This window comes from Neomonachus schauinslandi, chromosome 6 (genome assembly GCF_002201575.2).
Source record: "Neomonachus schauinslandi chromosome 6, ASM220157v2, whole genome shotgun sequence".
NCBI classification, from domain to species: Eukaryota; Metazoa; Chordata; class Mammalia; order Carnivora; family Phocidae; genus Neomonachus; species Neomonachus schauinslandi.
This window is the reverse complement of record NC_058408.1, coordinates 91,740,458-91,884,636: the sequence shown is the minus strand read 5'-3', so window position 1 is coordinate 91,884,636 and position 144,179 is coordinate 91,740,458. Positions and strand designations below refer to the sequence as shown.

Below are 144,179 nucleotides of genomic sequence, written 5' to 3'. Positions count from 1 at the left end.
CTTTTGCCTTAGAGCTTAGTCTGTGATGAAGATTTTACTGGTCCTTAGGGAAAAAAGAATTAAAATCCAATCATGAGATTTGTTATAAAGCTAAGCTGATTCAATTTAAAAATTTGTATCATATTCTGAGATTATGCTCTTCCCACTCTTTTTGGTACTTAAATGTCATTTCAAGTGCGTAATGGTTGTCATTTTCTTTTTTCTTTTTTCTTTTTCAATGTCAGTTCCAGTTTGGAATTCAATTACAAGGAACAATAACCCATTAAAATAGGTCTAACAAAAGTTTGGAAGTAGGTAGTCATGAGCCACTATGAAGGTTCGGTGGTGACTCCAAAGACCCAGGCTCTTTCTGTACCTCTCTGCTCCATCATCCTTAGCATGATTCCTCCTCAACTCATGGTAGTAAGACAGTCACTGCGATTCTAGGCATCACATTCAAGTTCCAGGCAGAAAAAGTACAGGGAAGGGCCTTCTATTCATAATTCTTAGTTTATTAAAAATTTGGCAGTCGAAGCCCTCCCTAATAGATGTCCTTTTATATTTCATTAGACAGAAGTGGGCCATGTAACAACTTTCAGACCACTCACTGAGCAGGGGACATCAAGACAGCTAGAGAGCTGTTTAAAAAAACAAATCCCAGATCATGTGATGCCTCTGCTCAAAACTCCAATGGATTCCCCATTGTGCTCAGGGTAAAAGCCAAGGTCTCCCTGGCTCTACACCATCTGAACTTCACCACTGTATTCCCTGTCTGATCTTTTCCTTACTCATTCTCTCCCTCACTCATTCTGGTCCAAACACCATGGCTTCTTTGCTGTTCTTTGAACACACCCAGCATGCCTCCTCCTAAAGGCCCCCATGCTTGCAGCATCCTCTGCCTCCAGATGCCAGTATGACTCACTCCCCTTTCACTGAGGCTGTCTCTAACCACTCTATGTAAAGTAACCACCATTCTCCACCATGGCCTATCACTTCCTACCTCATCTTGCTCAGTTTTTCTCCCTAGCTCACCACCTGGCATACTGTATTTGCTTATGTAGATAGTAACTGTTTGTCTCCTACCACTAGAATATAAGCTTCTTGAAGGCAGGAGCTTTGTCTGTTTTGTTCACTGCTGTATCCCTAATGCTTAGGACGGTGCCTGGCTCATAGGTGTTTGATGATACATCCAATCAAGGGAAGAATGACCATAGCGGTCTCTGGAGTCTCACGATTCACCCCTAGGCCTGAAGTAAAGGCTTACCTTTCCTAAGGTCAAGAGATCTCCCCTCTCTAACTGAACCGGTCTGACTCAGCAGGGAGGAAAACGCTGACAAGTAGGTAATAGGCAGCATCTGCTACAAGGCTCTTACTCAGGAAATTGAAATATTGAAAACCAAATTTCGTTCCACCCAATTTAAAAACAAACAAACAAACACCAAAACTATAGTATCTAGAATCCTTCCTGGGCACTGAGATGATTGCCTCCCTAGCTCGCCTTTGCCCTGCCTCTTCTATAGTGCTGGTGACCCTGATCCTCTGCCCTGCTGAGTTGGATGACCCTCCTGGGATCCTTCTGAGCTGTCCGCCTTCAACCCTGACAATCTCCACTTCCCAGGGCTGCCCTGTGGGTAGCTGCTTCTCTACCCTCTAATCCCCCCAGCTGTTGAAAATGGGACCCAAACAAATAAACCACTCTTCTTTTTCTCTTAACCATAAATTCCTAAGAAGCAAACCAAAAATAAACCCTAATAACTACATCAGTCAAAACTGAAACAAAATCTATCAGATACTTCAAAACAAAATGTCTTGGAAGGCACATGCAATAAAACATTTAGTAGCGAAATAATTTCAAAATTACTTAAGTTGCATTTCTTAAAGATAAATTCTCACTCTATTTGTTACTAATTTGAATCAAGATTTTAGTCTTTGGTCATTGATCGCCATTGGCAATGTAATTAGATTCAAAATAACATGTTCCAAATTGTTGTTTTACCTCTCACAAATTGTTTTCTGCCTCTAAAGTTTACCCCTCCGCCTCCACTCGCCCCCGCCCTGGGGCTGTTACACACTTGTGTGAGGAGTTCGCCTCTATTATTAGTCTAAAATTGTTTTTTAGCAAAATGATGATCAAATGTCAGGAAATTTGTAGCATTCTGCCTAATTCTGTGTTGCACAATTCGGAGAGTGGATATATCTACCATGTGGAGAACAGCCAATGGGGGTTGTGGGTGGGAGACAAGGGAAAGGGGGACAGATTTCCCCCAATCCCTGGCATGCACGGAGCATCTGTTCCTTTATATTAAATGGAAAATCAGGCTCACCACAGCGCGATAAACCAACTTCTGAGGTATAATTGGGTATTTAATATTCAAAAGAAATAGAATGCTCTGTAAAAACAAATTTCTCTTGGCAAATGGGACTTTCCTTTTGAAATTTTGTACAAGATTAAATAACCTTTTATCACCATTTTGACACTGGATTTCAAAACAAACTTAAAGTGTTGTCTACTCATTTGGTCTTAAGATGATAAACAGATTGATGGCCCCACTGAGGAGAAATGATGTGTATATTTTCATAGAATAAGTTGATGTCACCACCATTGAATGGAATGTCTCCAATCCCTTGCTCCCTTCCCTGTAAGTATGTGTGAACATGTGTGGTGAACATACATTCCATTTGGTTAAATATCCATATATTTACACAATGGTGAAAAACCAATTGGAGCAATACTATCTGGGGTTTATGGAATGACATTTTTCTCTCTTTTTTTTTTTTAAGTAGGCTCCACTGGGTGTGGAGCCCAATGTGAGGATCAAGACCTGAGTGAGATCAAGAGCTGGACATTTTTTTTTTTTTTAAGATTTTATTTATTTATTTGAGAGAGAGAGAATGAGAGAGAGCACATGAGAGGGGGGAGGGTCAGAGGGAGAAGCAGGCTCCCCGCCGAGCAGGGAGCCCGATGCGGGACTCGATCCTGGGACTCCAGGGTCATGACCTGAGCCGAAGGCAGTCGCTCAACCGACTGAGCCACCCAGGCGCCCAAGAGCTGGACATTTAACCGACTGAGCCACCCAGGCGCCCTATGGAGTGACAAATCTTAACAGGACTTCCCTTAATGGTGTGGAATTCAGAGGAGAGGAGATCTCTTTTGTTCAGAGTGGTAAATTAAGGGGAGTTCTTTTATCCCAAAATATATTAAATTGTAGTAATTTTTTTTCTCTGTGCTTTTTTCCTCTTCCACTGCCCTGACTGCAGCAAGTTGAATATCCAGTTAACTCATAACTCAGTACAACCTAAGAACACTCTGTCTTCTAGAATGATTACTTGGGTTCATCTACAAAAGGTTGAAACTCTCCAATAAAAGCAAATACAAAGACATACTTTAAATAAGCTGCATGTGCTCCCCCAGAGTTTTCTACGTCAGGCTCCCAGAGAAAGCCCATTATTCCTCCAAATGAGTTTTCTGATCACTTAAACAAATCGAGCGTTCTGTTCCTCTCATTACTTGTCATAATGAATATTCTCAAATTAATGTACTACACAGTGAATATGTATGACATTGTTGTTTTCTTACAGATTTGCTGTCAAACTTTGAAACAAACAGGCCCATAGTTAGAGAATAGATCTATGTGGTTTCAAATATTTTCAAAGCTCATTTCTATTCCTTCCATTCTGATTCCTGAAAGAAAAACAGAAGCATAATTAGTGCTTCCTTTCTTGAATATAACTTCCTGAATCTAGTGAGAAATATAGGACACTAAAAATGCTAAGCCTCAAAACTGAAATCTTCTGGTATTTATCAACAAATATTAGCTTCTCTCTAATGTTCAGAAGTTGGCTTTAACAGACATTAGAATTTTCCGTTGCTATTGATGTGGTTTAGAGAAGTGAGAAGAAGATGGAAAAGAGATGAGAATCTCATTCATTTCTATAGGGCAAGGTGCTTTCTAAGATGAAATTCAAGATGTATATAAATATAGGTCCATTCCAAGTTAACATTAACATTAGGACACACTTTAGAATTATGTAAGTTTATAAGAGGAGGATTTGAATAAATCTGTATTTATTAAACAAAAGATATTAAGAGATAAATGATGCTTTTTTTTTTTTTTAAGAATTATAGGTGTCAGGTTCAGGATAATCAGTAATCTGATGCAGGTTATCCTCTCATCGTAGGACCTGTCCCAGGAGAAATTTTCTCTCCTCAACTTTAACCTCCCAGGTAAGTTATGTTCCCTTACTTTCTCCTTTTCATTTTCTGAATTTTACTGTAGTATTCAATGGGGGTGTAATGGGGGCTTAGTAATTCAGATTTTCACAATAATTGCAGTAAATGAGTGTGAATGGGTCCTTGAAGCCTCAAAAGAAGGCCAAGAGAACTTTAGCTTTAAAAAGAAATGAGTATTGTCAAAACAAAACTACTCAGGAAAGCACCAAATGAACTTTTAACTTTAAAACAACTTTTTTGGTGAACTCACTGAGAGAAAAAACAGTTAAATGTATCCCTAGAAAATGGGTTGTTAACTATAAGGCAGTTAATTTTAGGGGAACATTTTCCAAACATGATGACTCTGTTATCTGTTATACAGTATTAAACTAAAGTCTTTTTTTGGCAATAATTAGAAAACTGGGGCAGTTGTCAGTTTCATAATGGGTCAAAATTAAAAACTTTGTTTTTAGGCCTTTTTCACATCCATTGGAGATATTTTTAACGAGATAGAATAATCAGATTCTACTTCTGTAAAGAATCTTGGAAAAGTCCTACCTTATCCACTCTCCCTGCTTCCCAACCCACTCCCTGTTTATTTACTGATGAGAAAACACATAGGCCAGAAAGCTTGTGGAAGGCCACCAGTGGAGTTGGAAATAGCCTAGGTTTAAGCACATGCACCAAGAGTTCACCTGCTTCTGATTTTTGCTCAGGAAGTTCCCGCCATCTCAACTTTCTAAAATGCAGTCGTCATCTTACCAACTCTTGGAAAGTTTTGTGGGAACTTTCACCTTACTCCCCTCCTCTGCCATTCCTTTGCAAAACCATGATACACAGTGCACATGGCATCTGTCTGCTATGATATAATTGCTGATTTCCCTCTATGTCCTTCATTAGACTGGGAGGACAGGTATTATGTGTCTGACTTTCTGTATCCTCAGCACCGACATAATACCCAGAATATATTAGGAACTTAATGATCTATGTATTTAAAAGATTCAATCAGTAGAATTATAGTCTCCTTATTTCTTTTTTCTTTTTTTAATAGTCTCCTTATCTCTAAGACTACATTTTTCTCTATGCATTCTATACTTAGGCAATGCAAACATTTATTTTATTTTTTTTAAGATTTTATTTTTTAAGTAATCTTTACACCCAACATGGGGCTCGAACTTATAACCCTGAGGTCAAGAGTCACATGCTCCACTGACTGAGCTAGCCAGGTGTCCCATGTAAACATTTATTTTTATTATTACACCAAACATTTGGATTTTTTTGTTGCATATTTATTTTGTCTGTCTGTATAGCATCCATTTCCATCTTCAGTTAGCAATATTGGGAAATGGTTCTACTCTCTGTGTGGTTGGGTAGGGTGGACCCCACCTTCAGCTCCAGGGGTCTCAGGAGACCTGATTGCTATATTTCATGTCTTTGGCTGGAGAAACTGTTCCATGGAAGAAAACAGAACTCAAACCAGATGAATCTCACTAAATCCTAGGACACTTTGGGGACTCTTTTGGAGGAAATTCTCCTTAGGTTAAAACTGGTATCAGTAAATTTATGTTAGTTTATACCTGCCTGGAGTCACTACTTGGAGCCTGATAGTGAAGCCAACAAAGAGCGCAAAAGAATTGTGAGAAAAACAGATAAACATTTGATAATATCCCTCAAGCTTTTGAACCTAACCATACCTGAAATCAGTATTATCAATTACAATGCCTTTGGCTACACATAACTAAACATTGCAATAGAAGTGATCATTGCATTTAATCTAACAAAGAGTTCAGGGGTAGATTGTTCCAGATTTGCCTCACATCTCTTGTGTAACCACTATGGCATCACATTCTCACACAACCAGGACTAAAGACAGGAAGGAAAAGTCTTTCCCAAGGATTCCATGTTGCCTTCTCCTTGTGTCTCATTGGCCAGGATTAGGTCACATGCCCATACCCTAGCTGCAAGGGAAGCTGGGAAGCTGGTTAGGTGCAGATCTGTCGATTTCCACTTGCACAGTGAGAGATAGGCCTTTCTGGTAAGGGAAAGAATGGTATGGGGTGGGAGGTGGGGAGGGTGTGTGTGTGGGGGGAACCACTAGTAGGGTCTACCACACTGATTTTCCATGGATTTTTCAAGTACCTGAGGAAAAATAGTTCATTTATTTAAGCTATTTTGAAGCAGCTTCTGTCCTTTGCAACTAATTGTGTATCATAAAATACTCCATTTTAAAAATTTATCTTTTTATTTTAAATTTTAAAATATTTAAGAGAAATTTCTTATAAATTAGTGTACTATTACCAAAGAAGTAAAAAATTATAAAGGTTATTTAGTTTTAGAAGATGGATTTGCTGTCCATATTTTCATACCGGTGACCCAAACATTTCTGTGTATGAAGTAGACCACTCATGTACTTACTGAGAAGGTAACTGAGCTATCATCTCACAAATAGGGCCCTGGAACAATTGCAACATAAAGTCACTTAATATTTCATAGGGTTCTTCATCTTTATCTTGATTTCAGTCTTTGAAATCTATCTCAATCTTTGAGATAAAAATATTTATGGAATTTAAGATTACTGTGCTCTTTTATCCACCACACATTCTGTAAATGCATTTCATTCCATTGCTCACTGTTTAAAATTTTTTTTACAGAAAAAGACCAAAGAGCATAAAGACATAAAAGTTGAACTCAGATGACTGGCAGAATTGGGACTCAAAAACTTTCTTCTCTTCACACACACAAAAAAACTAGGCTACTTCCAGTGAAAATTTTTTTTCTTTAGTGCGTTTTTGGTGATTAACTTTTAAAGACTTGAATCATTTGTAAATTAGATATTTTTTCCAATTTTTTCTAAATGATGTTGCTTAATTTTTTCAAAAGCCAGGACAGATGGCTTGTTCATTTTCAAATTTAATTATAGCTGTACATATGAGGAGCAAAATTGTTACTGTTTTTTGTATTAATTTTCTCAAAAATTTTCAGACAATTTAGTGAATACTAAATTTCCTCAGCTTTCATAATGGGTTTAGAAAATTGATATCAGAAGAGCAGGTGGACTAATTAGGAATGAGTATTGCAAAAAAAAAATGAGCTTTGTACTTTAACCACAATTGTAGTGAGATATCAAATTCTTCTGAGTATAACTACAGATTAGTGAATAAAACTATAATCTGATCAGGGAACCAAGATAAAGGCTAATCCTAAGGGTATTTTAGAAGTCTCTCTAAAGTCATTCCGATATTCTTTTAATCTATGGTATATTTCAAATTATATGTTAGAAATAATTACTATTTGTTTAGTGTAAACAATTTGTATCTAAGATGTGAAGATGATAAAAATGGACAAATTGGGAAAAGTTAGGGATAAAATAAAACTTGAATGTGACCATGCCTCTGGAGTTTCTCAACCTTGGTGCTATTGACAGGTTAGCCAGATAATTCTTTGTTGGGGGAAAGGAGTTATCTCACGTACTGTAGGATGTTTAGCAGCGTCCCTGGCCTCTTCCCACTAGATGCCAGTAGCGCTCCCCTTCATTGTGACAACCCAAACTGTTTCCAGGTATTGACAAATGTCCCCTGGGGTCAAAACTGCCTGGATTGAGAACTAGCACTCTAGATCCTACTCCAGTTTACAAGAAATTCAGAGGACAGAGGAACAGGACGTGCAATCAACAAAACCTACACCGTGGAAATTATACAGATCAAATGACATGGTTTTTTCCTACAACTAAATCATAAGAAAGAGTAAAAACGGGATTAAGAGAGACTTAAGAAGCATATCAATCATTTTCAATGTATGGATCATATTTTGACCCTGATTCATACAAACGAAATATAAAAATGTTATGCGATGATAAGAGAACTATGAACACACTGGCTGGGTATTTTATGACAGTAAGGAATTATTTAAATTATGGGACTATGGTTATGTTCCTAAAAAGAGATCTTGTCTTTTAGAGAGCCTACTGAAATACTTTCAGAAGAAGTGATGTGCTGTTTGGTACTTGCTTCCAATTAATCAGGGTTGGAGCTGGAAGGAGGGGGCAACTTAGATAAAGCAAGACTGATTATGATTTGATAGTGTTGAACCCAGGTGATGGATTCGTGAGAACTCATTAAATTATTCTTCTTACTTAGAATTATGTTTAATATATGCCATCATGAAGAATTTAAACATATTTAAACATTTTTTAACAGTTTTAGCTTCATACACCATCCTTACACTAGCAGCTTTTAATTTTTTTACTGCACTCAGTAAAAAACTTTATTAGTTACTAGGTTAATTGCCAAGAGAAAAACACAATACATTTGCTTTAATCTAAATTTGGTGGCTCTATTGATTAATTTAAGTATTGCTAAGTCACTATCTTATATTAAATAGAGCAAAATCTGACACAATGCCCAGTACATTAATTTTCAGGTAGTGTGCCTCACCAATCCTGAGGTTCCACAGAAGTGCTTTCAGAAATACCCGATTCAAATTTCATGGTTTAAACACTTCCAATTATTTTTTAAAACTGCCATTTAAAAGACTCAATTTGGAAATCTACCTATCTGTTACCATGTGTGCATGTTAATTCGATTTTCCTAAGACTAAGAGTGAGGTTACTTCTGCCATCACTGTTTTATTGAGTAAAGAGCACCCTGAGAGTACAAGGTGAGTGGTTGAAAAGTAGTGTAATTTCCATTACTAGTTTGTGTGAATCCAAATTTTTTCAATGTTTTCTAACCCACTCCCAAGATGTGAAAGTCTAAAGTACTTTATGACTGCAACTTGCAATCATAATACCCAATATTAATATTTTGTTTATTGTTATTTTTTTAAAGATTTTATTTCTTTATATTGAGAGCGGTGGGGGGGAGGGCAGAGGGAGAGGGAAAAGCAGACTGCCCACTGAGATCATGACCTGAGCCAAAGGCACACGCTTAATCTAGACTGAGCCACCCAGGCGCCCTGTTTATTGTTATTTTGAATCAATGTAATACTATAGAAATGTTTGTAAATGTAATAAAATAATTTTATGCTAATCAAGTCCTGAGTTGTTTACGCATTTGAAAAAATGATGGTGCTACAGCAAGAAGTTTGAATATCAATGTCCATGTGGAAAAAAAACCCTGGGCATCAGCTTTGAATAAACAGACCAGTGCATTGGAGGCAGGACCACACCTTGAGAAATGAGGCCTTATACGTTAGAAATTTCATTCCACCTAAAAGCCCTATCAGGTCAAGAATTATATATGGTTTAGTCACAACCATATGCCCAGACTATTACTAAGGTGCGGCCTATGGAAGCTTTAGTTCCCACTTGAATCTCTATTAACTCTAAATTCAAGACTCTCTAAATTCAAAAATTTTAAAATACCAGTCAGGATACGTGGAGGGAAGGGAAGTCAACTCAGGAAGATTGAAGAGATTCCAAGAAGGGCCTCCTCCCTGAGACGTGAGCTGAGTGATGGGAAATGGCGCAGCATGGTCAGGTACCTAGCGTCCAGCAACAGGGGAAGCCATTGGTGTCCCTATGCCTAGAAGGGTAAAGAGAGGAAGCAATACTACTGAAACCCAAGGCAGTTGGAGCCTCGAAGTAGAGGTAGAGCCGGGGAGGCATACAGCCACCACTCAAAGCACGAGGGAATGAGGAAGAAGCAGGGACCCCTGTCTTCCCCCATCCTTCAAGTACTGCCAGTGTCTCCCGCCCGCTGAACCAACCGTAAGGAGGCACCTGGGAGATGCGGGTCGCTGGGCGGTCTCCACAGCAGAGCCCAGGCAACGGATGGATGATGGGCACGGATGAACAGAGAATAATCAGCAACCTTCTCCCTCCCCTGCCCCCCAAATTGGCAAAATGAATATTTAAAATCTTCGGGCTGACGATGTCATGGATTAAATAACGAACGAATGAAATCAAGTAAATCCTTCAATCTAGGGTGACACTTGGGTGACCAGTGGGAATTACAAGCAACCCTTGTTTCAGCTTCTACTTAAAGATTCCGTTCATGTGAACAGGTCTCCATATATCTAATAAGTTTAACATTTTCATTTTGTGGCGATCAGTCAATTCAGCTTTGTTCTGTCCCTGGGGTGGCAGTCTTGGATAGTGTGACTTGTATAGGGTGGCCCCAGCAACTTCTACTTCCAGTGATATCTGCGGAGTTGGCTACTAACTTGCCTGCTCCTTAATTACAGGTCCCCACCAGTTGCCGAGAGTGTCCCTTCACTGCAAGATCCCTTCTCTGGGGTCCAGTTCTCTCTGCACAGTCAGCGCCATTCTCAAGGCGTACAGGGATCTGCATGCTGCTCCCGAGCTATGCTGGGCTCTGGGAGGGCTGTCAAAGACCTTTCCCTCTGGGCATGGGAGGGGGCGTGGGAATTCTTCTCTGCTTCTACAGAGAGGCGAGGGAAACTGTGGAGCCCTTTTCCAGCACATCTACATACCTCGTCAAGTATCCCTTCCCTGGGGCCTCACTGCTTCTCCAATCTCTATCCAGGAGTGAGGCCCAGGTCCTCTTGATCTTGGATCCCCAGCCTGTCTGGGGTTTCCCTTTTCCAGGGACACACAGTCTCTAAGCTCTCTTAGTTTCTCCTCCCACTTTCACCTCCCCTGACCAGTTGAATCGTATCAAGTTTGAGAGTGGTGTCTGTGGTAGAAACCAGAGTTTTGACATTTTTTTCTTTATAGCAAAAAACATCTAATCCTATCAGACACAGGCTCTCCTATTGTACTCCGATTCTATTCTATTCTATTCTATTCTTTAGCAAGTGGAAAAGTACTGTAGTAGGCTCTAGAGTCAAACAGATCTGGTTTAAGTCCCAGCCAGGGTGGCCACTAATAACTTGTGTGAATGAAGCAAGTTCCTTAATTTGTGAGTCTTCCCCCCTTCCTGTCCTGTATTCACCTGCCTCAGAATAGTGGGGATTAAATAAGATAGAACATATAAAGCACTAAGTATCATCACTGCGGAACAAAAATACCAAATAAATATTAGCTGCTCCTGCTGTTATTACTATATGTAAAGTCTCTAATTCATATTTTATATCATGGGGCTACTGAAAAGATTCAGTGAGTATCTAAGCAAACAGACTTCCATTCCATTTTCAAATGGGGAGAATATTTAGAAGACACAGAAAACAGAAAAAATGCAAGGCTTACCTAAGCACATCATTTAGTGAGTATACTAAGGTCCATAGAAATAATTTAAGAGTAGTGTAAGCTATGAAATCAAAGCCTTTAGGAAAATATATACTACTTTTCAGTAATGCAGGTAAGAAAGGAATTGACCCCAATTAAATTAAATGATAAACTTAACATTCAGAATAATTGGTTAGTAGAATTTTCAAGAATTGTGTTTTCAGGATAATGATTCTGCTTATCTTTATTCTGCAGTTATTTTCACATTTCATTTTAATATTCATCTGTAACTTAACAATTGCTAAATGAAGTGGTAAATTCTATAAATACATAAAGGGAATGACATTTTTCAAATATAGTAACCATAGAAGAACCTAACCCTTTGTCAGAAACCCAGCATCTCTTCAACATGACTACGATTCAAAGATTTAATTCTTACTCAACATTTCGATCCTTATTCTTTAGTATAGCTTGCAGGTAATGTTTCTTGCTAATATTATATCTTTTGCTAAAAGATAAATCAAAGAGTTTGATTCTTAATCTCTTGGGTTCTAGCTTAAATTATTAAGAGATTTGTGTAGTAAACACAGGGTCACAAAAATCCAAACCAGGTTCAAATTAATTAAAAAATGAAAGATGTTAATGTACCCTTTTACACTTTTAGCTAAACATCTTGAAAATAATTTTCCCCTAATCAATAGTGTAATAATGAGAGGAATGTTTATACTATGAAGTCAAATATAATTAATTGTAGAATAAATCAATTTTTACAAAATGTATTAGAAGTAGAACTAATAAAATTACTGCAGTATTATCACATTAGTATACAATAATTAAAGAGAAAATGAGCACATCAAATTTAAAGGATAAAAACATGATTTATAATGTCCATAAGGATTAACAACTTATAAGAGAATCACTTATTTCTTTAAACAGTTTTGGTTTATTAAAAAATAGAAGTGTGAAATGACTAAGACTTATTGCTAACTGACCTATTTCAGAAAAAAGCAAGTTGATTATTAGGAAAGCAATTGAGAGCCAACAGAAATAATCTATCCTAATTGATCATTAATTAATTTTGACTGGTTATTCTTGCTAGACACTTGTATGAAATTATTAATATTGAAAGTACTTTAATAATTTAGCCAAGTATTTGACATAAGTTATTTTAATGATACATGAAAGACATCTTGTTAACATTCTGGAATGAATAACTTTATTCATACCATCATAAATATGATGATCATAATAACAGATTCAAATATGTAGTCTCATTTTTTAAATTAATTACTATGGCATCAGACTGACATTTTACCTAGTGTTGTATAACCTTTTGATATTAATCTTGTTAATTTGAGGTTTGAAATGTAGCCACAGAAATAAATAATGATGAGCCTGAGAAATCATTTAATGTTACAAAGTATATGAGAGCATTGAAGCTGAGGGTGGAGGTGGCAAGGCTTTTTGTTGTATTTTTCATCTGAAAAATTAGAGACTTAATATTCAACAGATGCAATCCTATGTGTGGTTAAACCTCCAACTTTTCTCCAATTAAAACTGCAAAGAAATTCAACAGCACTGAGGCTGACTCTTGGCTTTAGACAGAGCAATGTGACGATCGTTCAAGAGCTCTATCTTAAAAGCTAGATTTTGCTTTTTATAGGAAGAGAAAAACTGCTGCTACTACAAGGAAGAAATAAAATGACTTTCTCAGTGGACGGATGACTATATTTATTCTGTGGCCAGTCCAGCTGTAGCATAGTGCAATCAAGGGATCATTTTATTTAAAAGGCATTGCAACTGTCACGTCCACTGAGCTCCTGGTTGATTAATGTCTTGTCTTACCTAAACTATGACAATTGGATCTGGGAGGCAGGAAAACAAGAAGCACGTCAGGATCTTCAGGGCTGGCATCTTTTCTTTCTCACACTCTTGTTTCCCCATTGAACTGTCTACACGTCCAACAGCATTTATAACTTTTAGGCTCACAGCTGGAAAGACAAACCGGAGCAAGAGCCTTTCACAACTGTCCTAGCAAGATGAGCATACGGAGATGGCCCTTGGGGAGATCACATACTGCTACCTGGGTGAAACCCTGGCCAATACTGTAAGCAGTCATTTTAAAATGATGGAAAAAATACTGTGGTAGCTCATCATTAACAATCAATTTGGGTCCTTAAGTAAATGTTGTCATGGAAAAGGCCACATCAGAAAACCACTTTGTGAAAATCTTTTTTATCATATATTGGAATTGTACCTCATGCCATATAATATATATCAATGTTTATACAAATACATAATAAACACTGGCGATGTATCATATTATGAAAGATCTTTCAGAAGAGATTACCAATATGCCCCAGTAGTATATTAAAGGTACTTAATATGTAGTAAATTACTTTATTTTTATAATGCTTTATAATGATTACATTGTTTCTACCTTCTTCTATAAAACTGTAGAATAGAACTGGATAGGTACTCTCTAAGACTTGCTCTAATTTCTAAAATTTTATGATGGAATCTTCTTGGCTCTGAAAGTCCTGTAATACATTTTGCCAATAGTCATAAAAATTCTGACCTGATTAAGCCATAAAGAGTTGACATCAACCCAGATCCTTTTTAGCTACCATTGTTACAGAATAGATTTTACTCTGTACCTTAGAAAAACACAGCATAGCATCTGCCTTGTACACATGGTGATGATTACTAAACCATTCTCATATTCAAAATATATATAGTAAAATCTTCCATTATTTAACAAATCTAACCTGTCATTCATTAATGACAATGTCTGGGACAATCAAAATTTTTTCAGGGGAAAATATTTTGTTTGAGTAATAAAAGGTGATTAAACGCTTAATCAAGAACTTGTTTCCTCTAATAACGAATTAAGATATAGAAAAAACCAATAAGATACACAAAGGACTTTTAAATATTTTTCCTCATTTCTACTGATGTTTTCAACTTATAAAATTCATTTTTGTTAACACTGAATTATGTTAAAAAATAATTTATGATAATCCAGATTTCCATAGCCATTCTTTTTATTTTATTAATTTTATGAATTGGAAACACAGCTAATAGAGGCCAATTTAGTTTCAGTAAATAAGTAATGTCCCAAAGTGGAAACTAATTGCACCTTAGATAATAAAATACATATAATTTTGTATGTAATTTCTACGATTAGCCTGAACGTAAGAAACTATTAAGCAGAGAAGCAAAGTAGAATTTGATTAAATAAAAACTATACAGAAAAACAAGATATTAGGGGTGCCTGGGTGTCTCAGTCAGTTAAGTGTCTGCCTTTGGCTCAGGTCATGAACCTAGGGTCCTGGGATTGAGTCCCGAGTTGGTCTCCCTGCTCAGCGGGGAGCCTGCTTCTCCTTCTCCCTCTGCCCCTCCCCACTGCTTGTGTGTTCTCTCTCTGCTCTCTCTCTCAAATAAATAAATAAAATCTTAAAAAAAAAAAAGAAAACAAGATATTGGGCATTGGGAAGAAAATTCTGTTTTTTTTTTTTCCTTCTATTTATATGAGTATCTTTTTCTGGGTACAACATTTTAAAGGAATATTTTGGTTAGACACTTTTCAAGTATGAATCTGGTGTATGATTGTACATAGAATTCTTCAAAGTATTTAGTGTTACAAATTAAGGAAGACACATTAAGCCTGCAGGTAAAATCTCATATTTTATTTATACCATGCTAAGGAGAAAGAGTAACATTGTTATAAAAACATGCACCAAACAAAGACATGAAACTCCAAATGGTGAAGATATTGTTAGGACATAAAAAAATAAAGATGTATATTGGATGACTGTATTCTCAAGCCTACACAAATGTCCTTTCAAGAAGTCAGAGCCACATTTTTGAGTCACAGTGACAAGTTTCTTACTGATACTGTATACTATCTTACACTATTTATTTCAACTGAAGAATTTAGTGCATGCTTGATAAATGAATGATTTCTGTAAGTAATAAAGAAATGGTTTGAAGAAATTAAATTATATTCATGGTAGAATTAACAAATGGAAAGAATTAGAGCAGTTGCCATCAAAAAGTAAGCTTTCATTTAGCATTAGCTATTATTTAACACTCAATTTGAGCATAACAAATCAGTAAAGCTTATACAGCTCAAAACGAATCCTAAATCTTTTAGATTTCCCATTGCAAAACTAGAAAGGACAGAGATAAGTAATCCATTCCAGGTGTATTATATATGAGAAAGAGCTCAGATTTTCGTGGATAATTATTCATCACACATCATCATCATTATTGTGACAGCACCAGTCAACACAGCACTTTACAGAATTAACATGAAGCCCGCCCTACCTGCCTGGCCATCATAAGACAGCAAATGGCAAGCCAAAAATAACAATCCTGTAAGACCCGGAATTCCTTGTCATGGACAACTTCAGTGTTCATGGTCTTTGTTAACCAGTGCAGAGCTGCTAAACAGGCTCACACACTCTGGAAAGTGGTCACAGGATGTTTTCCTGCCTTTAGTTTTCAGAAAATAATAGGAAGGGCATTTTTTTTTTAACTTTTTTTTTTTTTTTAAGATTTTATTTATTCATTTGACAGAGAGAGACATAGTGAGAGCAGGAACATAAGCAGGGGGAGTGGGAGAGGGAGAAGCAGTCTTCCCGCAGAGCAGGGAGCCCGACGTGGGGCTCAATCCCAGGACCCTGGGATCATGACCTGAGCCGAAGGCAGACGCTCAACGACTGAGCCACCCAGGCGCCCCAATAGGAAGGGCATTTTTTTTCTTTAAAGATTTTATTTATTTATTTGAGACAGAGAGCATGAGAGGGAGGAGGGTCAGAGGGAGAAGCAGACTCCCTGCCAAGCAGGGAGCCCGATGCGGGACTCGATCCCGGGACTCCAGGATCATGACCTGAGCCGAAGGCAGTCGCTTAACCAACTGAGCCACCCAGGCGCCCAGGAAGGGCATTTTTATAAGACTTTATGATTTATTATTTCTAATGTGGCTCTTTCAATGGAAGATAAGGGTCAACTCAAGAGAACTCACAATTTTGTGGTGAAGAAATGGCTGAAGAAGTTTGAAAACAAAGCAGTTTAATAAGCTTGGTTCTGGAATTCATGGTAAGCAAGCCAACTCAATGCTCACTTTGATAGCACATTAAAAAAAATACAATTTTTAAGGCCAAGATAAACTTCTTTTTCTTCCAAAATTACCTTTGGTTTTATTTTTCTTAGGTGTAACTCTAACTTACAATAAAATTTCAAAAGCATTAAAGACTCTTTAAAGAAGTTTATGTTTACAAAAGAAAGTGTGTGTAGTTATTTAGATATTTTAGACGGACATGTCACTACTTCATGCTAAAATCATCAAGTCATTCATTGCACCATTATCTGATTTAAGTCTTGAGTTTTCATAACTTCCTTAATGTTTTCTTCTTGGAATTGACATTATATAGATGGGAATAAACCAATTCAATGCTGTTAATGACACTACTGGAATATATTTGCACCTCCTTTACATTTTTCAGACACCTTCACAAATGCTGGATACCAAAACCAAGCCACTGCAGCAGACAGGGGAAGAATTACTAGTCCTACTTGACAGGTGAAGGAACTTGGGTTTAGAGGCCCTAACCCTAAGTGACTTGGCATGTGGATACTAGGTGGCAGGGCTAAGACCATACTTTAAATCCTGTCCCTCAGTTTTGTACTCGCATCACTCAGTATGGCCTATATGATGCTGTAGCAACAGACAATCCCCAGATCCAGAGGTTCAAAACAGCGAAGATGGATTTCTTGCACTTAATACATGTTCATCACAAGATATCTGGGGCTCCCTTTAGTTCTCTCCCTCTGTCCCAGTGACAGGCAACTTTCCAGATAGTGGATGGTACAATATCCTGGGTTGCAGAGGGAGAGAAAATGGTAGCAAATCACACACTTGCTCTTAAAGTTGCTGCACAGACACTTCTATTCATGGTTCATCAGTCAAAGCATACCTCACAGTCATGTCTAACTGCAAATGGGCAAGCCTATGAGGAAGTGAACCAAACCAGAAGTATTTTGTGAATGTCACTGATTACAATAGTCCTTCAAGGCACCAAACATTTGATTCATTCTCCTTCCCATAGGCAATATATACTCATCCCTCCCTGAAGGAGAAAACCCAAAAGTGCCATTTAGTGAGGACCACAAGCACAAACAGCAGGATCTATGGATGAGACTACAGTGTAGTCTCTACGTCAGGGAGAAATCTGCTTCATGTCTGGGTGTGGCTCCTCTTGAACCAAAACACTTATGAACTAAAAAGGCAAGTGATCTGCTTGCCAAACATCCAGTATACTCTGGTGAAACATGTTCAGGGTAACTTCAGTAAGGATTCCTATTAAGAAAAGAGAAGAATGGGAGACACAGCACTTTTGTCTATAGCAGGTGTGAAATCCCAAGGGGCAGATATTTTAAGGATCCTCTAACCCAAAGGAAGAGAAAAGTTTTTTTTGTTTTTTGTTTGTTTGTTTGTTTTGTTTTTTAGACCTGCAAGGGGCTCTCCAATGCATTTATTCTCTATGGATCTTTGTTCTATCCTCTGAAAAATTCCATCTTTGTCCAAAGATGAACAGTGTTGACCTTACTGGGATACTGAACATTTTCAGGTGGAAGGAAAAAAACAAAGACAACGTGGCAAGTTTCCCTTAAAACCAAAAGTGTGCAGTGTAAGACTGCACTGAAGAATATTATATACTTCTTATATTTTTGGTGTTAAAAATACCCTTTCCTAGGGGCTTCTATATCAGCAGTGGGGTGGACTTCATGAACAGTGGTTCCTCTCGTTATTGAACAAGTTTGTGTGAAATATAAATTTTGCATAAAGTCTAACTTTTGTAGCATTGCTGAAATCTCAGGAAAGAAGAAATAACTTTTAAGGGACTAAAAATCGAGTAACAACCCCAAAGCCCCCCAAACAAACAAAGCAACCAGGAGTTGAAACCTGAGCTGCGAGCTATACCTGCACAAATGCCGTGGCCACACACAAATGGTCTTGCTCTGCCAGTGGCATGTAGAAGGACCTGCACCTGAGATTCTGACATTAAACCTAGGAATCTGGGCTGGGTGGTCTTACATGTCTAGAGCCTTATGGCTCCCAGCAGAATGTGCAAATCCTCTCTGCAAGAAAGTTGAGATTAGCTACACATGAACATCCAATTAAAGGCTACAAAACACAAGGAAACAAGTCACCATGAGTAAATGTCAGTGGAAACATCAAATTAATGTCCTCAAAAACTACAAATATTAGAATGACTAGATACAGAATGTAAAGTATGAAAAAGATTGAAAGAAGTTAAAAATAGAATCCCACGAATGCACAGGCAACAACAGACTACCCAAAAGGACAAGGAAGATCAAAAAAGTAAGATGGAACTCTTATAAATGAAAAACATAATTGTTGAAATAAAGAAACACAGTAGTTGAATTTAAGAGAAAATTAGACACAGACAAAGAAATAGCAAGATAGAAAAATACTCAGAATTCAGCCACAAAAAGCAAGAAAATGGAGAATATAAAATAAAGTTTAGGAGATAAAGAAATAGAATAAGATTTAACCTATGTCTAATTGTAGTCCTTAAATGATAGAACAGAGAGAAGAGAGGAGAGGCAATTTTTAGAGTTAATGCTTAAAAATGAAGGGCATAAATCCCAAGCAAAAAGATATATAACGTAGTGAGATAAAGAAATGGTTAAACATTAGAAACATTTCCTTTAAAAATCAGGAAGAAGACAAGCATGCCCACTTTCCCAGCTTCGATTTAACACTGTATTAGCTGTCTGTCCTTGCCACAGCGGTAAGTCGGGTAAGAAGAATAACAAGAATTAGAAAAGAAGGAAAGAAAACTGTTCTAATTCACACTTCGTTGTCTACATAGAAAAAACACCCCCTGCCCTCGGCAAACCTACATTTATTAGAAATAATAAGAGAATTTAAGTTATCAAGGATAAATTGGTATTTGGATATAACGCCAACAAACGGAAATCAGGCTTATTTTTATACACTAGTCACAAACAGAAGACATATTTTTAAAGCCATTATTTACCGCAACAAGAAGAGATATAAGGAATCCAAAAATATATGGAACAAAAGATATGCAAAGCCTATGTGGAAAAAAGTACAAAACTTTTATTGAAAGACATTAAGGAAGATCTAAATTTGCAACATATGTGATGTTCATGGAGAGGAATGCTCAGTACCCTAAACATGTAAGTTTCTTCTAAAGTCAATACAATTCCGATAAAAATTTCAACAAGCTTCTTTGTTGTTGCTCAGAACTTGAGAAGCGGATTCAGAATTTTCCATGAGAGAGCAAAGGCCCCATAATAGCCAAGACAGAGAAAGGAGAAAACAATGGTGAATAGCTATAGACAGAACATCTCCAGAACAAGAGCAGGAAGAGAAGAATTTGTCCTTAGACTAACTGACGTTATTAATGCACCTGAAGAAAAAAAATTCCTGAAGGAGCTGTGTCTGTCTGGGAAACCAGAAGTGGTTAGGAGGGACAGTGAGGGGTGGTGGGAAGTAGGAGAGGAATCAGAGAAAAATTGGGGGAAGTGAGTCTGCAAGCATGCCTCTGGGTCAGACAGACACATCCAAGTTTTGCAGTGCAACGTTATTAGAGATCTAAATCAGCAATTTTCCAAAATATTAGTGCAAAACTCCGAAAAGAATTTTTAAAAATTCTGTATTTTTCAAGGTGGCATCTATTATGTTTTAGCATATATTTAAATAGTTACAAAGGATGTAATAGCTGGTGTATTGAAAATAATTACAATGTACAATTTAAATCATTATATTTACTAAGTGTATCTAATGGAATCCCAAATGTTAAAGATTTGATACTCAGCCACCATCTTCCATTTAGAAAAGACATGAGCCACTTTATCTCTAAATCAGAAATTTTACATTGTTCCTATTTTACTTGAACTTCTATTTTTATTCCACTTTCCCACAGACTTTTCTACTTACATAAAATATTTTTATGCTTGAGGTCTTCATTGCTCATCCTATCATGCTTCTCTCCAGCAAGCATATAAGCATAAATTGGAATTTTATACATTTTTACATTTCACGTGACTATAAGATTTAACGGTCAAGAGTTTTCTTTTAGATTGCATTGTTAAAATTGTTAGTAGTATACAATTGATAACAAAATAAGCCTATGATGAATTATAACAGATCAATATTAAAGATTGAGAATAAAATTTTCCTGGAAATGAATCTCATAATCAGATAGATGAGCCCTTTTTTCCTCCAATTGATTTATGTATCCATGAACAAATATTAATGCTAGAATGAGACAGTTCTCAACATCAAGTCTACTTCTGCTATGTAAGCAACTGAGCCCCTGGTTCATTGATTGTAGCAACATCAACACCAATGAATTTAATTGTCCCTTTGGCCCCCAGATGATTTTTATACTGAGGGGCAATGCTGTAGTGCGGATGGCTAACACAAGTGGGAGAAGGTGACTGTGAAAGGGCATCAATGTGAGGCCCAGACAACAGGCACCTTAGGTAATCAGCTTTAGGATGGGGAATGTAAGTTGAAGATCTTAACAATGATTCCTTTAACACTGTCCAAGCCTATAAAACTTTGGAAAGATTTGTGTGCCACTGTTTGAGGACCACGGATTCAAGTCATGTAACTAATTCCTCTGGCTGATTTTCTTGCTCAGTAAGGAGCCCTTTGATTTTAATGTCATTTGAATGTCTCTAGGCCTATGTGTAATATAAAGGTCTAATTAACAGTAACTACTCAAATTGCACTTCACTTCATCCCCAACTGCTGACAAACCTCTCATCCTTTGCAAAATCTACCTACCTCACCTGCCATCCAAGCGCCCAAGCAATGGCTCTGAAGTGTTCAGATAAACCCACATGGCCAGTTTTCATCTCTTGCTGGGCATAGGCACTAGCGCATTACAGCTGTGCTTTCACACTTTCACATACTAAAATGTACTGGAAACGAATCAAACGTAAGTCAAATTTTGGAAGCCAAAAAATGTATTGTTATTTTGCCAAGTAAGAATCTTTTAAAAGACCGTACGTTATCACCATTGTTTAACTTGTACAAGAACATTTCAAATACCTTAGAATGATTTCTATTATGACATGTTGGAGGTATGCAAAAGAATATATGCAATATATATGTAAGTTACTAGGTAAACATTAAAATAAATACCTGGGAACCCATTACCCAGCTTAAGAACTAAAACATTACTAGTAGCTTTGAGTTTGTATGCTCTGTCTCCCTCCCATCCCCCTGCCTTTCTCCCAGAGATAGTCACTATTCTGAGTTTTGTTCTTAGTACTCTCTTCCTTTTAAAATATAAGCTTTTTATTACATGTGTTCCTAAACAAAATATTGTTTAGATATCTTATTCTGCTTTGTAAAAAGTACATAGTCTATGTACTCCTCTGCAACTGATTCCTTCATTCAATATTTCCAAGATTCAGCCATGATGTTACATATATCTATGGTTTACTCATTTTTACTGACATATGTCATTGGGTACACCACCACAATTTTTTTTATCCATTGTCTTGAAATGAACGTTTGGATTGTTTTATATTTTTGCTATTACAAACATATTGCTGGCACACATTTGTAAGAAGTTCCTTAAGGATATATGTACCTCAGAGTGGAATGGCTTGGTATATACATTTTTAACTTTACAAGATAGTTTTGAATTTTTTCCAAAGAAATTGCACAAATTTACATCTCCTCTATCAGTGTATAATATCCTTTTGACCTGTAAATTCCCCAGTCCTTAGTATTATCAAACTTCTTAATATTTACCAATCTAGTAACTATAAAATATTACCTTGTTTGGGTCTTAACCTGTCAATTACAAATTTGCAAATTTACAGATTAAAACTGATAATAAAGTTGAGCAACTTTTCACATTTTATTTGCCACTTGGGTTTAATCTACAATATCCCTACCATAACATTTGACTATTTTCCAGTTGGATATTTATTGATTTGTATTTCTTTATAATATAATCGAGGTATTCATTATTTTTCAGTGGTAGGTGGTGTATCTTGAATATACTCAACCCTATTCATATAAACTTTTCTCATTCAGATCTCAGTGTTCTGTGGGTCCTGTACATCGGCCCATCACAGGTGCTGATGCTTCCTTCCTATAGTAGCAGTGTCTCATGTTTTTGTGGATAACCAGTTTACAAAGCACTCTCACAAATCTTATCTCATTTGAGTCTCCCAACAACTTTTAAAAAAACTAGCTAGGTATTATTATACTTGTTTTATAGATAAGGACACTGAGTGGCTTGCCCAAGGTCATAGAGCTAATAAGTCCTCAGATTCTGTATTCCATATCCTCCTTATGATTATATGATGCTTCTGTGTTTGTAGATTATGGCCTATTCATTTAAGCAAATGCTGTACCTCTCCTTAGCATCTTTACTTGTTTCTTCCTTTTTTTCTTTTTTTTTGTATATAATTCAAAATACGGCTCTAGTCTATGAAGTTCATTTTAAATGCATTGCCTATGAGATAACAGATGAATAGAGGAATCATCGAGAGAATTTTTGAATAGGAGTTTTTTAAGAGAGTCTAGGAGGATATTAGAAACCACAACAGTTATCTGTTCTGGGGCAGATCACATTTTTAAACATAATAGGTCTATTATGTAAGAGAGCTGATTTCCAGTTCAGTATTTTCTTTTCTTTTGACCTTTTAGAGATTTAAAAAGGGGAATGCAGGGATTAAGAGAAGAAAAATTTGCTTTAACATTTATTAGTATTATCTAAATTGGCTGTCCTATGTCAAATACTGATTTTATATTTATTAATTATTAAATATTATCTATTCGTTATATTAGAGATAACAAATACTTATAATTAGTCTTGCATGTTGAACTTATCATGGGAAGTAATATTAGTAGAACAGTAATCCCATCATTCACAATTCATCTGAAGCTTTTATACCTGGGCAATTGGGTAGGCATCCATCGACTGTGGGAGCCCAAGGAGGGTGGGATGTTAGCTCTCAAATGAGAGATGACCAAATGCTATTTTTCAAACAGTTGAGATGGTAAAATGTCATACTTTTTACTTTCTGGGAGTTGTTAAAGTCATTCATTCATTCATTCATCCATTCATTCATTCTCAAGCTAACCAAACTACTCATGTGAAATCTTTAAGCTTTTGGTAGTTTCCATCTCTTTTGATGTACATCACATACACCAGAGAAACCTATGTTTGATGAAACTACCAGAGGGACCTGGGGATAAATAAGGAAACAGCATTCCTGCTCTGAGGTATTTTAATCACCAGGTAATAGTTATATCTTAAACACTTCCTGGACACATCCCTTGATGAATAATAAAGAGATAGGACTACATTATATCTTCTCCAAAGAGAAAGGTCTTTAATAGCAACTGTCAATTCCACAGGTAATTACTAAATATGGCTTCTCCTCAAGTATCATAAATAAATGCATCTCCAGTTAGTATTTACTCATCAAATATTCCTACATCCATGTCCAATTTAAAGTTGGTTGGCTTGCCTCTCTTTCCATAAAGTGATGGCTTCTATAAGTATTTTGGTTTGAGTCTGAGAGCTGTGTGTGTTATATGAGAAATAATATATGTCTGATGATGAGCTCCCTGTGTGTATTTCCTTTATGAGTCAGGTACTCTACTAGGCTCATGCAGCTCATTTTGAATAGGGGATAATTATACCACAAAGTGGTAAGCAGAAGAGAGGGGTGTGCATTGGGGGAAGGGTATCTAATGACTTTGGAATTCAGATCTGTGTTTGAAGAGAATGAGGTGAACTCATTGTGTTGGTAATTTTGAGCTATACACATTTTATAGTTGTGTGTAAGGATATGGGTCATTGTTAATGACCCATACATTCCTAATGTAAGGGGAGGGTCATTCCTAGCTGGGAAGCTTCTAGTATCATCTTTTCCAGAGGGCCTCAAATAACCTATTTGAAAGGACAGGCACTCTTCATTTTTTCAGAAGTAAATCTTCAAACCAACTGCTTAAAAAGAGACTTGTGGATAATGTGGATAATTTATGGAAGGAAAAGTGCCCAAGGCCTTCTATGAGGTGATGGTGGGAGGGTTATTTGGTTAATTTTGCACTTAGGAGAAAAAAATGTCAAAAGTCAAAGAGGAGTCCTGTTGCCTTTTCAAGGGTAAGTCAGGATAGGCCAGGACAATGGATTGTAAGGATCTTACAAGGGCCTGAAATGTTTAGCACTTCAATTTTTATTTTTAAAGATTCCATACTTTCCCATTATGATTAATAATAAAACTCTTTAAAGAGTCTTTGTATTGGGGTGGGGGGTGCCTGGGTGGCCCAGGCCGTTAAGCGTCTGCCTCCTGCTCAGGTATGGTCCAGAGTCCACAGATCAAGCCCCACAAAGGGCTCCCTGCTCAGTGGGGAGTCTACTTCTCTCTCTCCCTCTGCTCCTGCCCCCTGTTCGGGCTCTCTCGCGCGCTCTCTCTCTCAAATAAATACATAAAATCTTTTTTTGAAAAAGAGTCTTTGTATTGGTCTTTAGGGACAGCAAAAAATGGGGCTCGGGGAAAATAATACGTCATTCGGCTATCACCTTGGATGCTGGTGGGGAAGGAGTAATGAAATAAGTATTTTGCAAGAAAAGAATAAACTGCTTTCCGGAAAGAAGTCTTTGCAAGAAGAACAGACTACTTGGGTGTGTGTGATGGGGTCTCTGGAATTATAAAGAAACACTGGGGACAAAAGAAAAGACCTTGGTATCTCACCAGCCGGGGTTACAGGGCCCTGGTCTCCGAGTGACCCTGTGCTGTGTGAGAGCGCTGGGAGCAGTGGCCCTTGGTTCTCTGGGAATGAGGCCATAGGCTCCTGGTGACACCGTGTGTCCCTGAGTCGTCCGTAAGAACGCAGGGACTGCAGCCAGCCCGAGGGCTGTGGAGGGAGAGCCTGCACTGGGATGCAGGCAAAATGCACTCAGCGCCAAGGGCGTGCCTCGAACGCCACCAGCAGAAACCCTGTGCCGGGCCAGGTGCGCTTCGTGGCCGGCGCTCTCCCCACCGCCCGGCCCACTCCCGTCCCAAGCCCGCCCACACCCCAGTCACTGCCTTAAGTCGGCCCTCGGCTCCCCACTTCTCCGCGGGCACGGAGAGCTCGGGTCCCCGCCGGCTTCCAGCTCGGGAGGCCCGGGCGCGGGGCGCTCCCACTGCGCGTGCGCCCTCCGGCTGCAAGCCCCCCGCGCCCCTCCCCCCGCGGCCGGACTTGGTACGGCCGGGACGGCGGTTGGCGTCCTCCGCGGCTCCAGCTAGCGGCGGGCTTTTCAAATCTTACCTTTGGAGGAGTGGCGGCGGCCTTGGCTGTGGCGCTGGAGATGGAGGGGCAGACCGTGAGGGGTCCCGAGCTCCGCCTGGCGGGCCTTCCCGCCCAGCAGGTGAGTGAGGAAGGGCCCGGCTTCGAGTCCTCAAGCCACCGTTGTGCCTCGTCGTCGAGAAACCCCCACCCCGCGTCTCCTATTCAGCCGTGGCCAGAAACAAAGGGAAGGACTAGGAGGCCGCACTTTTGAGGCTCCAAGGGAGCTTAGGAATCTCCTCATCCCCCACGGCCCCCGATTTCTTATGGAGGAGACAGACCCGAATCGGGAAGCGATGCCAGAGTTCCGCCGAGCGTTTCCGGGCGCACCTGCCCGCTGCTTCCCTCCACCCTCCAGGGTTTGGACCCCTCAGTGTAGGCGATGCCGGGGGAAGGGAGGCCCCGGGATTTCCGAGAAGTCCACTCGAGGCCAGGAGAGGACAGTTTGCTTATTACTCGATTTGACGGAAACACAAGTACTGGAGCGCTGTCTACGCACGACAGAAACTTGAGGGGACGGGGTGGAGGAGCAAACTGCAACCTTGGAACTTTAGAAAAAGTTGGTTTGATAGTGGATTCTTTTTGAATTGGATAAGAAAGAAGCTTGATAGTTTGCTATTTCGCCATGTAAAATGTGTGTTAGAAATCTTTTTTACTTAATAGAGACCAACATTTTTTCGTAGGGAAGTCAGTTATTAAAATGTTCTATTTTCCCCTTAACCATAATTTTAAAGTCTTAAAACTGATGTCTTTAAGCTGGATCTTCACTTCTGTTTTAATCTCCACCTTCTTTTACCTACTTCTGAGATAGATTAAACCATATGAAAATACCAGTTTTGTAGGTCAAAATTGGTAGACTAGTGGCAATTTTATATGGTCCAACCTATTATCTTTGTTTAGAAACCTGGCAAAGCCTTTCCTTAGAAACTTATTCTTTGTTAGAAGTCTCAGTAGATGCAACATTGTTAGTAAATCTTCAATAACACTGAGAAAAATAAGTAAGACATTAAGAATCATTATGCAGAAAAGTCCAACTCCTTTATTAGTAATGCTGTTTTATGCCAGTATTTTAAAAAATTTCAAACATTTTAATGTAAAATACTTATTTTTCTGTCCTATCCGTTATGTACTTTGGCTGTCCCAATTGTTCTGTTTTGTTTTGTTTTTTTAAGATTTTATTTATTTGACAGAGAGAGAAAGAGCGAGAGAGGGAACACAAGCAGGGGGAATGGGAGAGGGAGAAGCAGATTTTCTGCTGAAAAAGGGAGCCTGATATGGGGCTCCAATTCCAGGAGCCGAAGGCAGATGCTTAAGGACTCAGCCACCCAGACGCCCTGGCTGTCCCGATTGTTAACAGAATCTTGATTTCTAGTGAATTGGCAATCTGTTGAGGTTCTTGTGTGTATTACATAGGTGTTTGTATTGTCGTTCAAGTATATTTATTTTGTTGTGTTCAGCAATAATATTTAGGAATTATACAAAAGAGAGAAGAGGGTAAGGTCATGAAAGAAGTTTAGCTACATGGAATGAAAATAAATGTTTAAAAATACACAAGGCTGGATTATTTTCATGTGAAAAGGTACAGTATTTAGTGATTTCTTAGGCAGTAAGAAAAGCAAATAATTGAGTTGTGGAATTCCTTCTGTTCGGATCTTGGATAAAAACTGCAGAATAGTAATAGGTTTTAACCTATTACTGAGGGTCAGTAAGAGAATTTTATACATGACTAACTGAATTTTTATTTGCTGTTTTTCCTTTGATATTAATGAACCTGCCATCTAATAAGGATAAGACCAAAAATTATTGGGTGGTCGTAACACTATGAAACACCTCTGCTCAAACCTTGGAGTCATCTATGAGTACACACAGCATAGAGTATTGGCTTTAGAGTCAGATTAAGGTCAGATCCAACTCTGCTTGTTGTACAACCTTGAATAAGTTATCTGTCTTTTCTAAGTCCTTGGTTTCCACAGTTGTAAAATGGGTAAGATGGTTATTCCAGAAAGCTGCTGGGAGTTGAGAACTTCTTTAAAATACTTAGCATAGGGGCACCTGGGTGGCTCAGTCGTTAAGCGTCTGCCTTCGGCTCAGGTCATGATCCCGGGGTCCTGGGATAGAGCCCCGCATCAGGCTCCCTGCTCCGCGGGAAGCCTGCTTCTCCCTCTCCCACTCCCCCTGCTTGTGTTCCCTCTCTCGCTGTGTCTCTCTCTGTCAAATAAATAAATAAAATCTTAAAAAAAAAAAAAAATACTTAGCATAGTACCCAACACTCAGAATGTGCTTGAGAGAAAACTCTTTTTCTTACCATCTTCTGTCCCATTCATCTGAGATGTTGGGGCACCTACCTTTTCTTACAAATACTGAAGCTTTTGAAATCTTAATAAAAATGAAATTCAAGAAGTAATGCTATTGATGCCAGCAGGCCGGGTCAGAAGACCCAGTTGTTGTGTGTGTGGGGGGGTGTCTCGCAAGACCAGCCCAGAGGGTCCTTAGCTTCCTGCAGGATGGAAATCTCACATGAGCCCACGGAGGTGAAAAAGTTCATTGAAGATATAGAGAGAGCAGATACAGACAAATGCCCAGGAAACTCAGAAAGACAAGGAGCATGAGTCTTGTCTTAGTTTGGGGTCTGGGGGTTTTTATTGAGGATGATGGTCCGGTGTATGTGTCCTCTCAGGCATCCAGGAACCGGTTAGAACAAAGAGGAGGACCCAAGTGTTATTGCTTGGAGCCGGGGTTGGGGCAGTGGGTGTCTTCGTGTCTAGATGTCTAGCGCTGGTGGTCTGGAATACACATATGGTAGATCCCTCCAGTCATTCTCATCTGGGTCTTCCTTAGATGTTATCTGTTCTAGAGAAATCATGAACTCCTTGTCCCTTACAAGGAGGAAATACTCTATTTGCATTACAAGGCATATGTAAAGTGGGGTGTGGGTGCAAGTCCTAGCAAGAATAGAAGCAGGAAAAGGAGCAAAAAGGAGATTTTTTATGGAGTTCTTCAGTTTCCCTGTCTCATTATCTCATTTCAGCAAAGTAAACGTATACAGAAACATGAATTTAAGAATTCTTCCTCTAATGCCATTCCCCAGAATGACCACTATTGACGATTTCCAGACTTTTTCTGTACATAAACAATACTTAAAATAACACGCAATTTCTTTTAGAAGAAGGATGTATGCTATATATCCTCTTTTGCAGTCTTTTTCATCATGGTCACTTAGCAAACATGGTTTAACTATATCCATTGTGTGGGTGATAGTTTCTATCTGGATTACTACAGTTGTCTTACTAGCAGCCCGACTTCATTTTTTTTTTTTAAAGTCCGTGCTTAATTTCAAAACTAAGGCCATTTTCTTTGCGCTTCTTTTGTCCCATTCTAGCTCTTCAAACCCAGTATCTTTCTGTTTTCTACATAATTTACAATTGCACTTATAAGTCCTTTCCCTATTTCATTTTTAGCCTTGCCCTGTATATTTTTATTAGCCTGACTTTAGATACCTACATGATCAGGACAGTGTCATAAGCTTCATTTGACTTGATTACAAGGAAGCTCTCATTTAGAAAATTGAAGAAGAAATGGCAAGAGGGGGGTTTTCCCCCCATTCTTTGCTTTCTGGAGACTTGCTTTCAGACACTTCTAAGAGGGATGGGTATATGCTTTTGTCTGGGGTCCTACTCAGTCTCAACTCTGCCATTATGATTGAGGCAGCGGCAGTAGGGATTTTAACTTCCTCCTGTTCCACTTTGAGGTTGAGTAAGCATCATCCTTGAGCACTCAGTCTGTGCTCTCATTACAGGATCATTGTTCTCACTGTGGATAGCACATCAACTCTTACCGCAGGAGCACTTTGCACCCCTTACTAACTAAAATTAACTTCTTTGACTCCATAAAGACTTTCTTGGCTGGAGTAATAGCACTTGACTAGAGAGGTTTTTCTCTGTGTGTGAAGTATAGATGTGTACTAAAGTTGCATGGGGAACACAAAACTAGCTAACACCACAGCTCGCTCGCTCTCTTTTTTTTTACACCGCAGTACATGCGAAAGCATACATACACTTAACAATTCATGCCACTCACGTCCGTCAGCCCTCCCAGATCCACATCTGCTCACTGTAGGAGAGGTAAGCTAGTTTACTATGAATATTAATTTGGCTGGGTTAGGGATCAGTGAACTCTTTCTGTAAAAGAACAGGTAGGTAAATATTTTCAGCTTTGTGGGCCACATGGTCTTATTTGAAATTACTCACCTCTGCCAATGTAGTTTGAAAGTAGCCTTAGATAATACAAATGGGTGTGACTGTGCCCCAGTACAAGTTTATTTACAAAAAGACGAGCATTGACTGGGCTATAGTTAGCTAATCCCTGCTCTAAAGGATAGAATTCTAATGTTAATATGTTAGATATATCTCATTATCATATATCCTTAATGAATATTTAACCTTACAAATAAGGGGATTTAAAAAAAGAAGCCCTAACTTTGCATTTCATTTCTGCACTATTTCCCAAGCCTCTATAGTTTTATAGTCTATCAATAAGTGATGAAGAGAAGATAATCTTCATTTATAAGAGGGAAACCTTAGAAGCCCAAACTGATTCTTTAATGTGTTTGTGGCCACCTGCTGGTTCCTTGAGGTTGTTGCAACTTTCCAGATTGCTATGGAATTTCAAGTACTACGGCAGTGGATCTCTACCCTGGCTGTACATTGAATCACCAGAGGAACTTAAAAAAAACAGCAGCAACAAAAACTCAGGCTCGGGGCGCCTGGGTGGCTCAGTCATTAAGCGTCTGCCTTCGGCTCAGGTCATGATCCCAGAGTCCTGGGATCGAGCCCCACATCGGGCTCCTGGCTCAGCGAGGAGCCTGCTTCTCCCTCTCCCTCTGCCTTTCTCCCTGCTCATGCTCTCTCTCTGTCTCTGTATCTCTGTGTCTCAAATGAATAAATAAAATCTTTAAAAAAACAAAACAAAACAAAAACAAAAACTCAGGCTCCACCTCCCAAGAGTCTAATTGTTTTGGGGTGAGTCTTAACTTAGGTACTTTTATAAGGCCCTTCCCCACATTCTAATGTGCAGCCAGCTTTAAGAACCGCTGCGCTGGTTGAACTGGCTGCCTCACAGTAACATTTAAAAAGCAAAATTGAATTTAATGGCAGCAGATGGTATTTGTTTATATTTGAGTTGTGGGGTAAAGCTATTCATCCTGGTTTCACGTTGTTCCCTGCATGCACTCTCCAATACTAACCAGTCTGCCAGAGCTTATTTCTATAGACATATGGGTCCCATGGACAATTCTTATAATTAATTATTAATTACATTAAAGAAGAATTTACTTTGGGACTGACAAAGTCATAAAAAGATGAAACAGAATTGTTGAAATTCAGCCTTGTGTAAAGAAGGAAACCAGCAAACAACTACATTTATATAGTATACCAGTTTTGAGTTCTACTACTAAAGAAGGTTTTTTTGTGGTAATTACATGATGTAATTACAGGAAGTCATTAAACAGATCTGTTTTTCTGCTTATGAATAGTGCATTTGATTGATTTGGATAGTCAAGTTAAATCATCTACTGCAACTTCTCTTTTAAGGTTATTTTCATAGACTTGCCCTCCTAACTTTTAGGTTTTCCTTTTGAAAAGATTGTCTTTTTAATATCTGGAACTTCTGTTATTAGATTCCGTTTACATTTTTTGATACAGATTTTGATCTAATTAAAAGGTAAATTATAACATTCATTTTTTACCACAGAAGCCAGGATGGTCACTTTACTTTTAGAAATAGACATACCGGAGCATTATTATGTTTGTAGTAAAGAGTATCCAATGATTTTTAATTTTTTAAAAAGCCACTGTGAATTAAAGCAATGCAGTTTATAGAATTTTAATGTTACATGTGTAACTTGTATATAGAACCAGGCCATTACAAGATCGTTGTATGGAATAAAAGACTTTCAGTACTAAAGTGATTTAGTAGTTTCATGATGACTCTTAAAACTAAAGTAAACATACCAAAAATGTATTCTGAATCTCTGTTCCATCTGATAGCTAAAGCTTCTGACATTTTCTGGGCACAGTGTTTTCACTCTTGCTTCTGAGATTTTATTTACATTGCTTACCACAGCCGCTAAACCTTAGTCCCCTTTCCAGCATCTCCTTTAGAAAAATTTCCCTTGGTTAATCATCAACCACATCTTGCCATTCCACAATACAACTATATAATATATGCATGTGCTATATTGTTTACATTAGTTACTATATTATTGTATTAGTTTCCTGAGGTTGTCCTATAACAAATTACCAAAACTGGGTGACTTTAGACAGTAGAAGTTTATTCTCTCATTGTTCTGGGATCCAGAAGTATGAAATCAAGGTACCTACTGGCAGGCCCATATTCCTGCGAAGGGCTGTGGGAAGAAATCTTCCCTTGCCTTTTCCAGCTTCTGGTGGTTGCTTGGTGGTCCTTGGCTTGTAGACTCATTACTCCCATCTCTGTTTTAGTCTTTGCATGTAGTTCTCTCTGTGTGTGTCTCTTTCTTCATGTGCTTTCCTATAAGGACACCAGCCAATGGGTTTGGGCCCATACTACAGTATGACCTCATCTTAGCTAATTATATCTGCAAAACCCTATATTCGAATAAGGTCACATTCTGCAGTTCTGGGAGGACAGGAATATTTGGGGGACATTATCCAACCTCGTGAAATTATGCTAAGAATATGTAATGTTTCTCACCCTTGTTTCTGTTCTGTTTCTCCACTAGATTGTAAAGACTTCCTAATAAAATAAGAAATTAAGGTTTGCAAAGAGCATTTTCAAATAGCTATATCTTTTGTGCTATTATACATTAAAACTTTGTTACTTTCTCAATATGTTATAACATTAAAATGATGTCTAGTACCTTTTCCATCTATTGGGGTAAAAATAAATGTTATAATTTTGAATTTTTGCTATCTTTTAAGAATATTTTCTCTCTTTTTTTTTTAAGGATTGCAGCATTCAAGAAAAAATAGATTTAGAAATTCGAATGCGAGAAGGAATATGGAAGCTCCTTTCTCTGAGCACTCAGAAAGACCAGATCTTGCATGCAGTTAAGAATCTCATGGTATGCAATGCTCGAATAATGGCTTACACATCAGAGCTACAGAAATTAGAAGAACAGGTTGCAAATCAAACTGGAAGATGGTTAGTAGCATAGTTTTCTTATGGCTTTTAAGGCACTCAAGCGTTTGAATAAGAACACAATATAATTTAATTTTAATGTCAATTATCAAGTCACAAAAGCTTTTAAAAAATAAATATACCAAAGTAGTCTCTGATATTATAAACATTTTGGCAGTAGAACTCAGAGTAAACTTAATATTATTAGCAGTTTTCACTAGGCAGTTTTGTTGTGTTCCAGATTATAAGATGGTTAAGAAGCAAGAATTGAGGGAATATTTTAAAAAGGACCAAGACTAGGGCCCCTGGGTGGCTTAGTCGGTTAAGCCTCTGACTCTTGATTTCAGTTCAGGTTAGGATCTCAAGGTTGTGAGAGCATTGTCTCGGGCTCCACACTCAGTGGGAGTCTGCTTGAGATTCTCTCCCTCTCGGTCTGCTCCTCTCCCCACAAGCTCACTCTCTCTCTCTCAAATGGTAAATAAATAAATCTTCAAAAAAAAAAAAGGACCAAGACTGATAGTTGAGTATATAGAAATGTGAATTTAAAAAATTGCTTAAAAATGCTAATAAAGAGGTGCTAGCTGAGAGTAATGGAAACTTAAGTGTAGAAATTGAAATGCACACTCCTTTCATATGGTGAACATAAGTCCTAGAGAGGCAAGCAACTTACTCAAGGACATGTCACTGGCTAGTGACATGCTAACGAGAGGTTGCTTAGGATTTGCTGAGTACCTTCTGGTCCTTGTTCTCTCGGTTACTCTGTGCTGCCATTTTGGATCAGGTCTAGGATTTATTTGTAAATAAAATTTACATCCTATCCCATTTACAATGCCAAGTCTTTTTTTTTATTTCAACTTTTTATCATCAAAGTTTTCAAACATGCGCAAAAGAAGAGACTGTTGAGTAATTAACACCCATATATCCATCCTTAGGTTAAATAATTTTCAATATTTTGCTGTACTGATCCATCTATCCCCTTTTTTCTTTCTTAAATTTTTTTTGACTTTTATTATTTTTTATTTTTATTTTATTTTATTTTTTTTGATGTAGTGTTCCATGATTCATTGTTTGCATGTAACACCCAGTGCTTCATAATGCCAAGTCTTCTTGAACCTAAGAATTGACTCAACTTTGTTGGTCTCTTTTCTAATATAAATGGTCTTACATCACCCATTGTTGATCAGTCTTAAAGCTCTAGCACTAGTGAAGAATTTCTTTTTATATCTTAGTGGCCATTGTGCTGTTCACAGTACACCTCCACTAAATAGATACATAAGATAAAAACACAGGTTACAGAAAAAGATATTTGTAAAAATAAAATGTTGATGAGATTGTGATATAATAAAGACTTGTGTACGAAGTAACTAATATTTATTCGCTGTACTGCTTTTGGATAGCTATTTAATCTCTTTGGCCTCAGTTCCTTCATTATGGTTGGCAAGATAATATTTACATTTTTAAAACTAAGATTATATTGGGTGCCTGGGTGGCTCAGTTGGTTAAGCGACTGCCTTTGGCTCAGGTCATGATCCTGGAGTCCCAGGATCGAGTCCTGCATCGGGCTCCCTGCTCGGCAGGGAGCCTGCTTCTCCCTCTGACCCTCCCCCCTCTCATGTGCTCTCTGTCTCTCTCATTCTCTCTGTCTCAAATAAATAAATAAAATCTTTAAAAAAAAAAAAATCTTTCTAAAACTAAGATTATATTAAAAACCTAATCTAATACTTTTTACATAATTGTTATTCAACAAATGTCAGATAATTTTCATTATTATTTATCCCTGACATTATAAAATGAAATTATTCTTGTGTCGTAATTTAGGAAAATATTTTTTCAGATGGACATACCTTGGTTTAAGTCAGTGCCTCTCAAACTGGGTCACATATATCACTGAGAGTACGTGATTATGTGTCAGGAAATACAAAAAGCCATGATAAATATGGCATATCTTCTTTATAACCATGAATTTTTAGGGTAAAACATGAGAAATTTGGAACTGTGGTATAATTTGAATTATTCTACACACAAAGATATATGTTCTCCCCTCTCCATCCTTTTTAAGGACATTTTGTCAGGAGGGGGCTGTTTCAGTGGAAGAGTTTGAGAAGCACTGGTTAAGTACAGGGTGGGACGAAAACCTTGCTATTACATCATCTCTCCCAGTTACATGAAATACTCCTCTGGGAATCCTATCTGTTCTCCACATTTATGTTCTTTACATATTTTTAGTGAATTGTGAATTGACCGTTTTCCTAATTTGGTAGTATGACTTTTCTAAAGTTACTGATTTATAAAAATGTTAAATAAACTTAATCCTTATTGGATTGATAGAAAAAAGATAGGAAAAAATATTTGGGACTCTCAACTGGAAATGTGTATGATTTTCAGTTTCTTTAGGGATTATCTTCATTAGATGAAAATAGCTTTGCACTAACATATGTTTGTTCATAATTCCTATAAAAAATTGTCTCCCTTAATTATAAAATTATTTCTTTAAAGAAATCTGAATATTCCCTATGAATTCTTTTGTTTACAATTGCATTTTGTCATGTGCAGATATGATCTGCACTGATCAAATGTAACTGGAAATTGTAATTTTTTTTTTTTTAAAGATTTTATTTATTTATTTGACAGAGAGAGACACAGTGAGAGAGGGAACACAAGTAGGGGGAGTGGCAGGCAGAGAGAGAAGCAGCATTTCAAGAAAGAAAAATAGCAAAATAAAAGCTCAGGGTGAAAGATGACCATGGATTATTTAAGAGCAGTGATGAGCTGTGTTTTGTTGAGGCTCAAGATGAAGCCAAAAGTTGAAAAGCAAGGGGGAAGCAAGATTCAGGAAAGTTTAGAAGGCTAGCTGGCAAGTGAACAGTTGTTAACTGACAGATTTCCAGGTGCCAGATTCTATGTTAAGGTGTACACAAATATCACGTTATAAACTGAGAGAGGTATAAACCTCTATTAAAGACTTGGCAAATGGGACTTTGCAATATTAGATAACTGTTTCAAAGGACACACAGTGACTACGTGGCTAAGACGTGAATCCAGATGACCCAAAAGCCTGAGGACTCCTCACCCTGGAGGAAGTTAATGGGGGTTAATGGACAGCCTTCTAGGTGCCAGATAATTGTGCTAAGGTGTTTGCAAATGTCACATTATAAACTGAGAGATATAAACCTCTTCTTAAACTTCCCAGCATTCTTTTTGTCACCTTCATGCGTATTCTTAAGTTCTGACTTTTGTTGTCCTCTACGCTTGCTGTGTTAAATGTTGTCAAGTATTATTCCCTACTTTGTTCAGTTTTTTAGTCAACTTTTTATTATGGAATTTTCATATGTAAAAAAATAGTAAGAATAGTATGATAAAAATTTTAAGAATAATATATTCTCTACCTAGATGGACCAGTTAATAGTGTATAGGTTCATCTGCTCTCCCTTCTGTCTTTGTATTATATGTACACACATACACATGCACACACATACATTTTTCTTTTTTTGTATTGATCCATTTGAAAATAATTTGCAGACAACATGGCATGTACATCTCAATGGTTCTAAAAACAAGCATTCTGCTACATAGCCAAAATATGATTATCATATGTAAAATATTAACAATAATTCCATAGTGATCATCTAATATTCAGTCTGAATTCACTTTCAGCTAGTTGTTAAAAGAAAATCCTTTATAGTTGTTTTTCCCAAACCAGAACTCAATCAAAGTTCATGTAGTACATTTGGTTATGACTCTTTATTTTCTTTTAATCATTTTATTTTTTATAAAGACTTCTTGCCATTAATGCTTTGCAGAGTCTACACTTTAAAAAAATATCCTTTAAAAATATCCTGCATTTTCTATTTATTTAATTAGCTCTTTATAGTATCATTGAAACTTTTCTCCTATTTTCTGTTTTTGCTGTATCTGGAATTTGGGTTTAAAGGCTTATTCATAAGACTCAGGTTAAATATTTTTTTGGCTAGAATCTTTTGAGGGGAGGTTGGGTAGGATCTGTGCTGCCGATGTGAATGTGATGGGATTTACCACTCTGTGTGCTGCAGTTTGATCCCTTGGTTTGGATGGCAGTTGCTTGATTTCTCCTTTGTAATATAATGGTTTTTCCTTTGCAATTCCTAAGTAATCTTTGGGACATTATATTGGGACTAGGAGAATATTCTGTTATCTAACTAGCTTTCACTTAGTGGTTATATACATTTATGATCCTCACCTACATTATTATAATGGGGTTTGCAAATAGTGATTATCTAACCCTATTATTTTTTCTACACTTTGTAGTTAATCTTCTTTAAGGAAGGGCATTGCTCTCCTTTCTCTCTCCATAGATTCATGGATTGTTATTCAGTGTGTTATCATTTATAGTCATTAGTCTTTTGACAGATAAATTGTCTCAAATTTGTTTGATGGAAGTTCCTTCAGACTGACATTTTTATTCTTTTGACTTGCCTTTATTAGTCCTTAAGAACTTTCTTACTTTCTAGCACAAAAAGATGACCTAGGCTTGCCTTGTATTTTCTGTGCCTCACACCTAGAATCAGCCATTTATCTAATGGGTCCTGGTTCCCTTCACTGGCAAATGGTATTTTGAAATCAAGATCTGGGCACTGGGTATGCCCATTGTTACTGGGGATCATTGATTTTAAACCTTTTTAGTAGACATAGCTATGGGAGAGATTTTTTTAAAAATTGTGAGTTTAAATTGATATTTGTAGGTTTTTGTTTTCTTGAATTATTTTATATTTATCTTTTTACTTATTCTGAAAACCTTAAGTCCTAGTAACAGTAATCTTTTTCCTTATTTGTTTAACTATATAATTATGTAAAGTAGTTTAATAATTTTAGTATTAATATGATTACTGACAGTAATCGTAGGCATAGACAAGTTCAGGATTTCTTTGCAGTTCTTTCCCAACATACAGAAATTATGAAATTTTCCAACATACAAAAAGGTTAAAAGAATTGTACAATGAAGACTCATATACCCACCACCTAGATTCTACAATTAATATTTTAACTATATTTGCTTTATTCTAAATTCATCCTTCTGTTAATCCATCAATTCACCTTATTTTTTGTGATGTAATTCAAAGAAAGTTCATTGTGTGTGTGTGTGTGTGTGTGTGTGTGTCTATGTACAGGCAAACATGTGTACATTCCTGTGGACAGGCAGGAGACCATGATTAAAAGTTACTTAAAAATTATCTTTTTCTTTCTGAATGGTTATGTTACCAGTTTCATAAACAGAGTCATCTATTGTTTCAATTTGAATTTGCCTTTTTTTTTTTTTACCCTTGGAATAAATGATACTTCTTGGATACGTCCTGTTTCTTTTTCCCCACTCTGAATTAGTAGTACCTACCTCTGCCCCTCACTCTAAGAGGCAAGCATTGTTAACTGATTTTTTTTTTCCACCATAGGTTTTGCCTATTCTAGAGCTTAATATAAATGGAATTGTCTAGTATGTACCCTCTTTTCCTTCAGCATCATACTTTTAAGATTCATTATGTAACTAGTAATTTGCTCTTTATTGATAAGTAGTATTCCATTGTATGACTATACCATGGTGCCACTCCTTTGTAGTGTTGACTCTTCTCTAATTTCTTACTTTTGGTTGCTTGCCAGTCCTTTCACTTAGTTGTTTTTTAAGTAGTTTTTCTGGATTTTATGTTGTTTTCTATGGGAAACAGAAGAGGGAGAGGTAGAGTTTTTCTAATATGAGGTACTTGGACATTACCAAAGAGGAATTCATTTTATATCTTGATCAAACAGATTTTTTTAAATTCTACTTTAAGGAATATTTTGTAATTTTCTTTCTGACTTAATATAGTCAATTTTCATAACTTTCATGGGCTTTTAAAGTTATATTTCTTTTTACCATGATACGAAGTTTAATGTTCAAAAGATCTATGTTATTGATTGTTTTTAAAGTCTTCTATAGGGGCACCTGAGTGGTTCAGTTGGTTAAGCGTCTGCCTTCGGCTCAGGTCATGATACCAGGGTCCTGGGATCGAGCCCTGCATAGGGCTCCTTGATCTCAGGGAGCCTGCTTCTCTCTCTCTCCCTCTGCCTCTCCCCCAGCTGTGCTCTCTCTCTCTCAAATAAATAAAATCTTAAAAAAAAATAAAGTCTTCTATAGTCTTATTTTTTGACCACTTGAACTATCTTGGACTGAAAGATAGGTTGAGATTTTTGTTATTAAGGTTTTTCTGTCTTACCCCTTTTATATTTGATACTTTTCTGTTTTATGAAACATTTGGTATCTTTGCACTTGTTACATACATATTGTCAATTGCAGCCTTTAGTATTATAAAGTGTCCTTTTGTTGCTGTTGTCTCATAGTGCTTTTTTAGACTTGAATTCTGGGGTTGCCTGTTAACAAGAAGATCATAACCGCAAGCATTCTTAGTGTTTGCATTTGTTTGGTTTATCTTTGCCCATCTCTTTATGTTAGCCTTTATGAATCACTTTGTTGGAGGTGTGTTTCCTGTGTTCATCCCAGAGTTGGGTTTTACATTATGAGCGTATCTGAAAATCCTTTAACTAGGCGGTTTAAGCCTATTTACATTTATATTACTGATATACTTGATTTTAGCTTTGTCATATTCTTTTATGTTATGTTAACTTATGTGTATTATAATTGTGGTTTGTCTTTTAGTATTTGGTTTTTTCTGCTCTTTTTAATTTTTTTTAATTTAAGAAGAGTTTTACTGGTATAGTAGTTACTGGAACTTCATATTAAAAAAAAAAATTATACAATTCCCCCTGACTTAGGCTTTTACTATTTTGTTTTTTACTTTAAAAGATATCATTTTGTTTTCACTTATCATCTATGGGGAGATCAATGAACTTATTTTCCCATTTATTTCCTTCTCTATCTTTCTATTTTATTTTGGTTTATTATTATTATTTTCTAGACTGTCTTCTCCTTTGGTTGAGTAGATACTGTTCACATGCTAATCTTGTACTTGTCTCTCACCTTTTTTTTAGTCTTTGATCTACTCTTAAATATGTATAACGTTCACTACCTGTCCTTTTGTACTTTCCAAAATCATCTCTTATTTGGAGAAAGGTTATGATCTAGTAGATTTTTCAATGTGAGTATAGCTTGCTTCACATTCTTTTATGTTTAAAGTGCTTTTCTTTAGTGTTTTAACGTAAAAGCACAGCTTGGCTGTATACAAAATACTTGGCCAATGCTTCTTTCCTGAAAGAAGCATTTTTTCTTAAAAACCACGCTCCTCTGTTGTCTTATCAGGAAATCTAATGTCTAATTTTCTTTCCTTTGTAAATGACTTGGTCTTTTTGTCTAGAGGCTGAAAATACTTTTCACTGTCTTAAAGTCAGATAATTTTATTGGGGTATGTTTAAAGGCTGAGCATTTTGGCTCGCTTAGGACTCTTTCAGTATGTAGATTCAGTTCTTTTATTTTCAGTTTTCCTGGAGTTAAAGCCTCTAGAATAAAGCATTAATTGTCTCATTATTTTGTTTTTATTATTCAAAGACTCCAATTACACATAAGTTGGATCTTCTTTGCCTGTCTTCTATGTCTATCACTTTCTCTTTGATGTTTTTAAAAATCTTTATCTCATTTTTGTCTTTTGGCTCTTTTCATTCTCATCCACTATGTCCCTTAATGTACTTTCAGTTTTATGTCTTCATCCTTGGGCACTTGGTATTTTACTCTTCATTTCAGAAATGATTTTATTTTCCTTTTTCCAATTTCTTTCCTGTTCTTACTCTCATTTTTTTTTTTTTGCATATTTACCTATTGTTTATCCTTTATTAGTCTGAGATATAAAGATTTCAGATTCCTCACTTCCTCATATTTGTAATAGCTTATTTAATTGCACTTAATTCATTTTGGAATATCATGTTTTTGTTACTTTATATTTTTTGGAGAGTGGTTGATGGAGTATTTTTATCAGCTGAGGCATTTTGACTCCTCCTATTTTCGTCTTATGGTAGCTTTCTATGGATGTTTGGGTCCTTTTTTTTCGTCCCTAGTTAAATATGCAGGATGTAGAGTTTTCCTGGGCCAAGTGATGATTTATGGCCAAGTGAGAGCAGTCTCTTTAATAAATGATGCCTTTGAGATGTTGGTTAGTTGGTTTCCTGATTTTTTTATAGTATTTTGCTTTTTAAGGCTTTTAACTTCGATTGCTTTCTTCTTCTTTTTCTTCTTCTTCTTCTTTTTTTTCATGGCCAAACCTTTAAAGGATACCTGTTTCACTGTGTGTCTTTCTTCTCCATAAGACTAATAATTTCTGAACCAGAATTCTTTTGGAGTTCCTTTCAACTCTCTAGGAGCCAGGGCTATGGTATCCATCAGGTCTTATATCCATTGTCTTTTCTTCTAGGAGAGATCATAAATTGATATTGTGTTTTGCAATGGGTACCTGACCTCCAGGAGCTGGATTTGACGGTTTCAGTTGTCAATTTCCCCACTTGTATGTAAATTGTAGTTTGTTTAGTCTCTGTTTTGTAGTTATGCTGTAAAGTGTGGGCCATAGGTGATTTTATTTGCTTTCCTTGTTGATCTGAAAGCTTTTGTAAGGTACCTGAAGAAATTCAGATTTAGCTACCATTATCTTACAGGAACTGGGAAGTCATACTCTGATCACTCTTTTTTTTTTTTAAGATTTTATTTATTTGTCAGAGAGAGAGAGCACAAGCAGAGGGGGTGGCAGGCAGAGCAGGCAGAGGGAGAAGCAGGTTCCCAACTGAGCAAGGAGCCCGATGTGGGACTTGATCCCAGGATCCCAGGATCATGACCGGAGCCAAAGGCAGACGATTAACTGATTGAGCCACCCAGTTGTCCCCATACTCTGCTCACTTTAACAAATGTTTTAGTGCCTTTTCCACATGAGCTCCAAGTTAAATACTGAGGCCAAAAATATAAATACAAAGTAATCCTTGTATTTGTGTAACATATCTAAGAATGACATAGAATACATTTAAAATATTATTTCATTCAGTACCTATGAGGTAAGTAGATATTTCTCCTATTTTACAGATGACAATGCTGAGGCTAAGAGGTTAACAGCAACTCTTTAGCATAACTAGTTACTGATGGTAAGAATCAGACCAAAGATTCAGACTGAATCTACTAAATACTCCCTCCTCCATCAAAATGGCCACATATATTTCACTTCATTCAGTATTCACTAAACATTTATTGTCTTAGAAGGTACTAAGCTGTATACCAGGTACTGGTGATTCAGCAGTGAACAAAATAGATGAAAGAAATCCTTACAGAGCTTACATTCTAGCAATAATATTCTCTCCTATCCCATCCTGCAAATATATCTCTTGTCTTAACTTCTGAAATACTTTATTTGGTTTTTTAAAAATACTATTAGTCAAAGTCATTTGTAGCACCTAATTATGCATATCATTCAATGTAATTGTGATTTTAATAATGCCACACTAACCAGTTTCTTATAATCCAGTTGCCTAATATATTGCTTAAACACTAATAAACTGAAAAAAGAAAAAGTATAGATGGCAAGTGAAAATGGTGTACTCCTGGTATTTCTACAATAAAACATGGTATATTAAAAACATTGCTGACTTTATTTTTTAAACTTTATATTATTTGGTGTCGATTGAGTTTGTTATGTCAAGGTTTGAAATAGAAACCTCATCTTCCCAATTTAAGATACTTAGAAAGTTATTAATTTTATACCACATAATTTAAGATGTTTTAAATTCCACATTAAGCACTTCTGAATGTCATAGTTTTCACATATTTGCATAAGAGGTGAAGGATTTTATAAACTGCTTCCAAATAATAGAATCCCAGTTAGAATTCTCTTAGTACTTCATTAAGAAAATATAAAATACTTCCATAGTTGTTTAATTTCTAATTATACCTTGTTAATTTTGGCAAATAAATGCTATTTTAAATTCCCATATTGAATAATATAAAATAGGATAATCTGTACTTAGTCAATTTTAATACAGATTTTTGAGCAACAAAGTGGTTGATTGGCACCCTCTGTTGGTCACTTTATTTACCTACAGGCAGAAATTAAGTAAAAAGCAAAATTAAAAGTTTGTCTTTAATATTTTTATCATTATCTTTTAAATTAACATTTACAAGTCTCACCAAAATAATACTCTAAACTGGGTTTATAAGAATAAGGTACACTACTATTTAGCTGTGCCTCTGTTTGGATAATTTTGTGGTTATTTGCTTTTTCCTCAGGCTGGCTCTCTAATTGTAGCGTTTAGAATTGGCATTAACATTGCAGATTTTCAAACAAGTATTTATTTAACTGTAGCAAACTATTAGCTACAGTAGCACATTATTAAACAGAGAATGTTTAACAATTTTATTGTCAATTTGGATTAATTAGAAAAACATCACATTTTAGCACCCTAAATAACAGTTTGAGGAGTTATTTGAATTGAAAATAATTCAGGCTTCAGCAAAATGAGGCTGAATTAGTTCAGTGTGTCTCTCATTTAAAAAAAAAAACATTTAATTATTCTGTAAGATTATATGATTAAATGGATTTAAATTATAGTTTGATAATATTTATGTATAATAAGTTTGTTGGCTGGCCCTGGAAATGCCTATGCAAGTATATTATGATTACAGAGAAGAAAGCTGTATGTACTCTGCCGTGTGGTTAAATCATTTGGGGGGATTTTTTTTTGTTTTTTTGTGGTAAATTTTCAGCAAGTTTGCTTTTGGTGGTTCTTATATTTCAGAATTTCACTTACCTGCAAAAGCATCACATTTAATCCAATTTAGTAATACCTAATGGATCTCAACTTTAGCATAATCTATGACCTATTTCATAATACTCAAGTTACTCACCATATTAGAGCTTTCTTGTATTTCTTCACTGAAATAAGTATTTTAAGAATTTATATTACGCATTGCTCATATAGAAGGTGTTTTTAGAAATATTACTTACAAGTGCCAGCCAACTGTATATATATTGTATTTCTTACACCAATTTGAGGAAATTGAGATTTGTGTTTGATTTCTAGGGTGCCTTAGAGTAGGCTAGTCAATTGAAATTTTCACTCTGTGATGAACTAATAAGCAAGCTAATGTTCTTCAACATGACAAGTTTAGTTCTCCAACTAAACTTGAGTATAAAATATTGAACTTGACTTAAAATTTATGATTCAATGAAATATTATTTTTAAGTAATCAATGAGTACTTTTATTTTTACTTAGTGAATTCCCTGTTTTAACTTAAATACTAATGTGACCACAAAGAAATTAGATAGGATCTTGAGAAATTTATGGTGTTTTTTTTTTTAAAGATTTTATTTATTTGTTTATTCATGAGAGACAGAGAGGGGGGGGGGGGGGGCAGAGGGAGAAGCAGGCTCCCAAGGATCAGGGAGCCTGATGTGGGACTCAATCATGACCTGAGCCGAAGGCAGACGCTCAACCATCTGAGCCACCCAGGTGCCCCGAGAAATTTATGGTTTTAAGTCTACTACATTACTTCAGTTATACCTCACATGTAGTTCTATAAATACTATATACATGTCTTATGTAAGTTTATCAACTTAAGTATATCAGTATATTATTTCAGCTCATATGGACTATATTTCCCTAAAATGCTTATGTGCTTAATCCAGTAAGAGTAAGAGAAGTAGACTGATATATTGTCTTCAAATCTTGATGTATAATAAAGAATATCTATGCAATCATTTTAACATGCCTACTGAAACGCGATGAGATGGTGTCATACTCTTCTGAAAATTAGTTACACTTCAGAATCCCATCCAATCTTTCTCCAAAAGCTCTCTTAGAATCAAACATTGCTAAAATGTCTATGCTGCCCAGAGCCGTCTATACTTTCAACGCCATCCCAATCAAAATACCAACAGCATTTTTCAAAGTGCTGGAACAAACAATCCTAAAATTTGTATGAAATCAGAAAAGACCCTGAATTGCCAAGGAAATGTTGAAAAAGAAAAACAAAGCTGGGGGCATCACGTTGCCGGATTTCAAGCTATATTACAAAGCAGTGATCACGAAGACAGCGTGATACTAGCACAAAAACACACATATAGACCAATGGAACAGAATAGAGAACCCAGATATGGACCCTCAACTCTATGGTCAAATAATCTTTGACAAAGCAGGAAAAAATATGCAACGGAAAAAAGACAGTCTCTTCAATAAATGGTGCTGGGAAAATTGGACAGCTATTTACAGAAGAATGAAACTCGACCATTCTCTAACACCATAACGAAGATAAACTCAAAATGGATGAAAGACCTCAATGTGAGACAGGAATCCATCAAAATCCTGGAGGAGAACATAGGCAGTAACATTTTCGACATCGGTCACAGCAACTTCTTTCAAAACACGTCTCCAAAGGCAGGGGAAACAAAAGCAAAAATGAACTTTTGGGACTTCATCAAGATAAAAACTTCTACACAGCAAAGGAAACAGTCAACAAAAACAAAACAGAGAGGCAACCCACAGAATGGGAGAAGATATTTGCAAATGACACTACAGACAAAGCGCTGATTTCCAAGATCTATAAAGGACTTCTCAAACTCAACACCCAAAAAACAAGTCAAAAAATGGGCAGAAGATGTGAAAAGACACTTCTCTGAAGAAGACATACAAATGGCTAACAGACACATGAAAAAATGTTTATCATCATTAGCCATCAGGGAAATTCAAATCAAAACCACACTGAGATACCACCTTACACCAGTTAGGATGGCAAAAATGGACAAGGCAAGAAGCAACAAATATTGGAGAGGTTGTAGAGAAAAGGGAACCCTCTTACACTGTTGGTGGGAATGCAAGCTGGTACAGCCACTTTGGAAAACGGTATGGAGGTTCCTCAAAAAATTAAAAATAGAGCTCCCTATGACCCAGCAATTGCACTACTGGTTATTTACCCCAAAGATACAGATGTAGTGAAAAGAAGGGCATATGCACCCCAATGTTCATAGCAGCTCAATGTCCACAGTAGCCAAATTGTGGAAGGAGCTGGGATGCCCTTCAACAGACGAATGGATAAAGAAGATGTGGTCCATATATACAATGGAATATTACTCAGCCATGAGAAAGGATGAATACCTAACTTTTGCATCAACATGGATGGGACTGGAGGAGATTATGCTAAGTGAAATAAGTCAAGCAGAGAAAGTCAATTATCATATGGTTTCACTTATTTGTGGAACATAAGGAATAGCATGGAGGACATTAGGAGAAGGAAGGGAAAAATGAAGGGGGGGAATCTGAGGGGGAGAAAAACCATGAGAGACAATGGACTTCAGGAAATAAACTGAGGGTTTTAGAGGGGAGGGGATTGGGGGGATGGGTTAGCCCGGTGATGGGTATTAAGGAGGGCATGTTTTGCATGGAGCACTGGGTGTTATACGCAAACAATGAATCATGGAACACTGCATCAAAAACTAATGATGTACTGTATGGTGACTAACATAACATAATAAAAAAAAAGAATCAGTGTATTCAGATGAAAAGTTTTAATCTTATAACATTATTTGAAGTACCTAGTTAAATTAGCCAGTAGTTAATTAGCTAGCCAAATTAAGTCGAGACCCATCCTCACCCCCAAGAAAGTGCAAAGCAGAATACTCTGGGAAATATTGCTCTAGAAATGGCAATGCAAATTTCTAAATGTGGGATATTAGGAAATAAGATACTGGAAAAATATTCAAGGGTGGGATTGATTTGATTTACCAGGAGATAACTATTTTGAATTTTTTTTATGGTAATAGTATATTCTAAAGTCAGATCTGGGAGTGTCTTATATACCAAGAATTTTACTTGAGACTTTTTCTGTTGTCATGACAATGTTTTACTCCATATTTTATTCTCTGCAGAGCCACTCCCTTCCTTTAGTGTCTGAGTTAATTTATTGTTTTAGTATATAGTTTTTTTGAATTTCAAAGAAATGATATATATTACTGCATATAAATATATAGCAGAGAATAAATTTTTTGATATTTGTTAGATTTTTATAAGGATAAAGTACTACTGAGCAGCAAATTCATGGTTGGGAAGCTCTTTAGCTTTTTCAGGCAACTATAATCTGGTAAGCTAGAAATGTAATTTATGAAAGGTGATCCAAGGTATTACACTTCCTAGGACCTGGACAAATACTGCACATCTTGCTTATAAATAAGTGTTCACAGAAGGCTTTCATTGTAGGGTAAGCCAGTATATAATCTTCAGGGAATGTAAAGCTTATATGAAAAATGAAAGAGAATGTCTCTATATATTTCTCTTAAAGGCAGCTAGCTGTTGACTAAACATGGTGAAGTTTGAGTGAAGTAGTTTATGTTAACTGGAAGTCATTATTATGTGCGGATATGTGTCTGTTTTTAATATTTAGGCATTTGTGAAAGATTGTTAAAACATTGCTTATTAGAAAAGATCTTTTCTTCATTAGCTTTTTTCCTTTTGACAGTGATGTGAATTTTGACAGTAAAGAACGGACAGCATGTAAAGGAAAGATTGCCATATCAGGTATGCTATAGATGGATTGTTTTTATATTGCTGAATAAATTCTATTAAGTGCCTTCTTAGAATTCGTGGGCTTTTAACTCCCTGCATCCATTTTTTTTCCTTCATTTTATTTTGCATGCCTCTATCTATAGTTGTTCTAAAACACTGTTTTCATCACTCTGCTGTACATTTATGTAAGATTTTACAGTTTGAGAAAGCTGTTTCATATGTATTATATATATTATGCAGTTTTCTCTTCAGTGAAGTTTTGTGAAATAGGTAGGATAGTTCTCTTTTTCTAGACTCAGACTTCCTGTAAGTGGTTGGGCTGGGCTACAAACTCAAATCTTTGACTCCATTCCTTTTCTGCTCAGAAGTTTCAATAGCATTTCTATGTTTGTCCAGGCTAGAAGTTCCATGAGGGTTGGAACTATGTTTTGTTCATCACTGTATACCCTGAAGCCAAAACAGTGCTTACACATAGTAATTGCTCCTTGGATATTGATTGGATGGATGACTGCTTCTTGTTTTCCATAGGATAAAAACCAAACTTTCCCCCTCAAGAGTTTTCCATTCTGACCCAACTATTTTTCTAGCCATATCTTCTACTCCTGTACATAAAGTGTCTGCTTAGCCAGACATTTCTCTCCCTTTTCTGTCAATACACTGCCTACTTCTGACACCAAATTAGCTCTTGAAATAACTATATTATCTTCAGGATCTGTTTGCTCATCTATAGAACCTTCCCTGTTACCATTCCAGCTGGAAACGTTTTCTTTCTTTGAATTCCTAATCCAGATGGGAGACCCTTTACCACTAGATGGCACTTATGCTGTGCTGTCTCAGTTTCTCCAAAGTGTTAAGGAAACTAGACAGTGGCTTGGAGTTGCCACAGATTGAAGTGAACACAGGCTGACTCGTGTACACTAGCCAGATAATGTACCTTTTACAAATATTATCTCATCGGTACATTTTGGGAACAACTGACCTCCATCAGCCCTTAAGTCATAACTAGCTTGTTTCATTGGCCGGAAGCCTTGTTCTCTTAGCTCCAGGGAACATGCGGCTGCATTTCAGCTCTCTTGCCCAAGGAACTGTTTTTAGAAATGTCTTTATGGATAAACAAAATTCTCATGCAGGAAGGATAGATCTGAATTTTACAGGATGTAATTGTCCTAAATCATAAGAATTGCCCTCAGCAAAAAATTCTTCAGGAAAGTAACTGAACTATATAAAATCTGTTGCTTGTTTTATAGTTATTTATATTCATGTCTTCATATTTCCAATTATAAGACTGGAATAAAACTTGTTTTATTCCTCCTTATATGCTTCTGATGCCAAACACAGTACTTTTACGTAGTAGTTGTGCACTATGTTCGATACATTTCAATGTGAATAAATAAAATATTTGAGATCTTTAAGGGAGATTTTCTAAAAATACTTAAACATAATCCTCCATTTCTTGCTTCTGATTTAGTGCCACTAAGTACACGAGTAAGATATGTTAAATTGCTGTTGAAGACTAAAATGACATGATAGAGCTAACACCTATTGACGTAATAGTTTATTTGCTACAGCAATTCATGATATTAACATTTACTGCACATTTAGAAGAGTACTTAAGTAAAAACATTTAAAGTAAGAGAAAAAAACTATTTTCCTGACCACAAATACTCAAGTGTAGAAATTAAACTTATTTCTGCATGTGTTCCTTCTTTCCAAGAGATAATTTTAAATTAAGGAACTGGAAGCCTCAGAAAATGGAATACATATGTAATTTCTCTTCATCTTTGCTTCAACTTAATTATATCTTGTCTCTTTATTTGTAAGAAATAAAAACAAAGAAAATTAAAAACTAATTCACATTTATAAATACATTTTCTTTTGACATTGGGATGACTTTTGATCAAAATGAGTATTTGCAACAAAGGTTCCTAATGTTCTGAGATTACATTGATTACCAGGCAATACCTGGGTTTTCCATTTCCAGTTTCACCACTCATGGCCAGATCCTTATAAAAATAAAAAGATAAGTCAGATATATCCTGATCGTTCTTACTAAATATCAAATAATTGCATTGTGGCAATTGTCTCTGCTTATTCATTGACTACTAATTCAATATCTAAAGCCAAATCAGTTCATAAAGTGCCTCGGTTTTTACTTTTGAAAATGATAGAAAGACTTTTAGGAGTTGACAGCATCAAGTTAGCCATTGTATTATGTATGTCTCTTTCAGTTTATCATAAAAGTGTCAATGAAGACATAAAAAGAGACAAAGGTAAGAGCACTGTCAGCTAAAACTGAGTCAACCATTTGCAAGCATCTGGAAGGAATTTCTATTTGAAGCTGAATTAAAAATCACAGTTGGTAGGTTACACATCTTTTGTCATCTGAACAGTACCTGACCACCTGGGAAATAGATAAGAAATGTGTGCCTTCTCTTGAGAATTTGACGTAGGTAGGCATGGGAAAAGGCAAGACTGACCCATAGGCTATTGGTATATAGCAGAGGAAGTCAGGGTTCATGTTCCTCCCAAGATAGTGTAAATAGTTAATACCACCCTAATAGGACAAGAACAGCTGTGAACAAGAACAGTTGTGAAATGAAATGAGTCAGCAACTGTGGCCAAGCAAGAAGCAGGCTCTTTGACAGGGTATCAGCCAAGTCATAATTATAAAACAATAAAGGCAGTCCCATTAAAATCAAGGACAAAGTAAAAATGTCTATTATTATCAATATAATTTTGACACAATTTAAGAAATTGCAGCTAAAATAGCAAGAATGAAAGATGAAACTGCTGAAAAGAAATAGAGAAACTGAATACTATTTTAAAATAATAGATTGCAGACCTAGAATATCTAAGGAAATTTACTGAAACACTATTTGAACTAATAAAAAAATCAGTAGAAGTGGCTAGATTCAAGGTAAATATACAAAAAGTGGTAAGCTGTTCTCAAAACCAATAATATCTAGTTAGAAAATATGGCAGAAAGATCTCTTTTACAATAAAAACAACAAAAAACAAAAATATTAAATAGCCCAAGAATAACCTTAATAAAAACGTAAGGGTAACTGTATAGTGCTACTGAATATATATTGACAGAGTATTATAAAGTTACCAGTTCTCAAATTAATTTGGATAATAGAATTCTAATAAAATATTTTATTTATTTATTTATATTTTATTATGTTATGTTAATCACCATACATTAGAGGGGGAATTTGGACAATATATTTCTAAAATTCACATAAAGAAATTAGCAATTGAGAATAAGATGTTTTGGAAGGCTATATTTCTAGCAAATGGTAAAGTATACTATAAAGATCCAGCAGTTATAATAGTATGGTATTGCTATTAGGATAGACAGTAACTGTTAAATGATTCAATTAGATCTGTAAAGCATATAGCCAAAGGACAGATACTCAGAATGGCATATATGATAAAGATCCATTGAATCATTAAATCAATGAGGAAGGGAATGCCTATTAGATATATAAATGGAGCTGGAACAATTATTTTTATAAGAAGAATATTTTACCTCATATACCCCCAAATTCTCACATAGATTAAATAATTAACTTTTAAAAGTACAAAGCATAAACAGTATGTTAAAAAAAAGAAAAGTGGGTCATGGATACAAACATTCACTGAACTGGCTGATAAATGTACTAACATTTTTCTTGTTAATTAAAAAAATGCAAATCTAAATTTGTCAATTGTCTGTTAAATTAGTAAATATATTTTTAAAATTATGGTTAGATGAGATGTATATAAGGTGTTTAGCTGGGCACATGGAGAGAGCCCAGTAAGTAATATTTTTTTTACCACAACTGCTAAGGCAGCAGTGGCAGGACACTCATACCTGGTTGGACGGGTAAGGGTGAAGAAGTATTATAAAGCTTTTCTAGAAAGGAAATTAGAAATAGGCATTAAGAACCTTATAAAGGATTCTAAACAAATGAATATGTAGACAAAGAATCATAGGACTTAAAGTGAAGCACAACATAAATGTAGCCAAGCAGCTTATGTTCATAAAGATTTGTAATTATTTGAAAGTGGCATAATTAATAGGTATGAAAATATGCATATTACACTTCCCTAAGTGTAATAGGGAAGTGTCTTAAACAGAGCAATTTTCCACAAAAGTTTGAGGTATTTATACTCTGAGTAATTAAAACTAATTTCACTTTATCATTGAGCTTTCTACTGTGCTGTGTTATGCTGTAATTCATACATCTTAATCTACTTGGTAGAACTTTGATTCTCTTTGAAAATATATAGATACTGTTAGAATGTCAGAGGAAAATTGTTAATCTAGTATCAAAAGTAAAGGGGGGGCGCCTGGATGGCTCAGTCGTTGGGCGTCTGCCTTCGGCTCGGGTCGTGATCCCAGGGTCCTGGGATCGAGCCCCGCATTGGGCTCCCTGCTCTGCGGGAGGCCTGCTTCTCCCTCTCCCACTCCCCCTGCTTGTGTTCCCTCTCTCGCTGTGTCTCTCTCTGTCAAATAAATAGAATCTTTAAAAAAAAAAAAAGTAAAGGGAAGAATGGAGGTAACTAGGAAGGAAGAATTTTGACTGTGTCAAAGGTCTAGATTAACATCTGGAATAAGGATCATTAACATAATTACTTTAAGGTTTGAAGAATGTGTGAATGAGAGAAAATACATTTTGATCACTTTTAGAACATATGCCCTTTCCTTGGTCTTGAAGAAGGAATGCATTACTTTTTTTAGTTTTATTTCTTAAGGGAAATGCCATAGTTTGTAACATGAATATACAAAGATCTGCAAATTCTTTCATAGACAAGTTAAATCTTCTTAATGAAAAAGTTTGGATCTGTTTGTCATGAACAATGATCTTAGACAAGTCACTTAATTTTCTTCATCTTTTGCATAGTGGAAGTCCTGACATCCTTTCTACCTACTATTTTATGATTTTGAAATGTATTTAACTACATTTGTTCCTCCCGCTTACCCAAAATAGAAATTCAACTATTTCATCTATTGCAAAAACAATAAATCACAAAATGAAAATGTTATGGCATAAGCTTATTACAGACCTTACTTAATAATTTCTTGAGTAATAATTGGTAGGGTTTTTTAGTATATTATTTAAATAACTATAAGAGATTTTATGTTCCTAGTCTAAGCTATTTTTGAGAAAATATTGCCTGTGTTAGAATATTTAAATAATAAATTTTATATTGGCTTTAATGGTCAGAATCCATTATGGAATTCAGAGGTTCATTTCACGCTAAGAAATGGAATTTATCAAGATTATTACTTGTCATTTCTTTTTCCCCTCCTTCATAGATATTCGTATACCACTAATGTGGAAAGACTCTGATCACTTCAGCAATAAGGAACGTATGTACGATTTTAATTTATATTTGAAATGTTTTCTTTAGGGTATAGTAAATTTGTGACTATTGGGAGAAAAAGCTGCTTCCACATGAAATAAATTGATGTCATTTGGCAGAATAAGCTGTATCTTGCTGAACTGTGTTTTTTCCTATTTTTAGTACAAATATGTTGTAATTGCTTGATATTAATTAAGATAATACCTACCTAATGTACTTTTAGTTGTTGATTGGAACCCATGCAAGGACTGTAACAGGTTGTGTGGAAGGGAAGGTACAGCAAAAGAAAATGTTTAAGGAGTAAAGGTAAAGGCAGCATTTCTTTTTGACCGGAATCTGGGAGATCTTTTCTGCCTTGTTTTGTTACTTCAGATTATTTAACAGGATGTAAGAGGGAAAGATTTTTAGCTTGATCTGATTTTCCCCCTTCAGCATTTACAAATCCATGTATTTTCACAAATCCGTGTATTGCTTAGGTCATAGAAATTAACCTCAAATGATTTCTAGAGGCAAAGTGGAAAAGCTATGATAATCCTTTATCTTTCTTGTCTATTGTGATAGCTTTGTTCCTCATAGTTTAAAAAACTGAATCATATTGAGCATAATTAGTTTTATATGAAGAATCCAAAGTCAGGTTAGTATATTTGTTATTCAATTAGGAAATATAATTTACTTTATAAAGGAATACATGTGGGGATTAAGCGTATCTTTCTGATTACTATAGAGAATAAGTTTTTCTGAAGAGCTACATTTTCTCAATAATGAGGTTTTAGCCCTTTAATCACCCAATACTTTTAAAAAATATCACCAAATTAAAAGGCTCAGCAGCTATGTTTTTTGTGTTCACATGCCTACTTTTTATTGTTTTTGTGGTTTCCTCCCTTGCTCTCAGTTTGGTGGAAAATGTTTTGCTGTTGTTAACGTGCCTGCCCCTAACCTCTTATAATAGAAAACTTCTTTTTAAATAGACTTGGAAACCAAAATGACAGCGGTAATAGTATATATACAATAATAAATTTGCTATTAATGAAAGTCTAAAGAGTTTCTAAGAATAAAATTTATGAATGTGATGCTTGCTTTAGGCTGCTGAGAAGCCTGTATTTTCAGCTTTATTTTTTGATATTCCTTGGTTTAATTGCTTTGTTCTGGTTGGGAAAGGTGTTAACATAGACTGACAGAGCAATCCCTATAAAAAGTTAATGATTACAGTGTAACATATATAAAAATAAGAATCTTTTAACAAATATTAGAGCTAATTTGTCATTTTCAAGTAGATTTTAACATGATATAGGCATGATTCATCTCATGGAGCACTCTTTTTTCCCTAGGATCACAGCAGTATGCCATTTTCTGTTTATTCAAAATGGGAGCTGAAGTTTTTGATACTGACATGGTGATTGTGGATAAAACAGTCACAGATCTATGTTTTGAAAATGTAACTATATTGTAAGTATGTTTAAATCTTCGGAGAATGAGAACAATTTAAAATTCTACCTTTAAAGGAAGGCAAAATTATTGGGTTTTTGGATTATTTTTGAAGCATTAAGATCTTTAAATGTTTAAATTGATTTTGAAAATTACTTTATTCAGAAGAAGCCCACTTTTGCATTTGAAATTTTTCAATGTAAAATAAAGTGGAAATCATGTAATATTGGTAGTAAATATTTGACTCATTGGATATGATAAATTTTTATTAGTTTCTTTAAACATGTATAGTTTCATTATTAACCAAGCTGTGAATACAATGGAATCTCATTATAACATTATTTTATATAAAGTGAATTTGAGCATAAAACAGGTTCTTACATCTCATAGAGGATATTTAGTTACAGAAATGCTAAAATAGTTATAACAACTTTATTTATAAGATTGTCCTGAAATATGTACCATAGGGAAAGCACTTTGGTAAAATTTCGAGATGTTCTTTTTCTTACGGTGTACTTCTTTCATGTACTCCAAAACAATAAAAAATTGGGTGATCCTTAGGGCTGTTTTTATTGCCCCTGCTCTTTTACAGGCTCATTTTATTGTGGTCATAATACAGAACCAGAAGGAACTCCTCAGGTAGCCATAGAAATCACTTTTAACCAACATAAGTTTTTCCTGGCCTCTTTCAGAGGTTCTGTTGTCCTAAATCAGTGTGTGATTTGTATTTCTTTCAGGGTTTCAAAAACACTCTCTTTGTATCTCAATATTAATAGCTACTTAACTATTAAAATAAAACTGAATGTACATGGTTTTTGCCATTTTCAGTTATGAGCTAAACAGTAGAGATTGGAGAGTAGTTTTGCCACTCACATAACATTAGAAAAACTATTGCAAACCATGTTTTGTGGCTTCTGTCCAGTATGCCATAAATAATTGTGTAGCACAGAAAAATAAAACACATTGTTCTGAGTTATTAGCAGTTGTTCAGGCCTTCTTACAAAGTATTGAACCAAAGGAATTTATTTAGGATCCTCAAAATATCACCAAATGCTTATGTAATTGAGACTAAAAGAGTAATTTTCCTTGGTTATCTAACTACTTTTATTTCCATAATCAACTTTTGCTAGTGCATTTTTTTCTACCAAAACTGTCCTGTTAATGGCTCTTTTCTTCACATCACTTTGCTATTCTTTGCTTTTACCACAAAGACAAAATCATAATTTTTTTTTCATTGAGAGAACAATGCAAGTTACTTCGGAAGACACCACATGATTTATAATTTTTAAAAAATTCTGTAAATATTTTAAATTGTTCCAAAAATAACTGCTGACAAATGTTCTAAATGTTTAAAAATGTGCTTTTGTTATGATTGTTTTTAATAAGTATTCAATATTTATGAATCTCTGGTTTTTCTCTAAATATTGACATTTGTTAGTCATTACCAGTAATACTGTATGTTTAAAGGTTGCCAAGTAAATTATAAAAATATCTGGGAGTTATTCCTTGGATTTATCCAAAGTATAGATTGGCCATTTAAAATCTCTGAGACTGATGGATCTTCCATGTAAGGCAACATCTACTGCTGATGGATCTCTTGCGGTTTTAAGTAAATTTTGTTAGTAATACCACCACAGTCTTTTATGGTAAAGGTAGTTTGTTGTGTCTGAAAAAGTGCAAAGCCAAACTTAGCATTTGCTAAAAGTGCAAAATTTTTGCATATGAGTGTAATAGTGTATTGAGGACCTTTTATGCAAGGTTAAGAATACAGAGATTACCAAGGCAGCACTCTCCCTCAAGGAGTTCCTGCCTTGTAGTATATAGCTCTTTGTATCGCTTCTTGCTTGTGTGTTTGTTTTCCCCTAGATAACCAAACAGTGCAGCATTATTTTAGAGTTATTGGGTACAAAGGTGGGGTGGGGAGGGCATGGTAGTGATTGGACTGTGACTCTTTATGAAAAAGAAATGAACACTGAAGTTTTCAGCAGAAAAAAACTTTTCTTTCGTTTTATAAGTCTTTTCCTTTTGGAGGAATAGTTATTTCAGGAAATCACACATATTATGTAAATGCCTTACAAAAAGGTATAACTGAAGACATGACATCAGGAAAATAGCATTGGCAACAAGATGACCAGGGCATATTATCATTTTTCTTTAGGACTGTGCCTACGTATATTGATCGCATTGTGTTAATTTGGCCCTACTTTAGAAGCTGGTAGCTCTGGAAGTTACACTGACTCTCTGAGGTCATTTAGATACTAAATAAACACAGGGAGATTCTGTCTCATTAACATATATTAACATAAGCCTGTTTCAAATTGTGATTTTAAATGTTCTGAAAACACCAAAGGATGTTCCAGTTTTATTTTCTACTGAGTTAAGTTTCTAACGTTATGAATGCTCTTGATTTTAGTAATGAAGCAGGGCCAGACTTTCAGATAAAGGTGGAGGTATATAGCTGCTGTACAGAAGAATCTTCTATAACCAACACACCAAAAAAACTAGCTAAGAAACTGAAGACATCTATAAGTAAAGCTACAGGGAAGAAAATAAATTTGGTGATTCAAGATCATGAAACATGCTCGTCTTACAGTTCTGCTATTTTGTAAGTTTTTTAATACAGCCTTTATAGTGACATAGTATTACTATGTATTTGTGACATTTTAAAGTATTGTATGTAGAGTATAAGTTTACATTTTAAATGGAAGACACATCCTGAAGCAGAAACAAAACTGACATTTACCCAGTTGAGGTATCCTTAATACCTTCCTTTGAAAGTAGGAAGTGTGTTTTAGCGATTTGGAATTCCAGTACCTACCACAAAGCTGAAATGTTTTTCTTGAAAAGGAACTATCTATTTGTCAAAGTGTTTGCTGCCTGTCAGCCTACTAACTGGATTTCTATATATGTCATGCGTTATTCTTACAGATTTTAAAAAATATTTTATCTCTGTATAACAAAACCTCAGTACCTTTATCATGTCTAACAAAATAAAAAATAAGCCCTTAATATCATCTGGTATCCAGTCTGTATTCAAATTTCCCCAATTATGAAAATGTCCTCTTGTAATTTGTTTATGCAAATCAGGATCCAAATAAGGTCTACAGTGTTGCATTTAAGTGAATCTTTTAAGTTTCTTTTAATCTTTAATGATTTCCTGTCTACTTTTTTCTTGCCATTGTTTATTTTTTTTTTTTAAAGATTTTATTTATTTATTTGACAGAGAGAGAGATAGCTAGAGCAGGAACACAAGCAGAGGGAGTGGGAGAGGGAGAGGCAGGCTTCCTGCCGAGCAGGGAGCCCGATGTGGGACTCGATCCCAGGACCCCAGGATCATGACCTGAGCTGAAGGCAGACGCTTAACGACTGAGCCACCCAGGCGCCCATCTTGCCATTGTTTATTGAAGAAATCAGATCTTGTAGAATTTCCCATATTTTTAATTTAGCTAATTGCATCTTTGTCTTTTTAAACATCTTTTTCTATCCTCCGTTTCCTACAATTGGTAAATCTAGAGGCCTGATTTGATTCAGGTTCTTTTTTAGGCAGTAATGCTTCACATTGATTATGGGTACTTCCTACTGTCTCCCATTAGGAGGCCTTGTCCCACTTACAGTTATGTTAAAATTGATCAGTGTGTTCAGGTGTTGCCAGCCTAATTCATCCATTATAACATTCCCTATCAATGTTTTATCTAATGGTTTTAACAGCTATTACTGATAATTATTTCATTAGGGATTATAATTTGGTGACTTTCTAAATTTGTCATGCATTTTTTTTTAAAGATTTTATTTATTTATTTGACAGAGAGAGAGGGACAGAGTGAGAGGGAACACAAGCAGGGGGAGTGGGAGAGGGAGAAGCAGGCTTCCCGAGGAGCAGGGAGCCCGACGCGGGGCTCGATCCCAGGACCCTGGTATCATGACCTGAGCCGAAGGCAGATGCTTAATGACTGAGCCACCCAGGCGCCCCTGTCATGCATTTTTTTTTAAACTTTGAATTTTCTCAAAGAGGAACTTTCCTTCATGAACTGTGGATATAAATGGAAAAAAAAATTGGAGGAAAGGGAGAAAAAAATGCTGGATTCTTTTATTTACCCAATTTTAGAATAATGAGTTGATATCCTAGCAACCATGGAGGTAATCAGTGTACTCTTTTACTTGAACTCTTGAATTTTTGTATATGTTTGTGTTTCAATCTGTTACAGTTGTTATTCTCTTTGAAGCCAACTTGTCCCATCTTTGATCAGGGGGAAGCTTTTCAGCTGACTCCTGCAGCTTTTGACATAACCTAATCTCTGATAGCTTCTTTGCTTTCTGACACAAGATGTTCCACATTCATCTTGTATTCTTCTACCCAGACTTGGAGTAACCATTTCTTCAAGGAGCCATGGTTTCTTTCAGATACTTTCTTTAAACATTGTGTTGTTACTTCACAAAGTTTTATGTTTATGTTTCTTGGGAAAACTGTTGATCAGTCTATATTCTTAGAATTTCTTTGCATGTTCTGATAGATTTGGCTCTTCAGCATGTCAATAACTTTACTATGATTACAAAGAGCAAAATATTTCAGGTATATAGACCCTGGAAATGTCAATCATCACAACATAATTATATAACTCTTTTCATGTCAGATACATTACATATGGAAAATGTCTTGGGATTCTAGCATTGTAGCTTTCAGTCTGTTTTGATTGAGGCCTATGCTAAGAAATATATTTTACATCATTACTGAGTGTACAGCAGCATAAGCAACATAGATTTCATGAAGCAATACTTGGCCCTAGCTATTTATAATACACGTATCAGACTTTTTTATTCTATTTTTAGTTATTTTTTTATTTTAAAGGTTTTTATTTATTTGACAGAGAGATGGAGAGCACAAGTAGGCAGAGGGGCAGTCAGAGGGAGAGAGAGAAGCAGGCTTCCCGCTGAGCAGGGAGCCCGACGTGGGGCTCGATCCCCGGACCCTGGGATCATGACCTGAGCTGAAGGCAGCTGCTTAACCAACTGAGCCACCCAGGCGCCCTATTTTTAGTTTTTAAAAATGCAGTTTATGAGTCATAGGTTGATGTCACGATCCATTGGATGGGTTCCCCCCCCCCATTTTCCACTGAAAAATAGAAGATGTTGAGTCTTTTCTCATATAAATATCATTGAAAAGTAGGTAAAGGACCCTTTAATTTTCTTCCTTTAGAATTAAGGCCTTCTTAAAACTTTTCTAAATTAAGATATGTCAAGAATTTTCCATCGAGTTCAGTAGTTTTTAAAACTTTTTTAAGCAGCAAAATTTATTTTGCTTTATTCAAAACAACGAAAGGACCAGTAATGTCCTGGAGAAGTTACATTATTCCCTGGGTCTCAGTTTTCTCATATGAAAGGTAAGGATGTTTAGACACAATCATTTATTAGGAGCCTCCTTAGAGACATTTCTAGGGTTTCATACACCTTAAAGCTTGTATAAAAAAAAAAAGGAGGGCCTCAAGCCTCATTTTAAAACCTTATTGTTTGGCAGTGAATACTTAATTTTTTGTTCTGTCGTGTATTATTTGTGTGACCCAGGGCAGGTTATTTTGCATTTAACATATTACCTTCAGGTATACAAAATAATGATTCAATTTTGTATACACTGAGAAATGATCACTACAATAAGTCTAGTTACTGCCTAGTAACTAGTTCACCATTCCAAGTTAAAGATTTTTTTTCTTGTGATGAGGATTTTTAAGATTTACACTTTCAAATATTTAATACAATATGATTGACTGTAGTCACCATGCTATAAATTACATTTTCATGACTTACTTATTTTATAACTGGAAGTTTATACCTCTTGACTCCCTTCACCTATTTTGCCAACCCCCCAACACACCTCCCCTCTGACAGGCACCAGTCTGTTCTCTATATTTATTAGTTTCGTTTTATTTTGTTTTCTAATTCCACATATAAGTGAAATCATATGGTATTTGTCTTTTTTGTCTGACTTATTTCACTTGGCATAATATCCTCAAGGTCCATCCATGTTGTTGCAAAAAGGCAAGATTTCATTCTTTCTTATGGCTGAATAGTCATCCATTGTATAAATATACCACATCTTCTTTATCTATTCATCCATTGGTGGGTACTTAGGTTGTTTCCATATCTTGATTATCATAAATAGTGCTACAGTGAACATAGGGATGCATACACCTTTTTGAATTAGTGTTTTCATTTTCTTTGTATAAATACCAGTAGTGGAATTGTTGCATCAAACTAAAAAGCTTTTTGTACAGTGAAGGAAACCATCAACAAAATGAACAGGCAGCCTACTGAATGATATGAGATATTTTCAAATCATATATCTGTTAAGGGGTTAGTATCCATATACATAAAGGATTCTTAGGATTTAATAGTGAAAAAAAAAATCCAATTAGAATAGAGGCAGAAAGGGCGCCTGGGTGGCTCAGTTGGTTAAGCGACTGCCTTCGGCTCAGGTCACGATCCTGGAGTCCTGGGATCGAGTCCCGCATCGGGCTCCCTGCTCAGCAGGGAGTCTGCTTCTCCCTCTGACCCTCCCCCCTCTTATGCTCTCTCTATCTCATTCTCTCTCTCAAATAAATAAATAAAATCTTAAAAAAAAAAAATTCTTAAAAAAAAAAAAAAAAAAAAAAAGAATAGAGGCAGATGATCTGAATAGACATTACTCCAAAGAAGACATACAGATGGCCAACAGAAACATGAAAAGATGGTCAACATCAAAAATCATCAGGGAAATGCAAATCAAAACCACAGTAAGATACCACCTCATACCTGTTACAGTGACTGTTATTAAAAAAATAAGAAATAAATGTTGGTGAGCATGTGGAGAAAGGGAGAACCCTTGTGCACTGTTGGTGGGAATGTAAATTGGTGCAACCACTGGAAAACAGTATGGGGGGTTTCCTCAAAAATTAATAATTGAAAAAAATAAAAATATAGTGGGAATTTAATAATTGTAGCTCTTTCCATTATTGTTACTATTTTTACTGTTCTGAGACTAGTGCTTTTCCTTAACTTTTTTTCAAACTCATGCTAAAGCATTGCAATTTAAAAACAACATAGGATTATAAAATACAGACAGATATTTTAAAATTTAAAACCATTACTTATAATTTCATAGAACATAATCTAAGTGATGTTAGAACTTACATTTAACCTATATTCTTTTTGAAGCCTGGAGGAATTTTTGAGCATAATATTGTTGGTATTAAGTTCCTTTTTTTTTTTTTTTTTTTTTTTTAGATATTTGAGAGTGAGAGAGAGAGAGCACTAGCGGGGAGTGGGGGAGAGGGCCAAAGGGAGAAGCAGACTCCCCGCTGAGCAGGGAGCCTGATGTGGGGGTTCCATCCTAGGACCCTGGGATCATGACTTGAGCCAAAGGCAGATGCTTAACCAACTGAGCCACCCAGGCACCCCAGTATTAAGTTCTTTTAAATAACAACTGACTTATTTGTCTTGAAGTGTTCATTCTATTTAGATTTGTTATTCTACTTGGTTTATACCTGAATCCAAACACTAATTTTCTTTATGAACATTCCCCATGCAACTTGCCTGTCATTTGCTTATTTATACCAATTAAAGTTGGTCAAAGGAAGAGTAAAATCTTTTACATTTCACTGAATCATGTTCTGCTAATACCTATATTCTGCTGAGCTTCAGGTGTGAATTCAGCATATTCTAGGTTAAATTCATAGCCCAGGACGACTCTTAACTAGTAATTCCTTAACTGACTGCTGCAGCACCATGATAGGAGTCTGAGAATAGCACTAGTGATCAGAATGCATAAGGGGATCAGTTTTGTTTCTTTAATAGTGATCTAGTTCAATGAGAAGATTCCCAATACAGCTTTTAATTTTCAACCAAAATGGTCATAACAGATCAAACTTGGGCTGTATATATCTTCTCTAGTAATATGGCATGTGACCAAATATAGCTGTTCTTTCTGACAAAAGAGTGCGTTTTTTAGACTACCATTTAAAGTAGTCATTTATTTTTTCATAACATTTTTGGACCAATATCCACCCCCCCCACACAATGTTATAACAATTGGCCTATTTGATTAAAAAAATGTAGCTGATTAAACTGTTGGGAACTCAATATTAGGGTTGGCTAAAAGGAATGAGTGTAATGTTTTAGTAAGAAAATGTTATCCTGACAAGAATGTTTTAAAAGTGAGATCATTGTTGGTTTTGGAAGCATTGGCATTGTAATTAGTCATGGTTTAAAAATGAAGTAACTTGAAATATCATCATAAAGTATTGTTTGATCCAAAAGAAGACAGTGAACATTTTTGGTAATTTTTAGCTTGCTCCCTGATGTGATTCCTTTATTCATTTTATTCGTGGAATTTCACTTACTGAAATTCCTTTAGTCAGATTTTTCCAGTGTCTCTAATAGCTGAGTTCCCTATTTTATGCTTCTTGAGAACTATTTATTTAGTACATTATTCATCACTGTGTAAGTATACATCATTTTAAACAATCATTTCAAGAAAACTGGTAAAATTGAGAGTGATTATTAGACAAAAAAGGTATATTAATTTTTTTAAAAAAATAAGCCACTATACTGCATTTTAAATTAGACTGAAGTTATAAAACAAGTATCTTAATACTTGTCCAGCATAAATGGATTATTTATGTTTTGAGGACAATGAAGTTACTGTTTTGATTGTGTGAAAGATGATGCAGAGTTCACACGTAACTAAGGAGCTCCTCAGCCATTGGGTGTAATTTCATTATTCATTCATTTAATCATCTTAGAAAGGATTATTCAGCAGTTATATCATATGGCACATTGGATTCCAAGGTTAATAAGTCATGCTCCCTGAACTCAAAATTCTTGCAGTGGTAAAATATGGTCCCTTGTATCTGTTTTAACAGAAAAAAGTACCATAATTTTAAACTATTTCTTTTTTTTTTTTTTTTTTTTTTTTTTTTTTTAATTTTATTTATTTATTTTGAGAGAGAGAGAATGAGAGACAGAGAGCACGAGAGGGAGGAGGGTCAGAGGGAGAAGCAGACTCCCTGCCGAGCAGGGAGCCCGATGCGGGACTCGATCCCGGGACTCCAGGATCATGACCTGAGCCGAAGGCAGTTGCTTAACCAACTGAGCCACCCAGGCGCCCCAATTTTAAACTATTTCTTAATGAAGTATAAAGGTAGTAAGTATAGTGGGGCTTTCTTTCCAATATACTACTTGCCTAGCAGAGGCAAGTCAATTATATTCTCTGAACTTCAGTTTCTTCCTCTGAAAACATGGACCAAACTATCTGCTCTGCTTACCTCAAGTAGTTATTGTGAATCTTTAAAAAGATATTGCTTGTCAAAATGCCTTAGACTGTACATATGTGGTATTATAATGCGTTACCTGTCTCTGATTTTTACGGGAGAGTTCCATCATACTACTGCTTCACCACATTATTTGATTACAAAAATTATCAAATAGAATCTAGAAGAGAAAAAAACAGTTATTCATACTTCATTCTAATTCAAATACTTTTTATATATGGACTGATTTTTTTTTCAGGTTTTTAAGTACCTAGCTTGGGGGGATAGTTAGATATTCATAGTTATCTACACATTCAGCTTTTTTTCTGGAGTTATTAGAGTCGTTACATAATCATTTTAATGACCACATTATCTATCATTTGGCTCTATCATAGTTTATTTAACCATTCTTAGAAGTTATCAATAACTTTCTTCAGATTGTTATTTTCAGATGTGTTATTTATTGAAAATAGAGGCAAATATGCTCCGTGTTTACCTGAAAGTAGCTGAGGAAAAGATGTCTTAGTCACAATTATTTCTTTAGTCTCTCATGGTTCATCTCCCCTTCTGATTTCCCCCCTTCATTTTTCCCTTCCTACTATCTTCTTTTTTTTTTTTTTTAACATATAATGTATTATTTGTTTCAGAGGTACAGGTCTGTGATTCATCAGTCTTACACAATTATTTCTTAAGGTCTGAAAAAAAATTCGAACATATACCTCGCTTATCACATAATTTTAGCCTGTTCTGCCACACAAGTTGCTTTCTGAACATGCCACCTCCCCAGTGCACTTGGTGCAAATGCACAGCCTATAACTAGCTGCGTCCTGTGCACACTAATAGCAGTATTTTATATTATATTATGTATTGAAATGATGCTATTCCTGAAGTGAAGAATAGTCAAATGTTTTTAGTGGTTAGTAAGAATAAATTACAGTGTCACTCCGAAAAATAAAAAGTATCTTCATTCTCTTTCTCTCCCTCTCCCGGCCTCCCACTATTTCAGATATTTTTCTTGATGGCTTAGAAAAACATGTAGTCTATCCATCTAATACCTTGACCTATCAGTTTTGTGACCCCCTGCCTCCAGTGATCTTGTCCTTCTGCCTATTTCAGTCCTCCACCCTATTATTGTGCCCTAGACTTTGTTGTTATGAATAATTTCACACCCTCTACCATCTTTATAGCAAGTATCCCACTCTATCTACCACCTCCCACATTTCCAGCTTGCTCCCTTCAGTACTCTGACTCGAAATTAGCCTGGACTCCATGATTTATCACTTTATTCTTTCTTAGCATTTTTCTCATGTCATACCTACCTTGGAAAAAACTCCAACCTTGGTTAAATCCTCCTTTGAGTTCCTCTGCACCTGCACTCATGAGAAATAGATGAGGAAGCTGGAGAAAAACAGTCATAATGACTGGTCTCCCTTTAGACCCATGATCACTAACCTTAAGTGAGTTCTCAATGTGACAGCAATCCTACTAAGTTTCCATAGCCTTACATTTTACCTCTCTTCAGGGAAAGCATGTCACATCATATTACTGTCTCCTCTGAAGACTCCGATTCCCCCTCCTCTCTACTCTTTATTCAAAGCTGATGACTTTGTTTCACCTATCACTAATACTACTGAAGCAGTCAGGAGAGAACATGCATATCTTCCTTCTGCCAAATCTGTCAGTCTGTCTGCATCTGTATCTTTATTTGCTGCTTTCCCTCTTTGGGAACTCTGCCTCATCTAAGGCCACCTTCTTGTGCACTGGATCCCATTTTCTGAACTACTCAGAAGTAAGCTCCTGCGCATGTCCCCCACTCCTCTACATCATCAATTTTTTTTACTGCATCATTGCTACCAACACAATGCATGCTGAAATATCTCCCATTTGTACTGCCCCATTTGACAGCTACCCTTTACAGAAAAGTTTTCTATATTCCCTACCTCTACTTCCTCTCTTCTTACTCTCTCTTGGACAATTTCTGTTAACTTGCCTTCTAGGATCCACTTCCCTGTTTTTTCTTCTACCTCTGACTGTTCCTCACCTGCCTCCATTGTTCATTGCTCTTCATCTTGATCTGAAATGATGAAGTGTGTCTCATTTTTCAGTCCTTGGACTTCACTTGACTTTCTAACTTTAATTAAATTTCATTTTATTTACTGGTAACTCCCAAATTTAATTCTTCCATGTTTTTTTCTCCTAACTCCAGATTGATATGTCCAGCTGCCTACCCTACAACCCATCTAGATATCTAAAACAATTTTAAACTTGACTCATCCACAACTAAATTCATATTTCCCATATCTATTCTTCTCTTAGTCAGCCTTACTGCAGTGTAATAACAATTCCATTTTTCTGGTTGCTCAGGCCAAAAGCTTTGGAGTTGTTTTCAGCTCTTTTCTTTTTCACCTCCCATGTCCACATTGGGTCGACTTTAAGAATAGATCAAGAATCTTGCCACTTCTCACCAGCTCACCAGCTAACACCCTATTCCAGTCCTGCATCAGCTTTTTTGACCTCCAGTCAGGTCAACTACAGAAGCTTTCTAGTTGGTGTCCATTTTCACTCTTGGCCCCTGTTGTCTGTTCTGCACATGGCAGACAGAGGGATCATTTAGAAATACAAGTCACATCATAGTACATGCCTCTGCTCACAACCTACCATTTATTCCCATCTCACTCAGAAGAAAATCCAGTGTCCTTAGTATGCCCCACAAAGCACTGCCATGTACAGTGTCTGCCCCCTACTTACCTTTGGGACATCTCTCCTTCTCCTTCATCGTACTCCAGCCACACCAGGCTTGTGGTTTGTCACACACATCTAGCATCTTTCTCTCGCACCACTTCCCTGCTTATTGACAATCAGCTGTTCCTGAAGATAACATGCTGCATTAAAATGCCAGTAGGGAGTCTAATCCCCTTTATTCTGAGTGGGAGAAATTATAATGTAGTTCTGTAAAACTTATATGTCAGGGACAAATTATCATGTTGAGATAATGCTTAACATATTGGGCCCTGATCACCAGACAGTTAGTGATTATTAGTAGGCACTTTGTATGTATTCATATTTGCTCTTCCATTGTAACTGCTGTTCTCAATTGCTTTGACTTTTTTCTCCATAGTTTTCATTCATACTTTCTCAGCTTTTGTGGGGGGACTCATTGTGTAACGCTAGGGAAAAGTAGGAGCTAACTATGGAAGGTACTATAGAAACCCAGGATAAGTGAGTAGTAGCAGAGAATGGCCCACACTGAGTGCGAGGCTGGTGCCTTTTAGTTCTTGCAACAGTGGAGATTTGTTGGTGCTTAGTGAATTTTTCCAGAAGTCTGCATAGTAGTTGACATTATACCAATTTTATTCAGACTGTAGCTTGAAATTTTAGTCATGCATCACCTTGTTAAATTCTTGCTGAGTTTTAGAGACAGAAACATAAATTTCCCTATATAAACAGTGACAAAAGACATTGGGTATTGAGAGATCTCTCTAGTCTATGGTGGTTATATATTAAAAACCAAGGTAAATCAGACCATCATGCTGTACTTATAAAGTATTTCCATTATTTCTCAATAAAACTGGAGAAGAAAACAAACCAACAGGTGTTCTCCAAGGGAGTAACGTTCTGTGAAGTATGCATTACACACCTACTACATGTATACATACTTTTTCTTTGTAGTAGAGATTCTATTAAGGATTTAGTATGAGGAAAAGAAAGTTTATGAAACATATCACTTGGCACAATTAATAAAAATTCCCACCATACTTCTCTCTTCTCCAAAGTTTGTCTATATTACTGTCTGTCTGTCTGTCTCATTTTAACATGCTTTCTGATGTTTTGGATGTTGAGGTCTTACTAATTTGGAAAATAAATAATAAAACCAAGAAAAAGTCTTGAAATAAAATTAAGATTACTAGCACAGAAAATAGAATTATTATTGAATGAAAATTCACTTTTTATCACCACAAAGTACCAGGATATTAAATTTAGCATCAGAATTTTTAGATACTTTGGCAAGAGTGCTATTTTAACCCAAGTAGCATAAAGGGGACTATCATGAAAAAAAGTGGAATTAGTAATGACGTCCTCCATTTTCCCATATGATGGATGAAAACCCCAAATCTTTGAAGTTGGTAAATCAGAAGAAGATTCATTCTTACTCCCAGGAAGTAAATATGAATCAGATCCCATCACTATCTTCTTATTAACTTTCTCCAATGACTTCCTGTTACACTTGGAATCAAATCCACTCTTCTCCAAAGCTCCCAGCAAAGTCCGAGGGATCTAATCCCTGCCATTATCTTTGACCTTGTGTCCTAAGGTGGCGGTTCCCACTTGCTCCCTATGCTCTAGCCACACTGCTCTTCTTTCAGTCCTCTCTGCTTGGAATGTTTTCCCGCATTCTTTGCTTGGTTCCATCCTCTTATGAGATCATCACCATTACCCCTTAGAGAGTCCTTTCCTGTTTCCCCTGCTTAACAGGTCCTCAGTTTTCTTATCCCCTTTGTTTTATAGAAAAGGTTGCATTATAACTTACAAATGCCATTATTTTATTTATCCCTCTGCTTACTTTTTTCCCCCTCCCCCTTGCATCAGAATATAATACTGAGTCTTGTTTACCAAAATGCCCATCACCTTGCATAGGACTTGGCACATTTTAGGTGTTCAGTTAATATTTTTGAATGAATGGAGATCTTTCAGAGAAACATTTGTGAGTTAAACCAAATAACTTGCAGATTTTCTTACGATAAAATAGCATAAAGAGATAAACATACTAAGTTGATAATTCATTTATGTTTATAATCTGTCATCTATAACATCTAAATGTGGCTTTTCTTCATTTTTTATTATGGTTAAATATATAATATAAAATTTACCATTTTAACCATTTTTAAGTGTATAGTTCAATGGCATTAAGTACATTCACCACTAGTGTTGTGCAACCATCCCCATCATCCATCCCCAGAACTTCTTAATCTTCCCAAGCTGAAATTCTATACCCAATAAAAAATAACACTCTGTTCCCCTCTCCAAATCGACTTTTTGTTTCTATGAATTAGACCACTCCAGGGACTTTACATGTGGAATCAAGCAGTATTTGTCCTTTCGTGATTGGCTTATTTCATTTAGTGTAAGGTCTTTAAGGTTAATTCATGTTGTAGCATGTGTCAGAATTTCCTTCCCTTTTAAGGCTGAATAATATTCCATTGTATGTATGTACCACTATTTATCCTTTCATCCTTTGAATGGACAGTTGACCTTCTTCTACTGTTTGGCTATTGTGAGTAATGCTGCTATTTATACAGGTGTGTACACATATCCAATTGAGTCACTACTTTAAATTCTTCTGGGTATATACCCAGAAGTGGAATTGCTGAATCATATGGTAATTCTATTTCTAATTTTTTGAGGAACCAGTATACATTTTCCATAGTGGCTGCAGCATTTTACTTTTTCATCAGCAATGCACAAAGGTTCCAATTTGTCCGTATCCTAGCCAACAATTATTTTCTGTTTGGTTTTTTTTTTAATAAAAGCTATCCTAATGGATGTGAAGTGGTGTCTTATTGTATTTTTTATTTTAATATTAAAATATTTATTTATTTGAGAGAGAGAGAAAGAGCACACGCACTTGCATGTAACATGGGGCGGGGCAGAGGGAGAGCCAGAGAATCTCAAGCAGACTTTGTGCTGAACACAGAGCTGGATGCGGGGCTCAATCTAACAACCCCGAGATAATGACCTGAGCTGAAACTGAGAGTCAGATATTCAACTGACTGAGCCACCCAGGCGCCCCACAAATTGTGGTTTTGATTTGCATTTTCTAATGATTCGTGATCTTGAGCATTTTTCATGTTTTTATTGGCCATTTGTAGATCTTCTTTCGAGAAATGTCTATTAAAGACCTTAGCCTGTTTTTTAATCAGGTTGTTTATTTTCTGTTATTGAACATCTAAATATTTTATGTAGTAGAAAATATACTAAAATACTCAAAGTATGTCTTATTTGTCCCTATTACTAGTGGTGCAAAGTATAATTTGCTGGCTCATGCTACTCTGACCTTGGAAAGTGCTGAGGATAGCTTCAAGACCCATAATCTGTCTATTAATGGAAATGGTGAGTATAGTCTATATTTTACTTATTACATATGTTGTGTTAATAGATAATGTGGTGACAGTAATAATTTCTAATTTTAATATGCTCCTCTGAAGCAGATGTTGGCTTAAATAACATAGGCATGCGTTTATCTGTGGGTTCTTTCTAATATGTCTATCCCTTTTCCCCTAAAGAGAAAAAAAAAATTGTTTTCCTTTTTCCATGCCATTTGCCAGAGGTTTGTTTGTGAGGCTAGCTTAGTGAGGATAGAAAGGTTTTGTGTATTCTGAATCTTTGTCTTTGACTTGAAATTGATTTCTTTACCACCCTTCTAGTTGGCAATCAAAGACCTGTCTTATTTTTGAAGTTGAAATTGAGGAAGCCAACCCTCCTGTTGGTAGAAACAGAGAATATAGGAGAAGGTAGGGCTGAATTAATCTGAACTCTTTTCTCTCTGGATGATACTGGTAGTTGTAGTTTATCTAAAAAAATAATATAACAAGTTGAAGAAGGGAGCTAAGTGATTAGAAAGATTTGTAAAATTTAGCAAGAGTATTGTCCATTCTCCCAGATTATTTTACCTATGAGGAAAAATACAGAGTGGTGATGGCAAAGTAGTTTAGAAATATAATTTGGGTTATTCTTGTCCATTTTCTGAAGCAGAATATATAAAATTAGGTACAACCTTACTTATACTTATTGTTGTAAAGATGGGTGACTCCATACTGATGAAATAGATGATTTTACAACAATATTTTTTAGATTTTGCACTAAAAATTACATTAAAAATACAGAAACGTCCTTAAAACATAAATGTACAGTGTAACAAATAATTATGAGATGAATATATGCATAACTACCTTCATGTGAAGAAAGAACATTGCCAACATTACTTCTTAATTATTCTAGGTGTAAATGTATCCCAGTTTTTATGGTATTCACTTCCTTGCATTTATTTTTGGTTTTACCACCTATGTGTGCTTCTCTAAATAATACAATTTAGTTTTATCTGGTTTGAACTTTATATGGATAAAATCACATTATGTCTTCTTAGCAACTTGGTTTTTGTTCTTTCAGTATTATATTGCTTATAGTATTTCATTGTATGGTTATATCACTATATCACTATTCAATTATTTTTAATAGTTATAGGGTTCTTTAGGTTTACTCTTTCTTGAGTCAGGTTTAGTAAGTTATATATATATATATATATATATATATATGCGTCTATTTTATCTAAAATTTGAGGTTCATTGGGGCACCTGGGTGGCTCAGTCGGTTAAGCATCCAACTCTTGATTTCGGCTCAGGTCATCTCAGGGTTGTGAGATTGTACCCGTGTTGGGCTCCTTGCTGAGAGTGGAGCCTACTTAAGATTCTCTCTCTCCCTCTCCCTCTCCCTCTCCCCCTCCCCCCCCACCACTTGCACACGTGCATGCTCTCTCAAAAAATAAAACAATAATTAAATAAAATAAAATTTGAGGTTCATAAGCATTAACTTCTTAATGATAGTTTTATTGAATTTCCCCAGCATCTATAGTGATGTTCCTCCTTTCTATTTGATACTGGCTTTTTGTATGTTCTCTTGTCTTTTTATTATCATTCTTGCAGTAGGCTTGTCGGTGTTTTTATTCAGCTGTCTGTTTTATATATTCTAATTATTTGTTAGAAGTAATTATTGTAGACTATATACTCTGTATTACTATGAGAGGTGTGATAAAATCTGCTGTGATTGTAGATTTTTCTAGTTCCCACAGTTACATCTATTTTTGCTTTATATTATTTGAGCCTTTGCTATTTGATGCACACAATGTTTTTTTAAGGGGACGCCACACTGGAGCCCAATGTGAGACTTGAACTCAACTCTGAGATCAAGAGTTGGACACGTAACTGACTGAACCACCCAGGAGCCCCTGATGCACAATTTTTAAATTGTGCATTTTCTTCCACTCTTTTACCTTGAACTGTGCTTATTTTTATATTGTAGATATGCCTCTTCAAACAGGATTATATACTGGATTTTAATTTTTATCCAATTTGACAATCTTTGTGTTTTTTAATGGAGAATTTAGTCATTTTACATTTAATACCAAATAGTTTATAAGCCATATTATATGATCTTAAATATTTGGGCTTAAATCTCCCTTTATATCCTGTGTTTGCTATTGATCTTACACATATCATGTGTTTTTCTGTTCTTTCTTGCCTTTTTAAGGATGGATAATTTTATCATTTCACTTTTTCCTTGTTCTAAGTAAAGTTATAATTCTTTTTCTCATCTTTCAGAAATTACTTCTAGAAATGTCATTAATCATACTTATTAAAGTCTAAAATTAAAAGATGGTTTTACTGTTTTCTTAGACAATGCAAGGACTTTCGAACAGTTAAACTCCATTTCTCTGACCGGTGTGCTATTGTTATATATTATAATTCTATTTGATTTTTAAAGTTCACAAGATGTTTTATACATTTTATATTTACTAAGATTTACCTATAAGTTTCTGTGTACTATTTGTACCTTATATCTCACATTTGGGATTACTTTCCTTATGCTCGAAGTATAATCCTTAGAATTTCATTTAGTGTGTTCCACTGGTACCATACTACTTTGTTCTTGTGTTTGTCTGAAGATGACTCTATTTTGATTCATTCTTGAAAGGTATCTTTTATAGGATATAGGATTTTGGCAGTTTCAATTTTTTTCTTTTTGAATATTAAAGATATAATTGCACTCTCTTCTGGCTTCTTTTACTAGCTATTGAAAATCATTTGTCAGTGTGTCACTTCCGGGAAGGTAACTTTATTTTCTCTTTGTCTTTGGTTTTCTGAAGTTTCATTATGATATAGGTGTAGAATATAATTTCATTTATGCTGCTTTTGGAACTCCTTTAACTTCTTAAAATTACTGATTGGTGTCTTTCATTAGTTCTGAACAAAAATCTCACTTTTCTACTCAGAGAGCCTCTGTTCCATTCTCTTACTTTTCTCCTAGCATTCCTGTTAAACCTGTGTCCGTCTTTCTGGCTTTATCCTCTATGTTTCTTACCGTTTATGATGTATTTTTCATCTTTTTGTCTGTCTTTAATGCTTTTCTGGATTGCTTTATGAACTATGTTCTATTTCCTTTATTCTCTCTGCAGCTCCATCTGATGTGCTGTTAAACCTATATACCAAGAGTTCTTCATTTCTTTTTTTTATGTTATGTTAATCACCATACATTACATCATTAGTTTTTGATGTAGTGTTCCATGATTCATTGTTTGTGTATAACACCCAGTGCTCCATGCAGAACGTGCCCTCTTTAATACCCATCACCAGGCTAACCCATCCTCCCACGCTCCTCCCCTCTAGAACCCTCAGTTTGTTTTTCAGAGTCCATCGTCTCTCATGGTTCATCTCCCCTTCCGATTTCCCCCCCTTCATTCTTCCCCTCCTGCTATTTTCTTCTTTTTTTTTTTTTTTAACATATACTGTATTATTTGTTTCAGAGGTACAGATCTGTGATTCAACAGTCTTACAGAATTCACAGCGCTCACCATAGCACATACACTCCCCAATGTCTATCACCCAGCCGCCCAAGAGTTCTTCATCTCTGTTCTTATATTTCTTGGCTCTGGAAGTTCTATTTGACTTTTTCAGATTTGCTCTGGAACTTTGTATTTCCTGCATGCATTGTCAATGTTATCTTTTAGGTTTTTAGTAAAAAGGCTCTTTTATAGTCTATGACTAATAATTCAGATATATAATGTCTTTCTGGGTCTATTTCTGTTGTCTTTTTCTAGTGGTTCTCATGATGTTTCAATTCCTTGAATGTCTTCATATACTTGTTATCATAATCAAAAGTTTACATACAGGAATAAATTGATGCTTAATGTTTCTGTTTGCTTCTGGCAGGCACCTGGGGGGGGGGACTATCAATCTAGGCCCGCTTTATCCAAAGATCATGTCTGAGTTTCTCTTGAACCCCTCCTATCCCCCTGCCTCTAGGCATTAAGAATCCTGGGCTTGGATTATTTCTAGTTCACCACTACCCTGTTGGTGATTCCTTCGGGATATCAGCCTAGCATGAGGAGGATCTCCCATTAAACTAGTTACATTGTTCAGGTCCTAGACTTTGATTTCTGCTTCCTCATCTTGCAGGATCATTAAATCATAAATTCAGACTTGCTGGGATTGGCAAATGCTCTCAGGACAAACACAGCTTCTGTGCTCACTTAACTCACTGGTTCTTATCTATCAAATTTGTACTGGTAATTTCTTATAGTCTTGTTACCTCTTTGTTGCTCTGGGAAAAAATTTTAAATATATTGATTCAGCATTTTCAGTAGTTTTCAGTGGGAAGTTTGGTCTGAACAATCTAGACTTCCATCACCCAAAACTTGAAGTCCGTAATAGTATTAGCATTATCAGTTTCATCAGAAAATCTGGCAGATGGAGTTTATTGTCATTTCATTTGTGTCAGTTCTCCGCGAATTATCAAAATTACCATCATATGTTGAGTGTCTATTATGCGTCAGACACTGTTCTGTGAAATATTATTCAGCCTTAAAAAGGAAAAAAATTCTGCCATATGTGGCAACATGAATGCACCTTGAGGACATCATGCTAACTGAAATAGTTACAGAAGGACAAATACTGCCTGATTCCACTTATATGAGGTAACTAAAATAGATTCAAAGAAGCAGGCATAGAATTGCAGTTGCCAGGGGAAAGAAGGAGTTGCTAAATAACGGGTATGAAATTTTAGGTATGCAAGGTGGATAAGTTCTAGAGATCTGCACAATGCACTATTGTTAACAGTACTATATTGTGCACTTAAAAATCTGGTAAGAGGATAGATCTCCTGTTAGGTGTTCTTACCACAATAAATGTAAATAAATAAATACTTTGTAGCAGTTTTCATTCCTAGTATCTGTGAGATATATCTATAAAGAAATGTTACAATGAAGTGATTAATAGTCTGGACTGTGGAGCCATCAGCCTTGGACTCCTATTCTAGTTCTACCACTGGCTAGCTCTGTGACCTTCACAAGTTCCTCATTTTATTGTCATTTACATTTTACAGATGGGTGAATTGCAGCCTAGAGAAAATAACATGCTAGATCATGTAGCTAGGAAGTGGGTGAGCCAGACTTTAAATAATCCAGGACAGGCTGTGCTCTTTCTGCTATGCTTTCTGGTCAGGGATGATGACTGCTAAAGCACCTAAAGACTCAAAATACTATCGATGTGTGAATAATGGAATTGATGATGAAAGGGTCCATTCTTTCAACCAGATCGTCTGAAAAGTTGTGGAAAGGAATACAATTCATAAAGGAAGCATTAATTTAGCAGTGATTCCTCAGTTGTCTTCAGTGTTTTGTAAGATAGTATTAGATTCTTATTTAATAAAATGCTCATGGGTAGATCAGCATGGGAACTGTTTGGTATGACTCTGTTTTAGAGAAACACAATCCAGACTAACATATTAAAGATTGTGAGAAGACCTATGCCTAAAATAATAACACCCAAAAACTGTTGACTTTGGAACTTGTAGCCTCCACAGAAAAAATTTTAAGAAATAGTAACGTATGTGTCTAACTCTTTATGTAATACATATGTATATTCCTAGGAGTGTGGGTAAATTAAAATCCTGGAAATCAGTCATATTTTGAAAAATAAGAAATATTGTAATTTAAAGGAAACAATTTTATACAGCAAAAAGCCATCCTCAAATTTATTCATTAATATAAATCTACGTTAATACAGTGGGTTTTCCTAAATATGTCTATAAAATCAAGAGGAAATACTAGAATTTAAAAAATTTATAACTCAGTTTTATTATTCTTGATAATTGAAAGGAAAAGCTAAAATGATATCTTTGTCATCAAGAAATTTTTATGCTTTTTATAAAACAATGAAACCACATTGTGAAGATTGACTCACACGGAACTGAGATGTTATCTGGATTCTTTCCCTTGCCTGTGTTTTGTTTTTGTTGTTGCTGTCATTTTTAAACACCATTTTGTTCCCCATTTGAAACTACAAATGAATTAGATAAAATCTTTAAGTAGTGAAAAGTCAAATTGCTTTTTCACTTCCTGTTTCATCTTGTCCTAATGCCGCCCTTGGTTAGAAAAGAAGAATTAAGTATTTTGATTAGATATGTTGCACAAGGACGGAGACAGCTCTGAAAATGGAAAGGGTGTAGTTTTGAGAGTGAGACTGCCCTGGATATGAAATTATGAGAAGCAGCTACTGTGTGCCAGACACAATGATAGATGCCATTTATACTTTATCTTACTTGATTTTCACAACAACCCTCCTACCTAAGAAGGTAGTATTTTTAAAAATGAAGACTTGATACTCAGATAGCTGAAGTGACTAGCCTAGATGCCATATTTCTTGTCAGAAGTCAAGAGAAGCAGCTGTGACTCTACACTTCATTCCACAGGGGTCCTGAGCTGTAAAGAAACCTAGGTTAAAAGGGACAGGTGATTGCAGAGTATGTGGCAAGGAGTCTGTAGAAAAAGGATTTCTACATCCAATATCCCTTTTTAAGGACTGTAATCAGAAAGAAATTATTTTTCTCTGCATGCTATGAAATCTAAACTTATTTTACCAGAGAAGCCCATTGTTAGATATGGTATTTAGGTTCCAGATACATTATTGATTGGAGAAACTTTATGAACTCATCTGAAAAACTAATCATCATTTATGATTCTATTTTTTTAGAAAGTGCATCTTAACTTAAATACAACTAGCTTACAGATATTTAGAACATAAGCCGTTCATAAATCTGGGATTGCTATATAAAGAAATTTGCTTTCAAACTTTAAATTCATAACTCACAAAGTTGATTTCAGATGTATTACTTAGATGCCTGCTTTTATGCAATTTTTATTTCATTTCCTGTCTATTTTAGGAAAAGAGATTCTCACATATTTATTTATTTATGTCTGTGTTTTAGAATCATTGCCTTTATTGTATTTATGCATTTATTTCTCCCAGGTCAAACCCTTTATTTCTGAAAGATAGCAGCTTTACCAAGGTATTAATAAAAAAGATTTTAATAGTCCCAGGCAATTTGTTGTGCTCCATTCTATAATAGAATGATGAGCAAGCTGGTTGTTAAAAACTTTTTTGTTTTGGGGCGCCTGGGTGGCTCAGTTGGTTAAGCCACTGCCTTCGGCTCAGGTCATGATCCTGGAGTCCTGGGATCGAGTCCCGCATCGGGCTCCCTGCTCGGCGGGGAGTCTGCTTCTCCCTCTGGCCCTCCCCCCTCTCATGCTCTCTCTCTCTCATTCTCTCTCTCAAATAAATAAATAAAATCTTTAAAAAAAAAAAAAAAACTTTTTTGTTTTACTTTGTATACTTCATTTCGGCTGGTCTTTTTCATATAACTGATGTACCAAACCTTGGCATGGCATCTATATATAATATAATTGTATTTTTACCTAAAAGTGTTTTATTTTCCAGAATTATTAAGACTTTTGGGTCAATAATAGTAAAAGCCGATGGCTAGCCATTTTATAGTCAACCAACAGGGATGCAGTAAAAACTTTGAAAATCATTTTTGTGTGGTCGAGTGTGGGCAAAGGGCCATATATTGGGTTTTTATTTATACCCTAATACAGAGAATTGTGCAAATGTGAAAGCTCCATGCCCACCTACACACTACATTAAAGGAATATCTTAATGTTTTTTCGAAAGAACTTTTTTAAACAATTGCAAACTTACAGAAAAATTACAAGTTAAATGTCAAGATCTCCCCCCCCCCATGAAAATGCATGAGAGCAAGTTGTTTACATGATTCTCCATTAGCCCCAAATATGTTAGTATGTATTTCCTACTATAGGACATGGACTACATCACTACCACTATCCAAGTCAGGAAATGAATATTAATACATTACCACCTTTAATCATCAGACTCTATTAAAGTGTTGCTTATTGTCCCAATAATGTCTTTCATGACAAAAGGATCCAGTGCAGAATCCTGCGTTGCATTTAATTATCATGCTTCTTTCAGTTTCTTTCAAACTGGACCAGTTTTTTTTTTTTTTTTTTTTTTTTTTGGCATTTATAACCTTGACATTTTTAAACATCATCGTCTGTTATTTTGTAGAAGGTCCCTAAATTTGGGTTTGTCTGATGTTTTCTTGGGATAAGATTGAGGATATGCATCTTTGGCAGAAATATCACGGAAGTGATGCTAAGTTCTCATTGCATTCTGTCAAATGGCATATAATTTCGATTCATCCCATTACTAATGATTTTCACTTTGATCACTTGATTAGTGTGGTGTCTGCCCACCTTCTCGACTGTACAGTTATTCTTGTTTCCCCTTTGCAATTAATACATATTTTGTGTGGAGGAGGGGAGTGTCTTGAAACTATGTAGGTGTATTTCTTATTAGTCTTTCAATTTACTCATTGATTTATTTATATCAATATGGACTCATGTTTTCCTATTTTATTCAGTGCATCAAAATCGGTTAATATTGCTTATTTTAAGGTTCAGGTTGTCTCCAGTTTGGCCACAGGGAGCACATTCAAGATGGGTTCTGTTGTCTTTTTGACAATGTTCTCATCATTCATTGAGTAGTTTCCTTGCTTTATGGCATAACAAGATATTTCAATCTCATCAGGTACTTCCTGTCCCCCAGCCTTGGAACCAGTCATTTCTCCAAGGAATGCCAGTTCTTTTTAATGGAAGTAATACTTAGAAGACATGGTCTGGGCTCTAGGTACACTCCCTGCTATGAGAGCACCACCATTACCGTGCTGCTTTCCCCAGGCCCTCTCAGCGGGCACAGCAACACATATGCACATATGCGGTCTTGTATTTCGTAATCTCTGTATGTTGGAAACCGTGAGTCCACACCAGTGCATCCAATTCTAATCCCAACAGTGCAGAGTTCATTCTACACATTTGTAACTCCTTTTTCTGACAGAGAGAAAACCGTCTTCTATTACCTTTAAAAACGCATTTTCTTTGATCAGTCTTCCTAAAGGCAGCCATTTTTCGATCTCCCCCAGATGAATGCTCTCTCCTCCTTGCTGGAGCTCTCACTCATTCTAGGCTGTCCCTTGCCCTGTGTGGCCTCTCCTTACCTTGCTGAGGCTTACACAGCCCACATAGGCCTACTGTCCTCAGGCTTTCAGTTCCCATGCCTGGCTGCCCTTTCCCTTAACGCCATGTGGACACACCCCTCAGCCTGCCTGTGCTCTGATACCCCATGCCCAGTGCCTGTTCTCAGATGCCCTTGTCACCGGGCTCTGACACACTGTTCTGGGTCACTGAATGTATGGATTGTGTCCTCACAGCTCTCGGACTCTGACTCCCATGGCTGAGTCACCTGCCGAATGTGTGCACTCTCCTTACTCTTTGGCTTCTGATACCTCGCATTGGGCAGCCACACCATGTAGACACTCCTCACTCTGCTTGGGCCTTGACCCCCCACGCCAGGCCACTCCCTGAAGAAAGATTCCCCCACGTCATCCATCTTCCCCAGCCCATTCAGGCTCTGGCACCTCGTGCCTGGCAGCTCTCCTACTCACCCTCCCCATCCTGCCTTGCTGTAGCACCTTGCTCTGGCGCACCACAGCTCCCCCCACAACCCCTGGCGCAGATGCCCATGTTGGAGGGCTTCTCCTAATGTTCAGTGAGGAAAGGGGAAGAAGAAGAGCCAAAAGGCTTATTAAAGTATTATCATGAAATGGTGCTCTGAAGTGTTTTATTTAGAGGATCACTTAGCTAGCTATTATAATGAAAATCAGAGCAAAAAGTAGAATTTGATGTATGAAAATCATTTTATTAGATGTTTTTTATATTAGATGAGTTTCTTTATATGCCCTGAACTACTTCCATTGATTAAATACTTTAAGATCAAATGAGAGATCAAGAAACTAAAAGTTCTATGTCTATTCTAGGGAAAGATTTTATAAACTAACAGTTTAATATCATCTTATCCTATCTACTTTCTCATATTTGATTTTGTCATTAACTATGGCACTTGTATATGAGTAGGATGAACCTTTACATATGAACGTTCTTATATAAAGCAAAAAAAATTGCAAAAAGAAAAAACATAAAAATGTATAATGACCTTAAATAAACATGTTTGTAACTTGATTTTTTTTTTTTTTTTCTATCTTGTTTAAATAGAGGAGTCTTCATTTTGGCTTCCCTTATATGGCAACATGTGCTGCCGCCTAGTCGCCCAGCCAGCTTGTATGGCTGAGGATGCATTTGCAGGATTTCTTAATCAGCAGGTTGGAGGACTTTAAATATCCTACAATTATAGCTACAATCTAGATCTTAATATACTGGTAGTTGTTTTGCCTTCTGATAATAAGTATTTTTTAAAGTCTTCTTTTAAATGACAGTTTCCTCCATGTTAGACATAGAATGATGGGTGATGGGGTTGGGGGTGAGAAGGGGGGAAGCATGGGGTCTGATGCGGTTTTGATGGCTAAGGAGCTACCTCTCCAGGTTCCTCTGCTTCATAAGCGCAGGAACCGGATAGTCAGCAGCGGAGGACTCCTTGTGGAAGCGGATGACGACTGCTCCACACCTTTCATAGAAGGGCCTTTCTGGCAGACAGCTTTTGGCACAGTTTAGGCCTCTGGGCTTCCAGGGCTGCCTCTGTGCCACCTACTCCTGATTTATTTATAACCAGAGTTATTTATATTCAGTAAATAATTAATTATGGGCTTCAATGAATCAATAACTTTTTAAAAAAAGATTCCATTAAGAGGAAAGAAATTTTGCATTCCTACAGGGTAGTCAACATTTCCAGTGTTCTGAGAACAGTAAGGGGAAATTACATTTTGAGTATTGAGTTATTTTTATAATTTTTTTGAGTCATTAGATGGATTGCTGTGGAATTTAAAGCACTAATTTTGAATAGACTAGCATTTCTGAAACTGCATTGATTTATGATTTTATGTGTGTAAAAGTTATGTGGTAATCTTTACCTCCATTTTGCTTAATGCTTTTGAGAATTCCAAACCTTTCTTCTGTAATATTAACTTACTCTGATTTTGGACTGTTGACTTATTGCACACTAAATTAATGGGTAACTCTATCACATTTAAAAATTTTTTTAACTAATGTAACTTTGATAATTGAAGTATTTTGTTGAATTTAATGATGATAAATAATGATTAAGGTTGATGGTTTCTTGAATTTTTTTTCAGCAAATGGAAGAAAGCCTGATTAGTTGGAGAAGGTTGTATTGTGTTTTAAGAGGGGGTAAACTTTATTGTTTTTACACTCCAGAAGAAATTGAAGCTAAAGTGGAACCAGCTTTGGTAGTGTCCATTAACAAGGTAAATAAAATGCTATTTTGAAAATAAAGATATAACATTTTATAAAGTTTGTTCTTTTCTATACAATTCACATTGTTACCATTTATGGACAAAAGGGAAGGACTGCTAAAAATAGGTTAGTTCGGGGGTGCCTGGGTGGCTCAGTTGGTTAAGCATCTACCTTCAGCTCAAGTCATGATCCCAGGGTCCTGGAATCGAGCCCTGAGTCGGGCTCCCTGCTTAGCGGCGAGTGTGCTTCTCTCTCTCCTTCCTCCTCATGCTCTCTCTCGCTATTTCTGTCTCTTCTAAATAATAAGTAAAATCTTAAAAAAATAAAAACAAAAAATAAAAAGTTAAAAATAGTTCATAAAGTTAAATTAATCTTATTTTTTCTCCATTACAGAGCTTATCCAGTAAAGGAAATACTGTAAATTTCCTAAGAAAACATAGTAATTGGAAATCTATACCAGTAAATAGGTTTTAAAGCAGAGAATGTAACTCCACATTAACATGATATTTAAATTTTTCATGAATTTATTTAAGAGATTATATAAACATAAATCATTAGTTCATATTACAGTGATGCTTTTTGTAGTTAATATTCAAATGAACCCATAAAAAGACATTCCTGAGAATACTTCCTGATTTCTTATGTGATTGATGGGCAGTTGTCCAGCCTTGTGTCAGAACAGGAAAGCCTGATCCCTCCCCACCCCACCCCCCTGCCATGCACACATGTGTGCACACACATGCACACACAAGCACACATACACATACATACATGCATGCACACACACATACATGCATGCACACACACACAGACTTATACCATCATCTTAAATTTATCTTCATCTGTTATCCAAGCCTAGTGCTTCCCCCTCCCCCCCCCTTTTTGGCATTCCTACTCTGGAGTACTTTAATGGCATTTCTAGAGCAGAATATCATGTTTTCTCTCCATAGACTGCACTTAATTGTTTCTAGTTGTTTTACTTTGCTTGCTTGTGGAGTGATTGAATTGAAGGCAATGGTAAAGTATGGGCCATCACATCTGTTAACTGTGCATGTTCTATTTGACTTTAAATTATCTTTTGAAAAAAAAAGTTGTATGTCCTGAGAAACATATGGATACTAGTTTGCTAATCTATAAGGACTTGAGTTAATTTCTCTGATCTTTTCCAATAATAACATTTGGTCTGTTTCTATCCTGCTTTTGGAAATTATACTGCTTTTTCTTAAAGGAATTTCTTCAGTGAGACCTTTTAAATTAAGTCCACTTAATTTATCTGTTTTGTGTATCAGGAAGATTAGTGCTGCTCTTAAATAATAAACCTCAATGTTACAACATGGTGAATTTATTTTGGTTTAGATAATTAGGTTTATGAAAGTATATTTTTATTATTGGAAAATTGATATAATTTTTTCATTACTTGCCAGTGTTTTGTTTTGTTTATGCAGTGTCCACTTTTCCCCACCTTAGCCTTTTGAAAATTTCAGATGTGCAGAAGAGTTGAAAGAATAGAATAATGAACAGCTGTCGTTAATATTTTATCATATTTGCTTTCTCTTTACGTAGTTTGAGATTTTTTTCAGAACCATTTGAAAATAAGTAGCAAACAGCATAACGTTTCTTCCTAAAATATTTCAGCATGTTTCTCCTAAAAACAAGGACATTTCCTTCATAACCATAATATTATTACCACACTCAAGAAATTTATTGTTGATAAAATAATAATACCTAATATATAGAGCAAATTATCCCAATTGTCCCTACAGTGTTCTTGCTAATGTTTGTTTATTGTTTGATCCAAGACCCCCATTAGGGATCACAAATTGTAGCTGGTCATCATGTCTTTTGATTGTTTCCTTTTTTTTCTAAATTGGACGCATCACTCACTGCCTCTTTTTCTTTTTTTGTCTTTTATTATATTGACATTTTGGAAAAGTCCATGCCAGTCCCCACATCTGTTTTTGACTAATTGTTTCACTAGGATTCAGGTAGATGCTTTTGACAAGAGTTCTGGATAGATGATTTTGTCTAAACTGTTTTTCACTAGGTACCTAGGTAGTAAAAATAGAATTCTACCAATTTTTCTCTTACATGTTGTACAATAGAATATGGATAGTCCTAAAACAAATTAAAATGTAATCTAGACAAAGGATATTTTAAAATTCATTTGTTTTATTTGAAAACAGTTTTCAAGGTATTCATTTTACCATATCAGTCCTTTATGGCAGACAGAGCAGGTAAGTCAGCCCTGTTTTATAGGTATGTTATTTCTGTTTTATAAGTGAAGAAACTGACTCACAGATCAGATAGAACTTGTCTAGCTAGTAAGTAAAATTATATGGCTCACTGTTTTTCTGTTTCCTTACAGACATACTGCTAGACTAGATTTGGAAGACAAAATTAGACTTTTTCCTATCTCCATACCCACTCTGAATAAGTTTTGAAAGTAAGAAGTATCTCTGAAATGAGGTTGTGAGCCTGAAGCCACAGTTTCTACCTCTTGGCAATGGCTTAGACATGTGTTGAATCTTTAGCATTTAAATGTAAGAGGGCAGTTATAGTGGAACCCCTCTGTTACTGTAACCAGGGTATGTGTATTTTCTTGTCTGATGACAAGGGTGTAATTCCAGAAAAGCGGTTAACAGTGTTTACATGGCCCAGCTGAATTGACCTTTTTTCAATTGATTCATTTTTCCTTGTGTTAATAAAAGCTGATGGCCTGGTGACTGATGTGATTCTGATTCTGTAGTCAATCAGCTCCATTATTAAGATGCCTGAAGTCACCATACTTAGAAATCCCAGTGGTGGTTTCACAACTGACCATTACAAATTCACAGGAAAATGATTAATCTAGTAATTTGTATGGACTCGACCTTAGACTTGGGGACAACCATGGGCTATATTTGACCCTGAGGACTGATGACATAAATTGTCATTGTGCATGACTTTTGTCTCAAGTACAAAAGAGGATTTTAAGATTAAACCATGAGGTAAGGGTTAGGTTGAAAAGAGTAATAGAATTTAGTTGCTGATCTCAAAGATTGAACTGATACCAAGGTGCAACATTCTCTAGCTTTGTGATGTTGCTCTCTTCATTTTCTCCAGGGCTGATCCCTGCCCTCTCTCTACAGCAGCTCTCCTGTTGGCAGTTCCTACTCCTATCTCAGGTTTCCTTTGAGCCCTTCCATTCACCTGAAAACTGCTCTTTAGCAGTAAACACCCTGGTTACCTTATTTAAATATGACTATCTGGGTCGAGAAGTCTGTTTGTTACTTCTGTAAGCCTGGCTGCTATGTAGTTATATCTTATATTAAAGTCATTTTTACTTATTTTTTCTCAACTTAGACAATGATTCAGATTTATGAAGAAGTTGAAGCAATACTGGAGTTCCACTCATGCCACCTAGATTCAGCAGTTACTGTTGCTGTCCAGTTTGCTTTCTCTCTAAGTGTTCTTCTTGGGGGGGGGAGTTGAAGCTCTTTGTATTTCATTTTTAATTTGTTTTATGACGGTATAGCTTACATAAAATAAAATTCACCAATTGTAAGTGTACAATTTGATAATTTTGACAGATAATATACAGTTGTGTAATCATTACTACAATCATTATTGGATTATAGGTTTTTTAAGCTTTTTTGTGAGAACATTTAAGTTCTACTCTCTTCATAAATTTCAATTATACAGTAGTGTCATCAACTGTAGTCACTTTCAGACCTTATTTATCTTATAGCTGTGAGTCTGTAAAGCCTCTTAATCTATATTTTTTGCTGACCCGTTTGAACATAAGTCTCCAACATTGACACTTCATCCCCGAATACTTCAACGTGCAACTCTTAAAAATAGGAAACTCTAAAACAAAAGTGTGCGTGTGTGTGAATGAAATTACAATACCATTATCACAGCTAACCAAATGAACAGTAATTCTCTTATATCATCTAATAATCCGGTCCATATTCACCATTTCCCCATTTTCCCTAAGACATCCTTTTAGCTTTTGCTTTCAATCTAGGAATGTTCAAGGTTTATGCATTCTACTAAACTGTAAATTAGGTCTAGAGGCTTGATTAGATTCACTCTTAAACATCATTCACCACCATGTTTCATGCATAATGACAAATACTTTATAGGGCATTCTGTTCAGAGGCACATGATGTCAGGTTGTCTCATTATTGGCAATGTCACGTTTAATGACTTGGTTAAGGTGGTGACCACTAGCTCTCTTCAGCATAAAGGTAAGTTTTCCTCTTTACTATTAGCAAGTAGTCAGTGAGGTGATAGTTTGCAACTGTGAATATCTTTGTCGTCCAATAGTCTTTCACATAATGGTTTTATGACCTTATTGCCCTTGTCTGAATTGGTTATTACACCGGAGACTGCATGTGTTGTTCTCATAATATCCCTCATTCTACGTGGATTAGCTGGCATTCTTTTGTAAAGAAGGACTTCTTCTCGTCAAGTAGGAATGAATGAATCCCAGTCACTCCTGAAAAGACAGGATGAAAGCTTACTGTTTTAACGACCAGTTTTCAGAGTAAGGAGTTGGTATTACCTACTGGTCTTGTACTGATATTGACAGGCTGTACTGGAGCAGTGCTCCTCCCTCCAGAAGAAGCAAATGCGTGTTGTGTCTATTGTGTTCTCCCCGTATCAATGATAAACTGATAGAGTTTTATTTATTCAGTGTTTTAAATTACTTGATTTTTAAATATAAGGTAGATGTTTTCATTGTTTGGCTTACTTTGGAAATATTCTAAGGGACACATGATATTAGTATATTCTCAAATAAACAAGATCTTTGATAAATGCCAACTTGGTATTGGAGCAGGTAAGCACCAAATAAAACTTTTAAAGAATAGTGCTTTTGTTTCAGTTTTAGTATATTTTCAATGCTGGGTCTCTAAGATCTTTTTATGCTTAATAATGTGAAGTATTAAATACAAATCAGAGTTCTTTTCTTTTGGTTGTCTTTCTTCTTCTCTCATGATTTAGAAAATAATAATTTTGTTTAATGCCACTTTATGTAAAAACATAAATTTTGCAGTTGCTAAGGTATGTATAAATAATAGTTCTGTTATTTTGATCACAGGATCTGTTCTCTAACCATAATTTTTGTTCTTCTAAATGGCATTTCCTATAAAGCTAAGTCAGTTTATTAATTTTCATAGAGAGCCATCTGTGGAAAGAGTCACATGAAGGAAAGAAAAGCCTAAGCTATTCCCCTCCTCTTTTCAATCCAAATTTGAAAGGATGGTTTACTTCAAAGTGATTGCTTCAACTTCAAAAAACTTCCCTGTTAATGTTCTTGAGCAAGACATTCCCAATCAGGGGTACTTAACAGAGCCACTGAATCCTCTATACATTGCAGAAAACATTTTATTAGCCAAAGTTTTATTCATTGCCAGTGGGGTGGGGAGTGGGATGGAAAAGTGGTGTGGGTCTTTGTGATCAAAAGTCTTTTCTTGATTTAAATACTATATATCACTTCAATTTAATGAATAATAAAAGTTGTACTAAACAAATCAGTATCACTACTTGGTGTTATAGGCCTTTGTTAAATTGTCTTGAAATTGCTTTTAACCATTATGTTTGTCATGGACCCTAGCAAGCAGATTATTATGAAGCACATGGGATTTTTTTTCTGATTATGTTAGTCCTTTAATGTCTCAATGCTACCAATGATTTAGATTGTCCTTTATTAAATATAGCAAAAATAATTATTTAAACAAACCTCTTCCTTTAGGAATTTACATCTGATTTAATTGGCATAAATTGAAAATAATTATATCACACTAATACTAATCCTTCCTAATGCTTGGTTTAATTTATGGTTATGGTTTACATATTTCAAGCATTCCTTGCTGCATATTGTGAAGGTATACTTTCTTTGTCATTAGAGTATATATAAGGTCTAAAGGTTGTTTTTGACCGGCAACATTTTGTTTTTGTTCCTGATTAACAAGACTTTAGACCAAACACCTTTCAAAGAACTCATTTATTCTTACAACATGTTTATGAGGAAGCTGTGAGTGAAATAATGTTATCTCTGTGTTATAGGTAGGAAAGGAGGCACTTAGTTTTTTGTACTTGTATTTTATTTTCAATTTTTGAGGGGAAAAATTTAAAGATAATCTATAAAGAGAAAGGTAGAATTATCTCTGCCTTCACACATTGCCCCCACCATAGAATTATTTTGAAGCAAATCTTGGAGACTGTATGATTTAACTTGTAAATATAACAATTATCATACTTTAGAAAAATATATAGTCATATATATAGTCAATCTATCATCAAAATTTCAGTGTTCAAATTTCCCAGTCTTGTAATTTTTAAATTCGTTTTTGAATCAGGATTTTGAAATAGGGTTATATATTGCAGTTAATTGATTTGGTCATTTAAATCTCTAAATCTGTTGGAATGCTCTAGCACTCTCTCTCTCACACAGACACACATATACACATCCACACACTCTCACACACACAATTTATTGAAGAAATTGGGTCATTTATCCTACAGAGTTTTTCCATAGTCTGGATTTTGTTGCTTGCATCTTTGAGTTGTCTTTTTCCTTTTCCCTTCTATTTTTGACTCAGATTTAGGTTGGTTGGTTGGTTAGTAACAATATGTCTTAGGAAATATTTTGTACTTTTATTGGGAGCCATTTAAAGATTTTTTTTTTTTTTTAAGAGAGAGAGGGCATGAGTTGGAGGAGGGAGAGAGAATCTGAAGCAGACTCCGCACTGAGTGTGGAGGCTGACGTGGGGCTTGATCTCACCACCACAAGATCATGACCTGAGCTGACACCAAGAGTCTGAGGCTTAACCAATTAAACCACCCAGGCATCCCATATTGGGAGGCATTTAATATGTCTGAGTCTTCTATTCATATTAACATCCACAGATGAGCATTGCTTAGATCCTTTATTTCATTAGGGATTGCAAACTGGTGATATTTTAATATTCTTTATTTATTAGCTGGGAAACTTCTACTTTATCAGCTATTTGGTTGAGGTACAATTCTTATAGGGAAGACAGAATAAAGACTTTAACTAGTTACCAAAATAGTGAGGTAGTTCCCTTAGAATCCTTAAAAAGTGACAAATGAGTTCATTTTTAAATATCATTATGAATTTATAGATTTAAAGACATTTCCTGCATCAATCCATTACCATTGTTATTGACATCAGATGGTCCCGTCTTTGGCTACTGGAAGTCTCTTCAATTTGGCTCCTGAGTCCTTTTGATACAACCCTAGTAATCTTTGATTTCTGGTAGGAGAACATGTTCTGGGATTATCCTATACATTTCCTGGCCCAGGGTGAGAATCAGGCATCTCTGTAAAGAGATCTGATTCCTTTTAGCAGGAAAGAGTATTTAGAAACCATAATCTGGGTACATAGTAGCCTTTTAAAGATCATATAGTCAAAAAGTAAGGTAGGAAACAGTTCATAAATCTAGTCCTGACTTAGGAATTTTCCATTATCACAGAAATTGAGAGGTTGAAGTACAGTCTTAATTCAAAATAATGAACAACCTGAAAGAAACTTTCCTTTGATTTCAGAGTTAACTGTATTTTGTTACAAAATTGACTTCTCAGGTTATATTTTTATTGACTTCACTTGGCCTTCTCTGAGTACCCACCATCTCACGCAGTGGAAGGTTGCAGTTCGGTATGTGCTGACTGACAAAGTAGATCCAGCCAAGGATTAAAATTTCACAGTGAATAGTCTCAAATCTATCCACAAAGCAATAAAAGTTGACTGTAAAACCTCCCAAATCAGGGGCGCCTGGGTGGCTCAGTTGGTTAAGCTTCTGCCTTCGGCTCACGTCATGATCCCAGGGTCCTGGGATCAAGCCCCGTATCAGGCTACCTGTTCAGCCAGGAGCCTGCTTCTCCCTCTCCCTCTGCCCCACCCCCCAATTGTGATCTCTCTCTCTCTCTCTTTCTCAAATAAATAAATGAAATCTTAAAAAACAAAAACAAAAACAAAAAAAAACCCCTCCCAAATCAACTAAATGGTTTGGGCAGAAAACTCTGACTTTGGATAGAAAACTGATTTCGGAACATCAGTGTCCTCATCTATAAAGAGTAGGATTAGGATCATCTCTGGGATTGGAGTCTGTCAACCTACAACTGTCATTATCTGAGTTGTTCTCCTATCTCATTCACTTATTCTTCAAAAATATTTCAAATACAGTGAGTGACAGACAATATTTTAGGCGGCTGAAGTAGGGGAAGCGAAAATACCCAAGGTTCTTGCTTTCATACCCTAAAACACACCTTGAGTTTTCTAATTCATTCTTCGTTTGAGAAGTGCAGTTTTAAGCACTCTTATTGATACTTTGTCCACAATGAAAAACAACTTGCATAGACTTTCTGATATTATCAGAAACTTTATTTGTTTAATGACTTTTTCTTTGACATGGAGTTTTTTGGTTGAAAAAATTCCCATTAGTTAAATTATTTTGGGTGATAAAATATAGTAAGTTAATTCAAATGGTCTATTTTGTGTTTCATTTGCACCTTTTAATAGCTTCTCATGTTTTAAAAATTTAGTGGTATTTATGGTTCTCAGAGTTAATGGAGTGTATAATGTATAGTATTTTTATATTATTGCATTATATTCTCTTAGAAGGATATAAATGATCCAGTTCATCAGATTTTCTACATAGCTATTTTCATTTGAAATGATATCTTGGTGTTATTAAAAATGTACATATTCATCTGTAAAAATCACACTTTCCTTATTTAAAAGTTGAATCCATTTTAATCCTATATACAAAAGGTAGTCAGAAATTTGTATTAAGATAGATTTGGATGGGGCGCCTGGGTGGCTCAGTTGGTTAAGCGACTGCCTTCGGCTCAGGTCATGATCCTGGAGTCCCAGGATCGAGTCCCACATCAGGCTCCCCGCTCAGCGGGGGGGTCTGCTTCTCCCTCTGACCCTCCTCCCTCTCATGCTCTCTGTCTCTCATTCTCTCTCTCTCAAATAAATAAATAAAATCTTTAAAAAAAAAAAAGATAGATTTGGATGGAGGGAAGCACACTTTCAACAACAGGCATACTTCATATTTCATTGTTTGTTTGTTTTTAATACTAACAGCAAGGAGGGTTCTCTTGCCCTCCTCTCCCACTGAGTCAGCCTTCAATAAATCTTATTGAGAGCATATTAAAGATTCTTCCTAGAGCTTAAGTCATTCTCTGCTAGTGATAATAAGCTTTCTATTTAAAGACATGGATTATATGCATTTTCAGCCTCCAAGGATGCCATTTAGGGCACCATTTTGTTTTTATATTGTATAAATAATTACTTAAAAGAGTTAATTCACAAATTACCATGGCATAGGAATGTAAAAAGACCCTGTTCTTTTAAATTACAATGTTGACCATAAGTGCATTATAACCCTCTGAAGACATTCACATTCCTACATTTTAAAATTGACAGGATAGACTGTCTCTAAGATGGTTAGCAATCCTCACCTTTTGTGATGCTCAAAACTTTCAAAGTTATGTTGCTACTTCATGCAGCATACATTTTTTTTCTCATGTGATTCTTGAATAAGAATTCCTTCTTTCAGGAAAGAACTTCTGTAGTATACAGTAGTCCCTTCCTATCTGCAGGGGATATGTTCCAAGACCCCTAGTGGGGGCCTGATACTGTGGATAGTACTGAACCTGTGCTATGCTGTTTTTTCCTATACATACATAGTTCTGATAAAGTTTAACTTATCAATTGGGCATAGTAAGATATTAACAACAGTAACTAATAGTAGAATAGAATAATTCTAACAATATACATAATAAAGGTTATGTGAATGTGGTCTTTCTCTCAGAATACCTTGTTGTACTGTACTCACACTTCTTGTGATGATGGGAGATGGTAAAATGCCTGAGTGATGAGACAAAGTGAGGTGAATGACGTAGGCGCTGTGACGTAGCGTTAGGCTACTACTGACCTGGGGACCATATGTCAGAAGGAGGATCATCTGCTTCTGGACTGCAGTTGACTGGAGGCAACTGAAACTGCAGAAAGCCACAAACTGAGGATGAGGGGGAGCTGGTGTATATGGTGTTCACCTGCCCATAGTTACCCATTCTTCAGGGAACGTACAGCGTTTCTTTGTAACTCTTTGCTACTTCTGTAAGTCCACATAGAAATCGTTATATGTGTATGTTGGTTTTGGGGTATGACTATACATACAATCTCTCTTCACTCAATACTGAAAGAAGTGAGGAATTTCTTCTCACTCCTAATCAGCTTTTGTAACTGCCAGTTAACTACTCTTCTACACACACTACAGTAGGTTTACACATAGGAGTCTAGAGCTGTTCAACCCGGTGCAGGAGCCACTAGCCACCAGTGGCTGTTAAGCACCTAAAATGTGCCTGGTCCAAATGGAGATGTGCTGTAAGTTTCAAATAGAGACCGGATTTTGGAGACTTAGTATGAAAAAGAGTGTAAAATACCTCAAAAAATGTTTTTTGCTCACATGTTAAAATATTTGGGATGTGTTGGTTACATAAAAACATGATTTTAAAATAATGTAATAATTAATACATAATGATTTTCACCAGTTTCATTTTACCTTCTTAATGTGGTTACTAGAGACTCTTAAATTATATATGTGGCTCACATATTTCTAATGGGCAACACTGCTCTAGAATAACATCAGTCATTATCCAAGCAGCCAAATCCCTATTGTTGCATAAATAGATAGTTGTATTCCAGATGTCTTTCCCCAAAACTCCTTGGAAACTGCATGTAGATGCTAGTTTGTCATGAGGTGTGGTGGTGCTTGAATGACTTGGGAACAAGACTTTTCTACATGTAGATACAATAAGCACCACACTGTCATACCTAGTACCATGCAGAAAAAGTTTAAACTACCAACATGAATGAAACCATTGCCTTTGTGTAGATCGGTGCATTCAGCGTTTAAAAAAATAATTGTTACTATCATGAAGGTTATAGTACTTCGTGGATCTTTAGCTATGAGCTTTGTAAATGAATGGTACATATGAAATAAATGTTAATGGAGAAAACCTAACTGCTTTGCTGCAGTAAACACTAAGTTATGGTTTTACTGCTTTAAGTGATAACACTGTATCTAATGCCTGAATATTAGAATAACAAACATACTTTACAGATTCTTTTATTTTATTACTGTTGGAAATGTAGTTAACATAATTCACATTACAGTTATGACATGCTGTACTTGTTTTATTGCAAATTTTAAGATGTATATAAAAGACAGCAAACTCCTACTTAAACAGATCAAAACAGGTTATGTTTTAATCTCATGTAATTTAAAGTAAGTTCGCTACGTAGCATACTTTGAAACATTACTCAGTATTTTTCATACAAAGCATTTTTTATCGATTTGAGTCTGAATATTGAAAGTTCTCAAAATTACATATTTTTAATGATCAGTAATAAGATTTATAATTGCATCTGGTGTAAGTATGGTAGCTAAGCAGTAAAACATTTATTTGATCATACAAAAATACTCTCCTGTAAAACACCAATTTTGTCTTAATTTTTAGGAAACCAGAATTCGGGCAATGGATAAGGATGCCAAGAAAAAAATTCATAATTTCTCTGTCATCAACCCTGTTGCCGGACAGGCTGTAACTCATATTTTTGCAGTGGACAATAGAGAAGATCTTCAGAAATGGATGGAAGCCTTCTGGCAACATTTCTTTGATCTTAGTAAGTTGATGTTTGGATTTGCTAGTAATGTATTCATGAAGCATGAAAGGATGCACAAAGCAATGTAAATATTAAAATTATAATCTTATGGTTTGTATCAAGATTTTTTTATGCTCTTGAGTAAAATGATAATATATATCATTAATGCATTGATGCCTTTTTCTCTCAACCTTTCCCCAGTGCCTGATTTACTATAGTTTATTATACCTTTGAATTCCTCGTATCCCTACCTATTATTTTTAAGTTTCTCTGGTCCCTAAAATAATTAGACCACATTTTTTCAAAATATTGGGTTTTAACTAGTTAAGGCAGTGTGTTTGATCAAAGGGATAAGAAGCTATTTGAGTAGTAAAAAACTTGTCTAGGTTAGTGATGATCCTAAAATTTGAAATGCTCAAGAGATTCATGTAACCTTCTGTTAATTCCAGATTTGTTATATCATCTTGGACATCACCCAAAGATTTCTTTTAAACCATACATATGGTTTTTCAGTTTCAATAATACAGCCCATGATTATAAAAACAATGTGATAGTAATATAATAATAGAGTTCTACTATGTAAAATATGTGAGGTCCTAATATCTCAATTTAAGGAGGAATTTTATCAACAAGAAAATATTGAAGTCATATATTGAAAATGTAGACTATTGATAATGGCTATTTCTAGTCAAACTAAGCCTACCATTAGATTCAACTGGTATTTTATGTCTTTAGAATGCTTTTCTTACAGAATTACAAAAGAGAGCCATTTCCAAATGATACAAAGTTGTTTCTGCAACTCCTAGAAATAATCCTACAGAAATTTTAGGACTTCTTAAGATCTGTTTTGGGGAACTTTATAAAAGAGTTAATACCTGCTGTCCTAAGATTAATTTTTATAAGCCTACTGTGATCCATGGCCTGGTCAAGTATTATAGTTATGTTTGGGGTGGGGGCAAAGAAGGGAACTAAATTTATTGATTACCTTCCACATACCACATGGCTTCATTTTTTTCTCACAACAGCCCAGCAAGGCAGAAATGATTTCCCTCTGCTCTAAAGTTGAGAAAATTGAGGCCTGAAGAGATTGCTGGTTTACTGCGGGAAACCAGAGGACTCCCTCCATAGCCTTCTGGAATTCTTTAGGACTTGTTTCCCTTAAGCACTACCCCTAGGCACTGAATAGATGTTTAAATATTTGTTCCATGCTTATCAGCATGCACTACATTTTTTTTTTTTTAATTTCAGCTGATCTTAGATGTGTAACTTAAAAGACAACAACTTCCTTTCGTTTGCTGATCACATCTGAAATTTTAACTGCTTTCCTAAATGCTCTGCTCTAGAGAGTCTGTCTTACAAAGACTATATTATTTTTAGAAGTGATTCTGCTATTTTACACTTTTTATGTGTATAAAAACAGGAACGAGGGGTGAAAGGAGGTAAAAATGCAGAATATTATGGTCTGGATATCAACTGCTACTAGACGGTTTTATGTTTTTATTTGCCAGATTAGGTAAAATAATTTATCATGCTAAAATGGGGGAGTTGGAGGGATACAAATCTCATGATATTACTGCCAAAATAAGGAAGGGATGACAAGTAGGTTCTTACATATTCTTTAGTATTTAATGATTTGTGGATAAAATCTGCCAATCTTTAAAGTATAAATTCTATTAGATTTGCACTTTAGAATTCATGAATGAAGATATGAAGCAAAGATGGAAATGTTTATACTATCCTAAAGATTGAGTTTTAAGTGGTAAGTTTAAGTGTAGCCTCTTGTGATCTTAGGTGAAATCTGATGTGTAGAACAAAGTAGAGGATAGATATTTAGGGCAGAATAAACTCAGAGTAATTTAATATTTAGAACAAATTTCAATTACTTGACTCTGATTAAGAGTAGAAAATCAGGAGAATGAGAAAATTAAAAACCAAGAAAAAACATTAATGGTACTAGGTCTGTTTAGCCTGGCGAAGAACAACCTGAAGGGTGGAGGTTGGAGGCAAGGGGGATGTCATAGCTAATTTTTAATATTTGAGAGCTAACGAACATGTAAAAGAGGAATGACACTTGTTTTGGTTGATCAAAAGGGGTAGAGCTAGGAATGGTGGCTCAAAGATACATTTTTTCCAAGTATTTAATAATATAAATATTGAGTTACATAAGCAGCTTAGCATAACAGATCATTTTGACTGGGAATGTTATAGCAAATATTATTGTGGTAAACATCTTCAGTGTACAGATTTTATGTGAACACAACATAGCCATTTAATATTTCATACGGGGCCTTTATTTTTACATTAGCATGTTGGTGTCAGGTATAACAGCGCATACTAATTTATTCACTGATAAAATAAATGTTTCCATTGTAAAATTGATCAGTGAACATACCACATGACTCTGACTTCAGTAATGCATGGGATAATATGGCTTTATATTCCAGTCTTCAACATGATTAGTATTCTGCTACCAGTTTAACAATGCAAAGCTTTCATCTATCAATGTAGAGAAAATACTATACTTCATAATTTGCCTAAGATTTGATGGAGAAATGTTTGCCAGTTCAAAGTATTTCATTATTTTTCTATTAGATAAGACCTTATTTTTTTTCTGCCCCCAAGAAGGAAAAGCTGGCTTTTATATATTTATCTAAAAAAAGGAAGTGGAGGGGAGGAATAAGTTATCAGATCTCAGATCCTACTAGATTTAAATTCTGCAGAGCAACCTTTGAAGCCTCAAACTCAAGATTTCATTCCCTTTATGAGATGCTACGTGGGCTATTTTGAAATTTTTACCATATTCTATACTTAGCATTGTAATAAAACATACTAAAAGGTTTTTTATGTTTCTTAGCTATTTAAGGTGATGGATTTAAAATTTATGCATATTACCATATAACCATGGCTGTATATTAGATTTAAAACAACAAAAATGAATAGATAACTTGACCAAACATGAAATGTCTTTTATTTTTAAGCTATGGAAAATAACTAAATTGTATATTGATTATGGAGACTGAGAATATAATAAAAGGAAGAGAAATATAGATTATAAATCATTCCAAAAAGGCACATGTGTATTAAATTTACTTTTCTACAGATGTAAGATAGAGTATAAGAATAGTGAGGTGCAATACCTACTTTTATAACATGGATATAGAGGCACATAGTCTCTGGCACAGTTGTTATCCAGCATGCAGGCGCACAATAAACATGGAAAGGTTAAAGTTTTTATATCCATTCAGAAGAAAAAAGCCTAAGCATTTTAAGATGAAAATAGTAAAACATAATTAAAAGAAAAATTAATGTTGTCCACACTCTCAAATTTTAACTTAAAAATCAAAACAACTTATTTAAGAGTATTTTTTTAATTCCAAATGACTAATGGCTTTAATTAAAGTGTCCTTCTTAAAATAAATTAGACTCAGTTAGAATTTTGACTGATGTGTAATAGGCTCTTATATACCTTTTACTTGAATGAAAATGCAGCATTTTTCTAGTTATACGAATTTTGAAAAGCATAATCATTTGAAGAAATAATTGTTAAATAAACAATTATTATTTCTTAATTAGAATTTTCAAAGGTAACACCATTTTTGAGAAGCACTGTTTCCTTCTAGATAACTCTATTTCAGTTGATTTTTACCTTTCAACTGTCTTAAGTACTGGATATTTTTATTTAATATTTAAAAGAGGAGAACTTGTACAAATTTTTGCCATGAAGAGAAATTTCATTTACTGGACCATTTAGTGAAATAGTATAGTATTTAATAGCCTAGAGATCTTAGCTTCTTATATCTGTGCACAGAACTTTATTTTCCAAATAGATTACTCTTATGCTTAGACTTGGACTTTAAAATTATAGGTAGTACTAGGTTTTTGTGGCTTCCTTAAGGCAATGCTTTATAAATTCACTCTTTTCACAGCAAAAAATATGTTGATATCTATTGAAAATGAAGTATATGTCTTCACATTTATGTTTTAAACTAGCCTGCCTTTTTCTGTCTTTCTTAGGCCAATGGAAGCATTGTTGTGAAGAACTTATGAAAATTGAGATTATGTCACCACGGAAACCACCTTTGTTCTTGACAAAAGAGGCGACCTCAGTCTACCATGATATGAGTAAGTGGGGTTTGTCTTTTCTAAGCTGCAGGGTAACAAAAACAACATTGTCCATACTCAAGCAGCTTATTCTATTGACATTAAAATGCTAAAATTTTCAGGGCACAGTCAAAATGAATGAAAAAAGACTATGATTATAGACTAAGGAACTCATGTTTAATAGATGAATTAATACAAAATTAATGAATACACATTTTTCATAGTTTGAATGCTTCAGATCAAACAAAACGTTAAGGCTTCAAAATGAATAAGGGTGCACTGAAAATAAATATTAGCTGAGTAGCTGATGAAAATTCTGAAAATGTAAACTTGCAGATTCTAAAATATAATCATGTTCTGTAATTTTTTCTGTATTTTATTAAATTTGTTTTAAAGAATGTTGATAAATGAGTGTTAATAAATGGAGGCTTTCATCTCTGGTCAGAAAACTGGTTAAGTTTAATACTTTGGAAAATTTTAAATTTCTAGACTCATGAATATTCCATTTTCCCACACTTTGAAGGGTATTTATTTCTCTGTGGGATTGCCTGAGTGAACAGTGCTGTGAACAAACACAGGTCAACACTAAATTCTATTTTATTTTGCCACAACATGTACTTTATACACACTTTAAAATGTTAGATTAAAAATGATACAACCAGTGATTCATTTAATACCAGTAATTCATTTCATAGACATTTATCTCTGTTCTTTTATTTTCTCCCAAGGAAAAATTCATCCAGCATCCTTATCACCAAACTGGTATGAGGGCTTCACTCTGTTTCCTTGGGTTTCTGGTTTTGGAATTTTCCCCTATTAACAGAGACTTTGCTAGTCTACAGGAAAGGATGCTAATCCAGTTACCCTTGTCCAAGTTTACATATCAGGCTTTTATAAAAAGGGAATCCACTCTTACCTAGAAGTCAGAATAGATTTTATTTTATTTATTTATTTATTTATTTAAATTTTATTTCTTTATTTGACAGAGAGACACAGCGAGAGAGGGAACACAAGCAGGGGGAGTGGGAGAGGGAGAAGCAGGCTTCCCGCAGAGCAGGGAGCCCGACGCGGGGCTCGATCCCAAGACCCTAGGATCATGACCTGAGCCGAAGGCAGACGCTTAACGACTGAGCCACCCAGGCGCCCCCAGAATAGATTTTAAATCCAAGAAAAGTTATTTAATAAATATTTAATCGATAGGATTGAAAAATCTGATGTAACTCTGCTCCTTTGAAAACTGGCTTTTACTCATTTAATATTTGGAATATATTTGTGTGTGTGTGTGTGTGTGTGCAGTGCATAGTGAACGATCTTATTTTTTGGTTCTGTTGGTAGGGTTATTTTTAAACCAAAACCACTTGCTTATCCAATGTGTTTTTGATGACTTACAGATACTGGTTTAGAAAACAATAACTCAAAATGTACACAGCTTTTGAATTTTCCCCCATGTATTTTTTCTCAAAATTATTACAGGCATTGATTCACCTGTAAAACTTGAAAGTTTAACTGATGCAATACAAAAAAAACTTGAAGAGACAAATGGACAGTTTCTTACTAGTCAGCATGAAGAATCCTCACCACCTCTTTGGGCCAGCCTCTTTGATGGTAATCATCAAGTGGTTATCCAGAAAAAGGTATTATCTCCTTCAAGCAAGCAGTTACATGATGGGAAAGGGAAAAAAAGACGCGCTCCCCTTCCTCCTTCTGATAAAGCTCCATTCAGCTTAAAAACCCAGAGCAACACAGATCAATTGGTTAAGGACAACTGGGAGAAAACAAGTGTGTCTTGGACCTCGCCTTTGGATACCAAATTATCAACCCTAATGCATCACTTACAGAAACCGATGGCTGCTCCTCGAAAACTTCTTCCTGCCAGGAAAAATCATTTAAATGATGGTGAACACATAGACACTAAAACCAATTTTGAAGCCAAGCCAGTGCCAGCTCCAAGGCAGAAATCTATCAAAGACATTTTGGACCCTAGATCATGGTTGCAGGCACAAGTATAGAAGACCCTTAATGTATAAAGCATTTAACAAAATCTGTAACTGTTAGGCTTAATTCAGAAGCACTAGAGATATGGTAATATGTAATTATGTTGGTAAATATGATAGTGATTTACATCAATAATTAATAAGCTATTAGGTATTAAAAATGCTTTATAATGAAGAAATGGATTTCTCTTTTACTTCTGATCTTCAGAATATAAGTGATTTCCCTGGTAGAGTGCAAAAGGCAGTTTCTAGACAATATCCTACTTGTTGGAAGGGTTAATTTATTCCTAAATTAGTGCCAGCAGTGAGCAAGCACTAGGCAGAAGAAGGCATTAAAATTTCTTTGGGGAGAGACTGTCTAGTAATTTAAAATGTGTTAAATATGAGCCATATTCTCATTGTGAGAATTTTAATAGTAATGGAATGTTTCAAAAGTTTTATACAAACCACAAATTATAGAATCCACCCAAGAAAATTTCTTCTTAGCATTCTGGAATTCTCATCTAATGGTTCACTGGCTCTCATCTGTTGTTTAACTCACTAGTTAACTCACTGACCTTTCAAATTCCTGAGATGAATTTTGGAATATTAAATCCTTCATCTTTAAAGGGAATTTATAATGTGTTATTCAGAGTTGTTTCCTTGATGAGCCCTGAAATCCTGTTGACATCAACTCTCATAAGTGAAGCATAACATTTATTAGTTTAGAGAAAAGGTAAATGAAATGTTCTTTTATTTCCATTTTTCTATGCATGGTGCTAATTTCAATTGTGACATTGGAATTTGGGGAAGTGAGTAGCTGATTAACATTTAAAGTTCATTTAATACTTATTTAAAAAGCAGATGGCCGATTCAAAAATATCAGAAAAGTTGGCCATGATAATAATTTTCAGAATGAATCCTTTTAAAACATTTTAATTAAATTTCCTTTTTCTAGTAAGGGTTGATGTCTGCGATTGATATTATTCATTAAAAGTCATATTCTTACAACAATGACATTGGAATCATTTCCATAGGAGGTAATTTCCATAGCAACTAATCATAGTGACCCAAACAGGATTATGAAATCAAGTGAGGAATTAATAGCAAGAGGATGAATACCTTAAAGGAACAAAAATCCATTTTTTAAATAATAATATTTCTTGTAAACAAGAGCTGAACAGTTTTAAAAATCAAATCAGAATTTCCAAATGAAACAGTTTCCATAAGGTGTCAGCAACGGCACAAAAAATCTGAAATCACACTGAACCCTAAATGTCATTGCAAGAAATAAAAATATAAGAATTAAATTACTGCCCTGTGTTTAATCTCTGGAGATCTTTTTAAAGCTCACAAGAACTCTATTTGGATCAGAACTACATTATTACAAAGTAAAATGAACACTTGACAAAAAAGTAACATTAATTTAAATGGAGCCTTTCATTATTTTTAGATAGCAGTCTTTCTTCATTTATATGGAATGATGTAACTGCCCGGTTACTTTTGTGTTTGCGGGGGACTCCTAGTAAGAATTGCAACTCCAGGGAGTAATGACACAAAAGGTCTCTTGTGACCCGCGACACCAGGATAGACATAGTATTTGATGAGAAGGAAGCCCCATGTGCCTGCCTTAGAGGATTGTAGAGACAATCACATGCATGAAAACCTGCAAAGGTAGGATTAATTCGTTTTTTCTAACGAGGAGGCTCTCATAAATTCTGTTGTGGTTGCCAATTCAGTAAATGACGTATTAAAAATCTACAGGATATTATTGTTTGAATTTTTGTTTATTTTTTGAACCTCACTGCTGTTTCTGACAGTGTTTGTGACTGTCATTGCCACTAAATTATTGAGCTAGAAGATGCTGCAGGCAAAATTGTTTCTGAAACTGGCATCTAAGCATTTTTTTTTTTTTTTTAGTTGAAGCCTTCCTTATAACAACCAGTGTTAAAACTTCCAAATTATATTCTTGTAATTTCCTCATGCATATTATATCAAGAAGGATTTAAGGTGTACTGGAAAGAGAATTTATTCATAGAGAAACTACCTAGCAGTTGTGCCCTCAGTGGGATACTTTGAAAACAAGGCTGAGGTCCTTCCTCCTAGAAATATTTATGTGAAGCCTGACCAAGGACCACAGTTACTCAGGCTATTTCTGGGGGCCCATCTAGCTGTATGCTACAGAGACTTTGGGATCGGGCTGAAGGCTTCAGCTTCACTTCCTTTAGTGTGGTGTTCATTAAATGTTAGCTCACTTCCCCCAAAAGGTATAATACAAAGTCGGGGCTCCCTCCCTTCCTTCTTTCCTCTTACTCCCTTCCTTCCTTCCTTCCTTCCTTCCTTCCTTCCACAGTTAAAAAAAATCTAAAAATACTTAGTTAAACACTTTGTCAAGGAGTTCATCAAAAGAAGTATTTGTTTTCTCATTTCCTAAACTGGAAGTTTATGACAGATAAAAATATGTCATGTAATAAAAGATGTTTCAGCTTTTTATGAGCTGCCTTTTCACATTCCTTGTTTGTCCTTTTAATTTGTTTCTTGATATATGAAGACTATAAACTTGAAAACAAAGAGTTAGCTGTCAGATCTTGATAATAATATTATAATTAGAGAAACAGAAAGAATAGATATTTTATATTATGATAATTCTGATGATCTGAAGATAATGTCTTAGAAAATTACATTTACATTTCAAGCTCTGGGACATAAATTACTTACAACAGCATTAAGATAGTATTATTTTTACTTGCTACAAAGTGGTGAGCTTTTTATTTAAACATCTTTCCAAGGACAAAGACGGCATTTTGTTATTATAAACACACACCTCCTAAGGTAAACACAGTCTTTCAGAATATCAAGTGTGCCAACTCTTGGGGAGTTTGGTTAAATCCTCCTTAACACAGTCTTTCAGAATATCAAGTGTGCCAACTCTTGGGGAGTTTGGTTAAATCCTCCTTAACTGTCTGCAGTGCCCCCTGACTTCTTTTAAATGGATGTGCATGTATGTGGAAAACTAATTTCATTTATTATAAATGCCTTATCTTTACCTTTTAAGATCCTACTAAGTAAATTTTTCTGGTCCTGTTTATTAAAAATGGAAGCTGCCTTGTGTTAGAGAAGATTCATATAAGGTAGGTTAAGCAGTCAAGTATTTCCTTAGGCTTGTGTTCAGCACCTCAGTCACCTACTGAGAAGTTAATTAATTCAGTCCAAAATGAAATTATAGGGCAGTTTGGCTCAATTTATGGTAAATGCCATTTGAATGTAATCACCTGTGTTACCATGAATGAGGAACAACTGTGCTAGATACAGACAGAACACTACCAGGAACAAGAAGATAGTGCTTTGGCAGGGAAAATATCTGTCCCTGTGGTCAGAATTTATCAAAGCCCTTGTCTTTTTAAAGAATGAATTATTGAACAGTAATTAAACTTTAACTGATGACCATTTGTATAGTGTTCTGTTAGTCTTAAACTATAAAGTAAAGAGAGTTGACTTTGTGCCCTTACATTTCAAAGGCATCACTATTTTTAAATGTTTACATGTTTAATGTAACTGCTTCACTGCTGATAATAGTTCTATGTAAAAACAGTTTATTTTGGATTATGCATATTTTTAGTTAACACTAGAAAAGGTGTTACCTTTGAATTTTTAAAAGACAAGATTGCATTTGAAAATACACTAGGGGGTGTTATTTTTTATAACATGCTTGTATAATTGGCATTGTTTGTAATTTTTATTTTTTAATTAAATGTAGGTCAAGCATATGGATTAAAACATATTCATGGGGCACCTGGGTGGCTCAGGTGGCTAAGCGTACAACTCCTGATTTCGGCTCTGGTCATGATTGCAAAGGTCCTGAGAATAGAATCCCACATCAGGCTCCATGCTGGGCATGGTGCCTGCTTGAGATTCTCCCTCTCCCTCTACCCCTCCCCCTGACTCTGCTGGCACTCTCTAAAAAAAAAAAAAAGTATTCTATTATGGGTATGTATTTTTTTAAGTATTTTTTAAAGACTGGTAAGGAAGCCAATGTCATGTGATTAAAATTTCTATACATTAAAGGAACTGATTCATGAAGACATTTGCTAGCTTTTTCTTTTGGTACCTCTTCTGTGCTAGACTGATAGAAGTAAACTGTTGTGAAATCAGCTCAATCAGAGAAAGACATACCCAAAGCTGCTGCTAATTATTATGACTAATATTTGATGACCTTGCTATAACTAATAATCGTTAAAATGTTTACATATAATCTTTCTTACAGTATACTCTTTTAAAAATTCACTGATATAAACTTAGTTTTAGGTTACTGATGCAGAATTTGCCCAGAGCTTAAGTCACTGTGATAATAAATTAGGGACCTAGGATACTCAGTTGCTGTTAGCCACAAGAAGACTCCTTATTCTAATGTACCTCCCTCAGTGCTTAATTTATTCCCATGGAGCTCCTCAGGGGAGGGGGAGAGAAATGAACAATCCTGGCTCAATTATATTATTTCAGTGTTTTACTTCTGAATCTGAAACATGACCAGAAATATTTAACATTTCTTTTTTTAAAAAAGCTTCCTATGCTCTGAGGAGATTTATTACATAAATATTTTTGTTTATCTGAATATAGGAAAAATACCAGTCCTGGCATGTTTGATAATTAGAAAACTAGGCAAAATCATTCCAAATCTTACTGAAAATTGTGTTTTAAATCGCAGCAGTTTGCCTTCAGAGATATGGTAATCTCTTAATGTACTACCGAAGGAGAGATTGAAAAGATCTTGTATATACATAATTATGCCATGTCATAAGCATGTTTCAAGATATTAAAATAAAATGTTTCAAACAAAAAGCAGAATCAGACCAGTAAATACAGAAGACAAACTGATGGTTGCCAATGGAGAGAGGGCCAGGGGGGATGGACAAAATGGGTAAGGAGAGTGGGAGATACAGGCTTCCAGTTATGGAATGAATAAGGCATGGGTATAAAAGGCCCAGCACGGAGAATATCGTCAGTGGTAATTGCCATAGTGTTGTATGGGGACAGACGGTGGCCACACTTGTGGTGAGCACAGCATAACCTATAGACTTGTCAAATCACTATGTTGTACACCAGAAACTAATTAACATTGTGTGTCAACTATACTCAAAAAAGTGTTCTTTAAATAGATGGTTTTGTTGAAAATGGGTACTTTTCTGAGTGTTGTATTTTTATGTTTGTTTACTCAAAAACCATTTTCTTTCTGTTTTTGTGAGTAGATACATTTTTGTTGAATTTAGCCATCTTAATAAACATATCTTAATTTACTTAGTTGTGGTAATTTTCGTTTTATATTAAAGAGGAGAAAAAGTATTAAGAAGAGTTATCTACCCACTTACCTCAAACATTAAACCATGTGTTTATATATATATAATATAAAATTGTAGGCACATACCTATACTCCCTCAAGTCTTCAATCCAGATATTTTCAATTAGTTTTAAAGGACTCTTTTGTAAGTGCTGCCAGTGCCAGCAGGATAAAAGTCCAGACCTCTCCACAGCTGACGGAAAGCCTCACGGCCCCCTTCCAACTTGCCACGCCCTGCTGGGCGCGTTTCTCTTGCTGCTCTCAGCACTTGGACGTTGCCGCAACAAGTTTCTGCTTGCTCATCATTTTCTTATGCTCTTCTCTCTGCCTAGAATATCTCTCCTCCCTCTCTTCTTCATGCACTCTTCCCTCAGCCCACAGCCAGCAAATTTTATTCGTTCTTCAAAATGGTAGCACCTCTAAATTCCTCAAGACTTCATGCCCTCTTCAACCTCTCCACCAGGATAATTACACTCCTTTCTTTGTGTTTTATTCCTACTTCTACAGCCCAAGCCCTTGTTTATAGTTTTGTGTTCCCTTACATATTAGTTTTGTGAATTTGTCCCCTGTATAACAAATTACCATAAACTTATCAACTTAAAACAACATACATTTATTATCTCACATTTCTTTAGATCAGAATTCTGCATGGGCTCTCAGTGGACTCTCAGCTTGGGATCCCACAAGGCCGACATTGAAGGTACCGGACAGCCTGGGCTCTCTAATCTGGAGCCTCTGGGGAAAATCCGCTTCTAGGCTTATCTGTTATTCGGGTGTTGGCAGAATTCAGTTCCTAGTGCTTGTGGATTGAGCAGGGGTCACTCTCAGCAACTGAAGGTCACGCTCCAGTTTTGGCACACGGCCCCCTTTTCAAAGATAGCAACAACTCATTAAGTCTGCTGAATTAAATCCCCCTCATGGAGGAGTTGAATCTACCTCATTCAAATCTGTCTGACTTTTCCATCCACTACCAGCTGGGGAAAACTACTTTTAAAGGAATTATGTGAGTAGATGTAGCCCACCAGGATAATTTCCCTTTTCATTAGTTCAAGATCCACTGATTAGTAACCTTACTTACATCTGGAAAAATCTCTTTTGCATATAATATCATGGGCATGATATATTCATACGGCAGGACATCTTGGGGTGCCATTTTAGAATTCTACCTATCACAAATTAGGTTTTTCAAGGACAGGGAGCATGTCTTATTGACCTTTTAATCCTGTCACAGCAAAATGCTGATGGAGGAATAGTATCGGGTAAATATGTGTAGGGCATTGTGCTAAGCATATGAATTAACTCAGTAGCGCACTAAGCAAACACAGAAGAATTGCCTGGGGTCATATTGCATGGTAGTTAGGAGTGTGGATTCTGGAATTAGACCTGGATTTAGTTCTAGCTCTGTGCGACCTCACTGTGTAATTTGGGACTTTTTTTTTTTTTAACATTATCTAAATTTGGGATTTTGGGTTTTTCTAATCTTTAAGGTAAAAATAGTATTTACCTCATAGGATAGCCATGATTATTAACCAACTGAGCCACCCAGGCGCCCCGATAGCCATGATTATTAAGATAATGCAGGTAACAAACATAAAGCCCAGGGCCTGGCATATAAGTTCTTACCTTGTCTCTATAGTGTGACATATAAAATTATAACAAATGTATAAAGAAAGGAATGAGAAGATCTAGCTAATATATACACATACATACATATATTCTTAAAAGAATTTTAACCCAACCCCATTTTTTTTTACTTCATGTGAAAATATTGGACTTTAAGAGATATCTAAAAATGTGTCCAAATACTGTCCCTATATTAGAGCCCTATGTTAGGCACCATTGGGGTTTGCAAAATTAAAAAGAATACTTATTTTTGAGAAGTTCATGTAAGAGTTTGTAGGATCAACCATATTAGAGAATATTGAGGTGAATTACTGCTTGAATTTGCATTCTGCATATCTAACAGTAATATATCTGTACACAGACATTTAAAACAATCCCTATCTACCACCAGTGTGCCTGAGAAATTAGTTGAAAAGATAATACATAAAACAACAATAGGCGATATAAAAGAGTATCAGTATAACACAAACATCTAACTTTAAGTGTTATAAGAGATCAGAGAGAGGCATGAGAACTTTTACAAAGCAATTTTTCAACAAGTGCAAAATGCCTTGTATCTTTTTACTACTAAAATGAGTTAAGCAATGCAAAATTATGTACTATGAGTATCTTGGGACAATGTGAGAGCAAGTCGTAATAGGAAGATTTTTCAAATCTAGGAGAAATAAGTAAAATAGAAATCAGTTTATCCAGTAGGTTCCTGGAGGAGTTTAATTTTACAGCATTCAAATTTAAGGGGGGAATGTAGTCATGAAAGTTGTGGAAAAGAATGGATTAGATAAGGCAGTGAGACTATTTTTAAGGTAAGAATCCACAGAACATGGTAAAGATTGTCATGGCTAAAGTAAAATTGGCAATAGGGGAAAGGTAGGGTATGTTGGACCACGTGCAGGACCTTGAATGCCAGTTCAGGAAAATAAGACAAACTGAAATAGGAATAGTTGACATCAGCAATAGAGTTGGCAGAGTTAGTGGAAAGAGTATTCAGTTTATGAGTTGGGAGAATTGGATTCTAGTCCTTCGCTTACCATTAACTAGCCATGTTGCCTGGGCAAGCTATTTATTCATCTGTTCAACTTTCCTATCAGTAAAACCACTGGAATGGCTGTTGGTATTTATCTCAAACTAATCTAGAGAGCCCTAGGCTCCTGAGTTGATAACCTTTGAGGTAGACCCAGAGAGAGTGATGCCAAGAGAGTAGCCTCTGGTTCTCCCTCTCCTAATTCAGCTAGAGCAGCTCCAAGTTGATCTGCCTCGTTTTATCCCCTCAGGGTGGTATCATAACAATCACCATATTACAAATGAGCGATTTAAGGCACAGAACAATTAAGTAACTTGCCTAAAGTCTCATGGGGAGTGAGACAGGATTTGAACATCATCATTCATGATCCAAAGTGAGTGCTCAACTTCCTCATTGTACTCCCAGCCTCTAATAAATGTGAAATAGCAAAAAAGCATTAAGGGCAAGTTTTGCCAGACTAGCTTCCAAACTTTTCCCCTAGTGATGTGGTCCCTGGGTATATCCCTTTGTATTAGAGCCCCAAATGAAAATCCATTTCATTCACAATAAGATCCAGCATATACTATTCTGGACATGATGCTTGGCCCCGGGAGGCATTCAGGAGGGACCTGCTTTGGGTATGTGTAAACTTGAATAGACTACTAAGCTGTGGAAAGCATTATAATAGAAATATGAAGGGGAAGAAAAGATAAATTCCATCTAAGGAAATCAGGGAGAACTGGAAGAAATGGTATTTGAGCCAGACCTTGAAAAAAACGGGGGAGGTGGGGGAATTTATTGAAAGGCTATTGGAGTCAGGAGTGAAGGAAGCCTGGAAATGGTTGGACAGGACAAGTCAGAGTCCTCAGCAACATAAAGTTGAAAGAATAAAGTCACGTTCTAGATTGTTAGAACCATCTTTTAGAGTAGTGAATACATCAGCGTATTAAAGCTGTTTAGTATCGGGGTTACAAAAATAAATCACAGAACTTTTAACATCTAGAACTGTGGTTCCAAACCAGGGGTCATTTGTGTTCACCATGGAACATTTGACAATATTTGGAGACAGTTTTGATCACCATGCCTGGGATTTGGGGTGCCACTCAGATCTGTTGGGAAGAGACCAGGATGCTGCTAACTATTAAGTCATGTCCTCTGGGGCCCTGCCTATATAGGAAGGGCATTCTGAGCAGAAGGAACAGAGCAAATGGTAGGGCAGGAGCATTATGGTGGTTTAAAATACATCTACAAATTCTTTGACACTTCTCTTCAAAGGTGGAGCCTCATTCCCCTCCCCTTCAATGTAGACTTCATGATTCAGTCCTAGTTAACAGATGATGTGGAGGTGATGCTGTGCAGCAGCTTGTGATGCTCAGTCATTATAAGGACAGCTTGCCCCTGAGCACTCTCTCTTGGATCCCTCACTTTGAGAAAAGCCAGCAGCTAACTTCAGACAGTCCTGGAAGAGACACAGCTGAAGAGGAACTGAGCCCTCCTCCCAGTGATAAGCACCATCTTTTGAGTGAGCCATCTCAGGAGCAGATCCCAGGCATGACCACCCTCCTGAGAAATTCCAAGCCAGAACCATCAGCTAAGTGCTTCCTAAATTCTTGACCCACAAAAACTTATAGTAAGATAATAAATGCTTCTTGTTGTTGTTGTTTGTTTGTTTTTAAGATTTTATTTATTTGACAGAGAGAGACACAGCGAGAGAGGGAACACAAGCAGGGGGAGTGGGAGAGGGAGAAGCAGGCTTCCCGCTGAGCAGGGAGCCCAATGTGGGGCTTGATCCCAGGACCCTGGGATCGTGACCTGAGCCGAAGGCAGACGCTTAACGACTGAGCCACCCAGGTGCCCCAATGCTTCTTGTTTTAACCAGTAACTTTGGGGGGCTTTGTTTCCATAGCAATAGATGGCCTTAAAAAGCGTGAAAATATAGGGTATGCCGAGGGCCTGAAATGGTTTAATTGCACATGGCTGGGGATTAGTGAGAAATAAGGTGAATGAAGCAGTGGGGTCAGATGAACTGCCTTGAATGTCAGATGAACTGAAGTGTTTGCCTTTCGTTTAGTTTCTGAAGAACTCTGCCATGGGGGCTGAGGGCATCCAGATCACCTGTGACCTACTCTCTTTAGAGCAGGAGGGCCGGAGTGGTGACAGTTGGAATTGGGGGAGCATGCTCGCCATGTCTCTAGAAGAAGAAAAACAGTAGCCTGTACATGCCACTGTTACCTGTGAAGTCCATGGATGGCAGGGGCTAGTTTTGAGTCTTGCTTTGTCAGTACAAAGGTGCTCAGAGGATCAAGCCTCCGCTGGCTTGATTAAAAAAAAAATTAAGAAGATAAAATAACTTTTCACATGTATCCAGGTCACTAACGTGACACCATTGACTTGATTCTTCTTACCTACCAGCCTCTTTACAAGCAGAAGGTGACACATTAAATTGCTTCCCTCTGCGACATCTGAGCATGATTGAGTTTATCAAATTCTCTTTTCAGTAGGCAAGAGGAAGGAGAGGCCTGAAGGGTTGTGAAGAGGGACCCAGAGCCATGAACAGATTGAAGGCAGGAAACGTTCACGGGCCCAGGGCAAACCTCATGCGTCCATCCATACCAAGCCCTCTGAATGGAGTTCATGATTCCTGTCCCCCTCTGTGGGAAATGCAACTGTACTTTTTTTTTTTCTGTAATTTGTGATACCAAAAGTGCTTTTTAAATAGTCAATTATGAGAGCAATGCTGACATCATCCCCAAATGAGTCATTCAAAGTTTCTTCAGGAAATTAGAATGGTGTGCCCAGGATACTTCCACACCTTTGCTATTTCATGCAGCAAAGCATCCCAAGAAATGAAACTCAATAAAAATGCAGAGCTATGATGCCGCTTTAGACTGATTTCAACCCAAATCAATTACTAAAATAAAATGCTTCGAGTGGAGAGCCCAGAAAGTGTTGGACTAAATGTACCACAGGCCTGATCAACACCAGTGAAAATACTCTGTTGTTTAATTTTCTGCCGTGAACTTCTTGGGAAGTAGCGGATGACTTGTATTATTAATGTAATGGGGAAAACAGGACATGCATTCAGCCAACACTTTAGTAGTTCCCATCATATGTAGGGCTCTGCTAGCTGCCCGGGCAGGGGAAGATGAGGATGAAAGCTAGTCTCTGTCCTCAAGGAGATTATAGATTACTTGAATTGATTCATGGGGTTTAGTTCCAGTGCCAGAAAAAAACACAAGTACTTTTCTGATCATTAACCAGCATTAAAATGACAAGTACACAATACTATGCTTTTGTTGCAGCAGCAGGACCCCATTTCCAAGCAAAATCTTATGTGGGTCTTTTAATAATAAAACAGGTCTCAGTGCAACTACTCTGGAGTGGAAAGGGAGTAAGGAGCGCATGGCCTCCCCATCCTGCTTCCTACCTACCCCACTCTTGCAGTCCCAGAAGCTGCTCTCTAGGACCTTGGGCTTTCCCACAGCAATTTGGAAACCATTAGTCTAATGCATTCCTTGAGTCTTAGTGAGGTGCTGCTAGACATTCAATTTAGAAACTGATGAGCTTTAGACTAACTCCTCTTTCTCCTTTTTGCAGTTAGTTGGGACCTTCTAGAAACTTACATTTGGACTGCTCAGTACTGGATTACTCAGTTTACAAAACAGCAAATCTCAATCCAACAACACCCCCCCCCCCCCAACACACACACACACTCGCGCGCGAGAGAGTGAGAGAGAGAGGCAGATTTTTCAATAAGAAAAAAAGAAACTATATTAATTCCAGCACCCATATAAGATTAAATTTAATGGGTTTTATGGTACTCCTGTTTTTGAATTCTTTAAGGTGGAGGGAAGGGGGCACCCAAATCTTCCATGTCTCCCAAGGGCTTAAAAGAGCCCTGAACAGATTCCTGGGACCACGAATTAAGGAGAGAACATATCTCATTAAACGACACATGTCCTTTCCTCACGGGCTGATAGCCACAGTCCCTGTTGTGCCAACTCCCATCCCAGTGAAGAGACAGAAGGATGCCAACAGGTTCACTGTGTGCTCTGTTCCTCCATGGCCATAAAGTCTCTGTATTTGTCCCCCTCAAATCAAAATAGTGTTCCTTCATCAATCCTGTTTCTAGTAAATTGCTCACTTAACTCGTCCTTCTTTAACAAAACTTTACTGAGATACGTAGAAGGGATCTCTTTTTGGAACTTCACAATATCTACATGCATTAAGTACAAGCTTTAGCTGAATTATAGATGATTTCCCAAAGTGAAACAAAATAAGGACAAGATACAATGTACAAGTCAAGAAAAGGTAAGAATGAGCTCTCCTAGAAGGGGAAGCAGGCACGGAGAAGAGAAAGCAAAGGCGTGATGGCCCGGCTCCCTCCCACAGGGAATCCCACTCCACAGTCTGGCCAGCGCAGTGCTGAAGGAACCCAGCGGAGGACTGAGTCCCAGGGAGGGGTGCTGCCTTCACCCACTGGCCTCAAGCCAGTCAGTGTAAGGCCGCTAAGCTGCAGACCTTGTAAAAGGGTAATGATAGGACCTTCTTCAGAGGGTCATTGCAAGGATTCAATGAGGAAACTACACATAAAGCTATCTGCAAAGTTCCAAGGAAATAGTACGTGTCCAACAAATGTTAGCTGCTAAGGCTATTCTTACCGTCCCAACTCCTGAAGTTGTTCAAAACACAAGAAACATCTGATAGACGGCTTAGAAGACAACCCAGCTTGGGGTGGCTGCAAGGTGAGGAGCCAGTAGTCATGCGTTAACTGTATTAACATGAATTCCCATGTTCGGTTAACCCGGGCTCTTCCTGAAGGAACTCCTCCTTTGATGTCTCACCACCATTTGAAAGCGAGACAATGGCTTTGCCAGGAGCCCTTTTTGAATCAGAGCCAGAGGAACCGTTGCAATCAAATGCTCATTAGCTTAGGATGTGCACCTAAGTGCCAGTCAACTTGGAGAAGCTGCCGATCAAAAATGTGAGTTTTTATTTTTACTATGGAGGTCTTTTTAAAGAATAATTATAGAAGCAAGGAACGGTAAGCTAAATTTTAAGATGAAACAAGAGTCATCTGAAGTTGGCACTGAAATCAGAAATGTGGGTGGAAAATTAATTAGAACAAGGAGGCAAAAGCGAGGGGAAAGACGTTAGCAAGATTTCTGGGGAGTTGGGGATGCTGGTGGTGGCAGGGGACCCTGGACTGATCGTTGACCAGTTTGGTGGTTTACCAATGAAATTTGACAGACATGTGGCCCTCAAATGATAAGATTTCTAATGAACTTAAGGCAAAAAAGTATCTGGTAAAATCTATACTTTTATTTAACTCTCTTCAGTAATTAACAAGGCCTGTTTGTTTTCTTTAGCTCCATCTCTGGTTTGAGATCATTGTTAAATAATTATAAAATATAAATAGAATCTTAGCATCTTGGGTGTATTTGGCTGTTGAGAAATCTTTCTCTAGAGAAAATACAACTTCACAATCGTACTTATTTAGGTTCCTTCAAGCTAGGAAGGAATCTCAAAGGCAATCTATTTCAACCACCTTCCAGAGACAGAAGCCACTCCCAGGAGTCCATAATATCTGTGAATTTCTAGCCTGTATTTGACATAAGTTTTTGTTTGGGTGTTTTTTTTTTTTTAAATCTTACATTGTTTTTAGAGCATTCAGCCTAATTTCTTGTAAGTTCTAGTTCTAAGAAAGGTCTTACATATAAAGATGGCTCATCTTTCCTGAGACTTGCAACTTTTTCCACTGACTGTACTTTGTGATTCTGCTCGGTGGTGATTTTCTGGGTTTCTCCTTACCTTTGTGGGACTAAAGGTGATTTTTTTCAAAGTAATAGTAATCATCTACACAATTTCCAGAAACGGGTACAGCCTGTAACCTCCAAATTCCTCTTCACATAGCATCTCAAATACTTCATTAAAATGGCGCCAAACTTAAAACACAATGTGGCAATTCTCTGGCAGAATATAAGCTTCATGAGGGAAAAGACATGTGTTTTCTTCTCGTATTCATAGCACCTAATACAGCACCTGACACATAATGGCCTTAGAAGAATACTTAAGGGGCATTGAATGAACGTTTGTTAGAGCTGTCACTGTTTATTATTTTTCATTCACTGTGTACCAGTAACTTCTTTTAACGATGTCTACTATTTAGACAGTCACTTCATTGTTCATTAGTACATGACTTTGGTAAGTACATCTCTTGTGAAGAGAAATAATTTAACAAACTCTTATGGCATTCAACACTGATATTTCAGTTACTCAACTAATCCACCCACTGATAGAGTGAACTTTGAATTAAATGCTTTGAAGAATAAAGTCAAGTAAATCTTGATAAAAATCAAAGGCTGCGGAAATCTTGTTTGACAGAAGGCATGAACAAAAACGCTAAAATGAATACTGTTTGGGGAGAAACACTCATTCTATGGCAGACTAAATGAAGAGTAATAGTTCAAGAGTATCAAAATGCCTGTGTGATCAAAAGGCAGAAACAGCTTCTTTTTACTATGTCTTGATATTCCAGGACTCATGATAACCTGCCTACATGAGCACCTGTCTTTGTGGTAACTCAAAGTATTTGAACACTTTATCTCATCCAACCTCAAATTTCCTGTGAGGTAGGTAAGTGCTGAGAGCTCTTGGTGCTGTTTTCAAGATTAGGCAAGTGAATTAGAGAGGCTGTTTACACACCAAATTTCACAGAGCTCTGAGAAGGAAGAGAAGGTAAGAATTAGCAGTTAATTCCCAGTCATAGAAATCAGTGTCAGAGCTTGAACGGACATTGCCAAGACCCTGGTCCAATGTGGGCTTTTCTGATAAGATTTATTTGTGATGACTTGATTCATTTCACCAACCACACAAATTGTATATGATTTTCTAGTTATAAAAGTAATACAGGACACAGTAACGCATACATACATTCACGTAATACATGGTATAGAAGGGTATTAAATTTAAAAACAAACAAAAGACATGTATTAGTCTCTCCTTTTATATCCCAGTGCCATTTATGAAGATTCCTATTACCCAGAGGTAACCGCTGTTAACTGTTTTGATGTGTATTTCCAAAAATGTCTTATGTATCTAAAAGTGGGTGCATGTATCAATTACATCTCCCACTTCTTATTAAATAGCTATACTGGGAAGCCCAATAATCATTCCAAACTTAACATGACCTTCTACTCTTGTCTCCCAGTCCTGATCTTCTCAGTTCATCTGGAGGATACCAACTCCATCCCCCTAGGTGCGAGGGTCAAGAATCTTGAGATCATCCTTGGCTTCTCTAGCTCCTCCCTACTCCATGTCCAGTTCATCAGTAAACCTTGTTGGATGTAGGTCCAAAATATGTCCAGAATCCAACCACTTATCACCTCTCCAGTGCTTCTACCCTCATTCAAGCCACCATCATCTCTTGTCTGAATTATTACAATCGTCTTCTAACTGGTCTCCCTACTTCTTTTAGCTTCCTATTGTGTGTGCTCAGGTAGTGCAAAGAGGGATCCTGTGAAAAGACAATTTAACATACAATATGTATTTCTTCCCTACTCAAAAACAACCAAGGCTCTCCATTTAACTCATAGTAAAAGCCAAACTTCTTGCAATGGCCTACAAGACTCTGTATGAACTGCTGACCCCTTACCTCTCTGAGTTTATCTCCTCCCACTCTTGAGACCACTCATCCCTCTGCTTCAGACAAATCAGTCTTTTTACTGTCTTGAATATGCAAAGCATATTCCTCCTTGGGGCCTTTGCACTTGTTGTTTCCTCTGCCTGGAATGTTCTTGCCCCAGTTTCCTCTATTTCCTTCAAGTTTTAATGTAAACATAACTTTTTCAATGAGTCCCGATTGCAACTCATACTACACCCTTCCCTGCTTTAGTTCTCTCCTACAGTTTATTTTTGCTGATTTATCTTTGTTATCTCTCTCTCAGAGGTAGATTGCTTCCAAAGATGACTACAACATTAGCTGCCATCCCATATGCTCTTTTCTGAGGTGACATTGCCACTTCCCCATCAAGAAATGGAGTCTGTTTCCTCTCACTCGGGTCTGGGCTTCTGTTTTTGATGTCTGGAGTGCTTCCTTTTGGAAGTCAACAGACAAGTAAGAAGATCAACTACCCTCAGACCAGCAAGCCTGAAGGAAGCTCAAGCTAGCCAAGTGCTGCAAGGCCACATATGGGTAATATCAAGGCTCCAGACATGTAAATAAAGCCTTCTTGACCTTCCTAGCCTATCATAGTCATCAGCTGAATGGAGCCAAGTGAATGCCTTGGCCAACACTATCTGGAACAGAGCTGCCAGTCTGGGCCCCGAATTCCTGACTCAGGAAATAAAAAGTTGTGTTTGATGACACCATGTTTTGGGATAGTTTATTAAACAGCAGTAGATATACAAAACATGCCTACTAGAATGTTAAGTTCTGTGAGGACGAGGATTTTTACTGATTTTTGTTGACTGCTGTATCCGCACTGCCTACAATAATGCCTGAAACAAGGTAGCAAGTCTCAGTTTTATCCCTCTGCTAACAGTTCCCTTGGTAATTGGTCTAGAAAATAATGTGTAGGCACAAGTTAACCCTTAAGATTCACCTTATTTTGTTACTTGCTTTCCCTCTACACAGTGTATTAAAAGAGGGTTCCCAGAACGTGTCTAAAACAACATTTAGCTTCCATGTACTGAATATTATTATAGCCATGGCCCATTTAATCCTCACAACAACCCAGTGAGGTAGGCATCATCATTATTCCCATTTTATACATGAGGAAATTGAGGCTTGAATAGGCAGCATAACTTGTCCAAAGTCAACACTTTGGACATGATAAATTTGAACTCTTAACTTCCTTCCTCTACTGCCTCTGTCACAGATACCAAACTCATTATCTTTAAGGGCTACACTCTTATGGTCCATTGCAGTAAGAAGCCAGCAATTTCGAAACTATCTTTTATGCATTCTAGGCTTGAGCAAATTATACAAATACTGAGGATAATGGGATCCAGGTTTCTACTGTTGGGTTACAAGTCTGAGAAGGGGAAGAGTAGAATATACCCTGCATTGTTGGATTGAAATTGGAAGTATCACGATTAACTCCTTTTTCTTACATATGTGTATCTATATACTAGCTCTATCCACTGCGAAGGCCTGGATATCATGACATACCAGTATCAGTGAGTATACCTGGTGCCCAGCTCTTGGTTCTAAATACTCTTCTCCACTAAAAGAAACCAGAGTTCCTTGTAGAAATGGCTGACACTATTGTTTAGGATAGGGACAGCACAAGATGAGTCTGGAACACCTTGTTGCACCAGAAAGTATGGAAGTGTCCCAACAGCCAAAGCTGGAACCATGTGAGCAACAAAACCAAGTAGAATTAGATTATAACACTAAATATAAAATAAATATTCATGAATCCATACTGTTATCAATAAATGATTGAATAAATAAATAACAAGAGAAGAATTCTAATATATCTTCATTTATGTGATACATATATTTATTTACATATTTATTTATATATATATTTATACACACACACACATATACAACTTATGTAGATACTCCCTTCTCCAGGAGATGGAGCATAACCCTCCACTCCTTAGGCTGAGGCTACACAGAGTGACTTTCTTCCAGAGAGAACAGTATGGAGAGGAGGAAAGAGAGTAACTTCACAGTTGTGAGACTTGACAAACTCTACCTCAGCCATGTGAGCTCTTTTCCTTGGCCCCTGTGTTTCTTTGACACACCCCAGTGACTGTGTTTTTGTATGAGTGCTTTCTTACTTTCTGGTACCACAGAATTCTCCAGGCTATCTGTGTATTTCCTGCCCTAGTCCTAGAATCAGCCATTTCTTCAAAGAACTCTGGTTCCTTTTACTCATTGTTACTGAGTATTCTTGCTTCTAGATCTCTCTGCTGACAGAGCAAGAAAATGGGAACACATGAATGTATCCATACCTATAAATATTTCTATCTGTAATCATGTATTTATAGTAAGCTCAACCTGAGTTTAGACTTACATATCCAGCTCAAAACCATTACCTCAGAGATCAGTCTAGCCACTTCCCCTTGATTATTTGTAACCTCCCACTCAAATAGTGAGAAACCTGGCTCCCACCTCCACCATCAATTAACGTAATTGTTCAATTCCAGTGTACGTGTATCGTGGCAGCCCATCTTCTCAATTTTAATCATTGTAATGAGTAGGTAGTAGTATCTTACTGAGGTTTCAATTTCCATCTTCCTAATGATTAAAGATATTGAACATCTTTTCCTGTGCTCATTTGCCATCAGTGTAGCTTCTTTGGTGATGTATCTGTTCAAGTCTTTTGCCCTCTTAAAAAACTGAATTGTTTGTTTTCTTCTTCTTATGTTTTGAAAGTTCTTCATATACTCTGGATACAGCCTTTTGCCAGATAATTTGGTTTGCGAGTATTTTCTCCCAGTCTGTGCTTTGTCTCTTCATTCTCTGAACAGTGATTTAAGTGTTGATGCAGTTTATTTATCAGGGTTTTTTTTTAATTTTATGAATCATATTTTTGGTGTCATATTTACAAAGTCTGCCTAACCCAAGATCACTGAGGTTTTCTCCTATGTTTTCTTCTAAAAGCTTAATAGTTTTTAGGTTTCACATTTGGTCTCTGATCCATTATAATTTATTTTGTATACGATGTGACATATCATTTCTATATGCATATTCCCGTTATTCCAGCACCATTTATTGAAATGACTACTCTCTCTCCACTGAACAGCCTTTGCACATTTGTAGAGAATCAGCCCATGCATTTGTAAGTCATTTTGACTTGGATGCTCTCTATTTTGTTCCATGATCTATTCTGTCTTTACACCAAGGCCACACTCCAGCTTTGTAATAAGTCTTGAAATCAGATTGTTAGTCCTACAGCTTTATTCTTTTTCCAGGTTGTTTTGACTATTTGAGATCCTTTGCATTTCCATATGAGTTTTAGAATCAGCTTGCTAGTTTCTACAAAATCCCTGCTGGCATTTTGATTGAGATTCCATTTAATCTATAGATTAATTTGAGGCCTCAGACAATGGGTTGGGAAGTATTACATCCTTTTCAGTTTTCTGGAAGAACTTGTATAAAATTTGCATTATTTCTTCCTTACATGTTTCATAAAATTCACTAATAAAACCTTCTGGGCCTGGATTTTTTTCCTTTGAAAGTTTCTTTGAAAAACTTAATTCGTTTAATAAATACAGGGCTACTCAGCTTATCTATTTCTTCTTGAGAGAGCTTTCACAGTTTGTGTCCTTCAAAAAATTTAGGCATGTAATCTACATTGTTAAATCTATTGACATAACATTGTTTGTAATATTCTTTCCTTATCTTTTTAATATCTGTAGACTCTATTAGTGTCACTTTTCTCATTCCTGATATTGATTATTTGTTTTTTCTCTGATTTTTTCCTGATTAATCTGGCTAGAGCTTTGTTAATTTTAGTGCTCTCAAAAAGCCAGCTTTTATTTTATTGATTTTCTTTATTGATTTTTGTTTCTAGGATAATTGATTTCCACTTAATTCTCTATTATTTCCCTTCTGTTTACTTTGAGTTTCATTTGCCCTTGATTTTCTAGTTTCCTAGTGTGGGAGCTGGGTTCACCAATTTGAGACTGCTCTTCTTTTCTATTATAGGCAGTTAGTGCACGAATTCCCCTCTAAGCCTGGCTTTAGCAGCATCTTACAAATTTTGACATGCTGTGTTTTCATTTTATTCAGTTCAAAATACTTTTATATTTACTGTTTTATTCCTTCATTGATCATAAGTTATTTAGAAAAGTGTTATTTAATTTCCTAAACATTTGGAGATTGTCTATAGATCTTTTTGGTATTGATTTCTAATTAATACCACTGTGTCAACAAACATACATTGTATAGTTTGAATACTTTTAAATGTATTGAGATTTGCTTTGTGGCCCAGAATGTTGTCACTCTTGATTAATGTTTCACGTGTGTGCACTTGGAAAGAACATCTATCCTCTGTCATTGGATGGAATGTTCTTTACATGTCAGTTAAGTCCAGTGGTTGATTGTGTTGTTCAAGTCTTCTATATACCTGTCACCTACCTTTTATTTACCTGTTTAGTCAATTAGGGAGAGATGGATATTGAAATCCCTAACTATAGTTGTGGATTTCTCCTTGTAGTTTTATCAATTTTACTCATATATTTTGAAATTCTGTTAATAGATTCATAAAAGTTTAGTATTTTCATATTCTTCTGATGAACTGATCCCTTTAGCTTTGTGAAATGAACTTCTTTGTCCCTGTCACTGTTTTTGCTCTGAAATCTACCTCATTTGATATTAACATAGCCACTCTGGCTTTTTTCGATTAATGTTAGCATGACACATCTCTTTTTAGCCTTTTACATCCTTGTACATTTAACTCCATTTGTTCTTTTCTATTTGTTCCATTAGTTCATTGTTCCCCTCTTCCTTCTTTTTTGCCCTATTTTAGATTAACTGAGTATTATAATAACAATTATTATTACATTTTATTATGCTTTTTGATTTATGAGCTGTAACTCTTGTTTTAGTGATTCTTTTAGACTGCATAGTAAAAACCATCTTTTTAGATATGCAATGGGATTTCTCTGCTATATAATGCCTATCTCTTAAAACTTTTACAGAAATTACATTTTTGGATGTCTCCTATGTGTTACATAGTGTTCAGCATTTTAAATACATTTACTCATACAATACAACAAAACTGTGAAAACAGTCCTAAGAATTTCACGGACATTTGCTTAAGGTTACACAGCTAGTAAATTAAACCACTCTTTCCTTAACCCTGGCTCTCTGAATCTTAGTAAATTCAAAGTAGTGATCTCAAATCGTGGTAACTGCTTCATTTGAAATTTTATTTTGTGTTGTTTTGTTATTATTTTAACTCACGAACCTATTTATGGTAGTTTAAGCATCAAAAATTTCTTTGAATTTTTTTAATGTTTGTTATAATTAAGTTGTTATAATGTGTTTTATTATTTATGCAGTTATTTTTATTATTTCTATTTTAATTTTATTTTAATTCCAGTATAGTTAACATACAGTGTTATATTTGTTTCAGGTGTATAATATACTGATTCAACAATTCTATATATTATTAAGTGCTCATCAAGGTAAGTGTACCCTTAATCCCCTTTACCTATTTCACCATCCCCCCCAACCACCTCCCCTTTGGTAACCATCTGTTTGTTCTCTATAGTTAAAAGTCTGTTTTTTGGTTTGTCTCTTTTTTCCCTTTGTTCATTTCTTTTGTTTCTTAAACTCCACATATGAGTGAAATCATATGGTATTTGTCTACCTCTGACTAACTTATTTTTTTAGCATTATACTGTCTAGATCTATCCATGTGGTTGCAAATGGCAAGATTTCATTCTTTTTTATGGCTGAGTAGTATTCCATTTTATATATGCTACATCTTCTTTACCTATTCATCTATCAGTGGACACTTGGGCTGCTTCCATAATTTATCTATTTTAAATAATGCTACAATAAACACAGGAGTGCATATATCCTTTTGAATTAGTATTTTTATATTCTTTGGGTAAATACTCAGTTGTGTGATTGCTGGATCATACAGTAGTCCTATTTTTAATTTTTTGAGGAACCTCCATACTGTGGTTGCACCAGTTTACACTCCCACCAACAGTGCGCAAGAGTTCCTTATTCTGTATATCCTCACCAACACTTGTTTCTTGTGTTTTTTATTTTAGCCATTCTGACAGGTGTGAAAAAATAGCTCATTGTGGTTTTGATTTGCATTTCCCTGATGATGAGTGATGTTGAGCATGTTTTCCTGTGTCTGTTGGCCATCTGGATGTCTTCTTTGGAGAAATATCTGTTCATCTCTTCTGACCATTTTTTAACTGAATTATTATTATTTTTTTTTTTTTAGGTAGTGAGTTGCAGGAGTTCTTTATATATTTTGGATACTAACCTCTATCTGATATATCATTTGCAAATATCTTCTCCATTTTGCTGATTGTTTCCTTCCTTGTGCAGAAGCTTTTTATTTTGATGAAATCCTAAGAGTTTATTTTTGCTTTTGTTTCCCTTGCCTCAGGAGACAGATCTAGAAAAATGTTTGTATGGCTGACGTTAGAGGAATTATTGCCTGTTCTCTGTTCTAGGTGTTACATTTAGGTCCTTAATCCATTTTGAGTTTATTTTTGTGTATGGTGTTTGCATGTAGCTGTCTGGTTTTCCCAACACCATTTGTTGAAGAGACTTTTTCCCATTGGATATTCTTGCCTTCTTTGTTAAAGATTAATTGACCATATAATCATGGGTTTATTTCTGGGCTTTCTATTCTGTTCCCTTGATCTATATATCTATTTTTGTGCCAGTACCATACTGTTTTGGTTACTACAGCTTTGTAGTATAACTTGAAATCAGGAATTGTGATACCTCCAGCTTTGTTTTTCTTTTTCAAGTTTGCTTTGGCTATTTGGGGTCTTTTGTGGTTCCACACAAATTTTAGGATTGTTTGTTTTAGTTCTGTGAAAAATGCTGTTGGGATTTTGATAAGGATTGCATTAAATCTATAGATTGTAGGGCACCTGGGTGGCTTAGGCAGTTAAGTGTCCGACTCTTGGTTTTGGCTCAGGTCATGATCTCAGGGTCATGGGATAGAAGCCTGCATCAGGCTCCATGCACACATGGAGTCTGCTAGATTCTCTGCCTCTCCCTTTCTTTCTGTCCCTCTCCCTGCTTGTGCACATGTGCTCTCTCTCTCTCTCTCTCTCTAAAATAAATAAATAAAAATTTTTAAAAAAATCTATAGATTGCTTTGGGTGGTATGGACATTTTAACAATGTTTGTTCTTCCAATCCATGAGCATAGAATATTTTTCCCTTTGTGTCAACTTCAATTTCTTTCATCAATGTTTTATAGATTTCAGAGTACAGTTCTTTCGCTTCCTTGATTAAATTTATTCCTAGGCATTTTTTTATTTTTGGTGCAATTGTAAATGGGAAGGTTTTTTAATTTCTCTTTCTGCTGCTTCATTATTAGTGTATGGAAATGCAATGGATTTATCTACATTGATTTTGTATCATGTGACCTTACTGAATTCATTTATTAGTTCTAATAGTTTTTTGGCGGTCTTTAGAATTTTGTATATATATTATCATGTCATCTGCAAACAGTGAAAGTTTGACTTCTTCCTTACCAATTTGGATGCCTTTTATTCCTTTTTCCTGTCTGATTGCTGTGGCTAGGACTTCCAGCACTTCCTTGAATTTTTAATTTTATGATTTGGGAAATTGTCGTATCACGTGTCTCCATGCATGAAATTCTCAGTTCCTGGAAAGTAATCCATCAAACTAAAATCATGGTATTTATTGTTTTAAATACTCTTCCACTGGATGTTAGGTTGAACTCCATCATTTCTGTGGTTTTCATCCACCAACTTTATTGGTCTTTTAAAATTCTCCCCAAAATTGATTACTAAAACTTATAATTTGTTTATAATTTTTAAATGTGGTATTGTCCCATGTAATATGGATGTACATTTTCTTGTTGCCAAGAAAATACTGTAGCAGAAGAATAAGATTCCCTTGCTCAATGATTTCAGCTAATATGAATGTATGTTTAGTAGGTTTATCTAAGTGTGATCCACAGATCCCTGGCTATTGGAGGTAGTGGGGATATCTCTGAGACCCTTTCAGCAATATGAGAAAGCAAAGCAATTTTCACAATAACACTAAAAAGATAATTTGCCTTCTTCACTATATTGACATTTGCACTGATGGTAAAAAAAAAAAAATGGATAAAACTGGCATCTTAGCAGGAACACCAGCTAATAGTCATTATATTTTTAACCACCATGTGGAGGGAAAAAGAAGACAGTTTTGTTTAGCACCCTTGATGGATCAGTTAAAAATTATTACTTGTATTAAATATTGACCCTTAATTACATGTATTTTTTAATATTCTATCTGATGAAATAAGAAGTATGTATAAAGCACTGTATACCGAAGTATGATGGTTGTCTTCAGGAGTGTGGTTGCTTGAGTTGTGAGCCCAACTAGCCTCTCTCTCTCTCTCTTTTTTAAATGGAACATTTTTACTTAAAAGAATAACTGACAGACAAATTATGGTTATTTAGACTTGGTTATTTGGCAGACATATTCTCAAAAATGAATGAAGTCAGCTTGTCACCAGTCATGCAATTGACAGTACTTTTTGCCAATGCTAAAATTTAAGCTTTCAAGTGAAAATTAGAATTTTAGAAAACTTGTATCTGTCACCATGAATGTGACAGTTTCTCGATACTTAAAATTCTTCAGAGGAGATTGGTAGTGATATCTCCCAGCTGACACTGAGCCTGCCTCTCTGATAACTGCCCCTTCCTCTGTCCACGGGGTGTGATTATTTACCTAGGCTGTGATCCTTCCCCTCCTCCCCATCAGTATCCTGGGGGTGAGAAGGGTTGGGAAGTGGAGTACTGAGTGGATACCCATCTTATTCTCTTATAATTCAAGTGGGACCTAAAAAGTTCTGGTGTCTCTCCAGTGCCTGATCCCATAATACATGATGTCTGTTACCATATCAGGCCCAATTTTCCATCTAGTGGAGGGAGTAGAGCAGGTATTGGTTTGCAGACTAAGAAGAGAATGAAACAGATAAACAAAGAGAATAGAGATGGGAGGCAAAGCAAAAATATAAATTCCCAAGGTTTCCCACAGACCTCTAGTCCTTGCTTTGTTTGTGCCTGAGCACAAGTGTGGGTTCCATGGAAGAGCCCAGTATCAGAGTAAATAAAGAATATCTTTTCCTTTAGCTAGCTTGAGTGGGTGGCTGTCTCTTAACTTGAAATCACATGAATCATTTATAGCTAATAAAGTAGGCCATATGTGATCTGTTATCAAACTTTGTAAAGTTTATGATGTGCGCTACATTTTAGAGCATGATTAGACTAGAAAGACAAAGCCAAGGTTTCCTGGAAATGCAAAGATACTATTTCTATATTGAAGTTAAGAAGAAGAATTGCCATAGGCTACGCATGGTTTAATTACTATCTTCAAAGAACTAGGACTCTATCAAACATCTTACCACAAAATTATGCTGAACAAAATTTAATCTTTCTATGACTGTTCAGAAGAATTTAGAATGTTTCAATGCTCCAGGGACATTACCATTTTATAAATTGCACACAAAAAAATTCTCATTATTTCAGCTTTCTGGTAGTTTGGATTCAGAATAAATGGGAATTTACTGTAATACTTTGAATTATTAAGTTCTGGCGAGCTCAAAGTATTTCAAATATATATGAATTATATCACTTATCTTTCTCAATGGTAGAATGAAATTTACAAATGGAAACAGCAATGGATGGATTCAGGATACAAAGTCGTGTTTCTCCATGTTCTAGTGAATAATCCTTCTATTTGGCTATTCTGAACTGATACTGGCTTCCTTTTCTACTTAAAAATATGATTCTTTTTTCAGCTAAAGATCAAGCAGGACTAAGACCAGCAGCAAAGAATGTAGGCTATAATTTTATTTTATTATTAAGTACATAGTGATTTGATTATAGGTTTCAGCTCATAAATTTTCCGATGAACCTGGGTCCTGTAGTTTACTTTCGCAAAATAGAAAAACTCAAATAGAGTGGGGAAAAAATCAAATACATTTATATATAATCCTGGCATTTCTCAGAACTAAAAATATGATTTAAAATGTATGGGAAATAAATAAAATATTTAATTAAGATTTTTTACTCTAGTATTTAGACTAGAGCTCAGTATCCTATCATTTGACTTTCTATTTATGGATTTTCTGTGACCAAATATATTTAAAATTAAAACTACCTCTTGCCATCAAACTCCCTTCTGAACATCTCTCTCCCTTAAAATGTAATTAGTTTCTTTCTGCTACTAAAAAATTTAATGCTCTCTGAAGCCAAAGCTTATTTCTGTATCACCTGCTGTTTTGGAGTATCTGTACCTTTCCTTCTGCCAGTTAGCATGGATAATCAAAAGTGAACTGTAAGGAGAAATCTTCCATTTAGGAAACATCAATTTGTACTAAGTCTAATCTAAAAGATTAATATGGAGCATGTGGTACATTCAATAGGAAGATGGCATTTAAATATTAATACTAGATAAATACACTCTTGCTGCTATCTTTGATAATTTATAAGTCATACACTTCTAGAAGGAAGTAAATCACTTTTTTCTTTTATGCTGTTGCTCAGTAACATTATACAGCAACATGTCAAACAAGGCACCATTTTCCTAGTCAGATCTGACAAGGGGAAGTGAAATATTGGGGTCCAATTTCAACCTCATTTCCTTACAGCCTAGATTTGTGTCACATGCCTGATCCTAACTGGTGCTTTCCAAATTAAATGTATATTTCTCAAACCAATATCTTAAGTGGTAATGTTCCAACAGTCCAAATGTCGATTACCAAAACAAACATTTGTTTCTCTAGCAAGTGTTTTCACACAAAAGCATTTGATTCACGTACTGCAGCAAACAAACATTTGCTTTAGGCAGTTAAGGCAGCCAAAAGTTCTTGCAGAAATATTTCACAGGCTGGCTGGCATTCCTCCCTGGAGCAGGGCTCGCTGAGGTCCGAGAATTGCTTGCGAAGCCAGTGGCTGACCAAGAGAATCCTTCGCAAGACACTGAGGCCATGAGGAGGCGCAAGCATCTTCCAAAGACATCTATTGAGAAAATGTGCTTCTAATTATGATGTTTCCATTAGAAAATGTCTTCATGTCTTCACAAAGCTTCATTTGTTAATATGAATTCACCCTTTGATGTAATCACAAAACCAAATTTTTTTGAAATTTCGCAAGGCACTTTTCACATAAAAACATTCATATAGTTCAGGAATCATTATTTATGCAGCAACCCCTGAGAGTTCATTACATAAATAGTCCTATTACTACATTAAATTTATTTTCTCTCTGAACAAGATGTAGATTATATGCGTAAATATGTTTTTCTTAAGCGCATGTCTACTTTGCTGTCAAGATGCAGCTTTCACATAAAATTCCTCTTGTTTTCTATATTATTTAAATGCTTTTGGAACGAATCAATATTTCTGAGAAAGTAATTTACTTAAATATAAGTTCTTTAAAGCAGGGGGAAATTGATTCTTAACTTCTGCTCCAAAGACAGAGTTTCCTAGCAACCAGGTCAAGATTGATTCTTGGCTAGCTCTAAACTGAGAATAGTTACTAGCTCACTTACAAGCAAACTAAGAGGAGTTCATCTTAGATAATTGAATGAATTGAGTGAATTGAATTGAATCAATTGAATAATTGAATGAATGAATGAATGAAAGCACATGCACACACACACTAAGTTGACACTTAGAATGTATTTGATAGAACACACTACAATTTGGACCTCTAGCTAAGCAACTTGCAAGAAGAGTTTGCTGACTACTTTCCATGGGTTTGATTCTATTTTGGCATTGATGGGATGGGGCAAGTATGATGCAGAGAGAAGGTAAGCAACCGTAATCATTATGGTAACAATTGATTTAGCATGTATTATGGCCTGGTGCATACAGGTGAAATAACTTGAAACATGGGCAGAAAATGGCAGATCAAGGTCGAACCCAGGTCTGTCTTATATTAGAACCCTGTAGACTATACTGCCTTTACATGGGAAGCCCAAAGCATTTCTGGTCTTCCAGAAAATTCCAACCTCACTGTAAAGAAAACATACCCAAAAGGATTAGGGTGTCACCTGAGAGAGTATATGTTTAAGGGACGCCGTGCTAAGGACCTGACTTCATGAAGGAGATGGAGCTCAGGCTTGGCCTTGAAATGGGTCGGGAGAGGTGAAAGCAAAAAAGGAGGGGCCTTCAAGGTGGAGCAGCATAAGCAAAGGCATAGGGGAGGTGGTGTTATTTGGTACCTGTCAGGCTTGGGGTGGCAGGTTGGTGTGCGGGGGTGGCACTGAGTAGGTAGGTGGGTCCAGATTATGGAGGGCCTCGCAAACCAGGGTGAGATGCAGAAACTTGATCCAGGAGGGAAACGTGGATTCGTTCTATGTTCTTGAACATTGGAGATCTGATAATCATCCCCTATAATTACTAGAACAAAGGGAATATGCATTTTCTGTTGAAATAGCTACTGCCAATATGCCAACAGGATCTTAGAGTTTTCCATCTGCCATATTTTCAAACATTTTAATATTTCCTAATATTTTTCTTTAAAATGATATCCTTTTTAAAAAATTTTGTGCATCTTTGGCTTTTGATATGATTGTGCATCTATTTATAAGTTTACTAGCTATTTGCATTTATTTTTCTGTGAATTCACGTTTGAATTTTTTTCTTTTCTCATCCTTATGTGTAGTTTTTATTTTTCCTTGTTGGTTTATAGAAGCTCTTTATATATTATGGTTTCTGTCTCTTTGTTTATCATATATTTGCAATATTTTCTCAGAGTATTGTTTTTCTTTCAACTTAGACTATAGTGTGTTGTTTTCCATATAGAAGTTTTTACTGTATATTTAGCTAAAAGTACAAATCCTCTTTAAAATAGACACTGTGCTTCATATGCCTAGAAGGAGATGCCAACATTATAAAAATATTCCAATATTTTCTCCTAGAACTTAAATTTTTTGGTATATTTACATTTCTACACATTTGATACATTTGATCCATCTGGAATATAATTTGATTTAGGTGTAAATTGGAAATTTGTTTTTATTTTTGCTACTGATTTGAAATACCTAATTATCATATGTTAATTTTCTATATGTGGGTCTGTTTCTTATCTTTATTCTATTTCTTTATTCTATTTCTTTATTCTATGATGACATGGGACACTATTGGCTTAATTATTATTGTTTTATTTTTTAAAAAGTCCTGATAAAACATAGTACAGTTGTTAAGAGCATAAATACAGTATAATAGATAAGAGCACAAACTCTGGAGCCAGTTGACACTTTATTGCTAACTAGTACTGAGACAAGTTGCTTAATCTCTGTTCCTCAGTTTCCCCATTTTAGAAATGAGGATAATAACAGGATGATTATGAGGATTTCATGAATTTTTCTTTTTTAGAGAGAGAGAGAGAATGCACACACATGCGCGACGTGGAGATGGAGGGGCACAGGGAGGGGGAGAGTGAGAATTTTAAGCAGGCTCCATGCTCAGTGCAGAGCCCCAGAGCTCCATCTCATGACGCTGAGATCATGACCTGAGCCAAGATCAAGAGTCAGGCACTTAACTGACTGAGCCTTCCAGGTGCCTTGGATTTCATGAATTTCTACATATCAAAAATGTTGAGCAGTATCTAACACATAGTTAGCATTTATAAAGGTTTTGGCTATTATTATTTGTCATAACTTTTCTCCCTAAATTTTCTTGCTTTCCTATGCATCCTCTGGATGGCTTTTATAATCAGTTCCTAGGAGGGCTGATGAAGAGTCTCAAAAGGCAATTCTGTTCCTGCAGTGAATCTGATGTCAACTATTAAGATAATTCATTTTTCCACCTGATACATAGTAAGCACTCAATAAATGGCAGTCATTATTATAGTTGTGGTTATTATTTTGGAAGGAATAGCAATGGTGCAAAGTGAATACATTTTCCTCAGATGTCTCATTCTCCTTTGCCTGGAATGGAATCTATGTAGAGAAGGGAAAGAAAGGAAGCCCACGGGTGAGGGATTTGGGGAGAGAGCCTGGAAGGAGCAGCTTGTCTTAAATTTCTTTGGGGGAATTTGTAAATCAGTCTCTGTTGCCCATCGGCCATTCTCCTCGGTAGCCCCTGCGTTTAAAGAGTTTTTATGAGAATTAGAAAAAGCAACCCCTCCTCTGTATCTCATCCCTTCCTCTCTGGCAGAAATGTCAGTTCATCAGAGATCTGGGCAGGGGAGTGGGGCTAATGCTCCCAGAAACTGTACTTGGGGACTAACACAGGCTTTAGCAGAGTTGTTCTGCTCTTTAGCGAAGGCAGGAGTCAAGAGACCAAACTGCCTACAGGTGCCAGCAGGCAGAGAAAATCAGTGGTAGTCATGAACATGCCCCAAATTTTTGGAAAACCATGTACCTCTTATCAGATTGTTAGGTTAACATCTAAAATTTTTAATCATATGCTTAATAGTTATTTCTTAAAAGGTAACTAGTAGTGTTCTGTAAAGGGTAACACTTTAAAATAAATAATTTCCATCACTCCAATAGAGTTTAGACCCCACACCAATTTGATAACCACCATCAACCATAAAAAGAATACACAAACAAGTTCTTATTTGAAAAACAGAAATTTTACTTCCTTTTTCTCCCTGAATTCATATTTTAATTACTCTTCCCCCACAAAATTTTATTCAACTATAATGTTTGATTTAAAGTGTTTTATTCATCACACTCCATACTTCTCTGCAACATAAATAAAAATACAAATTAAAATAATTTCCTGTGACCATCAGGCCATAGGAGTTAAAATATTTTTCTTCTGGGAAAATTGATTAAAATAACCTAAATATATTTGTAAATTTTTCTGAATCATATTCATCATAAAATTAAAATTTTATTTAAAACGCCTACCTATACGAGATAGATGGCATTTTATTTCTTCCAATTATTTCACATATGCACGGATGAATATTACCTAAGATGAGGTAAGGTTCCGCACCAAACCTGTTCCTATGTTTGAAGTTTATAGATATAAATGCTGAGAAAACTGGTTTATATAAATAAGTAAATGGGAATAGAAACTCTTTTGTTAGAGCAACATCAACATCAATACTTGGAGTTGTCTGATTGTCCTCCAGGGAATTGTAATACTCTGAGGCAATGCACGGTAGTAAACCTGAGATGGGTCAAAAGGGTGCATTGCTTTTGCATAGCAGGTTGAGTTCTCTGGAAGCAGATGCTGAGACAGAACGTGGGGAGCGGGATGTTTTCTCAAGATCAATACACGTGCAAAGAAGGAAGAGGAAGCAAACCTGCATGAGAGGAAATTGGTGACGGCTCCCCAGCAGGCTGCTCTGAAGTGAACACTGCCCCTCGGAGTTGTCTTGGAGACAGGTACCCCACATGCCCCGTCTCCAGATGTGGGGCTGTCCTGGGAAGGGTGTGACTGCAGTCAGGGTGGCCCCCTGCAGCTGAGGCCAGCCCTGAAGGAGCTCCCCACAGAGAGGAATAAATTCATTTTCTAGGTCCGCCAACTTGGTGGCTTCAAGTCACAGAAATTTATTCTCTCATAGTTCTGCAGGCCAGAAGTCCGAAATCAAGCTGTCAGCAGGGGTGGGTCCTTCTGGAGGCTCTGGGGGAGAATTTGTTCCACGCCTGTCTTGCAGGTCCTGCTGGCTCCCAGCACCCCTTGGTGCCCCTTGGCTTGGAGACTCATCACTCTGCTCTCTGTCTCTCTTGACATGGCCTCCCCTTCTGTATCTCTGTGGCTATTTTCTGTCCTTCAGCTTCTTATTAGGACATTTGTCACTGGATTGACGATCTACTGTAATCCAGGAATTAATAATATACAAAAACCTTTATTCCATATAAGTAACATTCTGAGGTTCCAGATGGACATATCTTTTGGGGGTCATCTTTCAGCCCACCATGGGCAAGTCCTTTGTAGAAGGAATAGCTGGGCAGCATTATTTCCACATCTACTGTGAGGTGGGACAAGGGTGATCATAAAGGGGGCCTGAGAGGGAGAGAGAGAACAAATGTGAGGGCTCAGAAGGCAAGCAGGTTGCCAAGCAGATCAGCCTTAGAAATGAGAACATATGGAAGTTGAGTGTCTGGAAATTGATATTCCTTGGAAAACCTTTGTGTATCCCCAGGGTGACGACTAACCCAGTTTGAGGATTTAGTTCAAGCTGATTATTCCCTCGTAGGAATATGTAGGAATATAGGCCTCAGGTTGCCCGACCTCCAATTATTTAAGAGAAAGAGAAAGTCACACTTTAAGTGATATCTCCTTCTGTTTAAATGTTGTCAACTAATTCAAAAGAAATAAACTGTGTAGGCCCCAGAAAAAATGTTTGTGGGCTGACTATAGCCACTGAGGGAACCTGGGCTCCATATTTCTGTCCCTCCTCCTACCACAGCAAGGAGAAGAAATATCAGCACATTTTCCTTTGATGGCCCCAAATTTATCTTCTCACCCGGAGAGCTGTATCAGTCAGGGTTTCCCAGAGAAACAGAACCAAAGAGATAAATGTGTATTTATATGTGTGTATACTAAGAGATTTATTTTAAGCAATTGGCTTAAATAATTGTGGGGGCTGGCACAGGGCAGTCTGGAAAGATCAAAACTTAGGCAGGAGTTCAAGTTGCAGTCTTGGGGCAGAACTTTTTCTTCTCCAGGAAACCTCCGTTTTTGCTCTTAAGAACTTCCAGTGGATTGGACAAGGCCTGTCCACATGATTGAGCATAATCTCCTTTACTTCCAGCCACCTCAGTGTGGATGTCAACCACATCTACAAGACAATCTTCACAGTGACACCCAGATTCGTGTTTAATCAAATAACTGGGTACTAGAGGCTCCCCAAGTCTGCACATAGAAGTAACTACAGCAGGAACCATTGTTTACCATGTTGAACTGAAGAACCTGGAAAGGGAAGGGATCATTCAGGCTACTGGCTCAGTAGCACCTCATGGTATAGAGGAGGAAGGTGGGACCCAGGAAGGGGAAGTGACTTCTCCAAGAGCACACAGCTGGCTGGGGAAACAACAACTCAAAGCAGTGCTCTGGCCTTCCAGTGCAATGCTCTTTCCATTATCTTACCTTCACACAACTCAGTGTCTGAAGACCAAAACTGTGGCATTTAAGAGCATAAAAAGCCCCTCGGGGGTTATAACGGGCCAAGCCTCTCATTTTATGATGAGGTCCAGAGGCATGAAGCCATAAGGATTTTGATTCCTAGTGAAGGGCATTTTCCACTATACTACATAGCCTTTCATACAAGGCAAAGATGATCGCACTCAAAGTAAACTCATCTCTGTTAATTCTTGTCTTTCAAAACATCCTCTCTAATAGGAGTTAGCTTTCCTATCCCTGACATCTCATGAGTGTGTAATGACCAACAAAACAAAACGAACAAAAACGGCACCTGTCCAATTAACTGAAAGTTGAATTTGCTGAATGCCAATCAATACTTTTCCTGAAATTTTTGTGGATATTCACTAGTTATAATTCTAGAACAGCCACACCAAGAATTCCAAAGCTCCTTCATGGACAAACCTTTCTGCTACACTACTCACTCTCCTAGAAAACTAGAGGAACATCTCCATTAATTAGCTCATAACAAAGTGAATTCCAACTCTAATCAATTTATGTCACATTATAAACATTGCTCTGGCTCAATCAGATGCCATAAGTCACATTTCTGAATCACCTTTGGAGGGAAGCAGGATATCCCCCCCAGCGTGTCCCCCCAGTATGCCACTTTGGAATAAGGATCATTTTGAGCTGAAGGCAACTGAGAGTTGGCAGACACAAGGGGAGGTCTCTGCATTCCATTGCTCTGCCTAAGAACGGAGCATAAATGTTCCTTCGTGATGACACAGAGATGGGTCTGCCCCTCATCAATTTACCTTCCCTCCATTTACCTCCCCCAGAAACCCAAACCGCTCTTTCCCCAAACCACAAAATCTCCTCTACCTCGCTGTCTCTTCCCCACTCCTAGTTCTAAAAAAAAGAAAAAAGGGAGAAAGAAGAACGAATATAATTTTATATGGGGTTCACTGTTTCTCTAGGCAGCATGGGGTAGAATAAAATCTGTGGGTACCGCATGTTCTCTGAAACAACAGCGAAGGAAAAATAATGTACCAAATTCTATTTATTTTCACAGCCAATTCTCTTCCCACAGAATCGAGGTCTAGAATCCTGATAGCAAATTTAACAATACCAAATTCTTTATTTTCCAGGATAAAGAGGTTTGGGAAATGGCCAGTGGAATTTTCCAGTTCAGTTAGCCACAGTGGGGAATGTACATTGTTACACAATTGCAATGAAGTTTAGTAATGAGCATCGCCATGGAAAATTAATAAAAGCTCAGTATAGCCCAGCCCATTCAAGTAATTGTCAGTTAAAGCTACAATCAATACCGAGGTAATAGCTCATGAACAAGGATAGTTGGGTACTTACTTCATTAATGTCGCAAATCGATGTCGACCATTTGGGAGTAAGTGCAGAGAAATGAGCTCATATACTGGAGGTAATCATATTTGGAGAATTTGCTGGCTAGAAGTTGACTCAGGGATCAGAGTCTGCAAAGAGACAAATGTCAAGGAATGGCCCAGTCTGGTTGGTAAAGTGTTCTGGTTCCTAGAAGGTGAGACCTTCTTTATTCCAACCCTTGATGCTGAAATCATGTGAAAGGACCTTGGTCTCTTTTCTGATACTTAGAGCACTGATCAATTTACTGTTCACCTGAGTTCCCTGCAGGTTATCCGTGTCCTCCTTCTGCTATTAAAAAATTACTATAAAAATATTTCCAGGCAACCCTCCCTGAGCTAGGTCTGTTTATTCAACAGGTGGACCTTTAAGAGACGTATATGCCTTGAGAATCATCTCCTTAGGGTCTGCATCTGTTGACACAGTGTCTTTGCCCTACCCGCACCCTCCAGCCCCTCCTGCCCATGCCCTACAAGAGCACTTAAAACAGACATGTACATAATATGAAGTTAGAATGTATTCCTAAGCCCGAAACAATTATTAAATTATATGCCTAATGGAAGGAGCCCGATCCCATACAGAGTATCCCAAATGGTGCGTGTTGTTGACTTTCCAATCTAAGCTGAACACAGTACAAATCTAGCACAATAATCGTGCTGATAAATTCCACCACCCCCTTATTGTCACCTAAAGAATTTATTTTCTTTGCCCTTATTGTCTGAGAATTTATGCGTGTCTTTCTTGCCTCCTATTCGTCACCCAAATGTGCAGCCGGTGGCGTCGATAGTTCAGATGTGAGCATTTCACAAAACCCTTGTAACTCTGGATGAAAGAGAGACACGGTGACAGGCCTGGGAGCACAGAGTCAGCGACAGGGCTGGGGCAGAGGGCTCAGAGGGGATTTTTCACACCAACCTCCTAGATTGGAGGCTCGACCGCCTTCCACCGCCCTCATTGGCTTATGAGACATTTCATGAAGCTCGCGTGTTTCGACCACTTCCCCTTGGAACTCACGGAAAGCAGATACGTGGGCCAAGTGGCAATCGTAGGTAAGACTAGGGAAGCAGCTGCACTCGAAGCCCTCAATCTAAGAGCATCTCTTTCACAGAAAAGCAGAGAAGAGGGCAGTAAGCGGTGGGGAAATGAATGTTTATTGGGCTCCTACTAGTAGTGTGGGGCACGGAACCAGGTCCCCAGACGTCATTTCATGGAAAGAGCCCTCAGCTAGGAGGTGGGAGACAGGATTTAGGAGCCACCTAGTGTGGCCTGGGAGAAGTCACTTAACCTTCACCCAGCCTCCATTTTCCCATCTGAAAGCGATGTCAGGGTCCAAGAAGACAATATACGCTTACAAAAAGATAAAGCTCTCTCCCCTCAAGCGCTTGATCTCATCAGAGCACAGATCTGGGTAGAACATCCAATGAATTTAAACTGTGTTTACGATCATTCCCAAACGACACCATTTAAAAAAGAGATGTTAATTTCTGTTTTGATTTCGCCATGATTTTTTCTTTTCCAAACCAAGCGTCCTCCGCCATGAAGAAGCGATTGGGGGTCTGCCCTGGACGCAACTGCCGCGGAGGCGTCCGCCCTTGCTAATTCCAGGGGAGCTCTAGCCGGGGGCACACACTCGCAGCCAGAGCCAACGGCTTCCTGGCCCGTCTCCTCGTTTTTATGGCCCAGGAAATGGGGGGACCCCGGTGGAGCCACCAGCGGGCCCTGGACGACCCCTCCACAAACTGCACACATTTTTGTGAGCGTGTCTGCCAGGAGATGCTTTCTTCACAGAGTTGAAATATGAGGTGTTTACTATCGCACTTCATGAAGATTCTCCCCTCGTTACAAATCCCTCCTCTCTGGAGGCTTCCCTCCCCCTCGTTTTGGTCTAGGAGGGCAGAAACTTGCTGCACAAAGGTGTGAAGGGATGGTGTCCCCTGCATTCTGAGTGACTCCTCTCTAGAGGTGTGCAAGATGTACGCACGCGCCCAGCTCCACCAAACTCAGACACTATGGGGTCCCCGCCAGCTTGACCTTCCACTGCTCCCCAGCCTCCCCCAGCCCCTCTAGGGTCCTACACGGTCATCACCAGCAACTGGCAGATGAGAATTCCTCCCTGGCCCGTCTCCTTGATGGGATTTTGTTCAGATATGCCTCGATAATTCTCCCCCGGGGGTGTTCCAAGAAACAGCTCTTCGAAACTCACAACTGTGTTGTCTTAGGGGTGTTGTTATATACTATCTCACAGAGAATCTCTTTATGAAGACTCATAAAAAAATTTCCTTGACTCAGTGCTAGAAAGAGCTGGGCCTTTCCTAAGCCCCCTAACAAAGCTTCTTGTTATTGTCCTTAATTTTGTTTCTGTGAATCTAGCAGCTGAACTTTGCGCTCTTTGCACCAGCTGCTAGAAATAGTTCTATTCAAAACGACTCATTAGAGGTTTTAACCATTCACGTTAACCCTAATTTTATCTTGCTTCCCTTCCCTTTGCATTTTCTTCCTCTGATTTCCTCATTTTTTTCATGTTTTAATAATATATATAGTTCTGGGGCGCCTGGGTGGCTCAGTCGGTTGAGCGACTGCCTTCAGCTCAGGTCATGATCCTGGAGTCCCGGGATCGAGTCCCACGTCGGGCTCGCTGCTCAGCGAGGAGCCTGCTTCTCCCTCTGACCCTCCCCCTTCTCATGCTCTCTCTATCTCATTCTCTTTCTCAAATAAATAAATAAAATCTTAAAAAAAAAAAAAAAAAAAAAATATATATATAGTTCTGTGCAAATTTCAAAACGGCTGTTGAGTTGGATGGAATAGAAATACCTAAAAAGCAGACTGTCAATTCCGACATTTATGGAGCACCTACTGGATGCCAGGTACTATGCTTGGTCCTGAGGTGCATAGATAAAAGCCCCGGGGGAGTCCCGGGCCTGGGTTTTGTGCAGTGCCTCATGTACCCTGGGGCCTGGAAGCTGCCACCAGGCAAACCACGCTTCTGTGGAACCCAAGGGATATGGGAGCCAGAACCATGCCGAGGAAGGGCCACCTCCTCTGGTTCTGTGCTTACGGGTCCTTGTTTCCTTCCCATACTTCCTCCAATGTGCAGGAATTGGTTTTCTGAGTCCTGGCTATTTGTATCTGTCTTTTCTCTAGAACGCTAAATCTCTAGCGCTGTTGGTACCCAAGAATGCCAGGCAGGAGAGGGATCTGAAGTCATGTTCATTGACCAGAGGGATGGATGCAGGAATGCAGCTTTAATCCTCCAGCTTTTAAAGTCACCCTTAGCATAAGATCCAACTCATTGGATCTGTAATCAGCTTCGTCATCTGACATCCATCTACCCCCCACCTTCGGACCTCCTTTGCTCTGCTGTCAACCTTCCTCCTTTTACTATTCCCAGTGCTTGGAAGGTTTGCCTCCAGGATATGGCTAGGCCAGATCCTTCTCTTCTTTCAAGTCTCAGCTCAAATGTTACCATTTGAGAAGCTTGCTTCCCATGAAAGTACCACCGCTGTGGGCCCCTCCTCCATCGCTATGGATTGAATGGCCCTGCTTTCTTTTCCTTCCTACCACTCATGTTGACTGCTGGTTCCCACACAGACTACTGAAATAGCCTGCTGATTGCACAAAGCCAAATTTATTGCTTAGTGCAGTAAGAGATACTATCACTTCGATGGAATCATAGAAGCTTCTCAGAAGGAAGAGGTCAAGGGTGGAATATTGATAGGATTTGGAGGGTCTAGTGTACGATGCGTCTTTCAATGGGGAGCCCCGATTGGAGTTGTGCAAAGTGTGTGACATAATAGTCAAGGACTGATTAACACAGTGAGCTGTGGGCTTTGGAGGGAACCTTGAAGAATATTCAGCCCAATTGAGTTGTTGAGAGAAGGGGACAACTACCCTGATCTGCTGTTCAGATAAATGGGTTTTCAGCAAGTTCCTAACACAAACAGTAACACTGCAGCTTCATCTTTTGGGGCTGGAATTTTCCAGAGTATTGCAGTCATGTTAATGCTGAGTGCCAGATAGTTTAATTGTGTTAGCATGAACAGTAAGCTGTGTGGCTATAATAGTTTTTGTTCTCATTCATCACTATATGAAATTATTATGTTTATCTATTTACTCTTTTATTGTCTGTCTCCCCACCACCACCATACACTAATACAATTTCACATGAATGTAATTCTTTATCCTGTTCATTTCTGTATCCACAGAACCTGCAATGGGACCAGTATATGGCTACTGACTGTAAAATTTAAAGAAAAATCAGGACTTTGCCAGGGTTCAACACAGAGGCCACAATGCTGAGCTCTGGTTTGTCCATTGCTGGCTGAAGTCCGACGACCTCCTTTTCTGTTCAGCAGGAGCCTGTACGTGGCAATGTGGGGATTGTGTTTGGGCTAAGGGTGCTCCCAGGGCCGAAAGGGCTTCATTCATTTATTTATTCACTTGATCAATAAGCATTTCTGGAACCCTCCTATGGGGCTGGCATGGTTCAGGGTGTTGGTGCAGCAAGCATCTGATGGCTAACTGCTGTCTGCAAAACGGAGGAGTCTGAGAAGCTCTGTTCCTCTCACTCCCCTGTATGCTGGGAATTCGAGTGAGCATTTTTCAGCCATTAAAAGACCTGCTAATGGATGATATTTAAAGACAGTAAAATATAGAGTAGTAAGTATATAAATATAATGATATTTAAAATAAAGTGTTTTATATGCGCACACACACACATACGCACATACATGTAATGCTATAGGGGAAAAGCATAATAAAAACCAAATATTAGGATGCTTGGTATAATCCCAATTTTATAAATATATGACTGACAATAAATCACACATACAGATGTACATATGGAATAGATCAGAATGTTAACATGTTAACATTGGTTAACAAATCTGGGTGGTAAAATTATGACTGGTTTTCATTTTATTTGTCATATTTCTCTGCATTTTTAACAGTGAATGTATGCTTTTTAAAAATGGTATTTGAAAATGTCACTTTGCTGTTTGAGGGCGGAAAGGGTGGGAGAGTTGCCAAACACATGATGCCCAGTTAGATCTGAATTTCAGACAAACGCATTTTTCTAGTAGAAGGACGAACCCAATATCACATAGGCCATAAGAGTGCTAAAAGGTATTCATTGTGTTTGTCTGAGAGTCCCATTTCACTGGGCGCCCTGTGTTTTTATTTGTTAAATCTGGCAACCCCCGGGTTGGGGGGAGTTCCTCAGTATTATCTTGGGAGCTTGCACAAACTTGTTCTCTCCCCCACCCCACACATAGCCAGATTCGGATGTGTCTGCTTACCTGCCTGTCAACATTCAGAATTTGAGGTCTTCTCCTGAGGTTGTTCCAGAGGCGGGGGATGAAAGCGGTATTGCGGGGGGCACTGTGGTCTGACAAAGCCTGAAGGGTGTTTCGGTCTTTCAGTCACGTCTGTCCTGTTCCCTGGTAGAACTTGCTGCGTTTCACACGGTGAGGACAATTTTGGAAGCTGTTGAGCCCTCCTGACTGTGTTGATCGGGCTGTTTTCATAACTTTCCTGTTCACAGAGGCACTGTTGGGTCGACTCTTCGGGAAAGGGCAAGCTGCCTGGCAATGACATTCTGGAGGCTGTGTGAGGCCTCTGGCCCTACAGATACTCCTCTGAATCCCTGGATCTCCAACAGACCCTGGGGTTGGGACAGAGAGAGCGTTGCCCCCTCCCTCCTCCCGAGCACAACGGTCTTGGCAAAGCCACACATGAAAGGCCAGGAAGCCGACTGAACTGTTCTACCCTCTGGGAGACTCTCCCCTCCAGCTTTACCACCTGGCCATGGAAGAATGCCTTTCTGCCAGCTGACAAATGTGTCCAGAGAGGAGTCCTCTCTCAAGAATGAAGCATCTGGGTCCCCGGGCCAGTGGCCGTGCACCACCAGCCTGGTGCCTCTGGAGAGCTGTGAGGAATCCACCGCATTGCCCTTATGGGAGACCATTGCCAAAGACCTAAAATAACCCCATGTGGCAACACCTCACAAAATAATACTGGAGATGCAAACAACTAAACATTAGCGAGGATTTGTAAACATAGACTTCAAAAAGGTGATAATTAACGAGGTGCAGGGCAAAGAGCAACAGAGAAGAAACAGCAGGCTTTTAAACAAGGCCCCCAAACCCTGCAGGCCTCAGTTTCATCCTCTGCAAAATGGATGGGTTGAACAAGGTGATAGAAAAGTGCCTTCTAATTTTGATATTCTGGAACATTAATTTGGAGAATTAATTAGGGGGTTAGTTTCTGAACCAGGGAAGCAGAATAATGACTCAAATAAACCCAATGTCATTTACCGAAGCTTGCATTACAGAGGGAGTGGAGGGATTGATACTCCTCTGGTGTTTACTTGGTGCCAGCCATTGTACATGATGATCTCTGCTTTATAACATCTCGTGGGTGTCAGTATTATTATCTTCATTTTATATCCAGGGAAATGGAGCCACGAGGTTGTTAAGTGACTTTCTTAAGGTCACACAGCTGGCAAGTGCAAAGCCGGGATTTGAACCAAGTCTCTTCTCCTGAACCTGCTGCCTGTCTACCACATCGTGTAGACTGTCCTTGGCCACCAGTATGCCTGGGTTGGAGCTGAAGTGACCTGTTCCTGAGCTCTTACCAGCACCAGGTGAGGTACAGAGATGGGGGCAGAGGGAGGTCCATCCAGAGAGAGATACTCCTCTGGCCACTGTGATTAACCAATAAACTCCGTAAGTAAGGAATTGCCTATAAGCAATGATCAGTCACCAGGGACAGATGCCAGGAAGTACCTTTAAGGGCCCCGTTTTCCAAATTTCTTCTCATACTTATTGTCTGACCCCTGAAATATCTTTAATAACATCCAAAGCTTTTTACTGTGCAAGGAAAGAGTATATTTTAAATACTCTGAGTCTCCCTTCCCCATCCCCTACTAAGAGAAAAGAAGTAGCCTGGGCATTTCAGCCACTAATTATCTCTAATGAATAGGTTTTGACTGGGCAAGTGGGGAGAGATGTGGGTGGCCTTTTTGCCTGAATGAAGTCACTGGGAGAGAAAAAGAGAGGCTGGAAAAGGAGGAGTCAGAAAGTCTACACTGATTTTAGAGTAAATATTCAAGCATACTTGAATGTGGTCTATCAGATGAATTATTTGGCTGCTGTGGGCCCTGATCTTTGCAGCCCACTAAGGGCTAGTCACAAGAAAAATATTAAGTAAAAAGATTGGAAACAACCAATGGCAAAGAATTTGGTTGGGCAAGCATAGAAAAGTTCCTTAATTTGTATGAGCAGCTGCCAATTAAATGGTGTCACCCACCTCACTCAGAGGAGGTGGATCATTTTGGAGTAGATCAAAGGAAGAACCCTTTGGGCTGTGAAAATGTAAGACAAGAAGGCATTCACCATCTTGAACCCTTTGGATGGTGTCCTAAGTTGAGTTCCCCAGGGGCAGACTCTGAGATGAGAGTCATGAGGAAGTGGTTGATTAAGGAAGTGCTTCCAAAGGAAATGGGTAAGGATGGGGAGGAAGCAAGACAAGGAAAGGAAGGAAACCAAGCAAGGATTATGAAGTAGTTTCACCCTGATCCCTAGGAGGAAACTTGGAGTATTAATTTCATTTCACCTCCAGCCCAAGGCAAGGGACCTGGTGAAGGGCACGGCAGGACCTTAGTGAAGGGCAGTTGGGGGAGGATGCTAGATATAAATTCCCAGGCACTTCTATCTCTAAGCAAATGCATACTACTTCTTGCCGATATGGACATACGGTGCTTCAATATGTTAATTTAAGTTTCAAAAACAGACCAGGTGAACTTCTGCTTTCTAGTCCAACAGGTAAAGAGCTTGGAGTCTTCACTTGTGTCTTCGTGACAAGAAAAAAAGCTGAACCCACAGAAAATCAACATCTCTTCTTAGATCCAGCAGAGAACTGGGGTCACAGGGGAAACTGCTACTCGGAAAACTGGACAGACAGATAGGTGAGTGATGAGAAGCACATTACGTGGAGCAGAAACCCTTCACTGCAGGCAGTATTGGTAGGAATATTCTAAACTATAACTGGCAAGTTGCTGAAGATTCGGTGTGGATAAGCATGAGAGTCTGAAACTCTGAGAGGGTCCAATTTTAGGGAGGACTCCCTACATTTGTGAGTTTTGTCTCCGTGAGTTCTCCCAGGTTCTCAAAGTGAAGATTGAAGAAAAATCCTCTCATGCTTCCAGCAGGGGGAGGGGAAAATAACCATTCTGAAATACACCCAGAGCTCACTCTTCCCCTTCACAAGACCTGCCCTCAAGGGAAACTAACTTACAGTGTCTAATCTACTGTGGTTTTACTGAAGCCTAACCACCCTGGGGAAAGGGAAAATACCCAACTCAGGTTTACTAAAAACCTAAAATCTAATTATAGGACGATAGAAAAATTCCCCTCCCCCCACACCTTATTACCACATCAATCCAGCTTCTGTACCATAACAGAGGATTACAGCTACAAGAACTACAGGCCTCAGACCCTATTTAAAGTGTCTAGGAAAACCCAAAACAACAAGGGAGACAAAAACAAGGACACTAGAAAGCATTTTAGTTTCTGAAACCACAGCTACAGCAAACAATAAACACCACCCAGCTCCTAGTCAGATAAACATAGAACTTCACACTGAAGGCCTATCTAATTGAGCTCTTTTTATGCAATACATCATGTCTGGTTTTCAACGAAAAATGACAAGGTGAGCTAAAAGGCAAAAGAAAAACACCCCTCACAGTCAGAAGAAATAAAATAAGCATCAGAACCAGACACAGACATGGCAGAGATTTTAGAATTAAAATAACTATGATTAATATGTTAAAGGCTTTAGTGGAAAAGCGGGCAACGTGCCAGAACAGATGGGTAATGTAAGCAGAGATATGGAAGCTCCAAGAAGCAAAAGGAAATGCTGGGAATCAAAAACTCTGTAAAATAAAGGAAGAACGCCTTTGGTGGGCTTATCAGCAGATTGGACACAGCCAGGGAAAGAATCAGGGAGTTTGAAGATATAGCAATAAAAACTTCAAAAAGTGAAATGCAAGGAGAAAAAAAAATATGGAACCAAATTAAGAACTATGGAGCTTTTGCAAAAGGTATAACATGCATGTAATGGAAATATTAGAAGGAGAAAAAAGGGAGAAAAGGACAGAAGAACTATTTGAATGGTAATAATGGCTGAGAACTTTCCAAATTAATGACAGACACCAAACCACAGATCCAGAAAGCTCAGAGAACACCAAACAGGATAAATACCAGAAAAAGTTACACCAAGTATATCACATTTAAACTGTGATAAAGATCAAGAGAAAATCTTGAAAGAAGCCAGAGAAGAAAAAGCAACTTACCAACAGAGGAATAAGGGTAAGAATTACATCAGACTTCTCTTCAGAAACCATGCAAGTAAGAAGAGATTGGAGTTAAATATTTTAACTGTTAAAAAACAACAACAACAACAACAACAACAAAAAACACCAGCCTAGAAATTATCAACAAGTAAAACTATTCTTCAAAGGTGAAGGATGAATAAAGACTTTCTCAGACAAAAATTGAGGAAATTTGTGGCCTTGCAAGAAATGTTAAAAGTTCTTCAGAGGGAAGGAAAATAATATATGTCAGAAAAATCAGACCTACCTGAAGAAAGGAGCATGAGAAAAGAAATAAAAGAAGGTAAAATAAAATATTTTTTCTTTTTTTTTTTAAGATTGTATTTATTTATTTTAGAGAGAGAGAGAGCGCAAGCAGGAACAGGAGAGGGAGAGCAAATCTCAAGCAGACTCCACACTGAGCACGGAGCCTGACTTGGGGCTCAATCTCACGACCCTGAGATCACGACATGAGCCAAACCCAGGAGTTGGATACTCAACTGACTGTGGCACCCAGGTGCCCCTAATTTTTCTTATTCTTAATTGATCTAACAGATAGCAGTTTCTTCAAAATGATAGCAACAGTGTATTGGGCAATTATAGCTTATGGATAGCTGAAATAAATGGCCATGATACTAATAGGGACAGGAGAACAGAATTGGGAATATACTGTTTCAAGGTACTTATACCACCCATGAAGCAAACATCAGTATGGTGTTATTTGAAAGTGGACTTGTTTTCCCTGAAAATGTATATTCCTAACTGTAGAGCAACCACTAAAAAAAAATAATTATAAAGAAGTATAATCAATATGTCAAGACAAGAGAGAAAATGGAATCATATAAAATGCTCAATTAAAACCAGAGAAGATGAAAAAAGAGTGGAAGACAAATAAAGAAAAGAAGGGCAATGAATAGAAAAGAGTTACAAATATAATAGTTATTAATCCAACTATATTGATAATCAGTTTAAATGTTAGTGGTCTAAATACAGCAATTAAAAGACAGAGATTCTCAGAGAGGATTTAATGACACCCAAGGAAAACAATACCCAACTAAATGTTGTCAGCAGGTAACCCACAAACACAGATAGGTTAAAAGCTAAGCAATAGAGAAAGATAGAGTATGCTACCACAAGTCCAAAGAAACCTAGAGTAGCTATATTAATTTCAGACGAAGCCAATGTCAGAACAAGGACACTTACCAAGGATTAGAGGGGAATGGCACGGTGGTAAAGGGGCCAATTCTCTGAAAAGCTATAGCATCCTTAATGTGCCTGCTATGCAGTTGTTTTGTTGACTACCCAGAGTGAATGCAGACCTCATAGATGAAGGCCTCAGTTCTCCGCAAATCTCCCCTCACTTTAGACTCCAGCGGCAAGGTACAGGGTTCCCAGACTAGGCACACTTCTAATCAACTGGCAAATTTGCAACGACGTGGTTGGAACTGGAAGATATTATGCTGAGCGAAATAAGTCAAACAGAGAAAGACATGTATCATATGACCTCACTGATATGAGGAATTCTTAATCTCAGGAAACAAACTGAGGGTTGCTGGAGTGGTGGGGGGTGGGAGGGATGGGGTGGCTGGGTGATAAACATTGGGGAGGGTATGTGCTATGGTGAGCACTGTGAATTGTGCAAGACTGTTGAATCACAGACCTGTACCTCTGAAACAAATAATGCAATATATGTTAAGAAAAAGAAAAAAGAAGAAGATAGCAGGAGGGGAAGAATGAAGGGGGGGAATCAGAGGGGGAGACGAACCATGAGAGACTACGGATCCTGAAAAACAAACTGAGGGTTCCAGAGGAGAGGGGGTGGGGGGATGGGTTAGCCTGGTGACGGGTATTAAAGAGGGCACGTTCTGCATGGAGCACTGGGTGTTGTGCACAAACAATGAATCATGGAACACCACATCAAAAACTAATGATGTAATGTATGGTGATTAACATAACAAAATAAATAAATAAATAAATAAATAAAAATAATCAACTGGCAAATTTGAGGTTTCCCACTCACCTCCTAGGTTTGGTAACTTGCTAGAATGACACAACACTCAGCTAAGTGCTTTACTTTTTATGACAGTTTTATTATGAAGGATACAAGTCAGGACCAGCCAAATGAAGAGGCGCATAGGGTGAGGTGAAGTCTGGGACGGTCCCAGACATGAAGTTTCTTTGTCCTTCGGACAC

The 144,179-nt window shown here is 36.8% G+C and overlaps 1 protein-coding gene across 1 annotated transcript; it reads left to right on the top strand.

Moving 5' to 3' along the window:
• The first annotated feature begins 25,708 nt into the window (after positions 1 to 25,708).
• Positions 25,709 to 99,739, top strand: RTKN2 (rhotekin 2). Its single transcript, XM_021699980.1, has 12 exons — positions 25,709 to 25,768; positions 32,669 to 32,865; positions 47,277 to 47,335; positions 52,629 to 52,682; positions 54,004 to 54,121; positions 56,514 to 56,705; positions 69,392 to 69,486; positions 79,613 to 79,719; positions 80,647 to 80,778; positions 92,306 to 92,471; positions 96,465 to 96,572; positions 98,025 to 99,739. Exons 1-12 carry the CDS (start codon positions 25,709 to 25,711, stop codon positions 98,558 to 98,560), a joined length of 1,824 nt encoding a protein of 607 aa, XP_021555655.1. The 3' UTR covers positions 98,561 to 99,739.
• The last annotated feature ends 44,440 nt before the right edge of the window (positions 99,740 to 144,179 follow it).

Bases quoted from the DNA above. Each gene is read 5' to 3' on its own strand.
- RTKN2 (XM_021699980.1), top strand. From the start codon at position 25,709: ATGGAGGGGCAGACCGTGAGGGGTCCCGAGCTCCGCCTGGCGGGCCTT. The intron at 25,769-32,668 runs GTGAGTGAGGAA...TTTTTTTTTAAG, and splicing joins CGGGCCTTCCCGCCCAGCAG to GATTGCAGCATTCAAGAAAA. The intron at 96,573-98,024 runs GTAAGTGGGGTT...AAATTATTACAG, and splicing joins CTCAGTCTACCATGATATGA to GCATTGATTCACCTGTAAAA.